This window comes from Haliotis rufescens, unplaced genomic scaffold, assembly GCF_023055435.1.
Source record: "Haliotis rufescens isolate VD_foot unplaced genomic scaffold, xgHalRufe1.0.p SCAF_115, whole genome shotgun sequence".
Taxonomy (NCBI): domain Eukaryota; kingdom Metazoa; phylum Mollusca; class Gastropoda; order Lepetellida; family Haliotidae; genus Haliotis; species Haliotis rufescens.
The window spans coordinates 347,926-492,104 of NW_025963797.1; the positions used below are offsets into that span (position 1 = coordinate 347,926).

The 144,179-nt window shown below is 41.3% G+C and overlaps 6 protein-coding genes and 1 pseudogene across 14 annotated transcripts; 6 read left to right on the top strand and 1 right to left on the bottom strand.

Annotated features, from left to right (window-relative positions):
* Positions 1–2,284: 2,284 nt before the first annotated feature.
* LOC125378183 lies at positions 2,285–5,177 on the top strand. Its single transcript, XM_048393153.1, has 3 exons — positions 2,285–2,497; positions 3,260–4,600; positions 5,100–5,177. Exons 1-3 carry the CDS (start codon positions 2,285–2,287, stop codon positions 5,175–5,177), a joined length of 1,632 nt encoding a protein of 543 aa, XP_048249110.1.
* Positions 5,178–5,344: 167 nt separating this feature from the next.
* On the top strand, positions 5,345–18,039 carry LOC125378184 (annotated as a pseudogene).
* Positions 10,707–37,155, top strand: LOC125378171. Of its 4 annotated transcripts, none has more exons than XM_048393117.1 (11): positions 10,707–10,930; positions 20,740–20,814; positions 23,551–23,612; positions 24,758–25,042; positions 25,870–25,905; positions 26,781–26,907; positions 27,228–27,344; positions 28,645–28,658; positions 29,031–29,081; positions 29,397–29,456; positions 30,772–37,155. In XM_048393117.1, the coding sequence occupies exons 2-11, from the start codon at positions 20,744–20,746 to the stop codon at positions 34,518–34,520; spliced, it is 4,572 nt and encodes a 1,523-aa protein (XP_048249074.1). In that variant the 5' UTR covers positions 10,707–10,930; positions 20,740–20,743; the 3' UTR covers positions 34,521–37,155. The 4 variants fall into 4 exon arrangements, with proteins under 4 accessions (XP_048249074.1, XP_048249075.1, XP_048249077.1 ...); XM_048393118.1 differs by having other exon boundaries at positions 29,400–29,456; XM_048393120.1 differs by having other exon boundaries at positions 20,764–20,814.
* A 6,340-nt stretch (positions 37,156–43,495) lies between these two features.
* LOC124127960 lies at positions 43,496–49,928 on the top strand. Of its 4 annotated transcripts, none has more exons than XR_007220047.1 (5): positions 43,496–43,805; positions 44,372–44,437; positions 45,515–45,868; positions 47,526–47,634; positions 48,710–49,928. XR_007220047.1 is itself a non-coding variant. In XM_048393130.1 (5 exons), exons 2-5 carry the CDS (start codon positions 44,386–44,388, stop codon positions 49,044–49,046), a joined length of 837 nt encoding a protein of 278 aa, XP_048249087.1. In that variant the 5' UTR covers positions 43,502–43,805; positions 44,372–44,385; the 3' UTR covers positions 49,047–49,928. The 4 variants fall into 4 exon arrangements, 3 of the variants coding, with proteins under 3 accessions (XP_048249087.1, XP_048249088.1, XP_048249089.1); XM_048393130.1 differs by having other exon boundaries at positions 43,502–43,805; positions 45,515–45,853; XM_048393131.1 differs by lacking the exon at positions 43,496–43,805 and having other exon boundaries at positions 43,978–44,437; positions 45,515–45,853.
* Positions 49,929–50,040: 112 nt separating this feature from the next.
* Positions 50,041–56,550, top strand: LOC124125856 (scavenger receptor class F member 1-like). Its single transcript, XM_048393134.1, has 6 exons — positions 50,041–50,760; positions 52,350–52,533; positions 52,958–53,023; positions 54,217–54,555; positions 54,793–54,913; positions 55,394–56,550. Exons 3-6 carry the CDS (start codon positions 52,972–52,974, stop codon positions 55,659–55,661), a joined length of 780 nt encoding a protein of 259 aa, XP_048249091.1. The 5' UTR covers positions 50,041–50,760; positions 52,350–52,533; positions 52,958–52,971; the 3' UTR covers positions 55,662–56,550.
* A 1,804-nt stretch (positions 56,551–58,354) lies between these two features.
* Positions 58,355–71,579, bottom strand: LOC124125847. Of its 3 annotated transcripts, none has more exons than XR_007220048.1 (6): positions 70,840–71,579; positions 69,990–70,058; positions 67,768–67,782; positions 60,633–60,692; positions 59,307–59,539; positions 58,355–58,945 (listed from the first exon to the last, which is right to left on the bottom strand). XR_007220048.1 is itself a non-coding variant. In XM_046489218.2 (6 exons), the coding sequence occupies exons 2-6, from the start codon at positions 70,024–70,026 to the stop codon at positions 58,782–58,784; spliced, it is 468 nt and encodes a 155-aa protein (XP_046345174.1). In that variant the 5' UTR covers positions 70,027–70,058; positions 70,840–71,579; the 3' UTR covers positions 58,355–58,781. The 3 variants fall into 3 exon arrangements, 2 of the variants coding, with proteins under 2 accessions (XP_046345174.1, XP_046345175.1); XM_046489218.2 differs by having other exon boundaries at positions 59,348–59,539; XM_046489219.2 differs by lacking the exon at positions 60,633–60,692 and having other exon boundaries at positions 59,348–59,539.
* A 65,576-nt stretch (positions 71,580–137,155) lies between these two features.
* On the top strand, positions 137,156–140,044 carry LOC125378185 (proline-rich extensin-like protein EPR1). Its single transcript, XM_048393154.1, has 2 exons — positions 137,156–138,622; positions 138,707–140,044. Exons 1-2 carry the CDS (start codon positions 137,156–137,158, stop codon positions 140,042–140,044), a joined length of 2,805 nt encoding a protein of 934 aa, XP_048249111.1.
* The last annotated feature ends 4,135 nt before the right edge of the window (positions 140,045–144,179 follow it).

A 144,179-nucleotide genomic window follows, 5' to 3' on the forward strand; every position in this document is an offset into this window, starting at 1 on the left:
GTCATAGTTCGCTATAGAGCTGGTTAGAGAGTTCGCTAGATGAATAGTTAGATGGTTAGAGAGAGAGAGAGAGAGAGAGAGAGAGAGAGAGAGAGAGAGAGAGAGAGAGAGAGAGAGAGAGAGAGAGAGAGAGAGATGGCAGAATGTTCGTTAGAGAGCTGATGAGTTAGATAGTGTTAGAGTGTTTTAAGACTTCCTTAGGAGTAGCAGTTAGAATTAGCATTTAGTTTCTATCATTTGAGGTTTATTCATCTTTTCTTCATATAATAACAGGTAATCACGTTTAGTTCCTCATAGATCTTCATAGTTTTATAATAGGTTATCACGTTTAGTTCCTGGTTTCATTCAAAAAAGGTAAGTCATACAAATTTTAGATTAGTCTTCATTTTAAGTTAAACCACGCTCAAATATTCAGTTCCACTGCGCAACATTTGGTAGCAGAGCGTGGTTTCTCTGGTTAGAATATTTTAGTTTTGTATTAGGCTTTCGTTAGTTTAGATTAGCATTTGGTATAGCTGACTGTTACATGCAAGCAGTATGTCGCAGTTAGGGTCTGCGAGTAAGGCGGAGGTAGAAAAGGATACTTCTTCAGACGTAGCGCTGAAACAGTACGCTTCTTCAGACGTAGGACTAAAACAGAACAATTCTGAACTTGAGCTAAAGATAGCTAAACTTAAGCATCAGAAAACTATTTCAAAGGCAGCTTTGACAAAATCAAAGAACAAATTGTTGAATTTAGTTGAACTTGAGACACCAGATCGTAAGACAATTAGGAGTCTAATTGATCAGGTAAGTTTTCTGCAAAGCAAGGCTATAGGTCTCATAGTGGAATTACTAGAAGCTTACAACTGGGTTGGTGACCTAGAGAAAGTTCAGAAAACTAGTAAGGAGATAGAAACTGTTGAAGATGAAATTGAACTTGCCCTTGATAAGGCTGAAGCATTTCTTAAGGACAGATCACATGTTAGTTCGGACGCAAAAAGCATTCAGTCAGAAATGTTAAGGTCTCGCCAATTCGATGCGAATCGGTCGCATGATAGCTGTAAAGGTTTGTTGCACGATGCAGACTTGGACAGTGATGGCGCTGGGCAAATCAGTAACCAAGGTTACAAACATGCTGCGTTCAAGTTAGGCCATTTTCAACAAAGGTCATATATGGATATGAAACGTACACCAGTCCCAGATAACACAAAAGGTTGTTATACAACTTCAGGTAAGTCATCTAGGCAACACAATTTAGGTGAAGACATGTGGAAACAATTGAAGAGAGTTTCCATTCCAGTATTTTCTGGTGACGTCAGAGAATATGAAGGCTGGAAGTCTGCTTTTATGGCATGTGTTGATAAAGCTCCAGCCACCAATGAATATAAACTTCTGCAATTGAAGCAGTACCTTTCTGGAGAAGCAGCACACATAGTTGCAAGGCTAGGTCACAGTGCTTCAGTCTATGATGTAGCCTTGGAGAGATTGGACAGAAAAATATGGCGGCAAGAGACGCCAGGTAGCATTACAATTGGACGAAATATACAATTTCAAGCCAATACGATTAGGGAATGCTAAGGATATGGACAAATTTGCGGACATGCTTGATGTAGCTGTAGTCAGTCTGAGGGAATCTGATAAAATAGAGGAACTTGGTAGTGGATGTTTGTATTCACTACTGGTTAAGAAAATGAATGAGCCTATGATTACTCAGTTCCACAGATGGTTATTTGAGCACCAAAGACAAGAGTCTGTTGAGACGCTTAGGGAATGGATTCTGCAAGAAGCAGAGTTCCAAACAATAGCTTCAGAGGTAAAACATGGAATAGCTGATAGGTCAAAGACAACAGACAAGAGAGATAGTTCTAAGAAAGGAACATTTGCAATCACACATAATAAAACTAGGGCAAGGCAATGTCATGTGTGTCATGTCGCAGATCATGACACTTCAGATTGCATAGAGTTTAAATCTATTGGCCTACCTAAACGCTGGGAAAGGGCAAAACAGTTAGGTTTATGCTTTCGTTGCCTTGATATCGGTCATCTGGGAAGATCGTGTAGCAGAGTTTTGAAGTGTGGGATTGATGGCTGTAAAGCAAATCATAACAGGTTACTTCATGATCAAACCAAAGTTACAAGCAGTGCTAGGGCCGACAGTGGTAATGTAGAGATGAAACATACAACAAGAACACCACAAGCAGGTAGGTCAGAAACAATCACCATGGCAACTTCTAAGCAGGAAGGTCATTACCTTTCACTTAGAACAGTTCCTGTTATCCTTAAAAATGGTCAGCACAGAATGATGGTTAATGCCTTGCTGGATGATGCCAGCACGCATACTTACATCAACGAGGATGTAGCAGCAGAACTTGGTGTTCAAGGTCAGACACAGCAAGTGTCAGTCAATGTCCTCAATGACAAACAGGAAATATTTGATAGTATGCTAATTGATATCGGCTTAGAAAGTACTGATGGTTCAGTTGACATGAACATCACAGCTTTGACAACTACCAAGGTAACGGGTAGAATGGAAGTCATTGATTGGCGAAAACATGCCAAGGAATGGCCACATTTGACGAAAATAAAATTTCCAAAGGTAAGTTCACGTCCAAGAGTTGACATCCTGTTAGGTATGGATTATTTAGAGCTGCATTCCTCTCTTAAAGAGGTGCGTGGAGCTCAGGGAGAGCCTGTGGCTCGGTTGACACCCTTAGGTTGGACCTGTGTTGGTGCTGTATCAGGTTCAGACAAAACAACACACTTAGCAGGTTCCTTCTTCATCAGAAATACAGAAATAGAAGCAATCGCAGATACAGATATTGAATCTTTGATTCACTCATTTTGGGAGTCTGAAAGCATTTCAGGTTTGACATCGATTAGAAGCATTGATGAGAATGATGCAGTTAAGGCTGTAGAACAGTCCCTTGTTTACAGAAAAGACAAATATCAGGTTGGCATTCCATGGAAGGAGGGTCATGAGAATCTGAAAAACAATTATGACATGGCATACAATCGTCTTCTTAATTTAGAAAAGAAGTTGTCAAAGGATCAAACGATTTCAGGAGCCTACAATGAAGTCATAGAACAATACCTGAAAAAAGGTTACATCAGAAAAGTACCTGAAACAGAAATAGATCAAAGTAAATGGTACTTACCACATTTTCCAGTCATTAAACCAGACAGAAGTACAACAAAGGTGAGAATCGTATTCGATGCATCTGCAAAGAATAAAGGCATATCTCTAAATGATGTCATTCATCAAGGACCAAAACTCCAGAATGATCTATTCGAGATCTTGCTGCGGTTTCGCAAACATCCTGTTGCAATCATTTGCGATATTGCTGAAAAGTACCTTCAAATTGAAGTCGCTCAGGATGACCGTCCATATCTAAGGTTTCTTTGGAGGTCAATGGATCTGAACAAAAAGCCAGATGTGTTTGAGTTCTCAAAGGTTGTATTTGGACTAAATTGTTCCCCCTTTTTAGCTCAGTTTATCACTCAGGAACATGCTAAGTCCATGGAGAAAGAACTTCCATTGGCTGCAGCAACCGTGGAAAAGTCAACATATATGGATGACAATATGGATTCCGTTGACACAAATAGTAAAGCTATAGAGCTTTACAAACAGCTGCAACAGCTGTGGAGTACAGCAGGTATGCACGCTCGTAAGTGGGTTTCCAATTCCGTTCAAGTTCTCCAAGAAATACCAGAAGAGGATAGATTGAAAGAGATTAATATTCAAATGAGTGAATTGCCATCTGTAAAAGCACTGGGCTTACTGTGGAATGCAGAATCAGATGAGTTTAGGTTTTCTTTCATGTCCTTAAAGCAGGATATCAAGATGACTAAGAGGAACTTCTTGAAAGAAACTGCTAAGCTGTTTGATCCTCTTGGGTTCTTAGGTCCATTCATCATTAGGGCAAGGGTTCTTCTGCAAGAAATGTGGATATCCGGTGTTAACTGGGATGAAACCCTCAGTCCAGGTCTGGAACAAAAAGCATGGTCATGGTACCTTGAAATTGAAAAGTTGTGTTCTGTTAAAATTCCAAGGGGGCTTGAGGTTAGCTTAGATACTTCAAAGATGAAGTTGCACACATTTGTAGATGCTTCAGAGGCAGCATTTGGAGCTGTGGTATATTTAGTAACCACTCGTGAAGATGACACAAAGTCGAGTTATCTAGTTGCTTCAAAGTGCCATGTTGCTCCCCTCAAGGCAGTTAGTATGCCTCGATTGGAGCTGCTTGCGGCAGTTCTGGGTGTACGACTGTTACTGGCTATAACAAAGGCATTAGAATTACCTTTGCAGCGTGCAACGCTATGGTCAGACAGCCAGAACGTACTGTGGTGGATCAAAAGACAGAGTCGGTGTTTTAAGCCATTTGTAGCAAATAGGATTGGATACATACAGGAGCATACAAACATCAGTCAGTGGAAATACGTACCATCCAAACTGAATGCTGCAGACATTCTTAGTAGAGGTGTAGATGCTGAAGCACTTTTGACAGAGAAATGGCTGAATGGACCTGAATTTGTGACACATGATGAAACCGAATGGCCGAAGCAGACCATTGACATGGACAATACTGAGACATCAGAACTGAAGAAGCCTTCTTCTCAAGTAAACATCGCCATGTTTACTAAATCTGATCCAATCTCGTGGAGATTAGCGCCATCTAGATTTTCAAGTTGGAAGAGATTGTGTAGAGTGTCGGCATGGATCTATAGGTTTCTGAACAACGCTAGGGTTCCATATTCACTTAGGAAAAAGGGTGAACTTGATCCTGAAGAAATTGAGGACGCCGAAACTACAATTATGGTCAGGACTCAAAGAGACGAATTTTCTGATGACTATTCGTCACTGATGAGGAAATCAAACTTGCCTTCAAACAGCAAGTTGTTTGGCTTACAGCCTTACGTTGATAAAAATGGGTTAATGAGGACAGGAGGGAGACTCAGATTTGCTGACGTATTGTCATTCAGTGCCAGATTTCCAATTATACTCCCTAGACATAGTTGGGTCACCAAACTGATTGTCAAGTTTTACCATGAGCAGGTCAATCACACAGGTACGAACAGTACGTTATCAGCAGTGTCATCCAGGTTTTGGATTATTTCAGCTAGAGAGGAAATTCGTCAGTGGGAAAGAGAATGTTCTTTGTGTAGACGACAAAAAGCCAAACCAGCGCATCAGATAATGGCAGACCTACCGAAGATCAGAGTGAGGTGTACAATGAAAGCATTTGTGACAACAGGTGTGGACTATGCAGGTCCCTTTTTCACTGTACAGGGTCGAGGCAAGAGTCGACAGAAACGTTATCTCTGCCTTTTCACATGTTTGTCAACCCGAGCGGTTCATTTAGAAATGGCATTCGGTTTAGACACGGATTCCTTTCTGAATGCCCTGTTTCGTATGGCTCACAGACGAGGTATGCCAAAGGAGGTAATCTCGGACAACGGAACCAACTTTGTTGGTGCTGCAAAGGAGCTGAAGCAGCTCATTTCAGGACTAAACTCGGATGTGATTAAGTCAACCTTGGCAAACAAAAGTGTGAAGTGGTTGTTTAATCCTCCACACGCACCATATTTTGGAGGTGTTTTCGAGTCTTTAGTGAAGTCAGCAAAACGGGCTATCTATGCTATACTGAGTTCAGGTGACGTCAGTGATGAAGAGCTGATGACAGCCTTTACAGGAGCTGAAGCTCTTCTGAATTCTAGGCCTTTGACCTATCAAAGTGCACATCCACAGGATGATGTGCCTCTTACGCCCAACCATTTCCTACATGGTCAGGTGGTTGGAGATTTCGCACCAGAGTTAGACTCTACCTCGTTCAGCCCAAAGAAGCGATGGAGGAGAGTTCAAGAACTCATCAGACATGTGTGGAAACGATGGATGAGGGAGTGGCTCCCGACTCTCAACATCAGAAAGAAGTGGTTCACACCATCCAGAGATATACAGGTCGATGACGTTGTAATTGTGGTATCTCCAGATACTCCTCGTGGAGTTTGGCCTCTTGGCAGAGTTCTCAAAACGTATCCTGGAAAGGATGATCACGTTCGCGTTCTTGATGTTCAAGTTGGCAAAACAGTCTTGAAAAGACCTATCACGAAGGTCTGCCCTCTTGAATGGAGTTGAGTTCTGAAATAGTCAAATTGGATAACAGCAACAAATGTACATACTCATAGATTCAGTTTCCTTTCAGTTTCTTCTAAGTTTAGTCGGTTTTCATGATAGACATGGATCTATCATGGAGGGGGGCGTGTTCTGAAGACATGTCTGTTCATTAAAATGTGCTCCAAAACGCACCCGGAGCCTATAGATCGCACTTCTCGTGCACTGGTGTTAGTGTTAGATAAAGAATCTGTTCTCCAAAACGCACCCGATGCATAACGATCGCATCGCCTGAACGCACCAACGTATGGCTGTGACTGCACGTGAAATGTGTGGGTTGTGAGCAAATATAAGGTGGTAGCGCGCATCAGTTAGTTACTTGGTCAGAATTCGTTAATTAGATGGTTAGTTAGATGGTTAGAAAGTTGGTCATAGTTCGCTATAGAGCTGGTTAGAGAGTTCGCTAGATGAATAGTTAGATGGTGAGAGAGAGAGAGAGAGAGAGAGAGAGAGAGAGAGAGAGAGAGAAGAATGTTCGTTAGAAGGTTCGTTAGAGAGCTGATGAGTTAGATGGTGTTAGAGTGTCAGAGTGTTTTAAGACTTCCTTAGGAGTAGCAGTTAGAATTAGCATTTAGTTTCTATCATTTGAGGTTTATTCATCTTTTCTTCATATAATAACAGGTAATCACGTTTAGTTCCTCATAGATCTTCATAGTTTTATAATAGGTTATCACGTTTAGTTCCTGGTTTCATTCAAAAAAGGTAAGTCATACAAATTTTAGATTAGTCTTCATTTTAAGTTAAACCACGCTCAAATATTCAGTTCCACTGCGCAACATGTGTAATTTGTGTTTTTCTGTTTTTTCTTTTTGCTTTTTGTTTGTTTTCGTTTTTGTTGCTTTTGTCTTGATGCTTTTTTTGTGCTTTTTTTTTTTTTTTTTTTTGGGGGGGGGGGGGTCTTTTTGAAGTTGTAGAGAGTAGTGCGGTTTCGAGGTGGGGTTCTTGGTTGTAGTGATGAGGAAGTGCAGGGAGGTGGATGTCTAAGGATGAGTGATGGCAGGTGTTTTGTTGTGAAGGGGCAGGTATAGTTGGGAAGGTATAGTGTAGTATATCTACGTTTGATGGGTACGAATGTTTACTTTTGTCATGATCCTTGTAATGTAGGCACCATACTTGTAACCGTGTGTTACCGAGGTCAACGTGTACAACTTGCGTCACCATGAAGCTGTCAATCAGTGATACGACTGAACTAGTGCAGGTTACTATGTGCCGGTACGTCTAGCCCTGTGTGTTGGACCCACTTGACAGAACCAAGGAAACAGGTCATTTGATGTTTTAGGTATCTATATGCACATTACTCAGGAGTCAGAGTGTTTGTATTTAGAAACTTGTCTTCCTCCTATCCCCACAGTCACGCGGTTCCACTGCGACATAACAACAACGTTCTATAATGGGATGACATTCACATATTTAGATACGTGTTTCTCTTTCCTTGATGAAACCACCCATCGGTGTGTGTCAGTCAATCTTACAATATCTGTCAAGTAGGACATACATAGTTGTCTCCCATTACACCGTCAGTTTGCATGTGGCGTGGCGTACCAGTACATGTTGGTCTAACCCTCAGCCCGAAGTCAGTGTTCAGATCAATACAGAAGCGTGTGCAGTATGATATTGGTGATGGGTGGGTTTGGGAGTTTGTGTGGCTTAGGGTTGCCTGTTGTTTTACCGCCTCACCCATATTCTAGGTATACGACCCGCACAACAACAAATCAACCGTGAGACAGACAAATCAGTGATTTATATTATGAGCAGCGATGCACGCAATCAATGTATGATGACAATCACGTGTAAACCGCTCATTACGATTTAAGGAATATGTTTATATAGAAAACGTACAAATCTACACTTCTTTACTCGTGGGATATGTGATTCTTTGATCTGTGACTTTGATATATTGATCGTTTTATCAGCAATGTGTTGCTTTGTATTCTTTTCGTCCTCAGTTTTAATGTAATGTGTTTTTGTCAGTTGTGTCATGGATAAATAACTATATTGCTTTACTGGAAACATATTGTGAGTCATCCCCATCACTGTAAGTCATCCTCACCTTGGTATACATTAATACATTTTCCAATATCACGTGGTTCAAGATGTGTTGTCTCTAACGCTTGATATACCAGGATGCAATAAACGGCTGCAGCAACATGTGTACCAGTATAATTATGAAATTTGATATTCCGTGGGAGACCAAATAACACTGTTTTGCCAGTGTCTCCTTGCTTTTCTGTGTGATCTGTGTGAAAAATAGGGAATAATCGGAAATACATCCGTCGCTCATCATGGCAGGAGAGGTTCGATTCATATCAAGGGCAATCTTACAGCTCAACGATACATCCACGAAATTCTACTTCAACAAATATTTCCAACGGCAACGGTGTTTTCCAGCAAAACAGAGCTCGACCGCATACAACACGGATCACAAGAGCCTGTCTACACACAATGTTCATGTTCTCCCTGGCCCTCCAGATCCCCGGATTTGAACACCATAGATCACCTGTGGGATGAATTGGATAGACGGCTACGCCGACGTCAACCACAACCCCAGACGTTGCACCTGTTGACTTTTGCGTTGCAGGATGAGTGGGCAACCTTTCCCCAGGATGTGATTCACATACTCGTCTCTTCCATGGGCATAATATGTCAGGCCGCTATAGATTCGAACATAAGCGTTTTTGATGGTAGCTGATTTCACCATTGGACTTTTCCATATGTACCGATAATTGAGATGACTACAATCACCAAGTATTCGCTCTTCAATACCTTGTACGGTTCCTCGTAAAAATGCGTTTTCCTACCTCATACAAATCTGGCTTTGTGTTTCTTTTTTTTGAGCAGTACATATACTTTTTAGCTATAGTTGTATACTAATTATGATAATGAAAGAATGGTAAATACATTACAACCGGTATTGAAAGATGACAGTAGATGTGATGACCGCCACCGACCATGAAGGACGATAGGGGCACGTCTTGAGATTTCAATGTTGACGTTTTTGGATCGGTAGTAGATACAGCCATGATTCATTCACTCTATGGTGAATATTGCGTATGATTCTCGTGGCGATTCGAGGCAGTCTGTTCTATGTCTCTTGCAACACCTGGCCAAGTTCATCTCACGTAGTCGGCGGCCTCTTACTATCGTATACCAGACGTGTTCAACTGGAAAAAAGTCTGGGCTCATTGTTGGTCATGGTATTCCAAGGATGTTGTGCTGCTGATTCGTGAGCTCTGTCGTTGTCGCCCTGAAGACAAAACGTCCACACACACGTCTTGCAACTGGGACAACGCAGTACTGTCCATGGAACATTCCTTGCACAATATGGGGCTTGGTCAGTCAAAGTGATGCCACTCGACATCATAACTGATCCACTGTCAAATCTGTCTTGATGTCTCGAGTCGACATTACAAACTGGTGTCAGATACTCCTGACACATTCATCCATTTTCCTTCTCCACAATACACCATATAGCATCATAACGCAGCCTCTGATCTTTACATTCCCCAGATGTGTCTGGATCTCCTCTGAAACATCTGCAGCTTTATTTACGTCTGTACTATTCCATATGTGCATGCACTCATATCTGACAAAACAGCTGATCAAGTGCACAGCCTTGCACGAACTGTCGCACATCTGTCCTGTCGCCATTCAACAGACACGGAAGGAGAATCGAACCTGGGTTTTCGGTGTAAGAGAACAATATAACCATAAGGCTACCCCGTCGCCCCTTGAGTAATGTACATGAGCTTATCGGAAATTGATATAAGTAAATTGTACTGCAGTATTTGTGATCAATTATGGAATAGTAATGAATGTTCATTCTCACAGGTTACATGTACACATGAACATTAATTAAGCACCACAATCCGATTCCCAAAACACATATACCTTATGGATTACTTTGGCTGCCAGGTGGAAGCTATAGACCTTCCTGTGTAAAATCTGAATTAATTGACCCAGGCACTGCATTTTGAAGGACAGGTGATCAAAATTTTGAACATAAAACCTTTGATCAGCAGCATCAAGAGGCGCCTGGTGAACGTCATCAGTCAGATGGACACATACTGATTGCCGAAGCAGTGGTGATTCCTTGGTTGACAATAATCGTTTGCACTATGACAGACCGATTCGTGTTGTTTGGCTATTTATTTAGATTTATCCAAAAGTCAATTATCTAGTTTTATGTGTATTTTTCCGTTATGTATAAATCAGTATTGATCAGAAAGTGCATTTTAAAATGTTACAAGCACCAGGGTTGTGATTACAGATGTGACAAGGGATTTACTGGACGGTGGGGGTGTTGGATATTTTTTTGTTTTATACGGATAAACTGCATGTTATAATGTATGATAATGTTGTCATAAAAAATAGTGTTATTCTGACGTCACAAGAATCATGACACCATAACGTTTCCAATAATACATTTACCTGCATGTTTGTACAACTACCGCATACACCAGTATTTTCCACATGAGGATTCAGTATATTACATCTTGCAGCCCAACTAAGTTTTATTTCAATATGACCTGATGACGCTATTCATGCAGGATGATACGATGGTAATATATCACGCGACACCTGTCGCAGTATTGATGTGTTACATCAGTAAAACAGACTCTGCTGCAGAGCAACAGGATAACTTGATGTCTAGGGTTAAGATAGGGAAAGGTAGTATCTGTGGAAGCTGTTTTCTCCATGTCGAAATAGGGGGACATAGCTTGAATTCATCGAGAAGTCTGGTGTAAACGTGGAACCAGCTGTCGTCTCTATAACATTCTGGTGAGTAAAACGTCGAACAACCGACATACACGTTCAGTGCTTGTTTGAAGATGTATGACAAACTGTAGGATTTGTGGAACAATAAGTCTTGAATATACCTGTAACAATTCAAACTGTATCAAGCTTGTCTACGATCAAAAGGATTTGTGTTTTGCTACTGACACAGCTTTATAGGTCAAAATGGCTGAAATGGCTGGCTGTCGGGTTTGTCTCGCTAACTTTTGTCATGTCGGTTTCCACTTTACAGTTCCGGGAGCAATTCTGAAACAAATCATTCCTTTAATAATTGTTCCGTGTGGATTCCCAAATTGTAACAATATGTTTACCCAATAATTTGTACGTAAAATAACTTAGTGTGAATCCAATAAACAACTAACAAGTGGAATACAAATGTATTACAAAAACATATAGGTTTACAAAACAATACCATACAATTACAACGGCAGTACACAATGGAGTGGTAGTACAATCTTCAATGACAGTATATGATTAATTGCAATGGTGAGTATCAAATATAAAATACAGTGGGAATAGCTAAAGTCAGTGATTATATATATTCACCCGGTGACGAAAGTGGTCAGGCTTCCGAGACGGGCCAAGCCATGGGATCAGGGATGATGTGTGATCACACGAAAGCTGGTCCTGATGTAAGATACGTAAGAAGGTCTTGTCCCCTGATATACATTCTGACTAGCTACTGGATATTTCTACATAGTGATCTTTCCAGTCGTGCAGCACTAGAACATTACGTAATGTTCCACATCACTCCGCGGTATACCGAAAGTTTACATATGACACTTGCATCTAAATATATTAACTTCCTTAAAAATTATTACATTAAATAGTGCCACATTTCTAACAACAAATCACTGTCCAAACACAATGTCATTGACGTCTACCGAATCTCAACAGAAAGAATGTAACACAGTTGCAATCACTGTACTTCAATAATGCACTGCCACATAGCATACTGTATATCAATCGTTTTAGATAGTGTCCCTTCAATGTCAAGTCATGGAAACATAACGGGGAAAAAATTGTGAAAAGAGATAAAAAATCGAATCCAATATGGCCGCCTCAAAGAGACTTTGTCGGGCATTTCGAACGACAGATATGATATGGTTATCCAGAGACCATTTGTAGAGAGCTATTTCGATTTGTAGCTTCAAAGGAGGTGATTTTGTAACACATGTACATGTATAGTGCTAAAAATGAACTTGGAAAACATCACATCCATTATGGCTGCAAAAGTCCTAGAAGTTGCTGGCATACGATTATCCTGAAAGGTGCTGCTTTTAATAGTTGTTGCAATAGCGGAACATGTCTTGAATTAATTAATTTTGAATGATCTGCCCTCATAAGGTTAAGCATTCACGTTTTGGGTGATCATGGTATACTTAATTGTGTGGTTTAATGCACACATCTACAAGAGCGGATTATGTTTGTTATAATTCATAGAACATTCATTTACGTTTATATTGTAAACATGTGGACGTTTTCTTCGGTTAAATGTAAATGTTAATGCCGAAATATACCCCTCCTAACTAATCTACACTGCTTTTAGTGTGTCTGAAAAATCTTAAACATATTATGTAGGTGTTCCATATTGTTGTGTCGCTGGGCACAGTTCGTCAGATCGTAGACTGAGCCTTGAGTAAGGGACGCTTTACTGGGAAACTAGGTCGACATGTCAGCGTGACAATGTTGATATGTTATCACTAAACGAGTGCTGCACAGTCAATTGCAAATAATCAATATAGCATGCACGTATATGTCTCTGTTGACGCAGCTGGCTCCCCCAAGCATTGACAAGTGATGATGACAAACATTTTACTTGTCAGTAGGGACTTTTCCTCCTGGTTGGCAGTTGATAACGCTGGCTAACATCTTCCCCTCGACTTTCACAATACACATATTCAAGCTGACACGCAATCTACATCAACATTGCTACGTCTGATTAATCGACACCGAGACATGCGAATCAAATCGAAACTCGACAACAGGTCCACGTGTTATCCCAAATATAACATTTGTTACATTTGACCACTTTCTAAATGGCATTGTGTATTCATAGCTCTACGTGGTACATCATCGATCTGTTTATTCTCAATACTGAAAGGCATTTGAATATACGTAGTTTGTGCAAACAAATTACTTTCTCTTCAACAGGGCATTGCAAATCTACATTACTTACGAACATTTATCTTCTTTTGAATGAACACAATAGTACCGTTTTAGGTGTGTTTTTATCACGCCCTTATATGTAACACATATAAGAAATAGTGATATTCGCCATCAACTGATTTTGAATTACATTGCGTACACAATATCTTGGTATAATCATGTGCCTCCTTAGTTTAACAATTAATCATTAATTGTCATTGTTCTGGGGCGGTCGGGTAGCTTAGTGGTTAAAGCGTCGCTCGTCACGCCGAAAGAACGGGTTAGTTTCCCGAAATGGGTGCAATGTGTGAAACCCATTTCTGCCGTGATATTGCTGGAATATTGCTAAAAGCGGCGCAAAACCAAGCTCACTCACTCACACATGGCGATGTTCCACATTTTCACAGGTTCACAGCCATTATACAGCTTTCCATTGGTGAGGTGAGGTGAAATTGGGTTTAACGTCGCGTCCAAGATTATTGCTCTTATATAGCGACGTGCATGCACGTGTGTGTGTGTGTGTGTGGTTTCTTGTACTAGTCCGGGCTGATGCCGATTTATAGTGCTAGCCCACTGAGATAGCATGCCGCAGTTTAACATGAATACCCCACTCAGACACAGTATACTGACTCCGAGCCGACCAGTCCTTGTTTTAGCCCCTCAATGCCGAGCGCTAGACAGGGTAACAACAAGTACCATCTTTTTACGTCTTTTGGTATGACGCGGCAGGGGATCGAACCCCGGACCTTCCGCTCTCCAGACGTACGCTCTACCAATAGACCACGGAGGCGGTGCTTTCCATTGGAACATATAACAAATATACGTAATCGAGGGTGTCGATTGACGGACAAAGTGAACCCCCAATAATTCATTATTTCTGAACTTAGTTATCTACATTTGTGCGTCGCGTAAAGCCATGTAAGTGAACGAATACACACATCTGGACGTTATGTTACTAATACAGAGCATTGATCATATCGACAGGCATAATAAATCATGCATTATCAAGTGATATGCTTATGTACAAATACGTGTACAAAAAAGTATCAATCTTCAGTCCACTGACACAAGATTAAATACATGACTGGTCAAGTGATTGTTACTTTTAAGAATTCGTTTTGCGAATCAGAGTTCAACGAATCCTTCTTAAAAGAAATACCGGCCTTGTGAGAATATGATCCAGTTACGCTTTCCTTCCAATCATCGTTATTGGCCCTGTCACACTGCAACGTATAGCAGTAACGTATGGGAGTGAGTGAGTTGGGTTTAACGCCGCTTTTAACAATATTCCAGTTATATCGTGGCGGGTCAGCTTTTTGTGGGAGGGAATCCCGAAGTGATGCAGGTCTCAGACGTTTACCACTTCCGTGAAACCCACGAGCACGGGTATGGTACTGACACTGGGATTCGAACCCACAATCATAGGTTTCCAGCGTGCCCAAGGGTCGCAACTCTGCACAGCAAATCGCGGCGCCTTAGATGACTAGGTCACCCGTGCCCCCAAGTAACGTATGGCGACGTATGAGTTTTTTTAATGATATAACTGGAATACTGTTAAAAGCAGCATTAAACCCAACTCACTCATTCACCATTGGAGCTTCTACAGCTTCCTGCACAGGAGCTTCTACAGCTCTCTCCACAGGAACTTCTACAGCTTCCTCCACAGGAGCTCCTTCAACTTCCTCTACAGGACCTTCTACAGCTTCCTGCACAGGAACTTCTACAGCTCACTCCACAGGAACTTCTACAGCTTCCTCCACAGGAGCTTCTACAGCTTCCTCCACGGGAGCTTCTACACCTTCCTCCACAGGAGTTTCTACAGCCTCCTGCATAGGACCTTCTACAGCTCTCTCCACAGGGGCGTCTACATCTCTCTCCACAGGAGCTTCTTCAACTTCCTCTACAGGACCTTCTACAGCTTCCTCCACAGGACCTTCTACAGCTCTCTCCACAGGAACTTCTACAGCTCCCTCCACAGGAACTTCTTCAACTTCCTCTACAGGAGCTTATTCAACTTCCTCTACAGGACCTTCTACAGCTTCCTGCACAGGAACTTCTACAGCTCACTCCACAGGAACTTCTACAGCTTCCTCCACAGGAGCTTCTACAGCTTCCTCCACGGGAGCTTCTACACCTTCCTCCACAGGAGCTTCTACAGCCTCCTGCACAGGAACTTCTTCAACTTCCTCTACAGGAGCTTATTCAACTTCCTCTACAGGACCTTCTACAGCTTCCTCCACAGGACCTTCTACAGCTTTATCCACAGGAGCTTCTACAGCTTCCTCCACGGGAGCTTCTACAGCTTCCTCCACAGGAGCTTCTACAGCTTCCTCGACAGGAACTTCTACTGCTTCATCCAAATGAGCCTCTACAGCTTCCTCGACAGGAACTTCTACAGCTCTCTCCACAGCAACTTCTACAACTTCCTCCACAGTAGCTTTTACAGCTCTCTCCACAGGAACTTCTACACCTTCCTCCACATGAACGTCTACTGCTTCCTCCACAGGAGCTTCTTCAACTTCCTCTACAGGACCTTCTACAGCTTCCTGCACAGGAACTTCTACAGCTCACTCCACAGGAACTTCTACAGCTTCCTCCACAGGAGCTTCTACAGCTTCCTCCACGGGAGCTTCTACACCTTCCTCCACAGGAACTTCTATAGCTCTCTCCACAGGGGCTTCTACAGCCTCCTCCATAGGAACTTCTACAGCTCTCTCCACAGGGGCGTCTACAGCTCTCTCCACAGGAACTTCTACATCTCTCTCCACAGGAGCTTCTTCAACTTCCTCTACAGGACCTTCTACAGCTTCCTCCACAGGGCCTTCTACAGCTCTATCCACAGGAGCTTCTACAGCTTCCTCCACAGGAGATTCTACAGCTTCCTCCACAGGAGCTTCTACAGCTTCCTCGACAGGAACTTCTACTGCTTTATCCACATGAGCCTCTATGGCTTCCTCGACAGGAACTTCCACAGCTCTCTCCACAGCAACTTCTACAACTTCCTCCACAGGAGCTTTTACAGCTCTCTCCACAGGAACTTCTACAGCTTCCTCCACAGGAACGTCTACTGCTTCCTCCACAGGAGCTTCTACAGCTTCCTCCACAGGAGCTTCTACAGCTTCCTGCACAGGAACTTCTACAGCTCCCTCCACAGGAACTTCTTCAACTTCCTCTACAGGAGCTTATTCAACTTCCTCTACAGGACCTTCTACAGCTTCCTCCACAGGACCTTCTACAGCTCTATCCACAGGAGCTTCTACAGCTTCCTCCACAGGACCTTCTACAGCTCTCTCCACGGGAGCTTCTACAGCTTCCTCCACAGGAGCTTCTACAGCTTCCTCGACAGGAACTTCTACTGCTTCATCCACATGAGCCTCTACGGCTTCCTCGACAGGAACTTCCACAGCTCTCTCCACAGCAACTTCTACAACTTCCTCCACAGGAGCTTTTACAGCTCTCTCCACAGGAACTTGTACAGCTTCTTCCACAGGAACGTCTACTGCTTCCTCCACAGGAACGTCTACTGCTTCCTCCACAGGAGCTTCTACAGCTTCCTCCACAGGAGCTTCTACAGCTTCCTCCACAGGAGCTTCTACAGCTCTCTCCACAGGAGCTTCTACAGCTCTCCACAGGAGCTTCTACAGCTCTCCACAGGAGCTTATACAGCCCCCTCCACAAGAACTTCTACAGCTCTCTCCACAGGAACATCTACAGCTCTCTCCACAGGAACTTCTACAGGTTCCTGCACAGGAGCTTCTACAGCTTCATCCACAGGAACTTCTACTGCTTCCTCCACAGGAGCTTCTACAGCTTCTTCCTCAGGAGCGTCTACAGCTCTCTCCACAGGGGCTTCTACAGCTCTCTCCACAGGAACCTCTACAGCTCTCTCCACAGGACCTTCTACAGCTCTCTCCACAGGAACCTCTACAGCTCCCTCCACAGGACCTTCTACAGCTCTCTCCACAGGAACTTCTACTGCTTCCTCCACAGGAGCTTCTACAGCTTCCTCCACAGGAGCGTCTACAGCTTCCTCCACAGGAACCTCTACATCTCTCTCCACAGGGGCTTCTACAGCTCTCTCCACAGGAACCTCTACAGCTCCCTCCACAGGAACTTCTACAGCTCTCTCCACAGGAGCTTCTACAGCCCCCTCCACTAGAACTTCTACAGCTCTCTCCACAGGAACTTCTACAGCTTTCTACACAGGAACTTATACAGCTTCCTCCACAGGAGCTTCTACAGCTTCCTCCACAGGAACTTCTACTGCTTCCTCCACAGGAGCTTCTACAGCTTCCTCCACAGGAGCGTCTACAGCTTCCTCCACAGGAACCTCTACAGCTCTCTCCACAGGGGCTTCTACAGCTCTCTCCACAGGGGTGTCTACAGCTCTCTCCACAGGACCTTCTACAGCTCTCTCCACAGGAACTTCTACAGCTCTCTCCACAGGACCTTCTACAACTTCCTCTACAGGACCTTCTACAGCTCTCTCCACAGGAACCTCTACAGCTCTCTCCACAGGAACTTCTACAGCTCTCTCCACAGGAACTTCTACATCTTCCTCCACAGGAACTTCTACAGCTCTCTCCACAGGAGCTTCTACAGCCTCCTCCATAAGAACTTCTACAGCTTCCTCCACAGGAGCTTCTTCAACTTCCTCTACAGGACCTTCTACAGCTTCCTCCACAGGACCTTCTACAGCTCTCTCCACAGGAGCTTCTACAGCTTCCTCCACAGGTGCTTCTACAGGTTCCTCCACAGGAACTTCTACAGCTTCCTCCACAGGAGTGTCTACAGCTCTCTCCACAGGAACTTCTACAGCTCTCTCCACAGGAACTTCTATAGCAGGTGCAGATTTGGTTTTCTTGGCTCTTGCTCGGTCCCTGGTAGGTTTCTTCTTGGGAGGCATATTGATGATGCTGACAGAGCGAAGATCACTGCGTGAATGAAGTTACTTGATGAATGTGTGTCCAGGACTATTTATACTACCGCGGGGCCCGTTTTCGGCACCTTTCCTCTACGCTGAGCGCGCTGGTCATACTTTACTCATATGCTGGAAATATGTGTTTATACGCTGTCATAAGTTATGTATAAGCTATGTATATGCTGCTAATGCTTTAGACATCGGCAACATATAGGCTGTCATAAGTTATGTATAAGCTATGTATATGCTGCTAATGCTTTAGACATGGGCTACATATACGGTGAAGTCGTTATGTAGACGCTATGGATACGCCACAATCAGGGTTCTTCGATGAAATGACAGCGTACTAACTGCCTTTTACCCGCTAGATGCAAGTTTCTCTTATACGTTGTAGTGTGACAAGGTCATATCTGCGCATTAGAAACTCCAAGGGGATTAAGGAAGAATAATATCACAGGGCTATATAGTGACGCTTTCATTATGATTTTAAAACACAGAGAGCAAAACTAAAAACGTCAGAAATGTTACAGAAACGATATCAAAGAAGGTATGCACACAGTTTTATATAGTTCTCTTGAAAACTACTAATTTGTCAATCAGTTCTTCTACCCTTTCCTTGTAACTGGATATTCTCGTGGCATATATGATGATGTGTAAAAAAAGAACGAAAGATATCTCACAATGAAAACAATCGCCTGCTGTGGAAACTCCTGCGATGGGTCCCTTTATAGACTTAGTACAGTTTAAATAGATGATATTGCAGTGAGAGCGTACTTAAAGCATCAGCTGTTTATAAGCATTTCACGATGAGACCAGCTGCAGTACTGGCAACTTGACAGACCAACACTCTTAACTCTGCATATTCTATGAATTGCTACATGTATATACCTCATGTACCAATGTTACAGTTATGTCTGCTGAATAATGAAATTATATACTGCGTAGAATATGATTCATCGCTATGTGTCATAGTTGTCCTCTTGAACTGGAAACTGGTCCATTGCTAATGTTGAAGGAAAAGGCAAGTTTTTTGCTGTGCATGTGTGACAACAGGTGTATGACACCTTCAGCTGGCAATGTTATTCCCGTGGAAAGCATGCATACCTAAATTGTAATGAACATACAGGTTACTGATTAGATTCGTTCGCGGACATAAATTGGTGTGCATACGCTGGAGTAAACTAACATTGTTGAACTAGTATCATGTATTAATGGCTTGGGAGAAATATGTGTACATGTATGGTAAATAGTCGATAGACAGAGCGGCAAACAAAGGTTGGAGCAAAATGTCACATGTTCAGACGAGTCCAAAACCGAAAACACAGAAAATAATAATCAAAGTTAAAGGAATATTGTATGGTGCGGTGATGAAGTGGCGATTAGTGGGAATAGTTCAGGGAAATACATGTGCAGATACGTGTGAATATTGCGAGAAATGCTCAAATTATGTGACTGATAACAATGGTTATTTCTCACCATGCCGAAACTCACAGCTGGAATGTATTTCCCTAAACTCTAAAGTATGACAAGTAGTAGTCGTGCATGTGTCAGTTTGACTATGAACATGGCTACATCTTGATCTTCAAACAAAAGGTTATATACACATAGCGTTCTAATAATACATCTTTTCACAATCTGATATGACGCTGCACATGACTCGTTTACAAATCATCACCACTTACTCGTATGCATTCTGTTTCAGCTATTGTCAGTATGAAATATGTAGAGGATTTTTAAATCTTACATAAAGGCATATCCAATATTCATTAGCAAATAGCGAGGACGTTTCTCTGTATCCTATAAAATGGTATTTAATCCCTTTTAAAATGTTTGAAAGATAAACAAAGCTAACTGAGGCAACTTGTTAATTGTTATTATTAGTCAACGCCAATGCTGTCAGGAATACAACTTAAGAGTGTATGTTCTGGAAAAAACAGAAAGCTGAAAATCCTGTACAAATCAAGCTGAAGTACACCCGCTGGGATGATCTCATCCCTGAACTAAAATATATATAACAAATCAAAAGCATTCGTTCCATCACATTCACGGTAAGCAAATTGCAAGGACATAAATGAAAACGAATAAAACCAATTCAAACATAAATCCATTTATTTTCAAGTATCGGTATGAGTAATAGCTGGTAAAACGCCAAAGGCACTAACAGACTGCTCACTCTAATTACCGCACTGACAAAACGTCATTTAGTACTAATTAACAAGGTGTATCAATATGGACAATACATAGGATATACCCAGACTGTTGTGAAACTACTCAAACCCGGACATTAACTTACCCGATGCTAACAGTTGAGACAAAGTACAGATAAACATAAGTTAATTGCCGTGGAAAACATTCAACCCAAAGAGTCAGGGAGACAGTAGTCAATCAAACATTTTGTGACTGTAGTACTTGAGCACTTTATCGCCCGCACACAAAGTCAGCGATCTTACCCACTTAGCCACTGAGGCTTCCACAAAGTGAAAGTCCGACAACTGGTAGTCTATATCACATACTATATCACATACCCCTCTAACAAGTGTAAATTGGCACGGTTCCCAAGACCAAAAGCTATGAACACACCATGCCATTTAGAAAGTGGTAAAATGTAACATGTTACGTTTCGGATAACACTTTCTTAGTATATTAAGATTCTCGTACTTTTTTCCAGTACCCCAATTATCATCGGAAAGTATTATGAGCCGTGTTGCTTTAATACATGTTTCAGTTTCATGTTGATTGCCCTGAGCAGTGAGCATAAGTATCAGCACCCATCCTGGCGATATAAGAAGGTGTACTTTGGGTAAGGAACCCTTATCTTTAGTCATGTCGCAACAGTGCAATTTCTATATAATGCTTTACCTTTGAAAGTCATCTCAGTTCGATAGACAACTCACCATACCATCACAACATTTTACCTCTACCTGTATGGGATAACGTTTATGGTTTATTCATCATGGTGTTTGAAAAGGGGCCGTAGCTAATGCGTTCTTTCGTCCCGCCGAATTTCAGAGATTGGGATCATAAAAGGTTCCTTCAAAATCATTACTATCCTATATTTCCCGATTCTGATTGCCTGACTGATATTTATTAAGGCAAAAAGCTTGTAGCACTAAATATTATATGACTTCTTTGCAGTCATGACATCCTCAGAGGGTTAGGGTAAGGGTTAGGGTTATGTCTATTTACTCGCTCGTGCTACCTCGATTGTTCGTTTGTATTAGAAAAGAGGTGAAATAGGGTTTAACGACGTGCATGCACGTGTGTGTGTGTGTTTGTGTGTGTGTGGCTGCTTGTTCTAGTCCGGACTGATGCCGGTTTATAGTGCTAGCACTTTGAGATACCATGCCGCAGTTTAACATGAATACCCCACTCAGACACAGAGTCCTGACTCCGAGCCGACCAGTCCTTATATAATCCCTTTAATACTGAGCGCCAGGCCTGGTTACAACAAGTACCGTATTTTAACGTCTATGACGCGGCAGGGGATGGAACCCCGGACCTTCCGCTCTCCCGGCTGACGTTTTCCCACTAGACCACGGAGGCGGTCCATCTAGAACAGTCAAATAAGATAAGATAAGATAAGACAAGACAAGACAAGACAAGACAAGACAAGACAAGACAAGACAAGACAAGACAAGACAAGACAAGACAAGACAAGACAAGACAAGACAAGACAAGACAAGACAAGACAAGACAAGACAAGACAGAACAAGACAAGACAAGACAAGACAAGACAAGACAAGACAAGACAAGACAAGACAAGACAAGACAAGACAAGACAAGACAAGACAAGACAAGACAAGACAAGACAAGACAAGACAAGACAGAACAAGACAAGACAAGACAAGACAAGACAAGACAAGACAGAACAAGACAAGACAAGACAAGACAAGACAAGACAAGACAAGACAAGACAAGACAAGACAAGACAAGACAAGACAGAACAAGACAAGACAAGACAAGACAGGACAGGACAAGACAAAGACAAAGACAAGACAAGACAAGACAAGACAAGACAAGACAAGACAAGACAAGACAAGACAAGGACAAAGACAAAGACAAAGACAAGACAAGACAAGACAAGACAAGACAAGACAAGACAAGACAAGACAAGACAAGACAAGACAAGACAAGACAAGACAAGACAAGACAAGACAGAACAAGACAAGACAAGACAAGACAAGACAAGACAAGACAAGACAAGACAAGACAAGACAAGACAAGACAAGACAAGACAAGACAAGACAAGACAAGACAAGACAGAACAAGACAAGACAAGACAAGACAAGACAAGACAAGACAGAACAAGACAAGACAAGACAAGACAAGACAAGACAAGACAAGACAAGACAAGACAAGACAAGACAAGACAGAACAAGACAAGACAAGACAAGACAGGACAGGACAAGACAAAGACAAAGACAAGACAAGACAAGACAAGACAAGACAAGACAAGACAAGACAAGACAAGACAAGGACAAAGACAAAGACAAAGACAAGACAAGACAAGACAAGACAAGACAAGACAAGACAAGACAAGACAAGACAAGACAAAGACAAAGACAAGACAAGACAAGACAAGACAAGACAAGACAAGACAAGACAAGACAAGACAAGACAAGACAAGACAAGACAAGACAAGACAAGACAAGACAAGACAAGACAAGACAAGACAAGACAAGATTATACGATATGATATAAAGGAACATCACTATCTGGAACAAAAGTTGGCATGTCGAGGCTATTGGTACAGAACAAAATCGATTTGCATGAAATCAACTTAGTTATTAAATAGATAAATAGTGAATGCATGATTAAATTGATTTAAGCGAGCTTTGATATTCCTAATTTAAAATATGGGGATACTGAGACACACGGGTTCTAACTCTCGTATTATCTCTTAATAATCAGAGTGCATGACTTATTTTCACACTATGAAGGAACCTCAAGAACAACGTATTAATACAATGTGAAAAAGCATTTCATGTGTGGCAGGATACATGTGGATAGATATAGTCGTGGGCGAGGTTGAAAATGTTGCAGAAATGACTTCCCTATCACTGTTTTCAATAATCCCGTGAATAGGAAGATAAATCAAGTAGAATGTGTACTTCCTAAGACATGTATAGCTTGGAGATTAGTGGGGTTCAGTATATCAAACCAAATTTTAGCAAGTCATTTCTAAACCCTTTAAAAACAACAAAACAAGGCAATCTGGTTAATCAAGATTAACTGAGTGTGATGCAAATGTATCTGAACGATGCTGACTGATTTGAGACTTTAATGTAAAGCACACGTGGATTGTTAAAGTATTTTTTTATTGTTTTACCATGATATGGTTCAAAAGGAAAAGCTTTTGAATTGTTTGATAGGCATTTCTTAAAATTTAATGGACGACAAAGTAATCACATTTTATGAACAACAACTTCTTTTCACTGTAATGGCAGAAAAAAGCTGCATAACAAAACTAGATAGCATACTGTTTCGACGTATTTGTATCACAGTTTGAAAATGCTAACAACATATCTGCTTGCAGGAGCTACTGCATCGAGTCCCCTGAAGCCATGCAGATGATTTACCAAATTCTGCTGATATTGGGTGAGTATTGGAATTCAAAACGTCAACACCAGTATCGCATTGGGCGTAAAAGACACATTAGTAATACACATTATTAGATGGTGCAAATGAAAATCAATGATGACAACGAGTGTTCGCTAAAAGGACGACGCGTCATAGTTTTGTGAATACAGACTTTAAATATGATTCTACTGAAATATTTATAATATAATGCCATTTAACATAAACAATTCAGTGTGATATTGAGTTTAGTGTAGGTCTACTTATACATTTAAAAGCCTAAAAAGGCTTTCTCTCAAATTCCTATGATAAACAGCTCTCAACTTCTTCATATCAATTTCATGTCAACTGAAACCGACTTACCCCAATTCAAATGAATAGAACGTATATATTTGTTTTCATAATTCCCTACACCTGCACCATAGTTTCATAAGGCTTAATACCAGTCCTGTGAATCGTCTCTAACTCATTCAGTCCTATGTACTTGCATATCTAGCTGTCATCTTGACTGAGATGTACAACATGGCACCGTTGCTCGTTTTGGGAATCGAAAAGAACAATAACATCAGGGAATCATTTAATAAAACTATGATCAATATATTGGTAGAATCTGGGAGTGAACAGGCGTTGCCCTCTTGCAACGAGATTACATTTCCCTATGTAGTTGAAAGGCTTGAGCACCAGAGAGGGGTAGATGCACCATTTACCATGTCAGTATCAGAAGAAGCTGATTCATTGGTTTCTTTCCTTATCCTTGTTAGGTAAAGTAGAGCGAGTGAGTGAGTGAGTTGGGTTTAACGCCGCTTTTAACAGCATTCCAGTTATATCACGGCGTGTCAGCTTAATATGGGAGGAAAGCCTGAAGTGATGCAGGTCTCAGACGTTTACCACTTCGGTGAAACCCACGGCCATGGGTATGTTTCTGACAAACCTAGAAACATAATTGGGGCGAACCGGGAAGGTAAAGTAAGGCATATGTAAGTATTCATTATACAGACAATACTAATGAAACACTGTTGAGCATGGTAATTGACAAAGCTATACTTTTGTTTTACCATTATTTTGATTAACTTAAAGCTTAGTCAACCTTAAGTTACTGAACTGTAGCTTCCGATTTTACCTCAGAGAATGAAAACATTTAAAATTTCTTCTATTTCAACATTTAGTATTTGAAGCATACGGAGAAGACAGCTGTGGATGGGGGAAATATGGAGACAAGTGCGACAAAGATTGCCCTTCGAACTGCATCTCTCACCCAGTACGAAACCTCAGACACTGCCACAAGGAGACAGGGAGGTGCTCGGAGGGGTGTGTGCCGGGGTGGTTTGAGGATCTCTGTGACCACGCTTGTAGCAAGAACTGCTTGAGAAACATCTGTAATCGCCAAAATGGCATCTGCACGTTTGGTTGTAGTGGAAACTACACAGGAGACTATTGCAACATTACTCCAGGTGTGACAACAAATTGAACATTTAAACCTGTAATAGTGCATGGTGATATGCATTAACAACAGACTGTTGCTGTATTGTAATATTAACACCACATATAAACACAAAACACCTAATGCAGCATTTGCCATGTTCATAATCTTCACCATGAAGAATCTGGTCAGAAAAGATCTTCAGCAACCCACGATTGTCGGGTGGTCAGACTCGTTGACTTAATTGATGCATGTACCGTTATCCTTGACCATATCGATGCTCATCATGATGTCAAATACTGGAGTCTTTACAAACAGTCGTCATATAGCTGGAATACTGCTTAGTGCCGTGTTAAACAACTTACAAACTAGCATAAATATTATGATTTTGCAAATAGCTGTTTTTGGTTATTACATAATCAGGCAGTGGGTATACATTTATGCATCAAATAAAATATACACACACTAACTGATTTGTTGGATGGTATCCTGAAAATGTCATATGAGCAATTATAAAGTTACTCGAATTTGAAACCTTTATCTAATCACATTTCTTCTGAGGACATTGCCAGAAAGGAAACAGATCAAATAAGGTATGCAATCGAAACAACCGATTATAAGATGACGGTGCCCAGAGAAATATAGCCATGGAATGTTTTATCAAATTGCCTCTGTAGCATTATTTTATAACTAAAACAAAAAAAGTTATATATATATATTATGTACCAAAACTGTTATGAATTATTCCTATTTCCTCAAACGATTAGAATTTCATGGAATGAAACAACATGGCAACTACATAAACTTGCGGTCGTGGTGTTTCTGTGTATAATGCAAACTTCATTTATGTCTGCACAGTGACGGCGGCGACACCTCCCAGGGAATACAGAACACGTGAGCACAGTAAATAATCGCTACACAACCCTTTTCTTTATCACAAGAAAGTGAGTATATTGTACGATCCGAATAGATTATGAGCAGGTACTAATGAATCACAGTCAAGCAGGTATGATACAGGTGTTTTCGAAAGGTGAGGATATCCATCTCCACCGGTGGCACAGATCACAAACACATGCAAATGCAGCAAATCAACTGTTTACTTGAAACAAAAACGCGGAAACATAAGGTAGATGATTTTATGTCACTCGTGCGACAAATTTGGAAATGTCCTCCACATAGCTACCACAAAACGTTTTCACGGCTTCTGCAATTTGTTTAAGTCACTGATCACGACAACTTCTGAGCAAGGGTCGTATGACGGTCTCTGTCATCTTGTCAGAAAGAACATACTCGATTGTTCCTCAAACGTTGTAAAATGTAAACACCAAATTCGACTATTGGAATGTTGAACTCCTCTTATCATACAATCTCATGATGAGTGTTTTCTGACTTGATATCCATACATCTAAATATTAAAGAGATGGGGTTGTCTAATTGGTCGCCTTAACTACTAGTTCAAGAGGCTAAATCAGTGGAAGGGAATTGGCTATTTCATGTTTTGGATGACATCAGGTCTTCGATATACTTGCTGACATAAGCTTAAGTTAAATTACATTGTTTCAACTTTGCCATTCTGAGAGGAAAGTCTGATTCATGTGCATAACAAACAGATCCACAAGAAGGGTAGCACAGTTGGTGCCCAATGGAATACCTACTTCTTGCCTTAATGTCTTTACATAATCTTTACATAATCACAAACTGGGGGATACGTGGAGAATGATGATAATATTGTATGTCTTTTTGCTGTTTGTTTATGCTTCTCACCTAAGCCTGGGTCACAGACACATCCTCAATAACACCGAGTGAATCTAGGCCAGAGACAACACCGGACCTGACTGCAATACTTGTCCCTGTGTTCCTCATCCTGATTGTCCTCGCTGTGGTGGTGTTAATACTGTAAGTGTGTGCCCGGCAAAAGATTGAAGTTCCAGATTATTCTGTTGTGTTTTGTTTGTTTGCTGAAAACAGCACATCTTGAGTTACAAGTTGACGTCCAAGTGAACATTCTGCTACTCTCAATACAGGTCATTCGACATAAATATAACAATAGTTTGGTTATATTAAGAGTGTATTGTAAATATTATCATATTCTAGTGTATGTAGTAAGTATTAATCAGTGTGAGGTGAGCTTCTGTTTTGAGTTGCAATGAAACAGCTTACATTTTACAGTTTACATATCCTTTGGTAACCGACAATAGTTGTCTGTGTATCTTCAGCATTCTTTATAGACGAAAACCGAAAAGGGGAGGCACCTGGCTGACAAATGCAGTGACAGCTATAATTCCATGCTGGAGAACAACCACTACAGCTAAAAGATTATACAGAAATAGAACGTGAGGCAGTGTGTCTTCTTCTTCATCTTCATCACCGTCAGCAGTAGCATTATCGCCATCATCATGAGCAGTAGCATTATCACCATCATCGTCAGCAGTAGCATTATCGCCATCAGCATGAGCAGTAGCATTATCGCCATCATCATGAGCAGTAGCATTATCACCATCATCATCATCATCAGTAGCATTATCACCATCATCATGAGCAGTAGCATTATCGCCATCATCATGAGCAGTAGCATTATCACCATCATCGTCAGCAGTAGCATTATCGCCATCATCATGAGCAGTAGCATTATCGCCATCATCATGAGCAGTAGCATTATCACCATCATCGTCAGCAGTAGCATTATCGCCATCAGCATGAGCAGTAGCATTATCGCCATCATCATGAGCAGTAGCATTATCACCATCATCATCATCATCAGTAGCATTATCACCATCATCATGAGCAGTAGCATTATCGCCATCATCATGAGCAGTAGCATTATCACCATCATCGTCAGCAGTAGCATTATCGCCATCATCATGAGCAGTAGCATTATCGCCATCATCATGAGCAGTAGCATTATCACCATCATCATCATCATCATCAGTAGCATTATCACCATCATCATGAGCAGTAGCATTATCACCATCATCATGAGCAGTAGCATTATCACCATCATCATCATGAGCAGTAGCATTATCACCATCATCATGAGCAGTAGCATTATCGCCATCATCATGAGCAGTAGCATTATCGCCATCATCATGAGCAGTAGCATTATCACCATCATCATCATCAGCAGTAGCATTATCACCATCATCATCATCATCATGAGCAGTAGCATTATCACCATCATGATGAGCAGTAGCATTATCACCATCATCACCGTCAGCAGTAGCATTATCACCATCATCATCATCATCATGAGCAGTAGCATTATCGCCATCATCATGAGCAGTAGCATTATCGCCATCATCATGAGCAGTAGCATTATCACCATCATCATGAGCAGTAGCATTATCACCATCATCATCATCATCAGTAGCATTATCACCATCAGCATCAGCAGCAGTAGCATTAATCACCATCATCATCATCTTCGTCACCATCATCGTCATCATCAGTATCATCTTCATCATTATCATCATCATCGTCACTAAATACGCATTTGTAAGGTCAATCATCAAAAGACACGGAAACAACATATACTGTAAGCGCAAATATGCAATGATGATCGTCTCATTCCTAAATATATTAAATAGGATCAGTTGATTTATAAACGTTTCGATTTTTTTAATACTCTACTTACAGGATTGGTGAAGACGGTAAGCATACACAGTTATATAATTTTACTAAAAGCGAGAGTGTATCATTATTTATGTTTATATAGGAGATTTAAAACTGCTCAAATCTGCTAAATCTGGTCATATGCATTTATTGCCTTAAAATATGAAAGTATGACTTCATTAGCTTTTGGGTAGATACATCTTGATCAGAGACTGACAAGTAAATAATGAGAATGTGTTTTCATGACTGTTGAACATTCTGGCGCTAGCTTCAATACCGTCTGTATTACAAATGTCATCGAAATTATCTTCTTTCAGAACAATGTACACTATATTATGCAAACGAAAAATTGACATTCAAGCTTAGATTGCAGATGTTTGATCCAACAGTCATGTTTATGTTATGTTTAGAACCCTTCGTGGCAAAGCAAGGAGGAGCAAGGTTTGCCAGCATTTTGAAAGGTGACTTTTTATCGGACTTGGTACTTTTGACCAAGAGTCTTAGGTACAAGTAATTGAATAGATGTCATGTGCCATAATCTGTAACCCAATACATAGAACAACGACGATGGATATAATAAGATGTATGATGCATTTAATGATTGTGATAATAATTTCGACAAATTGAGCAATAATGCTGCAATTGCTATGTTTTCAAAATCCGTCTACATCATTGTATATTGCAGTGAATTACATTAATGTGTATATATAGTACACATGTTAAAAAACACCCCCCAAAACATGTATATAATCCACTTATTGCAATTATCTCACCAGCAGTAAAGAGAGACGATGATTTCTCCTGCAGTTTATTGGACAATGTAAACCTGCTGTCTGGTAAGAACATGACACCTTATTGAAACTGATTATTCAAATATTTATTCGTGCATTTACACATCTATGTATCCCAACTGCATCCTGGGGAATTTGATAAATCAGTAACCTTGAAAATATAAAATTGCCTTCAAACAAGTATTTTGGAACGTGAGTCATTGAAAACAAATTGAGTGTATTACATAACACACGAGGCAGTGCTCTGGCGATGTAACTGTACAATATATGCTCATATTGCATGCTCATGATAATAGTAACAAAATAGTAATATGTATACATGTAGGGGGTGAGTGAGTGTGAGTATGATTTCCACCGCTTTTAGCAATGCTCCAGCAGTATCACAGCTGGGGGCACCCCACAGCTTCACAGATTGTATTCATGTTGGAGCTGAGTTTTAAACACTCGGCTAATCCACGGTCCCAATATCTAGTGAGACAATAATTGTTTTGTTTTAAACATATTTTATTGACATATATGGTCAACGAGATTGGGCAAAAGTTATCCAACTTAGATGGCCCTTTCCCTACTCTATATGTACAGACATTGATTAAACAAATATATACATATATACGTACACACATACATATACATACGTATACAGAAATACATACATATACACATAATCATATATACACAATCATACATACTCATTCATACATACACATACTCAAATACATATGCACATATTACATTTATAGTAACAAAGAGAAATATATTTACTCAAGAACATAAACATAATGTTTGCAAGAATAACTAAGACATACATAAGAATTGCCTATAAACACAATTTACTTGTATATACACATTAATCCAAAATACATGCAAGACTACATATATAATTACATTATCATACATACACTTATGTACGTACATGTACATATATGCATACATACACGCACTACATGTACATACATACACATATACCCTTATATACGCATGCATACATATATATATACATACACATATTTACACACATACACCAGGATATATTTACTTCCTTAAACAGTATGTTTACAGAAGGAAATAGAGATACCCATGCATTCATATACATGCATGCAGTTTATTCACTGATGGCGTAATTAATAATAAATGGTCGCAGAAATATATTCTGTATTAATGATAATAGGTTACTCGAATCTATTAGTCGACAGTATATATTTTTGAACGCTGTTGAAGATAAGGTTATTGTGACTTTAAAAAAGAGATACATCACCGTAGACAATAATTATGAACGTGTGCATGTGTATATATCCGTATATTGCATATATATATCTGGTAATGCTGAATTTCTCACTTTGTTTATTATCTACCTTTACAGAAACGGACGAAAGGAAAATAAAGGATATTCAAAGCATCTTTGTTGAAACTGAGGCCTTTGAGGAGGTTAAAGAAAGATTGCAGATGGTTGGTCATGTGACAATAAGCGGTGCTCCAGGATCTGGTAAAACATCCATGGCCCTGATGCTGGGAGCTGAATACAGGAGGCAGGGGTATGAGCTGGTACTGATTGAAGATGTAGATAAAGTGCAGTTGTCTGATTTTCTAGATAAAGACAGAGATGTGTGTGTCATATTTGACGACATGTTTAAGACATTCAGATCATACACGGATATGCCTCGTCTTACACACTTGCTGTATGACCTGCTTACGCTCCTAGAACAGTGTAAGTCCAGGTCGGAGAGAAGCTATGAGAGTCTGAGGCAGGAATCAAGAGCGGACCAGAGAGTTATGGTCCATTTAAACATCTTTTGTATATTTACTTCTGAAACTAACAACCTTGAGCATACACTGTCAATGCTAGAAGACCAGCCCATTTCAGAGATTATCCTGACAAAGACTACATCTCTTTGCTATACACACGAGGAGAGCAAAGCAATATGGTTGAATCACAAACGTCAGTACAAATGTAGGGCAGATGTTGATATGAACAAAATTATTGCATTAATGGAAACAACTGTCGGATTTCCTCTTGCATGTAAACTTTTCTCCAGATATACTGGTTTTCAAACATACCGTGAACGTTTTTTCGAGGACCCTCTTTTTTATATAAAACATGAACTTCAAACGATTATCAGCCTATTGGACGACAAGTCAGCTGCTCTCATCCTGCTGCTGCTGTGCGAAGGGCAGCTAAACATCAGCCAGCTGGAGGCTGCATCTGACTCCGGCCTAGAGGCTCACTTCAAGGCTGTTTCAAGTATTGTGAAGACGTCAGCAAGAAAGGATGTTGTGAAAGCTGTCAGGGGCTTCTGTGGTACAATTTGTACGGAAGGAAACACCACAGCATTTTCGCATTCTGTGATTTATGATGTATGTGCTTCTGTTTTGTTCAGTATTGACCAAGAGTTTACTCTTAAACATTGCGGTATTACGTTCCTCTTTGAGCATGTACAAGATCAGCGAGCCAAGGGTTCTCCTCTTATTGAACACAAACTCAGCATTCCTTTCTCAGGGGCCTACAGTGGATTAATTGCTAAGAGGATGGCTGATGCTATTGTTAGTGGTGCATTCAATAAATACATCATGCATCTCACGTTAAAGGAAAACAAAATAGCCGACAGCTTATGTGAAATGATCAAAGAACCAGCCGCCCTGTCTGATGACGTCAAGCACAACATTCTACAATATGCCTGTATCACTGGGAACAAAAATGTCTTGGAACGACTTCTTCCCTACTGTTATATTGATAGGCATGGCCTTTGTGGCTGGACACCATTAATGTACGCAGTTGTCTCAGGGCAGATGGGTTGTTTTGACATTCTTGTGAATAGAAAAGCTGACATTAAGTTATGTGATAGCAACAACTACAATTTACTGCATTTGGCCTGTCAGCATGGATCTTTGCTCACTGTAAAACACATAAGCATGGCATTCAAGAAACTTCGCCCTGACTTGTATCTTAATGCTCGAGGAAGACATGACTGGACCCCACTTATGTGTGCAGTGCTCTCTGGCAAGAAGGATGTTTTAGACTATCTTATCCAAACAAAAGTAGATTTAACATTAAGAGATAGCAAAAACGACACACCTCTTCATCTCGCATGTCGGTATGGAAATACATCAATTGTTGAAAGTCTGCTCCCCAACACAGATGTAAATACACGTGGCAACAATGGACAGACGCCAGTGATGTGTGCATTATTGTCTGAGACAAAGGAAACTCTCGACCTTCTTGTTTCACACAATGCTGACATCTTATTGACAGATGATGACAACAACAGCCTCATTCATGTGGCTTGCCATGTTGATGATGTGTCCCTTGTAGTGCAAATAGTGCCTAAGTTTGACATTAACATTCGGGGAAAACACGGATGGACGCCAGTCATGACTGCAGCTGTAAATGGAAAGGCGGATCTATTTCGACTCTTCCTGGATACGCTTAACGTTGACCTGAAACTAACAGATGACACCAACAACAATCTCCTCCATCTTGCATGCCATGGGGGAAATGTCTCCATTGTGATGATATTGCTGCCAAAGTTTGACATCAACAGTCGGGGAAACAACGGATGGACGCCAGTGATGTGTGCAGCTGCCAGTGGAGTAGAGAGTGTGTTCCACCTGCTTGTGTCACATGGGGCGGATGTAGCGCTGAGGGATGACAACAACAATTCTGCATTCCATTTAGCATGTATAGGTGGAAATATTTCCATTGTGAAATATCTACTCTCAAGAACTGATATCAATTGTCAGGGAAACCACGGGAGAACAGCTGTAATGATTGCAGCTCTGCTTGCAAAACAAACTCTGTTTAAACTACTGTTGTCGAAGAAGGCCGATATCACACTGACTGATGATTATAATGACACGGTCTTGCACATTGCGTGTCAGGGTGGAAACCAATGTATTGTGAAATATCTCATGCCACAGGTTGACATCAATGCTCCCGGAAGACATGGCCGGAAAGCAGTTATGAATGCAGCAAGGTCTGGCAGGAAGGATGTGTTTTTTCTGCTTGTGAGTCAGAAAGCTGATCTCACTTCGACTGATGAATACAAAGACAATGTTCTACATATGGCATGCCAGGGAGGGAACACAGCTATTGTAGAATATCTTTTGACAATATTTGATGTCGATCTTCGGGGAAGGAACGACCGGACACCAGTAATGCATGCAGCGAGGGCAGGACAGAAGAATGTGTTCAACTTACTTGTGTCAAGAAATGCAGATCTCACCCCGACTGATGAGTACGGGAACAATGCACTTCACCTTGCATGTCAGGGTGGGAATCGTTCCATCGTAAACGACCTCCTGCCTAAGTTCGTCATTAAGGTACCTGGAAAAGATGGCTGGACACCACTTATGAATGCAGTTGCTTATGGAAGAAGGAGCGTGTTCCACCTGCTTGTGTCCAAGGGAGCTGATGTTTCCATGAAGGATAGCCACGGCGATTCTGTGTTCCATTTAGCATGTCAGGGTGGAATTAGTTCCATTGTGGAATGTCTACCGCTAAAGAATGATGTCAGCACTAAATACCATGATATAGCAACACAAAGACAGGAATCTTTGTTCAAGAAAAAGAGCTTTGACATCAACATCAGAGGCAGGAATGACCAGACACCGCTAATGAGGGCAGTGTGTGGAGGACATATTGCTGTGTTCCGGTTCTTGGTGTCCCGTGGTGCTGACCAATCTCTGGTGGACAAGGATGGACACACTCTTCTACATCTTGCTACTCAGCATGGTCAGCTTCATATGGTGAAATACATCATAGACTCTTTTGACATCAACACTAAAGACAACGCTGGCTTGACACCTGTTATGACGTCAGTATTACTTGGCAAAGTCGCTACGTTCGAATATCTTCGAGGAAGGGAGGCAGACTTGTCGCTAGTTGACAATGCAGGGAATAACTCTTTAGATCACGCTCATAAAGTAGGATGCAGACAAATCATAGAACTACTAGAGAAAGACAGGGAGGTCAGACGATTGTCTGCGGCGATGAATCCGTGTGTTAGTAAAGTGTCTGTCCCTGATAAGAAGGCAATGCAGCCCCACCAGTGCTACTCAGAAGTCATCTGTGAGAGGGCTAGTGGACAACCTGAAAAACAGATCCAACAGCTATGATCATGTCCTAAAACAAGGAGACACATTACTACATGTGGCATGTCAAGAAGTCATCTGATACTAGATGTTCGAGGCTGGTGTGACTAGACACTGGTGGTAAAGGGAGTGCATGCCTTACTGCTACTGGTGTTTGACAAACGATATCGTCATTCTTGTTCAGCAGGAGATGGCAAAGAAATAATTACTTAATATTTGTTTCTAAGAAATGAAAATAATGGTTTAACATTGAATTTACTCATGAATTTAAATATCCCCCCTTTGATACATAAAATCAGAAATAGATATTTAACCGGATACAATTGACCGAGAAGAAATGTTGTTTCAATACATGTAACTATTACTGCACATAACCTATGGATGTGAGTGTATCTATTCCATTTTTAACTATTTTCTCATCCAGTGCACCTTCAATTGTTCACGTTGATTGATATATGTCTACTGTAAAAGTGACATGTACATATGCTCGGTATCCTGTATTTGTCAAATAGATTTCAATGTATCCCTTGTGCGTTTTGATGTTGGTACTACCTCCTTTTGAATTATTTGAACGAAAATAATTGTTTGCTAAAAGGAAATAGAGTTTTGTTAACTCTGACGTTGTGCCAGATGTGTTTTAAGTAATATTGTATCAGTTTTCTTCACGTGTCTGGAAACTCAGGCGTTTATAAGAAAATGTTCCCAAAGTTTCCTTGACACATTCCTGTTGGGTACACATGCACTATGAAAGCCGAATATCTCCATGCATTGATTAGAAAGAACAATAAGATGTATATTTTGGTTGAAACAAACTATTATCTCGCTCAAAGGACTTTTGAGTACCTTGTTAACACAATACAAAATTACAATATCCTGTTTAAACATCCCAGTTACCAGTTTAAATGAGTTGTTTTTTTTATCAAAGGGGTAGAATGAATATAATCCTACACATTGTGTCCATTTGGGGAAACGAACCCTGGCCATTTGCGTGACAAACACTTTCTGTAATGATTAGGCTACCCCACCTTCCTTCAACGATCTCAAAACCAAATCCATAAATTGTAGGAGGGACGAGAGGGACAGACGAGCTCAATGTCAGCGTGTTCAAAATATCAGGACAAAATATTCTGTAAAACATACTCTACTACATGCACGAGATCAGTTTTCACTTGAACATGTAGACTCTTTTCAGTTAAATTTGTGACCTTCACAGTCATGTGTAGAAAGTTTATATTTTGTTCAGCACACATCAGGTGTTGAGTCTTCATTGTCTTGAGGAGAGCCATCACAGTTTTTTTATACTCATTCTTTCAATATCAATGTCTACGTCCACAAAACATAATACTTGGTTGTTTCTAACAAAGAGTAAGTCGTTTAGAACAGTTACCAAACGTACGCCGAACTTCATTTATGCCAGTTTGCAAGTAGGTTACCTGAGGAGATTAAACCTCCTGTTTGTTTTTTTTGTTTTTTGTTTTTAAACTGGTCCTCTTAGAATACAATACCAATATTCATAGGTCATTCTTGATTTTACATTTTATCTTAAACATAGTTATGTAGGTATTGATTTGAGCAACCTTTGTATATACGAATGTATATCAATTGTGTGTAAACAACTTTAGACAGTACACAGGCACGTTATTCTTCAGAGATGCTTTCATCCCGTCCAACTTATACCTGTAGCATATTACTTATATATATTGGGTGAAATATGTAAGGGAACACCTGGTATCATCTAAATACAATGTTTATTCTTAATACACGATAATTATCATCTGCAAACACACACACGTGATAACCTCTATCAATCTGACAAAAGTAATAAATCAAGTGATTAGCTGATGAAACAGACATTATTACTTAGAAAACATAAAGAGTGATTTAATAACAGGATGGGAGATGGTAGAGACGTGACCGATCAAGAAGTCAGTGAGAAGTACCACTGATTCAGAATGTTTTTCTTCATCTTGACAACATCAAACATGTACTAATATTACTACTGTAACTGTAGACTTGAATGAAATAATCAGGGATATGACTGATTTTACTCAACATGTTTATTTATTTCATGGCAGAGAACACAAGCCATGTAATGTAGTACTTGATGTTTAACGCCTCAGCAACGTTCCGGCTAAATAACGGTGGTCAGTAAATACTCGAGCCAATCCAGTGATTTACTGTAGGAGCATGGCACCACGCAGATGGTATGTAATGCCATGGAATCAACCACTTCATCGAGCTGGTCGAATTGATATAATTATTGTGTTGACTCTTTCGACAAGAACACAGCACGGTGTATATACATTTTAGCACGAGACAAGAGACATGTTCATGTTATAAATGTATCTATGTACTACATAAATATATTACATTCAATTAATTCTATGTGATGTACATTTCATTCATGTTGTATTGTAACCTCCGTTGCAGTCAATTTAAATAAGTTCTGTTAACTGACACTATTATTATGATAATAACTTTTATAAGAATTCCTTTGCACTATCTTAATGAAGTGTAACTCTATTGCTTATTGCCTATTGTAGAATCATGTATCTTTGTATGTGGACCAATACGATAAAGATTGTTGATTGTATATTATCATTTTCTTGTCAACATTTTCAAACAATTAAAATGAGTTCAATTCAATGTACATTACATACTCATTATCGTCCTTGTCGTGTCTCTGTAGATTTGGAGTGTTTGTGTAAATGCCATTTCTTTCTTTCTTCTATATTCCATACCCCCTGGTCACCTGTCTTATGTTATCACTACTCCACAACAACGACGTTCTGTGAGGAAAGCCATTGCATAGTCCACCTATAAATGTTCACCAAACATGCTAGGAGATGGTGTATTTCAGGAACGACACATACAACGCTTTTCAGTGTATCACATAGTACAAAGTGTTCCAGGGAAAAAAATCAGACATTATCAGAAACATTAGAGGTCAGGTAGCCTTTCTGCATCAATCAAACAATGACTCTCAAGTATGGCATACATGGTTGTCTCCCTTTTTACACAAGGCTTATGTCAGTGTTTGGATTGATGTATAGGCGACTGCACTATGCTTTTGGTAGTGGGTGGGGTGGGTGAGATGGTAATGTGTCTGTTTGTTGTTTAACGCCACACTCCACACGCCACTAACTTGTCAGTCAATATGACGACTGGGTATAAATATTCAACCTGACAATACACGCCATCAACAAGTTGCCTTTTATGAACAAAACAACAAAAGGACGCCCATGACTCAAGATAAGACAGTGAAAGGCCATGACGCTACCACACAACAGAGTCTGATGGAGGATGTGGTTGGTGTAGAGAAAGGAAGGGATGGAGTTGCGGAGGTATGAGTGTAGAGATGGGGAGGTGTGGGTGTGGAAATGGTGAGATTCTGGGTGTGGAGGTGGGGAAGTGCGAGTGTAGCGACGGGGAGGTGTGGGCGTGGACATGGTGAGATTATGGGTGTGGAGGTGGGGAAGTGCCAGTGTAGCGATGGGGAGGTGTGGGTGTGGAAATGGCGATATTTTGGGTGTGGAGGTGGGGAAGTGCGAGTGTAGCCATGGGGAGGTGTGGGTGTGGAAATGGCGATATTCTGGGTGTAGAGGTGGGGTAGCGCGAGTGTAGCGATGGGGAGGTGTGGGTGTGGAAATGGCGATATTCTGGGTGTGGAGGTGGGGAAGTGCGAGTGTAGCGATGGGGAGGTGTGGGTGTGGAAATGGCGATATTCTGGGTGTGGAGGTGGGGAAGTGCGAGTGTAGCGATGGGGAGGTGTGGGCGTGGACATGGTGAGATTATGGGTGTGGAGGTGGGGAAGTGCGAGTGTTTAGATGGGGAGGTGTGGGCGTGGACATGGTGAGATTATGGGTGTGGAGGTGGGGAAGTGCCAGTGTAGCGATGGGGAGGTGTGGGTGTGGAAATGGAGATATTTTGGGTGTGGAGGTGGGGAAGTGCGAGTGTAGCCATGGGGAGGTTTGGGTATGGAAATGGCGATAGTCTGGGTGTAGAGGTGGGGAAGCGCTAGTGTAGCGATGGGGAAGTGTGGGTGTGGAAATGGCGATATTCTGGGTGTGGAGGTGGGGAAGTGCGAGTGTAGCGATGGGGAGGTGTGGGCGTGGACATGGTGAGATTATGGGTGTGGAGGTGGGGAAGTGCGAGTGTTTAGATGGGGAGGTGTGGGTGTGGAAGTGGCGAGATTTTGGGTGTGGAGGTGGGGAAGTGCCAGTGTAGCGATGGGGAAGTGTGGGTGTGGAAATGGAGATATTTTGGGTGTGGAGGTGGGGAAGTGCGAATGTAGCCATGGGGAGGTGTGGGTGTGGAAATGGCGATATTCTGGGTGTAGAGGTGGGGAAGCGCTAGTGTAGTGATGGGGAGGTGTGGGTGTGGAAATGGCGATATTCTGGGTGTGGAGGTGGGGAAGTGCGAGTGTAGCGATGGGGAGGTGTTGGATTAGAGTTTCAACATAGATGCAATGTCATGTGATATCATTTTAAACAATCCCGGAAAATATATTGTAAATATGTCTGCCGCTCTCGACATGTCTATTCCAAATGGTCGCTGTGGTAGGGATTTAGATATAGGTAATTGTACTTATACATCGGTCACTCAGGCTCCAGTGTAATTGACGACATTATTGTATCCAACAGTCTATTCTTCCACTGTAAAACATTTGACATTATTACTTTCCCGTGAAGAGATCACCCGTTTGATAAACATACAGCTGTATTACGCAGTGTGTAATTCCAAAACACGTGCTTATCTACTCTAGGAACACGTTTCACAAACAAATATTGAAAGCTCTCAACATCCCTTGGCTTATTCAACGACATTGCTCCTGGAGATGATAGATCACTGATTGGACCTTATGCACACTCGATGACCCCAGCAATACGTCATGTTCATGACGTAGCCATTAACGTGAAAAAGACGTACTTAGGGATTTATATGTTGTGCATGAACAACAGATAGCCACGTAAGCTGACATTTTTGTTAACGTAGTAATAACTTAGTTTAATGTAGTTAGATGTAGTTTGCCGTAGTTATAACCATGGCATACTGTAGCCAAACGTAACGAACATCGTAGTTTTTAAGGCATATCTGCAAACAACTACGGTAAACTATATCTTAGTACGGGCACAAGTCCGTCTAACTTTGTTTAACTTCACATGACCCCGTTATACTACACTACACTACATTTACTTTATTGACATCAAAGAACGTTTCATTTCAGTGACCTAAGTATTTGTACAGTAATCTGCGTTTTGAAAATGATATATCACGTCTTGCTAGGTGTGCTCTTAGCACATGTAAGTTAAAGTAAGTTAAAATACGTTTAAATAAGTTAAACTAAGATAAACTACAGATAACTAGGTGTCAAGTATGGGTTGATACACGTGATATTTATAACCCATGATGACATCAGTCTGATCATTTGTTGTCTGAACTCTGCAGACACAACATGAGTGATAGAAGAGTAAACATGATTTGGTTCTGTGCTGTTGTCAACAAAGAGCTGCTATGTTATGCCCAGTGTCTTATGCAATTTGACGAGGATGAAGAGAGGCAGAGAAAACAGAGAAGATGGTGGGCTCGTGACTGGCTTCTGCGCAGATCAATCCATGGTCAGTATGACGCCCTGATGGAAGAATTACTTGAGGATCTTGAAGCTTTCCTGAACTTTCTGCGCTTGGACATGGCCACATTCCATGAACTGTTAGCAAGGGTAGAGGACCGGCTCATCAAGAATAGGACCCGATGGCGTGACCCTGTGTCTCCTGGACTCAAGCTGGCTGTGACATTAAGGTTCTTGGCTACTGGAGACTCATACCCCTCACTGATGTATAATTTAAGACTTGCTCACAGCACCATCTCAGGGATTAATGTTTCCGTGTTTAAGGCTTTTTTGGATGTCATGGAAGCCGAGGTTATGAAGACTCCTTTGAACCCTAAAATTGGTTACAAGCGGCAGAGCGAGTTCAAGGAAGATGGCAGTTTCCACCTGTCTTGGGTGCTTTTGATGGCAAGCATATCGCCATAAAAGAAAAATCGAATTCAGGCTATTCCTATTATAACTACAAGGGGTTCAAATTCCGATGGATTCAGGTTGGTGATGTTGGGTCCAGCTCCGATAGCCAAATATGGAACCACTGTGCCCTCCACCAAACAATACAACAGGGAATATTGGGTATACCAGATGCAGAGCCTTTACAGTTGATGATGTTGATAAACCTTATTACATCATTGCAGATGATGCCTTTGCCATGCAGAGTTGGCTAATGAAACCATTCCATTGTTGCACGTGCTATTAAATCTTTGCAGCCAAGATGTAGAGTACGACCCAATAGTTCTGACCCTCCTTTTCACCCCTTATTATTGGACAAAATGATATCAGATTTTGCGTGAATACTAAACAAAGATGTCTCTATCAAAACGATGGAAAACCTTTAAAGGGTAAGATTTGACTGATTCAATACAGTGAAGCAGCTTTAACTATATTTAAGCTTTACCTATAATTGAGTGAGGGTCTTCTAACATCTATTTTCAATTTAGATTATATCTATATTTGAAAATAGGACCTCATTTACAGAATTTGTTTCGAATGGCCTTTTAATAGGAACAAGCAAGTTGTTTTGGTTTGTTAGCACAAAGTCTTTTAGTTAATATTTTGGCTGTTTTCATATCATATCATATCAACAGCATCACATTTGTATTTTTATTTCGTCTTTATGTTTAAAATACAAACAAACATACAAAATAAAAATACAGGGAAGCATCAACAGTCTTTGATCCTCCAGGCAGTTGTGACAGTGGTTGCCAAACAGGAACAAAGGTCAATATATTCCTCAAAACCTCCATTCTAGAATTGAAGGAAGTCCTGTAGAGAGTGTGCTGGAGGTGCACTTGAAGACTGCTCTGACTGTCCCTGCTGCGGCTGCTGCGGTTGATCAACATGCTACCAGGGTGGCATCCATCCCGTTGGGCACTGTTGCTGCTGTGAAACAGCAATGTTTGGCTGCTGATGGTGTGCTTGCTTCTGAGATAGCAGATGTGGATGAGGTTGGGCACTGTTGCTGCTGTGAAACAGCAATGTTTGGCTGCTGATGGTGTGCTTGCTTCTGAGATAGCAGATGTGGATGAGGTTGGGCACTGTTGTTGCTGTACATGTGCCTTTGCTTGATTCCTCGCTTGTGCCTGTACTTGCGCCAGCTGCCGCTTCCTGGACATTGCAACTCTGAGAGCTTTCTGGATCTGGGGGAGTGGCATCAACTTTATCAATATCCTGAAAGTCTTCATAGATCGGATACTCAGCAACCCAAGAAACATAGGATTATAAGGAACTTCAGTGACGTCAGCAATGTTAGCAGCTGGGGTTTGACCCCTCCTGTTTCTTGTTTTCCTCATAGCTAGAGTTTAGTTAAGCTAACCCTAACTAAGACTAAAATGACGAAAGGAATGAAATATGTATGTGTTTTGTGAGGAATTCAAAAGTGAAAGAATTATGAAAGCCACATGTCTCTTTATATAACCTGTTCTTTGGTGCGAACTGGGCGTTGTTTACCTTAGTTTAACGTAATGTAACGCTTTTAAATGTAGTTCAGCGTACCTGAATGTACTAGCTAATGTACTTTACTGTCGTCTAAATTAGCTTAACGTAGGAAAACGTAGATGATGTGTAGCACCCTTTTCGTACTTCATTGTTGTTGACTCTAGTACAACGTACTTGTTGGTATTTTGACGAACATTTCCCTGGTAACACTTTGATATAGAAACCTTGTTCGATGTAGTCAAGCTTTTTTTTACAGATTTCGACACGTTAGTGTTATTTTGGCCACGTTAATATATCTAAGGATAACTACAGCTGCTAACGCAAGTGTGAATGTCGCTTAAAGGTGGACCGTTGTATGGTATTAAATTCATACGCTTCAACTTCTGACTTGTTTGAAGTATTATTCTATTAAACTCAATTGAATTATGGATCGTGTAGGTGTCAGCCTATTCACACTTTACAATATAATTCTAAAAACGTTATTAATGGCCAATTTTATGAAACTCGTGACCTAAACTAGGTATTACAGTCGTCTCCTAAAATTGGTATTACACGGGAGCTCGTTTAGTATTCTATAGTAAGAGGGCATAATCCTCACACCTTCCACAATCTTGTTAATTTCGAGATGGGGAGCAGCGGGTGTAGAGATTGGGCGGTGCGGGTGTGGAGATGAGGAGGTGTGGGTGGATGCGGGTGTAGAGATTGGAAGGGCTGGTGTGGAGAGGGGGAGGTGCATGTATAGAGATGGGGACGTGTGGGTGTAGAGATGAGGGGGTGCGGGTGTGGAGATGAGGTGTGGGGGGATGCGGGTGTAGAGATGGGGAGGTGCAGGTATAGAGATGGGGGACGTGCGGGTGTAGAGATGAGGAGGTGTGTACCAAAAATGTGATGTCACTAAAATTCTGTATCATACATTTTCATATCAGTATATACAAAATCAACTTCACGAAACATATTCTCTTACCCACGAGACCATTGTCGGAAACAAAGGAAGTCTGTCTAGTAACAATAAAACTGCTCTTTGCAAAATGATTAGTCTCGATTGACGAGTTAAATTAGAAATGTTCATGGTGGTAAAGGGAAGGAATCTTAACAAAGAAACAACATGAAATATTACAAGCAAAACAATATATTATCTTCCTGAATATTTTGTGTGTGGTAAATGATTGTGAAACAGACCATTAATATAATATACATCATGTTCATAATAAAGTGTTTAGACACAAATGCATGGAAATATGTCCTGATCTTCACGTGACAGTGGTGTATATCCGCCGCCTGGCTAGGAGGTAAGTATTACTTTCAATAGGATGTAAAATGTGATAAGGAAAGAAATGTACTAGTTGTGTAACAGAACATAGATCGCCAGACCCTCTGGTACGAGTGTGGAACGGACGATAATTGGGCTATTGTATCCCACTAGACTCAACGCAATATGACATGATCAATGCCCATCCTGTTATATTCTCAACTTCCTGGTGATTGTTGACGATTGTATGTCTGTGACCAGAGTCTAGAATCCAACATTTGCATGGAATTATTTCCTTTTCCTGCACGTGCCAGTGTTGATTTTCATCTTCCTGATAAGGAGGACAGTAACACCAACAGGAGCCATTGATCTATGTGTTGGAGCAGAAATTGTGTTTCCTGTGTAGCACATTAGTCACCAGCCCCCTCAGACACATGTGATACACATGACTATTGTGTCTCACTCAGCGGGCCTGCATGTTGTATCAACAGGGACTGTCCGTATAGAAGTTTGGGCTGTAAGTATATGATGTGCTGTAAGTATAGGCTGGGCTGTAAGTATATGCTGTGTTGTTAGTATATGCTGTGATGTAAGTATATGTTGTACTGTAAGTCTATGCCAGTACTGTAAGTATATGCTGGTACTGGTAGTATATGTTGTACTGTAAGTATATGTTGTACTGTGAGTATATGCTGTACTGTAAGTATATGCTGTGCTGTACTTATATGTTGTACTGTAAGTATGTCTGTGTTGTATGTATTGTTAAATGAGGTTTAATGCAGACCTTGTGTTATCCCCTTTATGCCATTGGAAACATCAGGTACCATCTTTCAACAACTAGTGTTACTAAACAATGTGATACTGATGAGTATTAATAAGGCACTCGGCTCCTTGCAGTGGCCACCCTACGTATATTCTCAGACTAGTGAGTACACAAAGTGCCACCCTCTTCTGGCCTAACTCTGCAACTCTTTGATGTCTGCATACCCATTTAGCGTTTACGTTTCGGCATCAAACACGTGTTGTTTTGTTATGTATGTAAATTGATGTGTTCTTGATCACATCATTGTTCTTTCACATCAGATTCAGTCATCATAATGGTCGCCTCGCTGCTGATGTGGATGACATGCTTGGTCATTGCTGCTGAAGGTAAAACATTGTATTTGCAAATCCAGTCTTTATTATTGGTACTACCCTTACATCAGTATATTATATTATTGAAGACAGGCTTGTCTAACGTGATGAGGTTTAATTGTGTTTATCGTCGTGTTCAAGACAATTTCATTTAAATAGCAACGTGTATACTTGTGTATGCACTAGCCCAGACTTCGTTTTGTAATCCTAGTTCGCTGAGATACCATGCCACAATATCACATTGATACCCCACTCCGACACTGCATACCGAATACAAGCTGACCAGTCCTTGTTTTATCGACTTAAGGCCGAGAGGAATGTAACAACATGTGCCCCCTTTATGTATTTTGGTATGACGCGGTTAGGCAATTGCATGAACGACCTTCAGCTGACGTTTTTGTGAATGTCAAATATTATTTCAACCTAACATATCACCTACCTAATAAAGTTACTATACTCCGTTTGCTGCGAAATCGTACCCATGAAATGCAATAGAGATTTAAATCAGAAAACGTCAATTCGTCCTAAATGGCATGAATGCTGTTTATTTATACATCCCAACTCGTCAACATAGTTTCAGACATTGTCATGAAGTAGAGAAGATATTGTGCAGCAAACCATCAGGTTACTGTTGGTGTTTCTAAGCCTGTTATTACAAGGTTTCTGCGCAATGAGCGTAACAGCTGAAGGGCATCACAATGGTAATCTCAAATCTTCTACAATCCCTCTCTTTTATAATATTAATCTTTAATTCCTGTCTCAACATTGTTCGCTACTTCATGATATATAATTTGATATCTAAGTTTTCATTCACTAGTTTACACTCACTAAACTATCAATATTAACATGTTGGTTGTAAAGAATAGTATTACTTCAAATATATAGCCATTTGTAAATAATAATTACATTTCCATATTTATTATATTTTTTTCTCAAAATCAAAGTCAGCAGAATAGTATCGCTAATGAATAATCAGTCGCATAATCTACTTACTGCAGTTAGGCATGTTTTCATCCTGTTAATCATCATGCTTATTATCCATAACATCATGTTCAAAAATACATTAATTAATACCTGCATCTTTACTTTCAGCTGGCCCCTGTATGGATAACCAACACTGTTCAGACTGTGACAACACGACAGGACATTGCCGCACTGTGTGTGACTCTGGGTATTTTGATCTGAAATGTTTGTCAGTTTGTGACGGATATTGTAAATATAACCTGTGTAGTCAGTCAGACGACGGTGGTGGACGTTGTACCGAGGGATGTGTCCCAGGATATCAAGGCAGGAGATGCAACATACCATGTGACAGTCCAGGAGGTAACTGTACAGCATGTCCAGGTGGTTGTAATGGAGGATATTGTCAGCTGGGCTCCTTCTGTGTATCTGGATGTGTAGACTCCTACTTCGGGACAGATTGTGAATCGGGTAGGTATTGACCAGGTCAGTATTATTACTCTCTTCAAGTCAATAGTGTATACACCCGAGGGAGCTGCAAATGACTTCTGAGACCTCACTGATCCATTAGCGGGCGTAATAATGGGACTCCCCGCACCTACCCTGACGCACGCACGCAAGCACGCCACCTTTGTCACATACAGACAAATCACATACCGTCATTAATATCAGTACAACAAAAGTTCCTGTGACATTGAATAAGATTTAATGCAAAGTTATGTTTTTTTTACCAAATCTGAAACAATTTCGGTTTGCAACAGATAAAAGACTTCTGTAAGTGTTCAAATGGTTCAATTTGCCATATTGACTTCAGAAAAAGCGTGATTTCATAAAAAAAAACATGAACATGGCAAAATGTCAATTTACAAACCAATAGCGTGTGTGTCCACCTCTGGTTGCGATGCAAGCAACACATCTTCGTCTCATCGACTGCACCAGGCGACGCACAAATGTCTTGTGAGATATCTGCCCATATCTGCTGGAGCATGTTTCGACGTTCCTGGAGTGTCTGTAGAGCACGTGGTTGACATCGAAGGCGCCGATCCATCTCATCCCACATGTGCTCGATTGGTGAGAGATCAGGGGAGCGAGCCGGCCAGGGGATGGCATTTACGTTGTTTTGTTGAATCCTGAACAAGTCAAGCGAGCAATATGAGGCCGGGCGTTGTCATATTGAAAGGTAATGCCTGGGCAATGACGACGCAAAAACGGTAGAACAACAGGGCCGATGATGTCGCGACAGTAGTCCTGTCCATTGATATTTCCCTCAACCACTAACAAACGGGTCCTCTTGTCTTGCTGTAACCCCACCCAATACCATAACACTGCCGCCCCCGAACCGATCTTCTTCCATGACACAATGATTAACGTAACGTTCACCTCGACGTCGGTACACTCGAATCCATCCATCGCTGTGGCTGAGGTGAAAACGAGACTCGTCAGTGAATAGAACTTGTCCCCACTGTATGGCCGTCCAGCGTAGACGCTGTCTGCACCACTGTAGACATGCTTGACGGTGGTTTCCTGTCACAATGGGACGTCTAGCGAACATTCTAGCGACATCCACTGCACATCTGAGGCAGCGACGTATACGGTTTGTAGAAATATTTGTCGAAGGCCAGGGATGCTCCTTGCACTCATCGTGCTGGCTGGAATCGATTTCGTAGGTGTGTTGTTCGAATCCAGTTGTCTTGTTGATTATTGATTACGCATGGCCTGCGATCCTGCTTCAAGCATACCAATGGCTCGCAGACGCTAATTTTCGGATAGGCGTGGCATTTCGTAATGTTGAATAATTGCGTAAGTGGTTGTTGTCAGCTCCATGGTAAACAATGCATCTGGAATCCCGTTAACGCACGTGTTTTAATATCCATTCTTGAGTAGTGAAATACACGGAGCTTGCATAAAAGTCAAATTTTGCATGGAATGCATGCTTTTCTGTAGCAGTTGCGTTTTTGTGACTTGATTCCATACATGTACTACAATAGTGAAAACCAAAATACACTAAAATATTGGTGTCACAGGCACTTATGTTGTTTAATACAATATACACGTTAATAACTCTGTATGTGCAGCTGTCTCTAGATGTATGTTGATGATATGAACTACGTTATCCCTCTACGTTACCGTTATCATGTGTCAGGTGGTACAGTGGGACTAGCTGTAGGACTGGCCACAACAGCTGTCAGTTTCATCGTGTTGATCTTCCTGGCAGTGTGCTGCAAGTGTAGTAAACACTTGAGGCGAATCAGGTGAGTGAGGGAGACATAATATTCCCAGATTTGGGGTCACAATTTGACCTCATACCATTATGGACGCAAGAGCTGATGGAGATCAATGAGGTAGTCAGTCAGTGTGACGTGGATGACTGTCTCATCATGCCCCCACGTCGTGAGATGTTGGTCATATCTGAGCCGAATGGTTCCAAGGCCCATGTTCTAGTAGTACAGGCTGCTGTGATTGAGGCAGCTGAAACATAGCAGTCAAATGTACGCCTTGGCGATTGTTGTTGTCATCATCGAACTGTTCTATAAAATAAAGTAATTTTGTAAAACTACACAAAATAGTAGGGGCATATTACTGGTTATGTTAAGCCTTCAGTAGTAACGCTAATATATACATTTGATAAAGGGGACACGTGATGAAATATTTGAATGACTGGATGAAGTTGCATGCGAATTGTTAGGCATCCTCTACCGTGCAACACATTATCGCCATTTTATTATAATAAATAAACTGTAGCTCTGACGTACCAAACTGTTCTGTTAGTAAATAAATGAAATTAACTCAACAAGAGTTAGTTGGACATAGCTCTATATTGAAATTAATAGAATAATTCGAACAATTACATTGTTATCCACAAAGCCAGGAGGACGGAAGTAATTAAGCTACAAGGCGACCCCAGTTGTAATAGTACACAACAATCAGAGCAGTGCATTGTGATAAGGAAGCTTGTTTCAATCCTGAAATGTTTAGTGCACGTTGATTGGAGGGTTCCTTTTAGTGATAATTGAAGTGATATGTCGTTGTGTAGCTGTACACTCTGAGAAACGAGTATTCAACAATAATGTTTGTAAAACCTTGAATATTGTTGCAAATATTGTAGCAAATATTGTTGCAAATATTGTTGCAAATAGTGTTGCAAATAGTGTTGCAAATACTGTTGCAAATATTGTTGCAAATATTGTTGCAAATACTGTTGCAAATATTGTTGCAAATATTGTTGCAAATATTGTTGCAAATATTGTTGCAAATATTGTTGCACGGTTTATTTGCTTAAATGTGGATCCATAAGTTATGACATCAATTTTATGTTTTATTTCACAGTGTCACCCAGGAAGAGCATGTTGTGCGCGACTCTGTTGCCGAGATGGGCGATGCCCCTGTCTATGAACTAGAATGGTATACTGACATCCCACAGTCAGAGGACGTTGTGCGCGACTCTGATGCCGAGGTGGGCGATGCCCCTGTCTATGAACTAGAATGGTATACTGACATCCCACTGAAAGATATGGCCATGGATCGTGAGTCACCTGATGGGAGCTGTGGAGGTGCAGGTGAAGCTGGTGGTGTGGAGGATGATGTGTATGACGTTGCAGATGGAGGCAAACGGGATCGTGCTGGTGTTATCGGCAATATCTATTCCAAAATATCCCATGCTTAGAAATCAAGTATTTCTTAAATATCGTTTGTAAACTGTTTGTTCATTGCGTAGTTCTTAGTTTGATCTGCCACCTATGAGGTCAAATTGATTGAGCATCTGTCCGGAGAGCAGAAGGTTGGTGGTCAGTCCCCAGGCCGTGTCATTCATGCCATACGTGTCACACGTGTCACACGTGTCATACGTATCATATGTGTTATACGTGTCATACGTGTTATACGTGTCATACGTGCCTTACGTGTCACACGTGTCATACGTGTCATACGTGTCATACGTGCCTTACGTGTCATACGTGTTATACGTGTCATACGTGTCTTACGTGCCATACGTGTCATACGTGTCATACGTGTCATACGTGTTATACGTGTCATACGTGCCTTACGTGTCATACGTGTCACACGTGCCATACGTGTCTTACGTATCACACGTGTCATACGTGTCTTACGTGTCATACGTGTCAAACGTGACATATGCGTCTTACGTGTCATACGTCTCATACGTGTCATTCGTGCCATACGTGTTATAAGTGTCATACGTGTCATTCGTGTCATGCGTGCCATACGTGTCATACGTGTCATTCGTGCCATACGTGTCATACGTGTCATACGTGTCCATCGTGTCATACGTGTCAAGATACGTTTACACATGGTTCATGTCGTGTCCCTGCCTTGTCATCGGCATTGAGACAGGGCTCCGAGTTAGGTGACCGTGCTTCAGTGAGATGACCGTGTTAAACTGTGGCTTGATATATCTGTGGTCAACTGTCGTGAACGAGCCAATACATCCAGCTCTCACTTAAGTTTGATGAGACTACATATAGAAAAATATGGTATGATGTTTGTAAGTATTGTAATATTTGTAAATATCAAAATGCATGAATATCCAGCATTTTCGTTGCCCTTTTGTTATAAATTTTGATTAAGTACTTCAACAGTGGACGTGTTGATTGAGACCAATTTTTATAAAATACATATCTTAACTGAAAGGTAGTGTTCAATATGCCATTTTGTATTTAGAATAGATTACAATCACATCATGGATGCCATAGGGACATATTACCTGCAGATCGGATGGTCATGCTCTGTGACTGATTGCTGATTGTACCTTGATACCTTGATCCTTGCTCGTGATTTGAGTAAATAGCGTGACAGGTCAATACCAGGGTAGCTGCTATATGGAGTACCTGCAGCGTTAAACTGTCATAAATGTTTATATCGAGTCCAGATTTGAAGCTTGGGGCGATGCTATACTTACAGCAGACAGAACAATCATCACTACAGTACCATGACACATGCGGCTTGAGGCGATCCTATACTTACGGCAGTCAGAACAATCATCACTACAGTTTACTGACACGTGTGGCTTGAGGCGATCCTATACTTACGGCAGTCAGAACAATCATAACTACAGTATACTGACACATGTGGCTTGAGGCGATCCTATACTTACGGCAGTCAGAACAATCATCACTACAGTTTACTGACACATGTGGCTTGAGGCGATCCTATACTTACGGCAGTCAGAACAATCATCACTACAGTTTACTGACACGTGTGGCTTGAGGCGATGCTATACTTACAGCAGTCAGAACAGGGAAGAAGCCATGCTATAAGCTTTTCCCTTCAACTCACTAAATACAAATTACAAAATATGACATTGCACACTTTCTCTATCATATCTTCTGAGGAGCAGCCGGGAGCAACACTTCTTGTATTAAGTAAGTTTATCCTTTTTGTCGGCAGAGCGTTATGCTCCTGCTAATGGCGTTGTTGAACTGATCCTTCATTGGACAAACATCATTCAGATTGAGCAGGACGTTGAATTAATTGTGTGATAAACAACCGATCCCCTTAGTAACGTCTCACAACGAGCACAGCTTATTGGGTAATCACGTCATGATGTTGAATTTATTGTGTGATAAACAACCGATCCCCTAAGTCACGTCTCACAACGAGAACAGCTTATTTGGAGATCACGTCTTATCAGGAATCATTGCATAGTGGGGGCGCATTGGGGTTGGGTGTTTGATACATGTTTACTTCATACGCACATCTCGTCAGGATTACTGCCTTGGTGATCAGCGGTAGAGCGGGTAAAACGTATCAAGAAAAACACACAACTATTCCAGGAAGTATAGTTGTACAGCGTATAAACCCATGGTTCAATGTATTCAAATCATTCGATGACATAAATATTGGTTTACTTCTACCAGTATCGTCAAATCCTTAGTTCCGCAGAGTCTAACAACTTCCTCCTGTACATGTGGTGTACCTTTCACATCTACAGTCAAGTTGATATGCTCAGTTGTAGGGAGAAATGGGGCGGTCGGGTGTCCTAGTGGTTAAACGCGTTCGCTCGTCACGCCGAAGACCCGGGTTCGATGCCCGACATGGGTATAATGTGTGAAGCCCATTTCTGGTGTCCCAATCGTGGTATTGCTAGAATATTGCTAAAAGCGGCGTAAAACCATACTGACTCACTCACTCACTCACTCACTGTAAGGAGAAGTTAAGGGTAGCCCTGTATTATATGGCATAAAATTCAATGCAGATTTGTAGCTCTCGGGAGTGCCATATCCCTTTGCCTCCCCGGGTCATACCATGAACCTATTTTTGTTTCTTCCAATCCCACATGTTCCTCAAGGATTATTTTTTTCAGTTTGTCAGGGTTGCACTGGGGTCGTAGACGTCTAAAACCCGCTTCACCTCTGTCTCTAACACCTTTAACACCAGTGAGTTAGGGTGTTTTAGCTTCAGGCAATAATAAACGGTATTTCAGTAACGTCATGGGTCGTCAACTTGACATGCGTGAAAGGCTATGTGGGCGTGTCTTAGACGTTTACTTCAGTGGAACGCTGACAAACCTGGAGCGAGAATCGGGGACACATGTTTATGAGATAGAATCAATCGTACAAGGTACACTGCATTTATGAGAGCTGTCTGTGGTTATGGAAATGATTTTTCTATTACTGAAATACTGATTAAGCCAGTATGAAACAGACGCTGATCCACTCACTGGTGGACCTGGTTTAGGGGTTTCAGGTCGGGGACCAGCGGGATGAAGTTGAAAGATGGTATGACCTGTTCCAACGTTTAATTTGAAAACTCTGTCACAACCTTGCACCTTTTTGTGTCTATCTGACATATGATCTTTTACATAAACAAAAAAAAATGAACTGAAAGGTTGTGTAACAGTAATTATGAAACAGGTTATTAATGTAATGATTAATCTTATGTTTTATGTATTCACGGGGTAATATTTCCTTATTTGTTGGTGAAATTGTTAATTTGTATCTTCTTTGTGAAGGGGGAAATAAAGCCGTCAACAGGAGACATGCATCTCTGTGGTTGTGAAACAAGGATGCTATATGTGCAACACATCCATCAACAGCCACCTGACGCCTGTGTGACACAGAACATCATTTGATCACATACAGCTGGTCTGTATAGTCTACCAACGGGACACATATGTATATCAGGCGAACTGTGATGTGAGTACATGCTTTGGTTATATATGAGGTGTAAAGGGGTTTTCATGTCGCACTAGAGGTGACTGAACGTTGATGCTACGAGCATGCAGATGTGTGTGTGTGTGTGTGTGTGTGTGTGTGTGTGTGTGTGTGTGCGTGCGTGCGTGCGTGCGTGCGTACGTGTATGTGTGCGTGTGTGTGCTACTTCTGACTGATGCCAGGCACATAATACAGCATTGATCTCCTACACAACGTGCATCTTCTGTATATTCCAAGAAAGGGGAGTGTACACATGTAGAACACTCTGCTGGACAAACTCTGCAGCGCTTGCTTTCTGTACACCCATTGCACGTCCATGTTCTTAGTCCTTGCATCCAACAAGTGATGTTTCACCCTGTATACTAATGGGCAATGTTTGTTTTGTCACTTACGTCTTCTTTAGCAGTTCAGGTCAACGGGATGGTCGTCTTGCTGCTGTTGTGGATGGCATGCATGGTAATTGCTACTGAAGGTAAAACCTTGTGTTCATAATAGTGTTCATCTACTCTTTTTATTTGATAGTATGCATACGTTAGTATACGTAAGTGGTATTCATATATTGTAATATTTATGAAGACTGGATTTTCTTAGGAGATGGGGTGAAACATTATTTCACTTGTTTAGCAGCATGTTTGAGCGTGGCTGACTTACTGGTCCCGATGTGTTCCAGTTCTATAACCATGCTCCAGTTTAACATTAATGAGTGAGTGAGTGGCTATGGTTTCACGCAGCTTTTTGCAATATTCCAGCAATCCCAATGCGGGGGACACCAGAAATGGGCTTCACGCATTGTACCCATGTCGGGAATCGAACCCGGTTCTTCGGCGTGACTAGCGAACGCGTTAACCACTAAGCTACCCGACCGCCCCTTAACATCAATTAACCTCTCAGACACAATATATTGACTCCCAAACGACCAGTACATGTTTGGTCGCCTTAATGCCGAGTGCCAGGCAGATAAGACTATGTACCGTATTTTGATATATTTTGGTATGGCGTTGCTTGGGACCAAATCACCGACCTTGCGTTCTCACACAGTTAATGATAGTCCTATGAATGCCAAATGCATTTGTTTTGTTTTTTCATTGTGATGTGTCACTCGCTTGATAACGATACGAGTATATGTGCATAAACGTCGACTTGAAATTTATAAATTATTTCTGTCTTAAGCACGATCTTTTTTCGGGAATAAAGTATATATACTTAGGCATATACTAAGTCCTGAAACATTCATCAAATTTCTCAATTGTATGCAATCATTTCTACTCACTACTGAACAACCATTTGTTTGTGGTTTAACGCAGCACTAAGCAATATTCCAATCTGGACCAGACAATGCAGTAATTGTCATTATTGGCATCGAGCTAGGCAACAGAGATACGACGGCATGCATCAACCTAATCAGTGAACCTGACTATCTGATCACATTAACCGGCACTCACTGAACTATTGATATGAACACGGATGTGCTAAGGTGTAGCTGGTCTTGATTCAATTATCTAGGTTAAGTCAGTTCTGCATATTTATCTAAGACATCGATATATTTTGGTATAGGAATAATCATCCTTGTAAGTTGCTTACCGTAGTCTTAATAAACATCATACTCAGTATCTACTAAATCCTATTCTCGAAAATGTTACCAAATACCTATATCTTAACTTTCAGCTGGTCAATGTAAGGATAACCAACACTGTTCAGACTGTGCCAACACGACGGGTCAGTGCCTCACTGTGTGTGACACTGGGTATTTTGATCTGAAATGTTTGTCTGTTTGTGACGGGTATTGTAAATATAACCTGTGTAGTCAGTCAGACGACGGTGGTGGACGTTGTACCGAGGGATGTATCCCAGGATATCAAGGCAGGAGGTGCAACATACCATGTGACAGTCCAGGAGGTAACTGTACAGCATGTCCAGGTGGTTGTGATGGAGGATATTGTCAGCTGGGCTCCTCCTGTGTGTCTGGATGTGTAGACTCCTACTTCGGGACCGACTGTGAATCTGGTAGGTGGCTGACATATAACAATGTCAATACTAATACTATCCCCAAGTCTATATTGTATATTCCCCCCGAGGGTTCTTTGAATTGCGTGTGATTGCAGGGGTCATATTCGTGTACAGTGGTAATATCGGACAGTCGGCAGGAGCCGCCACTTGCATTGTAACGATCTTCCTGGTTGGGTCAAGTTGTTCAAGAAGCCCCTGCTACTGCATTTACAAATTAACTTTGTTCTTTGTTAGGTGATAACGTGGAACTGACGATATCACTATCTACAGGGCTAGCTACAGCATCTGCGGTTTTCATTGTGATGGTTGTCGTTGCTTGGTGCTGCAGTTATTGTCAAAGCTTGAGGAACGACAGGTGAGTGAGTGACACAGACATGATGTTGTAAGACTGAAATACTGAACTCACATGTGACTTTAATCTCTCATTCAAGTCAATGTAAGATCTTGATAGGTCACCAGCAAACCACACTTGACGTAAAAGGCGACTATGCTTGTCGTAAGAGGCAACTTACGGGATTGGGTGGTAGGTTCGTTACTTGGTTGATGCATGTCATCGTAGCCAAATTGCATAGATACTTATGATGCTAATCATTGCCTGGATGGTCTGATCCAGACTCTATTTAGCCATATAGTTGGATATTGCGGAGCATGGCGTTAAAGAAACAACACATGAAACATATCGGAAACAAACATCATAATCTCAGTCTCGTTTTCCGTCAGGAGACTTATATCTCTATTGTTTCCTCGTAACATGATTTATCTTCAGTGAAGAATTCTTGCATGCAATTACTTTTAAGATCACCTGAGTAAGCTAACCAATCATTTCACCTTTCAGCTTTCAGCTGTACGTCACGCCTACCCACGACATGCATGCTCTAACAGGGGTCAGTGATGCTCCTCAATATGATGTTGTTGACGAAGTAAAGATGTATGATGCGCTCACTGGTGAGGGGCAAGCAGGCTGTGACAGTCGTTCCGGGTATGTGGGGCTGAGGTCGGTGCAGCATACCACCATATCACGTGGTCTGGAACATGCTGACTCAGCTGAACCGGGAACCTCATCAATGACTTGTGGGCGTGCAGGTGCTACGTTGTGTGTTTAAAATCATGACGTTATAGAAACAGAGGATGAAGATGTATCTGTTGCCGATATACATGTAGTCATCAAGATTCGCAACGGCAACACACTAAGGTGCAGCAAGTTCTATTTCTGTTCTAGCATTTTAGATAAAACCCAAATTTGTCAAACGAACGCAGGATGAAACTAGTGCTACATAGCATTGGATCATATTATTTTAGATTAAAAGTCAAGGATCGAGAAGTCTTAAATGTCTAGTGATTCAACGAGAGCGAACATCGCTCTGACAATACAAGGGTAATATCTGCATGCGTTAGAAGCAAGGACGAGCCTTCTATAGCTGCATGAATACACATCTCTGCTCTCATTTACCATTACCTATACAAAATAGGAAATCTAGTTCACCATTCATATGCCCGAGCAGAAGAATTGGGAATTTAAATACTGTCAATAGGGTTAGCTGTAATTACGTCTGATATTGTAGTCTTTGGTAGACATTTACAGGTTGGAAGAACATCAACATAAAAGGCCTATGATTATGAGAGACATGTACTTCTACACTGCGAATATTTTATAAATGAACGATTTTTTTTTCTTCTCATTCTTCTTGACAAACTGGATTTTGAAAGTTATGTTCAAAGTGAACTTTTGGAAGCGAATGATATGTTCGCACTATTTTGGGGCTCAGTAAACATACAATCTGGAATTATGAATCAGTTTACATGGGAAAACATATCATTAATATTCTGTGAAACGTATTAGATTAACCCCAATTAAATCTGTTGTATTGTAATAGTGCTCACTTGTGTATACAGTTAATGACGAAAATATATATATGTGTGTGTGTATATATGTGTATATGTGTATTTTATGTGTTAATAATACACATATCTGTATAAATACTAGCACAATGCATTTGCTCTGAGAATATCTTTGGATGTAACTCCTTGAGGAAATAAAGAAAGTCATTTATTCATTCATTCATGTTGGAAAAACATCAACATGAAAGGCCATGAAGCAGCTGTGAAACGTCCTGACGGAAAATAAACAATTCCATGTCACCACTTCCTGTTCTGTGGTGAAATTAAACCAGTTGTATCTTCAATACTTGTGTATGCTAACAGACTACGTCTTCGAGAATTATTTCATGAAAAAAGAACGCCTTAACACCCTTTAGCTTACTGAAAGTTAATTAATAGACTTGACTGGACGGCCGTTTTAATGCATGGCATGTATTGCCAAATCATTGAGACACTATCATGAATACACTCTCAATTTGATAAGGATTTTTACTTATATGCATGCCCCTAAATGTCACATTGTTAATTGAAATAACCATTGTCCAAACGATATGAAAGTGTCCGACGGACGTAAAGTAAACGCCTTAATTGGTTTATGTGTATTTCTGTCAGGTTTCAAATAAGGGAAGAGCACATTTCTCAACGCCTGAAAATATAAAAAACTGACACTCCAACATTCAATATATGATGCACTACATGATATTGTAAACTGCTTCCTTGTGTTTTAAACTGAAACTAGTTCGGGAGTGAGAGTGTTACACCGTGTGCATAATAACCCAGTGAGTGAGTGAGTGAGTTTGGTATTACGTCGCTTTTAGCAATATTCCAGCAATATCACGGCGGGGGACACCAGAAATGGGCTTCACCCATTGTACCCATGTCGGGAATCGAACCCGGGTGTTCAGCGTGACGGGCGAACGCTTTAACCACAAGGCTACCCGACCGCCCCAGTAATAACCCAGACACATCCTATATAGGTGTTACACATTGAACCAATATCATTGGTCATGCTTGGTTATATCATTTCTCCACAACCAGTACCACGCTCCTTGATATGCATACCATTGGCCCACGTAACCTGGCTTATATATGGACGAGGGGTGGTCGGGTAACCTAGTGGTTTAAGCCTTCGCTTGACACACCGAAGACCCAGGCTCAATTCCCGACATGGGTACAATGTGTGAAGCCCATTTATGGTGTCCCTTTCCCTGATATTGCTGGAATATTGCTAAAAGCCGCACTCACTCACTCACATGTGGATGAGCGAGTTTTGTTTCCATCAGTAGTGGGCAGCACTTCACTTATAGACGTCTACCGTGGTTTGTAGCTAACAAATTAAGAGCCATTATCAGACCAAATCTGGGATTCGAACCCACTATCATCGGTCTCTGTCACGTGCATCTATTGAACATACAATATCAATATGTTGACTAGTCTGCAATAATTTTCCACGCGATTCTCACTACATGCCAGATCGTATAGCTTAACCTTTGTGAAACTAAGATATTGTTTTGAACAATCAGGAAATATTTCCTAAGATTAGATTCTGGCGCATAACGACTATCACCCTTGTGACACCAGCAAACCTGACAGGCAAATGTATTAAAAGCTGAGAAAACTGGAACTGCTGTGTTCCGCGGTCTGTAGCAATACCCCAGTGACATGGTGTAGAGACATTGAACAATTCACTCATTGTGTCAATGTTAAAAATAGTTGTAAACTGTTTCCGTGGTTTAAAGTGCTGATCTCTCCCGAGAATGATACCAGCTCGGTACTCAGTGGTGTTCAGGTCAAGGGCAAATAGAGTGCAAATACATGATTGCGATTTTGTTGCGAATATCAATTTTCCTTCACAGTTTTATTCAATTTCCATGAGAGAAACATCCATGATATTCGTAGATCGTATTTAAATGGCCAGGTGAAAGTGCTGAAATCACACGCTATGTATTCGGCTTCCAAAGCGCATCTGTCTTCTCACTGGTTAGGATGCCTACACGCTGACCAAGTTTCGTGTTAAATCACGGGTCCACGTGGTAAAGTAGTATACAATTAGTGCCAGTCTGACAGTATATAATATCGACTTGTGTTTTAGATCTTTGATTATAGTTTGTTATGTTTTTGTATAATGGATATCATTCCATATTATCACTCGTGTCCAAAGTGATGGCATAAATCCTGCAGGGGAATCAAGCAGGGAGCAGTAGCAGGTAAGTCCCCATACTCCTCAGTAAGGTGTTATAGCGCCACGCACGTACATTGGTTGTCCAGATTTTGACCCTTTCGTGGAAGGTCGATGACAACTCGACAAAACGCAATGGTGTCTGTTTTAATACATAAAACATATGTCAGAATTGTACATGTATAGTCATTTTGTTCAGTAACGACGGACATGGTTGTTTTGCCAAAACCAAGAAGGCACCATTCATCAGCCAGGTGGCCACAAGGGCCCCGAGGGAAATCTTGTATAACGTAGTCGACTTGCACTCACTTACATCGTGCCAGTGACTTCCTGAAAACAGAAAACATTTGCCATATAATTTTAGACCTTATACTCTTGGACATAATTGTTCCTAAGTTGTTCTTCAAAATGTCCTAATTGTGATATATTTGCATAACAAAGCATGTCAAAACAATTAATGTTATAAAAGTTAAGATAACTTTTCATCTTCATATATTGGTGTTTTATTTATTTCTGATATGACGTTCAATTGCATTTTCTAAAATGCAAATGACCGAAGTTTATCCAATTCTATTCTCGTGATATAAGGCCGTCTATGACTACTAAGTTGGACAAAAATGTCACTTGAAAGCAGTTCTGTCAGAATATGACCTCAGCACCTCCTTGTTGTTAAGGCCGCTTTAATACGTACGTGACTCTATTGTTTACAAGTCCACCACGTCATAGACAAACCTGCGATCAACCAGCCAGTGCACAGAAGTCCTGCCGTGACACATACAGTGTAGTAGTATACGTCCCTCATACGAGGGCCACAGCATAACGCAGTGCACATCAGGATAGGGAAGATGATGAGGAGTGCACCTTGCACAATCAGATATACGTTTAGGATGTAACTGCTAGCACAGTCGTTAAAGTACGCTACACCTGGAATGATAGAGTACAGGTATACAGATTGTAAAAAAAGCGAAAGTACACTTTACTTATATTCCACATATAAGGACAAACCTAAGGACAAACATCATCTCTTGATCCATGAGGCTCTTATGACAAACCGTGAGTTCTGTGCAAACTGAAATGTTCATGGGTTCCCCCATTTCTTGCCCTATTAAAATACACCCAGATTGGATAACATCTATTCGTTATTGAATTGCTACAACATGCCAAGATTGACACCAAGCCCTTGGACGACTGCAAGCTGGACAAACCGCCCGGCAAGTAGCCAATGCATTTCAAGTCCACGTAAGGACCTTAAGGCTCCAGCAACGGTACCTGACCACCAACACTACGGAAGACCGACCACGTGGTGGAAGACCAAGGGTCACCACCCGACGTCAGGATCGTCAGTTTATGTGACAACATCTTCAAGATCGCTTTGCTATTGCTGTGGAAACTGATAGACAGACCATGGGGACGCACCATCAACACATTAGTGCGGACATAGTGCGTCGACGATTGACGAGCAGACACCTCCAGGCGTCTGTTCGGAGGACCCATTCTGACACCACGACATCGCCGGGACCGTCCTCAGTTGGCAACGCAGCACCAGTATCAGCGCCACCAGCATTGGAGGAGAGTCCTCTTCTCAGACGAGGGCCGTTATTGTATCTCAACAGCAGATGGCAGGGAGAGAGTCTGGCGACGCAGTGGGGAACGTTATTCGGATGCTTGTGTTGTTAAGAGAGACTCATGGAGTGGTCCGAGCATCATGGTGTGGGGTGGAATTGGTCTTGCACAGAGGATCGGCCCTGTGGTCTTCCAGAACGTCAGTCCAGGGAGAGGCAATGGTGTCACAGCAGCTCGGTACATTGATCAAGTCTTGATACCACACGCCATACCTCTTTTGGCATGTCGCCACAACCACGAGGTTTAGCATGATAACGCCCGTGCCCACACTGAGAGAGCAACAAGAGACTACCTCCAGCAGAAGGGCATCAGAACCAGTATGGTTGTAAAAAAACAACAAGTTGTTTAGTGCACATACTAAATTCCTATAGTTCATACTTTTATCTTCGCTTACCTGAGATTATCATACCAATAGACAGCAGAAAGCACAGGATAGAATACACATTGTAGAGAACTGAAAATAAAACCTGGTAGATCTGAGATGGTTGTATTCATCATTAGCACACAACATAGAAGGTACACAACAATATAGGAATGTCTCATTGCCTCCCGTATTCCCAAGGTAGCACTACTGATCTAAGCCTATGGACCAGTATACTCCAACCCCAACACTTTCAAATGTAACTGTTTTAATTTACCATTTCAACTTGTTGTCAGTTATTTGTTTTAAGTGACAGTTACACTCAATCACTTCCAATGGAGGACAACTTTGAAACTGAAATTTTCATTACCAGACACTTTAATAACACAGTTATCAGGACATTTTAGAAACATCGCTGTCAGTTGTCAACTTTGAAATAGAAACTTATATATTTCTAGATGTATTAATAACAAAGTTATCTAAATGACATTACTTACGGTTCAGAAAAGCGTGGCTAATATTAAATCGTTTAAATGGTATAATCAGTCGGCAAAATAAAAAAAAAATGAAAACGCATGGGACGAACCATGAGATTTCGAGAATTTATTGGTTAACAATCACCTTTTAACCACTTCTATGTTAAAACGTCGGTACCCTGGGAACACAAAACATACAATTCGTAACCTCCAGTTCATATTTATTACAGAGACACATGGCAGTAAAAACCATTTGGATTCTGTTTGTACAAATTCCCATTTTCAGACTTCTGCTTCTGTAATGATTGCGCTTGTTAGATATAACGTCTGAATAATTGAAAGTCAACATGTATGCTGAAATGTGTTGAAATTATGTTTGTTATTACATTACGAACTAACGAGAAATAAGACATGAGAGAGAGAGATATTCTTTATTTCCACCAGAAGTTATAATTAATCAAACGTATTTACACAAACTCATATTACCTGTACATATATACAATACAAGACAGTAGCACCAGTGTCATGCCATTCACACAGTACAAAGGGTTAGATCAGATGACATAATCAATGTAAGGCTTTAGTGTAAGTACATAAGCAGAAAATATCAGTATAACAGATTCCCATGTAACTATATCAATACATTGTGAGAAGTGAGTATCAGCACCAAAGAAAAATGACAGCATATCTTCTTCATCTTGTTATTCCAACTGGACATAGGTTTCAACATCAAGCAGATCAATAAAAGTTGAAAACAGTTCATTTCTTTCCTGCAGTAGAGTTTCACAATGTAATATGATGTGATTATCATAATCAAAGGCATGCTTGTTACACAATAAACACTCCCTGGAAGTTTTGTTTCGGGATCAAACTCTTACACAAAATGTTAAACTTGAACTCTGTTCTGGGTACATCGATGCTAGTTGCCATAATATATGGTGAGTAAGCTGTGTGTGTATTAGCATGAAGCGTGGAAGACCTGAAACTTTTCTGCGCCACATATTTTCTTCATATTCATGAATGGTTTTATTAACCAGTTGCTTCCAGTTTCTCTTTGTAGGAAATACACCACAGCTTATATATGTACAAAGGTTGTTTCGTAGGTTATACTTGTTAAGAACTGATAATAAATCTCCACATACAGATTTAGGATTAGTTGGTTTTGCAATGTATGCACAAATAAGATGTTTTACAAAAATGTTACAGGTTAAGTTACATAAGCGGCCAAGCAGCTGAAGTTTACAGTTATCGATATAGGCGATCATTGTCCAAAGCCCATGATTAGCAATAGCGGATTCTGATGGAGATCTTTTATCAAGTCCTGTACAGTTCGCGCGAAATAGCGTTGAGTATTTTCAATGACATTAATGTTTTGACCCTTGATATCAAAGAGCAGTTCGCAGCCGTAAAAACTTGTTTTTAATATCATTCTTAACCAGATTTTTATACTGGTAGCTGGATGTAGCTCAGAACTGTTGAGTCCCACAGAATTTAACGAATTAATACTTTCTCTTGCTTTTTGGCAACATTTTTCAATACTACAATTACATGACAGGTTATGCGTTAGTAGTATGCCACCATACATAAGGTATCAGAGGTTGTTATATTTATATCACCAAGTTTGCAGTTAATATCTAGCCCCTTTTGTTTTGTCTTAGAGAAGACAACAACATTACTTTTTGAAGGGTTATACGTTAGTCGCCACTTTGAGGCATATGAATATACTGTATCAAGTGCTTTTTGAAGCCCTCGTGGCGATGTGCTCACAAGAGTTGTGTCGTTTGCAAGAAAAACAGTTGGAATATCTAGACCAAATACACAAATACCACTATTTGCTTGTCTAAGGGCTGTTATAAGGTCATTAATGAAGACTAAGAAGAACCAAGCAGAGAGAACTCTTCCTTGTCCGACACCTTGCATTACATGGTATATATCTGACTGTTCACCCTGATAAGTAACAAAAGCATGGCTATTTGTTTAGCTATGATGTAATAGCTTCCATGTATTTCCTCTGATACCCATTTGGTGTAATTTATAAAAAAAGCCGTCCTGCCGTATTCTGTCGAAATCCTTTTCATTGTCTAAGAAAGCAGCATATACTGTAGAATCTCGCTGTATGTAAAATTGAATACTTTCAATAAGGTTAAAAACGGACATTATTGCCCCATGTTCTTTCCTAAAACCGAACTGGAGCATGTCAGGGAAATCAGGATTTGACTTTATCATTTTTAGTTCAATGCGCTTAACAATAAGTTTTTCAAACAGCTTTCCAATGCATGAAGTTAAGGTTATACCTCTATAGTTTCGGGGATCCGATTTGTCATTCTTACCCTTGTATATAGGAATGACCATTCATAGTCTATAATTAAAAGGAATGTATTGTAGTCTTAACATAGCATTAAACAGGGCACACAGATATCTTATCAATGATTCACCCCCGTGAATTATATGCTCGTTTGTAACTTTATCAGGCCCAGGGGACTTGTTTCTACTCAGTGTTTTTACAGTTTCTTTTATTTCTACAGTGGAAAATTGTCATTCAAGTTCCTCATCATGTGCCCCTATCTCTTCGTGAATACGTTCTAGGGAAGAAGATATTTCTTTTCGAAAATGTTCATCAAAAGTGTCTGAGCAATATGCCTGAGCTAGATATGAGTAATATTTTCCCCACAATCTACAAATGTCCGAGGGTGTTGTGACACTCTCTCCCTCAAAGTTTTTTTTTATATATGTAGTTTGTGACCTTTGCTTTCTTACAATTTTGTAAAAGGAATGTATATCAAGTTCAGATGATTTTTCTATTTCTGTAAGGACTTCCTTCCTTTTACCTTTTTTTTGATTTGCGATAAAGGCGTCTAAAACACTGTTTTTCATTTTTGTAAGATATACGTTCGTTTGAATCTTTATCTCTCGATCTACCATTTTGAATCCAAGCTCTTCGAGGCACCCTCATACGATTGTGTGCGTTAGCAAGACCATCTTGTCTCCAAAATGGTTTAAGAAAGGGCTTAAACACACTTTATTGGATACATTTGTTACCTGCATGTATAAGAATTCCATTTATAATGTCACATTGGTTTTCTAAATTTTGTGGATCTAAGGAGTGGGGATCTGGATTGCCATCATATGCACATTTAATATATCTATCAACTTTTGCTTGAAACATAGAAATATTAGTCTTATTTGCTTTTTCCCACTTAGGGATAACTCGCTTTATATTTTGATCGTGGCTAGTTAGCCCTTCCTGTGATATAGAAATATGACAAGGAAAGTGATCAGATATTTCATAAGGACAGCTTGCTTTAATGTAACAGTGTGTAATGAAGTTCTGTAGCCATGACGGTACAATAATATAGTCTATAAGGCTTCGAGACGTGTTATTTTTTTATCTGCATGTATATCCTGGTCCTCCGAATTGTACCATATTTACTGCATGTAATAGATGTCTATTTTCTATACCATTTCTAAGTAGCTTATCCCGTGCTGTTTGATTGACCTTACAAACATCAGCATTTAAATCACCCAAGATAAAAACTGTTCTTAACTCACACAGATTATCATATATATCCATCAGTTCATCAAGGGCATTACAATATACAGAGTGAAACACATTTGTAGATGGTAGTCGACTGGCTATTACATATACATCACAGTAGCCTGTTTGTGACAATTTAACACTTATTGCATAATCCGAGCTTATTGCTATTGGAATAGCTTTCCACTTGGTGTGGGTATTAGATAAGATAGCTAACCCATCTGACCCTCGTGCATAACTCGCATTTGGGGGTAAAGCTCTGTATGTGATTAAATTTAGGTTTTGAAATGATCTTAACAGTCTACTTTATCAGACGATAGCCAGTGCTCTTGTAAGGCAAGATCAACTGGCAGTGATAAGGTGTTACAAATAGTATCTGTACCATGGAAGATCCCACGTACATTTCATGTTAATAAGGACAGAGTCATTTGAACAAATGTGGATAGAGACATGAGACTAAGCATTCTGAATATAATATCACAACTTCTAATATTTGTACGAGTCAGTCTGGTCATAGCCCATTCTGTGTTTAGGTACATAATCTCTACTTCTGATGTCAGGGGGCCAAAAATCTGACTTACCAGCCACGTTATTTGCATAGTCATCAACGTCCATGTTAACTTGCACAGTATAGGTATCCTGATGCTTATAGTTCATTCTCTTCTTCATGAGTCGCACAAATGTCACGCGAACATGTTTGTCCTGGGCATAGTTGTATATCAGATCTTTCACAGTCTCAAAAGGTTCAATAAGACATGTGTCTACTGTCCGCACACATAGCGATTTATACATTGTGCTGTCCTCATTTTTGTAGACCTTTTGTAACTGGCTGGAGTTGTGTCTGTCCCGACATGGCCACATATAACAAATACACAATTCACTTTTATATCAATAGCAAGTCAAAGACATCACTTATGCTTATAATATGCTATCTTATAATATTGTTTTTCGTTGCTTTTATCATTTAATTTAATATGATATATTTGTTGTCTTAACCTTTTGTATCTTTTTTTTCTCAGCATCGGTTGCGAACAAATCCACGGGTCACAAGATAAGTCTCAATAGATCGCAGTGTGATTCCTGCTCTACTACGCACTAAGTTTCATCAGGTTGAAATAAAACTATTTTAAAACATAGAAAAACGTTTAATTATGTTAAGATGTGTCAGGACTGTTACGTGACGGTTACAGTGTGATTTCCCTTGGTATTTATATCAATGTTCTTGATTAATATGACAACCTCTCAAGGGTCAGTCTCTTTTTGGAGCACTAAATACTGGGATATCTGTTGAGTCTACATTTACTGAACAACAAAAGTTCCTGTGACATTGAATAATATTTAATGCAAAGTTATGTTTCTTACCAAGTCTGAAACAATTTCGGTCAACAAGAGATAAAAGGCTCCTGTAAGTGTTCAAATGGTTTAATTCGCCACACTGACTTCAGAAAATGCGTGATTTCATAGAAAAACAACATGAACATGCAAAAATGTCAATTTTTCAAATGAAAAGCGTGTGTGTCCACCTCTGGCTGCGATACAAACAACATATATTCGTCTCATGGAATGGACCAGGCGTCGCACAAAGTCCTGTGGGATAAGTATTGGAGAAAACACGCTTACGAGGTTTTGGTAGATAGAGCATGCCCTGGGGAGAGGGAAAACCCAAGCGGGCGAAGCCCCCACGGTTTTTCCCGACCCCCAGGGCATGCTCTGTCTACCAAAACCGAGGGAAAGTGTTTTTCCATACTTATAAACCGAAAAAAGAAACTTAAAACAACATTTATCAACATTTTTATATTTCGAACATACTTTCCATGAACCTTAGGACACGCGCGTAAAATATCTATTGCTGGCGTACGGATCTTGAAAAGGAAATTAAAAAAAACAGTGTGCTTATCAACACTTCTGTAGCCATTCACGTTGTTTTGTTGAAGAGAATCCTCAACAAGTCGAGCAATATAAGGCCGGGCGTTGCCACGTTGAAAGGTAATGCCTGGGCCATGACGACGCAAAAACGGTAGATCAACAGGGCCGATGATCTCGTCGCGGTAGCGTTGTCGATTGAGATTCCCCTGTGCCACTATCAAACAGGTCCTCTGTCTTGCTGTAATCCCACCCCATACCATAACGCTGCCGCCCCCGAACCGATTTTCTTCCATGACACAATGATTGACGTAACGTTCACCTCGATATGTCGGTACACTCGAATCCGTCCATCGCTGTGGCTGAGGAGAAGACGAGAGTCGTCAATGAATAGAACTTGTCCCCACTGCATAGACGCTGTCTGCACCACTGTAGACTTGCTTGACGATGGTTTCCTGTCAACATGGGACGTCTGGCGGGTCTTCTGGCGACAATCACTGCACATCTGAGGTGGCGAGGTACAGTTTGTGAAGATATTCTTTGAAGGCCAGGGATGCTTCTTGCAGTCACTGTTGCTGGCTGGAATCGATTTCATAGGTATGTTGTTCGAATCCCATTGTCTTGTCGATTATTGGTTACGCGTGGCCTACCACTCCGAGGATGGTATCTGACTGCATTCGTCTGTTGCCAACTTCATAAACACCAAATGATGTTTCTGTGGACGTTAAGTTGTCTTGCAACTTCATGTTGAGTCGATTCTGCTTCAAGCATATCACTGCCTCGCAGACGCTCATTTTCGGACAGGCGTGGGAGTTCGTAATGTTAAATAATTGTGTAGTTTTGTTGTTTTTCTGAGTGGTTGTTGTCAGCACGATGCTAAACAATGCATATGGAATCCCGTTAACGCACATATTTTTATACCCATTCTTGGATAGTGAAATGCGTGGGGCTTGCATAAAAGGCAACTTTTGCATGGAATGCATGCTTTTCTGTAGCAGTTGCGTTTTTGTGACTTGATTCCATACATCTACTACAATATTGAAAACCAAACTTTACTTGTTTGAAAAATACACTAAAATATTGGTGTTTTGTTGTTGATTATATAAAGCTAACTGATGGCTGCATTTATTGATTTATGCAAGCATCCATGTACACGTTGACTTCCCCTGCGCTTCTGAGAACTATTTGGAAATATCACAACGCTTCATTCATTTTAATTTCTAAATGAATGGGATATTGTATGATCATTTTGACCTGGCATCAACGCATTCAAGTTGGAGTCTGTGATCCTCACCTTTTCCTGATGCACCTGAAACACGAAAAACAGTTCCGTACTTAGTGTTATTGAAATATTGTGCATATTCTTTGAATACAACTCATACATGTGCATTCTCGACGACCCAATGTTCAATGCATCCACACATTGGATGAAGGTGTTTTATGTCCATATCCACTCTATTCTCACAATAGAAGTGAGGATCAAGATTGTACCTGAGAGGGCTTGAGGTCGGTAAGAGGTTACCCACTTAACATTATTGGCAAAGGTGATGACAGACCCGAGCTTAATGTACCGCCTCAGCTGAAATCTGGTTCCATTGATGATTGTAGACCTGAGCTACGTTTACTATCATGACGGATATACCATAAGAGCGTCAGGTTCCATTGATGATTGTAGACCTGAGCTAGGTTTACTATCATGACGGATATACCATCAGAGCGTCAGGTTCCATTGATGATTGTAGACCTGAGCTAGGTTTACTATCATGACGGATATACCATCAGAGCGTCAGGTTCCATTAATGATTGTAGACCTGAGCTAGGTTTACTATCATGACAGATATACCATCAGAGCGTCAGGTTCCATTGATGATTGTAGACCTGAGCTAGGTTTACTATCATGACGGATATACCATCAGAGCATCAGGTTCCATTGATGATTGTAGACCTGAGCTACGTTTACTATCATGACGGATATACCATCAGATCATCAGGTTCCATTGATGATTGTAGACTGATCAAGAGTTTCAGTTTCCAAGGGTGGTTCTACATCTGAGCTCATTTACTATTATGACTAACATACAAATTGATCATTAGTTTCCAACGATGTAGCTTGACCTGAGCTAATGTTATTATCATAAGCAATATATTCCAACGATAATTTCATTGACGTGAAATAAATTAATTATCATCACTAAGAAGCCAACTAAGCTTGAGTTTTCATCGATGATGCTTGGCCTGAGATAATATTACTATCAAGACTAAGATACAAGATGTGCATTCATCTACAAAGATAGTGCTCGGCCTGAGATAATATTACCATCGAGACTAAAATACAAGCTGTGCATTCATCTCCAAAGATATTTCTTGGCCTGAGATAATATTACCATCGAGACTAAAAAACAAGCTGTGCATTCATCTCCAAAGATATTTCTTGGCCTGAGTTAATATTACTATCAAGACTAAGATACAAGCTGTGCATTCATATCCAAAGATAGTGCTTGGCCTGAACTAATGTTACAACCATGACTAAGATACAAGCTGTGCATTCATCTCCAAAGTTAGTGCTTGGCCTGAGATAATATTACTATCAAGACTAAGATCCAAGATGCGCATTCATCCCCAAAGATATTGCTTGACCTGAGATAATATTACTATCACGACTAAGATACAAGCTGAGGATTCATATGCAAATATAGTGCTCGGCCTGAACTAATGTTACAACCATGACTAAGATACAAGCTGTGGATTCATCTCCAAAGATAGTGCTTGGCCTGATATAACATTACTATGAAGACTAAGATACAAGCTGTGCATTCATTTCCAAAGATAGTGCTTGGCCTGATATGATATTACTATCAAGACTAAAATACAAGCTATGCATTCATATCCAAAGATATTTCTTGGCCTGAACTAATATTACAACCATGACTAAGAAACAAGCTGTGCATTCATATGCAAATATAGTGCTTGGCATGAGATAATATTACCATCAAGGTTAAGATACAAGCTATCATGACCGAGGTTCCAGTTGAGAATTAGCTTACAAAATGGCACTAGATCTGATCTAAGTTTACTGTCATGACAACGATACCGGCGGAGCATTAGTTTCCAACGAAGGTGCTAGATCTCAACTATGTTCAAATGATGACTGTGTTGCAACCCATCATAAGTGTCCAACTATGGTGCTTAACCTGATATGTTTTTACTAGAATGACTTTGATACCAGCTGAGCATTACTTCCCAAGAATGTGCTAGATCTGAGCTTTTTTACTATCACCACAAAGACGCCAAGTCAGCATTAGTTTCCACCGATGGTACTTAACCTAATAACATTTTACTAGCATGACTTAGATACCAGCTGAGCATAAATTCCCAAGAATGTGCTAGAACTGAGCTATTTAACTATCACCACTAAGACGCCAACTCAGTATTAGTTTCCAACGATGGTGATGGGCCTTACAAGTTGTAACCCAGCTGATCGTTTAAATTGGTAACAAATGTCTCAACTAAACTTACCGCCATCAATCCGTTCAAAGTGCCTTCTCTTTGCCATCCCCTCTCTTTTCAAATACAAGCTCTCTGAAACTTAAAGTTTCAAATTTGGATATCAACTAGATTTTTAATGGGGAATAGGGATTTTCATTTTTTGTTCTATTTACTTTCTAGGAGAAACAATAATTCAGCCTTTCTCATTATCTGCGACATTAGTGTACATATAAAAAAGCTAACAATCTGTAAGATCATCAGGGGACAATCAATCCGGAGCACACTCAGGAGACAATCGGAAACTCACTCGGGGGACAATCTGAAACACAATCAGTAGACAACCGGGAACACACCAAGGGGACAATCTGAAACACAATCAGTAGACAAACCGGAACACAGCAAGGGGACAATCTGAAACACAATCAGTAGACAACCCGGAACACACCAAGGGGACAATCTGAAACACAATCAGTAGACAACCCGGAAAACACCAAGGGGACAATCAGTAGACAAACCGGAACACAGTCAGAGGACAACATGACACATACTCAGAGGACAATGTAGAACACACGTTTAGGGGACAATCTGAAACCCAGGCAGGAACAATCTGAAACACAGTCATGGGGCAATCTGTAACACAATCACTATGGGTGATACAACACGCTCCGACTTTACCAATGCCCCTATGGTTGATATAACACATTCCGATTCATATCCAATCTCCTATGGTTGATTTATCCCGCTCCAACTATAACTATGCCCCTATGGTTCGTATAACACGTTCCAACTATAACCATGCCCCTATGGTTGATATAACTGCAGCCATTTTTAGTGACTCACTCAGTGCAACGAACAAAACATATAAGGAAACAGTTTTTACCTGGCGTCGAGTCGTGTCGATTGTCAAATGCAAGTAGCAGTCCAAACAACTCCCTTGTTACGTACACACAACTATTTAGGATACTTCTAGACGTCACCGTGTCCCTCAAACCAGGTTCAAGGAACCCACTTGATATGAGGCAAGTAACAGAAGGTCCATGTCGATATTTCCATAGCAATGCAAATCGATAATACTCGTCCTGTGTCACAACGTCCAAGCCGTTCGCAGTTGCATATCATTCAGAATTTGGACGACAAATTTAAGTTGAGCTTCAGGTATATTGATGGTGTGCATTTTCTGGCAGCTTCCAAAAAAAAGCCGATGTACAGTGACACGCCATCAGACATATAGCCTGTCCACACATCGTCCTATGCAGTTGTTGTACAGTGCCACACAATGAGACCTAATGCCTGTCCACACAACGTCCCATGCAGTACGATTAATCATGCATCTAAAACTGTGTCAACACTGTATGTGGTTCAACACTGTCAAGTGATGCATGTATCAGGGTTTCCCGGGAATACCCACGTAAACTGTACTCCCTTTAGGTCACAAGAACACAAACTCCATTACGAATTATTCCCATCTGAAGCCTGACCAACAGTGTAAAATCTCCCATTTGTTGTCGAATGTTCAACCGTCGCCGTCTGCCACATCCACTGTCACATCAGCCTCAGGAGTGTCAACATCTGATGAAACCGCTTCAATGAACATTACATCAAATCAACTTCCGCATCAAAGTTTCCTCTCCAGAAAATAGATTTATTCACCTTCGTGTTTACATTTCGCACATGAATATTACCAGCACTGCTGTTTATCTAACCTGAATACCTCTAGCGCTGGTCAAGGTGACACCAGGTGACTCAACCATCAGTATATATCAACTAATTATCATATGTCAAACCTCCCTGCACATGAATGGAAAGTAAATATGAGTGGTCTATGTCCCATGTAATTGTAATACTTCCCATAGTTACATTCAATATATTCATTCTGACTTTATTAATGAAAGTGATATCTAGATTTTATAAAATCAAAGAGAACTTGTAACAGTTTGTATATATTTAAAAATGTTGAAAAAACAGTATTTCAGGCTGACTACATTTTACTACTATTGCGACTACTACCACTAGTACTACTTCTACTACTGCTGGTGCTGCCTCTACTACTACTGCTATTACTACATCTACTACTACTACTTCTACTACTACTATTACTACTACTACTACTAAATCTGATTCTGCTACTACTACTGCTGCTACTACTACTTCTGCTGCTAATACTACTACTACTACTACTTCTTCGTCTCCAACTACTACTACTACTGCTACTACTACTACTACTACTAAAGCTGCTACTGCTACTACTAATACCAATAGTACTGCTGCTACTACTACTTGGACTGCTATTACTGCTACTACTACTGCTGATGCTACTGCTACTGCTACTGCAACTTCTACTGCTACCACTACTTCTACTACTGTTGCTACTACTACTTCCCCTACTACAACCATTACTTCTACTACAACTACTACTATTGCTACTACGTATCTACGTAACTATATGCGTAGATTAATACATAAACATCATCAGCCTCACCCGAGCCAGCTGTTTGTGATTATTTGAGATAGCATATCGGATACTACCACCGACCAACGCAAGCACGGTTACATGAGCAATCTATGCCGATCATCTCACCTATTCGCGATCATGGCAACATGAACATACTCGAACAATACTACAAGTGGAGTCTCGTGGACGGGTTTGTTTGATGGTTTGTTGTTTAACGCAGTACTCAGCAATATTCAAGCTATATGACGGCGGACCGTAAATAATCGTGTCTTGACAGGACAATCTAGTGATTAATATCATGATTATCAATCCACGCAATTGGCACCGATGACATCTATCAACCAAGTCAGCGAGCCTGACCACCCGATCCTGTTAGTGGCCTTTTACGACAAGTATAGTCTCCTTTTACGGCAAGCATGTGTTGCTGAAGACCTATTCTACTTCGGATCTTCACGGGTGTACTGTTACAGGCGATTCCTAGTTCTCTTTAATATATCGACGATCTAATATCGTTCCAATAACCATCAACTATCCAGCTCCAACCCAACGATTTACCCACCTGAACTAATAACAGAGGAGACCAGTGAGACCGCCTCATCTGTTTCATATTTAGATCTACGCATAAAGATTCAGAGTGACAAGACATTTTCCACAAGTCTGTATACCAAGATGTTGATTTCAGTAGTCAACTTCCCCTGTATGTCCAGCACTATTCCTGCAGCTCCAGCTCTTGGTGTTTACATTTATCTTTGTGTTATAAGTGTTATGTTACTACGGAGAGTGAGTTGATCCTTGAGAATGAACATCCTACACCTGCATGTGGTGATGTTTCAAGGAAGGAATTTTGGTAACACACCCAGATACCCGTCACCACTACAGTCTACAGACGAGAACATGTCCATACTTCTGTCAACAAGACTTGGGAATAACTTAACTCAGGTCAAAATACATCTGTAGACAAGACAAGACATAGGACTGGAATTGAAGACCGGTAGATACCGCAAAGGAATCCAGTCTGATCGACGGTCGTTCAAAGTCCAAACGTACACGTTGAACAGTGCAATTGATATCTGCATATTCAACAATGGATACAACCTTTAATCGGAGGAATAGGGGCAATATAAAGGAGGGGATGGTAGAACCACAGAGTTACGACTCGGGGGACGAGAGTATGGATATTGACCCCAAGTCAGATTACGATCAACTAACAGGTGCAAACGATGCATATGCAAGGTCAAGGACTTTCCGACACAACGGAAGCTGAGGCAAAGGAAACAATGACGAGTAATAATGACGGACTTAGTCGAGATAGTGACAGTTCGTACGATATAGTGGACGAGTTTCCTCTCGTACAATGGTCAGCCGTTTTCTCTTGTTTATAAGTTGATAGTCCCATGTTAAGTTGCTAGGTCTGAATAGGAGGGTGGTCTTATCCCCTCAGATAGATCAATACATATATAGATCTGTAATTTTAGATCTAGATATAGATCTTTCAATTTGAAGTTTACACAATACATGACCTTTCCATTGGACGAAAGGTGGTTTGAGTTGTTGGAGTAGGTACCTGAATGACTAGGTCTTAAGTCGTCATGGTTCAAGGCGTGGTCAGCCGAATTACTGGTTATGTCTCTGCATACACATATTGTATGGGGAGAATAGGTATGGTAATAATATACACGTATATATGTGATGGATTATCATTCTAGAAGTATATATTATATATAAATATACATGGTGTATAGGAATATGTGGGAAATAGGACAACATATTATTATGTATTACATTCACATGTGCAGCTCATTCCACCCACTTTAGTTTTCCCGTTTGCTTGAGGTCCGAGTACCAGTATAAAACGCGACCAAAATTGCATGAGGAATTAAGTTCGGAAGTGTACAGGGTACCGAATTATAAACCAAACTCGCGGTTTATAACGTCAACTAAGGGCTCCGAAAATTGTAGGTTGCAAGAGGAAAAATAGACTTTATTACAGGATTGATAAATGAGCTGGGCACTGTTGAGGACGAAATAGAAAGAAAGGTTCGCCCTAAGTAGCAACACATTTTCAGATAAGTTATACACGTGTCAAGATTCAAAATTTATTTATTTCTTTAAAACACTAAACCTACCAACTGTGGTACATAGGCATATGTAAGCAGTGAAACAATAAATACAAACAGTCGACATTTAGTTTATTTCGAGTTGGTTTTCTTGTCTTATTATTCAGGTTTGAACGTGAACTATTTATCTTGAGCAGGTAGTATCGATCATAGGGGATATGTCTTTAGTATATGCAATAACCTTTCTTTGTGAAGAGCTTCACATCTAAAGATAAACTGGAACTCATATCAAACAGAGGATGAGTTGTGTAACTTCAATAATCTGTCTTCTCTTGGTAGAGATAGTCATCGGCCGGTCACAATGGGGAAATTATTGTTACTTATTCTGAATGTTAAAATTGGCAAATGCGGGATAAAACCGGGCAATGTGTTTTACTGTGAGCAAGTACATAGGTTGTTAAACTGGTCGGTTATACATGGACCACAGTCGTTCTGCAACTAAAAGAAATCTTACAATGACAACTGGCACCTGAAGGGTGACAATGCCAGTACTATTCCAGGGACTTCGAAGTTCGTGAAATCCCTGTAGTAAATACGCGCTATTTAAAGAAAGGAGGAAGCAGGAAAATGGCCTTCACGATACCAGCTGTTAGCATAAATCTAGATAACAAAAATACAAAGCACTTTATACAATATGTGACACAGCAAAAAAAATGCAGTTTCCGGTATCCGGATACCTGCCGGATACCACCGGACACTTACCCAAAACGCGTCCGGGTATCCGGTGGCAGATACCTTGCCGGATACCAGATCCGTGGTATCCGGCATGGACACCACACCGGAAAGTATGCCACCTGGAATCCGGGTATCCGGCACCGGATACCTCACCGGATACCTCAATCTGGGTGTCCAAGGATCCGGCACAGGATACCAAGGATCCGGCACCGGATACCTCATTCTGAGTTTCAAAAATCATGTCACAATTTGGGTGGTGCATTTTGTTGAATTAAGTGTGAAACACCTAAATATATATTGGAAACTAACCAAGAAAATTGAACATTGCTGAAGGTATCTGGAAGGTATCCGGCAGGTATCCGGATGCAATTTTTCGAGATGTCTTATTTCTTGTAAATAATGTTAGCCTGGGCATATCAGATAGCTGTAGTAATATTCTGTGTCATTTTAGTTGTAAATATCCCCTTAAAGTTGAGATCTATGGGCATGTACTTTTGGAGAAGACATTTTTTTCAATTTCATCTATAATTCTTTTTAGATGTTAAGCTGTTTAATGAACAAACATCAGTTCTAATACATGTATGATGATATCCTTAAATTTCATGTTCAGACTTCCAGATTGTTCTGAGTGAAAGTATAAACCTATCGACTATGTGCTAACTTGGGCCTTTGGTCCTAGTGAGATGATAATATGATTATTTGTAAAGGTACAAGTACTTGTTACGAGCATACCAGCTTCATTTAAGTTTGAAACACAAAATGCCTCACTCTGAGGGTGACATGTACCAGATTTCATCACACTACAGAGAGCTGTTCCTCAGTTACTGTGAACATTTTTACTGAAAGTCATTGAAAGCTAATTTGACCTTCAATATCAGTTGCGACTATTTCAAAAACAATTGTAAAGTGCTTCATTCAGTGTTATATTGACAAACATGACAATGATATACAACTATATGTAAAAGAGTTATTTAGACTTCTGCAGGAAAAGGCACATTAGAGAACAAGAGTCATCAGAAAGATGACATATCCCCCCGGCAGCTGTCTGTAAAGTAACAACTAGTAAATGTGCAATTCTGTATGTAATGAGTCAAGTTATTTCAGTCGAGTCAGTTTAACGTTCTTGAAGAAGCATACATTGTTTACCCACAAAAGATCCACCATGAATGCCAAGTTTCGATCAAATACACTGAATGGTTTTCGAATTCTGCCCCAGAAACGAACCTCATCCCAATTTGAGTCTATGTCCAACTTCATTCCATAAAAATAAAAAAAAATAAAATTAGAAAAGTCCCAAAATATCAAAAGGCACCACTTCAGTATGTGCCTGATAGCTTTGCCAAGTTTCAATGAAATACACTGAATGGTTTTCGAATTCTGCCCCGGAAACGAACCCCATCCCCAATTGAGTCTATGTCCAACTTCAATCCATAAAAATTTAAAAAAATAAAAATTAGATAAAATCCCAAAATATCAAAAGGCACAACTTCAGTATGTGCCTGATACCTTTGGCAAGTTTCGATCAAATACACTGAATAGTTTTCGAATTCTGCCCCGGAAACGAACCCCATCCCCAATTGAGTCTATGTCAAATTTCATTCCATAAAAATTAAAAAAAAATAAAATTAGAAAAATCCCAAAATATCAAAAGGCACCACTTCAGTATGTGCCTGATAGCTTTGCCACGTTTCGATCAAATACACTGAATGGTTTTCGAATTCTGCCCCAGAAACGAACCCCATCCTCAATTGAGTCTATGTCCAACTTCATTCCATAAAATTTTAAAAAATAAAAATTAGAAAAATCCCAAAATATCAAAAGGCACCAGTTCAGTATGTGCCTGATAGATTTGCCAAGTTTCGATCAAATACACTGAATGGTTTGGGAATGATTATGTATGGACAGATAGGCGGAGAGACAGACTGGCTGATCACTATATCCCCCCGCATTATATGCCTGGGGGATAAAAAGTAAGTGTATGACCTTTTGCCAACTTCTATCCCTGCCCTAAGGAAGAGTTTGGCCATTAACAATTTTTTTGTCTGGCTATGACATTGACCTTTGACATAGCAGATCAATGTGTTATTCCAAAGATGTCCAAGCAATGCATAGTTTCATACAATAACTGTGGCTGTCAAACTGAGGCAAAATATTGGAAAATCCCCATGTACACAGCTGGCTAATGAAACATAAACAACAACAAAAATTATTAATTTCTTTTATTTATATGCCTATATCACACATTGAACAGTGTTCACATGATGGTTTTCTGATGCAGTATGCAATTTCCTCCTATTCTTCAATACTCATAACAGAGTGGGATAACTGTTCGCTTGAAAGCACCAGCAGACCATGCTCACCAGTTCAGAGTTACTTGCCCTCAAACATTCTTTTCCTTCTATATTGCCATGGAAAAACAGGAACCAGGATGAGGGGACTGGCATTGGTTGGTCTTCTCACATCAGCCAGACCAGCCTTTGTGAGTGTGTCCCAGTGTCAATTGCCATATAACTTCTCTGTAGGCTCCCATTGAAATAACAGGACTCTCCTCATGGCTGCCTGCCAATCACTTCGGAAATCTGGAAGGGTCCTTCCAGACTGTCAACCTGCCATCCGGCTATCTCAAGCTGGACTTCAGTTTCTTCAGAATTAAGTATAAACAGTGTAGCAATAGAAAAGAATTGTTGCAACATGTACTTACAGATAAAAGGCAGCACATTCACTTAATTTATCATCTTTAAGTTTTGTTATATACCAAACATTTGAGATATATTTTGTTCCATGCTGATGAGTTGGAACAATCATTAACTGACATCTCTTAAAAATGTTCCTAGCAACCTATGCTTGCCATACAAGCCAAAGTAATAGATGAGGTAGCAAGTGGACTCATTGATCGCTCGTAATCGTACCCAATAACATGGGATGTTGTCCATAACAGTCATCATCGGTGCGTCTGGATCGAGCTCATAACATTAATCACTGATTTGTGTAGTTGAGATTTGAGATTTGAGATTTGATTATTTATAATCCTTGTCATTTAGCCGAACTATTGCTGGATGTGGTGTTAAATGAGTGAATTGGGTTTAACGCCTCTTTGAACAGTATTCCAGTTATATCACGGCATGTGAGCTTGATGTGGGAAGAAAGCCTGAAGTGATGCAATCCTTACATGTTTACCGCAAGCAAATTCAAACCCACGACCATCGGTTTCTGTCAAGCCCAAGAGATGCAACTATGCACAGCAAGTTGTGGTGCCTTTGATAATTAGGCCATCCGTGCCAACAGGTGATAAAGAACAAGCAAACTGAAGAAATATTTGCAGAATAGCTACATGAACATGATGAACCAAACAGAATAATTTCAAATATTTACCACTCACTGCTACTCTTCTCTTGTTCCTCATTGCTTCTCTTTTTCCATTGATGCTGTGCAGATGACTGACTCATTCATTCATCCAGACATTCTGCAAACATAAGTAGCATTCACATTTCAGAAATGTCCAAACTGTACATGCTGTACATTGAATTCAGTTGAAAAGACCCCAGTTGAGATTCCAACTTAGAACTGTCCTTATTAAAATATTATTAAAGATATTGTCCTTATTATAGATAAAACATAACCCCATATTTAACAACTGTCAAACAATTATTTGACAACAAAGCCAGGGTCATTCAACATACACTTTACATAGAGAATCACTTGTTGCAAAAAAGATCCTTCCATGAAATATTGAATTATTAAGGTATGAAGCTTATACAAAACAAGGACATAACAGTGTAATTATTAAAATATCTCAAGCGTAAAAAAAGAAAAAAGTCTTTGGTGGCCATTATTGTAAATTATAGTCTGTATTAGCATCCCACGAAAGTTTAGAGTTAATAATCGTTCCTAGATCTTTGTACTTTTCTTCATTATCTATAAAAGCAGATCTAATTTGGATCATCTTGTTTTGACCACAAGTCCATAACGCCCCTTATGCAAATCCTTGTCGTCATAACAAACAGTTGACCATAATACTAAGAAAAAGGACCCTTGGCGTTTACGGTAAAGTATGTAGAGCAGGAAAATATCTAAATCAATCCGTTCCATAAGATCTCTGCACAGAAATCATAAGGTCACGAAGCACTACTACGTACCTGGCATCCGCATTTGCTGCCAATCGCCTTTCCAAATACGGTTGACTTCCGCGTTGTGGATGGCTCAGAGGAACTTCGGCCGGCATTTCCGTGGTGGAGGTGACTGAGAACAATGTATCGATACACGAGGTAAGCTTACCGTATTCAAGCATCACAGTTTATATCGATACACGAGGTTTGTTTACATCCATGTTCTAAAATGGCGCCCTGGACCGTAGGGGAATATGGGTAAAATGGCTTGTTCCGGGTTAACACTAAGCTGGGCCCCCGTCTCTAATATCACAATATTGTTTTGCGCAAGTTGACGACGTGCATAGGGAGCCGAGAACCAGCTAACACGACATAAGCTGGTTCCAGGCTCTCTATGCGCGTCGTCAACTTGCGCCAAGTTATATTAGAGACGAGGCCCAGCTTATACACTGAACACGATCGGTCATTTCGTCAAAATTGGCCAAATATTGAGATTGCAGCTGAGGTCATGCTGGCAGCTGAAGTGACACATTAAGGTAAGGAATATGTGAATATTACAATGATCACGTATTAAAGTAATTTACCACATGTAAGCCTGTCACATGTGACACATTAACTTTTATAGCCAACATGTAAGTAAATGTATAATTATATTTTTATAGGACAAGTAGCCTGTCTATCACATGTTAGTATTTGCTTATGTATATAATGTAGAAATATGTTTACTTTAACTGGATAATTTGTATGCTAATGTGACTTACTGTCTTATTTCATATACTCCCTTTACTCTGTGAGAATCATAATAGCCTCAACATATTTTTCCAGATGTGAAGAATAAGAACAGCTTTAATGACAGGGAAGTTTTGCATCAAAGATCATCGTGAAGTGGAAGATAAGACATTTTAAGGGTATGAACATTTTCACTTGAACTAGTTGAACAATAACCATGATGACAACTTTATTGGTGGTGGGGTAGCCTAGTGGTTGAAGCGTTCACTCTTCGTGCTGAAGACCCAGGTTGGATTCCTGCCACATAGCTGCGATATTGCTGAATGTGGCGTTAAACATCAAACAAAGCTAACAGCCACATACTTACTGACGTGGGGATTCCAGGTTGACGTTGGTCCCCATCAACATGATCAACCTATGCTAGTTGTAAGAGATAACTTAATGGATCGGGTGATCAGGCTCGTTGACTTGGTTGATCCATGTCATTGTATCCCAATTGTGTGGATCGATGCTCATGATGTCAATCACTGGATAGTCTGGTCCAGACTTGATTATTTACAGACCGCCGTCATATAGCTGGAATATGGCTGAGTGCAGAGTTAAACAACAAACACCAACATGATTCTACAACCTGCTCTTGTGGATACCATTTTGAGGATCCTACACATAACTTCTTTTCAGGTTTTAACTATTGCAATATGTTCTACTACATGTGTTTTAAACATATTTTTTTTCATAGTGAACTGGATTTGCAAACAAGCCGATGGCTTATCTAAATGATGCTCAATTACAAAATAAGTATTAATAAAATACTAATTCTATACTAATGCAAACTATCAGCAATAATGTAATTATCTGATTATTAGTAGATAATGAAGAAGTCCATATTGATTAAATCTACCAGATTCTGAGATAAATGCACGTATTGATTGATTTATTTCAATGTTTTCCTGTACATAATTTTGAACAATTCCATATAAAGTTTTCTTATATCATATCCATGCTGTATAATAATACCTATTATTTCTAATAATAGCATAATTTGGACGCACAAATAAGTAATGAATGGTATTTTTATAACAGGTGCCACACATGCGTGATAGGTCATTTGACATGAATCAGTTTTATGTGAATTTAAATCACTACAAGCTGATCTGAGTCATGAAAGGATATGACTACGATTCTGTGAAAATATCATGGGATAACATTTATACTAAGTTATCCTATAATAATTAGACCTACATCAAGTGCTTTTATGAGTTATCATGGTGTAATATTTATACATCATTTCATATAATTATTACTTGCTAAACTATAATTATATGAAATGATGTATAAATATTACACCATGATAATTCATAAAAGCACTTGATGTAGGTCTAATTATTATAGGATAACTTAGTATAAATGTTATCCCATGATAAAAATGCAAATGCTAAAACATCTCCCAATATTAACCATGCTATTACAGAATCTGTTCAATTGTTATTGTATGTAAAATATTTTTGAAAGATTACATCCATCTAATGATTGTTTGTATGTGTGATATGCCAGTAGAGGTATATGTGTACAAGCATGTGCATACGCGTAAAATAATTATGTATGTTTGGCTAGGTACCAGTATATGAATGAGTTGTTTTGTGTGACTTGTATATCAGCATCATCATAGTTTCAACAGACATTTTATGTATATCAAATGTTAAATGTCTTTGTGGGGAGAATTCCATATCAAAACTGTCATTATTTTATAACTGATGAATAGAACTTTTTAAGTATCTGGCATGATACATTTCCTTGGTCCACAGAAACATGTTACCAGTAAACTGACTTGCTAAGTAGCATAGCAGTCAGTGTGCTTGGAGACTAACTAAGCCGTCACTACTCAATTAAGTAATTGACAGACAATTGCAAGTGATAACACCCACCTGACATTAATTGCCCTGTTAATCCCTAATCCACCATGAGTTGACATTGAGTTCATCTTGCTAATGAGCTGTTGTGAGCATAACGAGATGATATACATCAAAGGTGGGGCAGGCTTTGATCATGTGTTCTGTAGAAGAGATTATGTCACTTGTTTAATGTTTATTTAGGATTAGCTACATCCCTTGATGCTACCAAGACCATACTTGAGATTATCAGACAGTTTGTCTGGATACAACCTGATGTCTCAACTGTACTTATTGGATTCTGTCTTGTAGCAAACTATGTATGTGACAAGGACTTTGACCACTCTGTGCAGATGCATAACAATGCATAATGAACTTGGGGTATGATTCAATTATGTCACACAAGTCAAAGATGGGTTCCAATGTATTTAGAAACAGACGATAGATGCAATACTGTGTAACTTTATAACAATCAAATGAGTATTCAAATAGGAATACACATGTATTTACAATTACCCTTGAAAAGTTCCAAAACCAAATAGTTACTACTTAAATTATGATTACACTTGACCAATATATTTGGCAGTTTTTCCTGTTATTGTTAATCTTAATTAAAAGAAAGGATAAATGATAAAAATATGATAATGATTTTACTCATGACTAATCATGGGCGGATACAGCTTTTTTTAAAAGGAGGGGTGCACAATTAAGATCTATTTAGTGTCTCTGGTTGTAAGTTATACAGAAATATATTAGCAAATATTCCCATGGGCACTTATTAGAGCGAGGCGCTTATTACGTCAAATACGGTAGTTATGTTTTTATGTATAAGAACCTATTTTATGCAATTTTGCATTGCCTTGTTTACCTTCCTTATATTTTGATGTAATGCAAACATTTGAGAAAAATTCAGGTGAGCCTTATGGCACTACAGGAATTGTTTTCAGAAGATCAATTACAATTATTCAATTATTTTCTGTAAAATTTACTGTTTGCTATGGCTTTTTTACAATGGTTAACATGGTTTGGTTAACAGTTGCTTGATAAATTGTCATTACCTTACTCATTGAGAAACAAACTTTTTACCCTTTGTCATGATGTGTGTTTCTTATATTTTTAATAACAAGCTCTTAAAGATGTTATCAATTGTTTCAGGTACCTGGATTTCACAATGACACCAGATCAGACAAGTCATACAAAGGACTCTCCGGATGATGAATAATCCTCCCCAGAACAACTAACAGGTTCACCTCAGAAAGTGATGATTCTGAATGAATAATGCCACATCAGTGTGATTCTGTAGGTTGTTTTATTACAATATTAATCAAGTCTAAAGGAATTAATACCACAGCAGTGAGACTATGTTTATGTGGTGTGCACTGACGCTGACTATACAAATCTGAATGACTTTTGTGGTTTACTGCACAAACATAATTGACTTTAGATATTCTTCTACCTTGAAATTCTTCTGAGATTTGACTAATTTGTTTATTTAGAAAATGGCATTGAAGCATCTGTTTCTGTTTTTGAAAGTTCTTGCAAACACCTCTGGTTACTGAACCAATGAAATGTCAAAAAATCAATAAATATGATTTTTTTATCTTAACAAATTTTTTGTTTTGCTTCTTTAAGAAATATGATATTGATCATTCATAACATAGGTGCTAACATATATCAAATATACTAATGCCCTGAATGTTTTCCTACAATTAATACAGCTCACTGAACGAAGTTTTTAGTTCCATGTCAGTAGAAAAATTACATTGATATTTTTATGTACCAGTACTTTATTAGGGGTTTTCTGTGGATGCCATTAGTCTTATGCACCCATTTGGGTTAATGATATTCTGTTTCAAACTTCAATGAACTCGTCTGTCAAGATTTAACAAGTACTGATACAGTTCCAAAAAAATCTTTTAATCTCACCAGGAACAAAGGCCCAAGTGAGCACATTGCCAATGACTTTCATGTTTTTGTCAGAGTGAGTATGGTGTTATGCCACTTTATGAGCAAAATTCCAACAATATCATGATGGGTGACACCAAGCAATGTACCGATGTGGTGAATCGAACGCTTCGACCACTAGGCTAGAACCAACTGGGAATATGAAGATGAAATGTAAGGTTACCATCATACCAGGACTGAATGGTTTTCATTTAATACGCTGAACATCTAAAATGAAATATATGTGAACTTCAAAAATGTTTTCACCAAAAGTACATGCCCATAGGTCTCAACTTTAAGGGGATAATTACAACTTAATGACACAGAATATTACTACAGCTGTCTGCTATGCCCAGGCTAACATTATTTACTAGGAGAAAGACATCTCGAAAAATTGCATCCGGATACCTGCCGGATACCTTCAGCAATGTTCAATTTTCATGGTTAGTTTCCAATATAGTTTTAGGCGTTTCACACTTAATTGAACAAAATGCACCCCCCAAATTGCGACATGTTTTTTGAAACTCAGAATGAGGTATCCGGTGCTGGATCCCAGGACACCCAGATTGAGGTATCCGGTCAGGTATCCGGTGCCGGATACCCGGATTCCAGGTGGCATACTTTCCGGTGAGGTGTCCATGCCGGATACCACGGATCTGGTATCCGGCAAGGTATCTGCCACCGGCCACCCGGACGCGTTTTGGGTAAGTGTCCGGTGGTATCCGACAGGTATCCGGATACCGGAAACTGCATTTTTTTTGCTGTGTGAGCATTCATGAACAACATGTTTCCTGCTGGGTTAACTTCTGTTGTAAAACATGCATGCAAGGAAGTAGGAAAACGCGTAATCGTTGTCTGGATGAGAAGGTGTACTTTTTGTTGGTAGTCACAGCTTAGTTTACTAACCAACCAATTAAACTTGTCTGAATGCACTGCACCTCAATATTCAATAGTTAGATGATATTAATACTGATAGCATAATCGAAAAGTATGGAAAGTTTGATCGATCTGCGTGGAGCAAATTTGCGTATGTGTGTTCTACTAAGTAAAAGTTTTATAGCCACTATACCGTATAATTGTAACCGGATGAACTTCAGCACATGGTGGACCTAAGTAGTCCATGGCCTAATATGGCCGTGGGAAGTGATACAAAGTTTAATTCTGTACAAGTCTGTGGTAATTATTCACTTTCAACACTCAACACATGTTTGAGTACAAGTATGTCCAGCAGATCTTAAAACATTTTTTTCTGTACAAGTTTGGATTGTTGTTCACCTTTCGCCTGTTCATACCGAGTTAAATAGATCAATACGCCACACCTTGATTCATCGATACGTTTTAAGAAATTACGGATGTATGTACGTGCTACAGCCATAATGCAAATGTTGTACAATGACACGCAAACAGACTGACTGCAAGTTTACGTTGGCTTTTAAAACAAGGGAGATGTACTGAGGTCGTTATGACAACATGATAATACAGTCGCTGGTTATACAAGTAATTATCCTTGGACAATGACAATATGACTTTGAGGGAACGTGTTGACCATGGCTAGAACATTCTATTAAGCATTATATTTTGGAGTACTGATCAGTAGCGAGACTAATGCTTAGTTGTCAACTTTATGAAATCAGTGACAGGTAGTAACATGGCGTGTAAAATACACAGTCAACTACATTGATGTCTCTAGGAAACAACACAGTCATGAGACATTACATGTTAAACTAGTGATGAGTAGTGAAACTAGCGATCAGTTTTCAACCTTATGAAGTCTGGGACATGTGGTAAGATGGGTTGCAACAGTAGAAAGTCAATTACATTGAAGTCTTGGAAAACAGTCACGCGTTGAGTGAGTCATGGTTTCCCCGGGGAATAGCCACTTCTCTACATGTATTGAACCAGTTGAAATGTTTCTATAAGCAGCTTGACGTGTGGCGTATGGCGTTGTTGTAGCAGGTTCTTTGTTGCCTCTCTACATTCACTTTAGTCACGATGACGACCCTCTCTTGTGAATGCAAATATTTCCAGCATACTTTGTCCTTTGAGTGAAACTAGATCAGTTCACATTTCTTTTCATGGTCCACTTGAATATCACCAGCAATGGTGTTTATCCCGTTTTGATTATGTCAAGTGTCTATCATTTCCTGAATATAAACTGTCAGCTAGTCAGATAGTCATGACGAGTTACCTCCCTTCAGAGACATATCGCAACACTAACAAATATGTGTGCGTATGAGCACTGTCTTCAACTCACCTCACCTAACATTACGATTTGATAGAGATTCATGACGTGCTCATGATAGAGTCGGAATCGTACAATCCACACTGCTTTTACTAGATATTTCTTAAGCATATGGAACGTGTTTTGTCGCTTTTGTATTGACTCCGTGTTCAACAATAGTGATGTTATATCACAGCATGTCAGGTTAATGAAGACAAGCAGCTTCCTTTGCAGGTTCTGAGCAGTAATATCTTGCAGAAAAACTATACACCAACATCTGAACGAATATGGTTTTCTAATCAAACGTTTGGGCAATTATTTTATGGCTGCAAAAGACTGCAGTGTTGGGGAGTCTTCACATTCTCCGAAAAGATCTGGGTGGGTTTAACTAGGCAGCCCTTCCTGGGATAAATTCCATTCGTTGTCTGGGCGGCATAGTTAATATGCCTGCTGTGTGTGAACTTGTGGCTAGTCAGCTTCACACTTTTCCTCTGACAGGGAACTAGTTCATATGCAAATTTGCAAAACTAATGCCTTATAAGTTACGATGAGGCCTATCTGCATTGACCAAATACGGCTTTTTCATTCTATTTGTAATTTTGTGGTTTAACGTACAGGGAAGCGAACAGGAAACAATTTGTTTCAGACCGTCATGACATAACTGACTTTCACTGTGGTTTGGTTGATAAACGTTGTAACCTTTACCTTTCTTTCACTTGGTATATAGGCCAAACGGAAACTGCTTTGTTTGCTATTCCTCTTCAAATTGGATCGGTGGTAATAAACGAAACACTACACTTGCTTCAAGGTAATGTCGATTTTATGACCCTTGGTAACCGTCGGGCAAAATAAAAAGTATGTCTGAGCATAGTTTTTTTATTAACTAAAGCATGTGTTTTATCCTATAAATACATAACAATAAAGATAGCGTTCAAAGTCAAACTCTCACAATGCAACATGTCTTCAGACAATAACGTCATCAATATTAAATAAATGACTTTTTATCTTTATCTGTGGTTACATACGTGAAAATAATGCTCAGATGTAATTTTTAGAATGACATAAAGATATACAATATCTTGTCTACACATAGTAATTGTTTCGTCCTATACAGTATAAATTAAAACGCATAACATATAAAGATAGCATGAAACTATTTATAGCGCAATATATAGATGCATGCATATTATCATATAGAGAGTAATGATGCAGTATTGGGTCATTCTTTGTGCATTATACAGTAAATTTAGAAAACTAAATCGAAACACGCATTATTTTTCTTTATGTGACAACTTAACACCCAGATACAACAGTACACAAGACGACGGGTTATCAGATTTAACACTGTCATCCATTGTTATGAAAACCTCAGTGACTCACATAACTGTCATCGATACACAACACACCATTTCACCAGTAGTTAGAGTGCAAATAACGGTGCGAACATGATTTGGTTTAAGATATTGATCACTGTCATCCATTGTTATGAAAACCTCAGTGACTCACATAACTGTCATCGATACACAACACACCACTTCATTAGTAGTTAGAGTGCAAATAACGGTGCGAACATGATTTGGTTTAAGATAGTGATCAGAAGGCCCTGGATCCCACCCCCCCCCCCAACCCCCCACCCCCCCACCCCCCACCCCCCCCCCCCCCCACCCCCCCCCCCCCACACCCCCCACACACCCCCACCCACCCACCCAACCGATGACGAAGTGGAACCAGGTATAACATGACATCTGAATGATCACAGCATTACCAACCGATGAAAAAGTGGAACCAGGTTTAACATGACATCTGAATGATCACAGCATTACCAACCGATGACAAAGCAGAACCAGTCGCGGTCAGGTAGCCTTGTAGTTAAAGCGTTCGCTTGAAACGCAGAAGACCCGGGTTCGATTCCCGACATGGGTACAATGTGTTAAGCCAATTTCTGGTGTCCCCCGCTGTGATATTGCTGGAATATTGCTAAAAGCGGCGTAAAACCATATTCACTCATTACTCAAAGCGGAACCAAGTATAATATGACGTCTGAAAGATCACGACATTACCAACTGATGACAAAGTGGAGTCAGTTGCAGTGTGATGTCTGAATGATCACGACATTACCAACCGATGACAAAGTGGAATTAGGTGTAATGCAAGGTCTGAATGATCATAGCATTACCAACCTAGGGCAAAGTGGAACCAGGAATAATCTGACATTGGTATTACGAACCGGGGGCACAGTGGAATCAGGTGATATATGACGTCTGAATGTTTACAGTATTACCAACCGATGACAAAGTGCAAAAAGGTGTAATGCAAGGCCTGAATGATCACAGCATTACCAACTGACGACAAAGTGGAACCAGGTATTATGCAAGGTCTGAATGTTCACGGCATAAAAACCGATGACACAGTGGAACCAGATGTAATACAGCGTCTGAATGATCACGGCATTACCAACTGATGACAAAGTTGAACGAGATGTAATATAACGTCTTAATGATCATGTCATAAACAACTGATGACAAAGTGGCACCAGGTGTAATGTTATGTCTGAATGGTTCCAGCATTACCAATCTACAGCAAAGTGGAGTCTGGTGTAATATGACCTTTGAATGATCTCAGCATTACCAACCGAAGACAAAGTTGAACCAGGTGTAATGTAACATCTAAATGATCAAAACATTACCAACTGATGACAAAGTGCAACCAGGTGTAATACAAGGTCTGAATGATCACAGTATTACCAACCGACAGCGAAGTGGAACCAGGTGTAATGTGACGTCTGAATGATCACGACATTACCAACCGATGACAAAGTGGACGAGATGTAATATAATGTCTGAATGATCACGTAATTAACACAGGATGACAAAGTGGAACCAGGTGTTATGTAACGTCTGAATGATCACAGCATTACCAACCGATGAGAAAGTGGAACCAGGGGTAATGTGACGTCTGAATGATCACAGCATTACCAACCGATGACAAAGCGGAACCAGTATAACATGACATCTGAATGATCACAGCATTACCAACCGATGAAAAAGTGGAACCAGGTTTAACATGACATCTGAATGATCACAGCATTACCAACCGATGACAAAGCAGAACCAGTCGCGGTCGGGTAGCCTTGTAGTTAAAGCGTTCGCTTGAAACGCAGAAGACCCGGGTTCGATTCCCGACATGGGTACAATGTGTTAAGCCAATTTCTGGTGTCCCCCGCTGTGATATTGCTGGAATATTGCTAAAAGCGGCGTAAAACCATATTCACTCATCACTCAAAGCGGAACCAAGTATAATATGACGTCTGAAAGATCACGACATTACCAACTGATGACAAAGTGGAGTCAGTTGCAGTGTGATGTCTGAATGATCACGACATTACCAACCGATGACAAAGTGGAATTAGGTGTAATGCAAGGTCTGAATGATCATAGCATTACCAACCTAGGGCAAAGTGGAACCAGGAATAATCTGACATTGGTATTACGAACCGGGGGCACAGTGGAATCAGGTGATATATGACGTCTGAATGTTTACAGTATTACCAACCGATGACAAAGTGCAAAAAGGTGTAATGCAAGGCCTGAATGATCACAGCATTACCAACTGACGACAAAGTGGAACCAGGTATTATGCAAGGTCTGAATGTTCACGGCATAAAAACCGATGACACAGTGGAACCAGATGTAATACAGCGTCTGAATGATCACGGCATTACCAACTGATGACAAAGTTGAACGAGATGTAATATAACGTCTTAATGATCATGTCATAAACAACTGATGACAAAGTGGCACCAGGTGTAATGTTATGTCTGAATGGTTCCAGCATTACCAATCTACAGCAAAGTGGAGTCTGGTGTAATATGACCTTTGAATGATCTCAGCATTACCAACCGAAGACAAAGTTGAACCAGGTGTAATGTAACATCTAAATGATCAAAACATTACCAACTGATGACAAAGTGCAACCAGGTGTAATACAAGGTCTGAATGATCACAGTATTACCAACCGACAGCGAAGTGGAACCAGGTGTAATGTGACGTCTGATTGATCACGACATTACCAACCGATGACAAAGTGGACGAGATGTAATATAATGTCTGAATGATCACGTAATTAACACAGGATGACAAAGTGGAACCAGGTGTTATGTAACGTCTGAATGATCACAGCATTACCAACCGATGAGAAAGTGGAACCAGGGGTAATGTGACGTCTGAATGATCACAGCATTACCAACTGATGACAAAGTGGAATCAGGTGTTATGTAACGACTGAATGATCACAGCATTACCAACCGATGACAAAGTGGAACCAGGGGTAATGTAATGTCTGAATGATCACAGCATTACCAACCGATGACAAAGTGGAACCAGGGGTAATGTAATGTCTGAATGATGTTAACAGTATTACCAACCGATGACAAAGTGGAAGCAGCTGTAATGTTACTTCTGAATGATCACAGCATTACCAACCGATAACAAAGTGGAACCAGGGGTAATGTGACGTCTGAATGATCACAGCATTACCAACCGATGACAAAGCGGAACCAGTATAACATGACATCTGAATGATCACAGCATTACCAACCGATGAAAAAGTGGAACCAGGTTTAACATGACATCTGAATGATCACGGCATTACCAACCGATGACAAAGTGGAACCAGGGGTAATGTGACGTCTGAATGATCACAGCATTACCAACCGATGACAAAGTGGAATCAGGTGTTATGTAACGACTGAATGATCACAGCATTACCAACCGATGACAAAGTGGAACCAGGGGTAATGTAATGTCTGAATGATCACAGCATTACCAACCGATGACAAAGTGGAACCAGGGGTAATGTAATGTCTGAATGATGTTAACAGTATTACCAACCGATGACAAATTGGAAGCAGCTGTAATGTTACTTCTGAATGATCACAGCATTACCAACCGATAACAAAGTGGAACCAGGGGTAATGTGACGTCTGAATGATCACAGCATTACCAACCGATGACAAAGCGGAACCAGTATAACATGACATCTGAATGATCACGGCATTACCAACCGATGACAAAGTGGAACCAGGAATAATGTGACGTCTGAATGATCACAGCATTACCAACCGATGACAAAGTGGAACCAGGGGTAATGTGACGTCTGAATGATCACAGCATTACCAACCGATGACAAAGTGGAATCAGGTGTTATGTAACGTCTGAATCATCACAGCATTACCAACCGATGACAAAAAGGAACCAGGGGTAATGTAATGTCTGAATGATCACAGCATTACCAACCGATGACAAAGTGGAACCAGGGGTAATGTAATGTCTGAATGATGTTAACAGTATTACCAACCGATGACAAAGTGGAAGCAGCTGTAATGTTACTTCTGAATGATCACGGCATTACCAACCTACAGTAAAGTGGAACCAGGGGTAATTTGACGTCTGAATGATAACAGCATTACCAACCAATGACAAAGTGGAACCAGGTGTAGTGTAACGTCTGAATGATCACAGCATTACCAACCGATGACAAAGGGGAACCAGGTGTAGTGTAACGTCTGAATGATCACAGCATTACCAACCTACAGCAAAGTGGAATCAGGTGTAATGTGACGTTTAATTGACCACAGCGTTACTAACCAATGACAAAGTGGAACCAGGAGTAATGTGATATCGGAATTATCACAAAATTACCATTGTCATAAGTTGTATTACCTACAAGGGCAAACATATCGGTCTTCATAAAAATCATATGTGCCCTAAGGTCATATCACGTCACGAGATGCCATTGTATTGTATCCATCTGGACGGCATTGTTGACGTCATTCAAATCTTATTGTGATGTGAGTCACAGGAAATACTGGAATTTAGACACGCGAGTCGTAAACATGAACACTCATATAATATCCTCTTTAGGTGTAAAACATTTTGTCAAAAACAAATTTTATGTTACTTCATCCAATGATTATACTATTACTCACAGGAAACATAGTTATTTTCACTAATTCTAAATTAGAAAACTATTTTTATCCTCATAAAATTATGCTGTTTTCGCAGCAAAAAAGTCGAATATCAACGTTACCTGATACAAAAGCAGTGTTAGATGATGTCATTCATTGTTTATGATGTCACACATATTTTTTTGTGACGATGTAACAGAAATAGAATGGCATAGTCGATGGTTACAATGTAACTGGAATATTGTCTTTGAAATACATATGAGTAGACGTTTTTTACGCGCGTGTTTTGGGATGGTAAGTATCCAGAATAAAAAATAGAAATAGAAAGTAGTACCTAGCATATCTGCCATATGTGCATATTTATCCGTATATGACCCCAACGGATACCGCTTTTTCCGTTGCTTTATTCTGTCGAAAAACACAGACTTACAGTAATATATCTGAAATGCGATTAGTCAACAACTGGTGATATATAGCTCACGACTGTCTTGCGGTCATCTGCAAAAAAACATCACGCAGGAAGTTGGTGTAGGTCTGTGTGTTACTTGAGGAACTCTGGGATGTATCAGGATCGCTGTCTGGAAGATCCTGTTACATATCAGTGTAGGACTGGTTATCTCCGGCAGAACTCTGGGTTGCACCACAGTGACTGTCTGCAACATCTTGTGACTTATCAGTGTAAGACTGGTTGTCTCCGGCAGAACTCTGGGTTGCGCCACTGTCTGCAACATCTTGTGACATATCAGTGTAAGACTGGTTGTCTCCGGCAGAACTCTGGGTTGCACCACTGTCTGCAACATCCTGTGACATATCACTGTAGGACTGGTTGTCTCCGGCAGAACTCTGGGTTGCATCACTGTCTGCAACATCCTGTGACATATCAGTGTAGAACTGGTTGTCTCCGGCAGAACTTTGGGATGCGTCAGTGTTGTTTTCCGGATAAGCACCTTCTGTAGAAACACGTCCGCCAAAAGAGGCATGACAAGTCCGTGCCTGTGTTCCTCTTGATTTGTAATTGGCGGCACACAGGCCATGTCTATATCTTCATCTCTGATTAGCCAATACCTGTTTATGGCCTGGCATTCTATATCTTCATCTCTGATCTGCCAATATCTGTGTGTGGCCTGGTATTCTACGGAATATATATCGTCCTGACCTCCTTCATCGTTGTGTTGAACAATTGATGATTGTGCTCTGCAGTAAAAAAGACGAAAGATGCATGTCAACACAAGTTTCGATCAGCCTATTGTATTCTGACAATCCACTAAAAGAAATACGAATATATTCGACTCCGATATATGTACCTTTTAGTTCTCCTACGTTTGATTGCAGACAGACATGCAAGAATCACAATCACAATGACCACTGCTGTAAGGCTCATGAGGAGCAGTGTGGCCCAAACCAGCCCTCTACACACCCATCTATACAGTCACCTGTATCATTGCATCTCCCATTCCTGCAGTAAATATTACACTGTAAGGAGCAGTGTGGCCCAAACCAGCCATCTACACATCCATGACGACAGTCACCACTGTACTGATTGCATTCCACTGTGTCATTAATTACAGGTCGTGTGTCTGCAGTGCTATTGTCTAACATCATTTGGCTCAATCCACAGTTTGTACTGCATTCCTTCTCGCAGGCATCACCATAAAAGCCAAGTATTCAGCCACGCAGACATCCGAATTGACACGTGTCCCTACAGTGTTCACATAAATACTTGCAGTTCGTCCCAAAATATCGTGAAAAACAGTCCTCACACAACCGTGTATAGCCATCGCATGTCTTACATCTACTTGAACATTGTTTACAGTCAGACCCATAGTAGGAACCATTGCATTCTGATACACGGGATGAACCAAGCTGGCAGTATCCTCCATCACAACCACCTGGACATGCTTTACAGTTACCTCCTGGACTGTCACATGGTATTTTGCACCTTACGCCTTGAAATCCTGGAACACAACCCTCTGTGCATACTTCTGTGCCACCGTTCACGGATTTACATTTCTTATTTTTACAGTTGCTGCTGCAAAGAGACCCACATTTAAGGTCGTAATAACCACACTTAGTCACACTTAGTGAGGCAAAAGCCAGTCCTGCTGTCACAGTCTCAGCAGAGTTGATTTTCACTGCAACGGGCAGCTGGAAACCATACACAAAGCAAATCGTGAAGTACAGACAGGTATTATTATGTCACATGCCAAACAAATCAATTTAAACAAATTTGGAACGCATGTGCAGCTGACTCGTGATAGGATGTTCTATGCTTTTTAGAGGGATTAATATCGAAGCTTGGAGAAGTCTTAAAGAGTTGTTTAGAAATAGTAAGGCCTTATCTGAATGTTTACCTGCAGATGTGACCAGGTAAGCACTGGACACTACCATCAGTGCAGGCTTGATGTATCTGTAATTAAGAAGATGACATATACTATATGAAGTCATTGAAAGGCATTCAGAAGTGATACACATAAAGTAGAGAATGTATGGATGTCATCGTCTTTATAATGAGGAACGCAACGTTTTGGAGTAATATATTTACTCCTTCACTCCTTTACTCAATGTTATGAGGCAATAAGATAACAAAAGAGGAAACTTTGTAAAGGATGCCAACAGATAATCGGCACTGATGGGTTATAGGCAATGGACAAGTGGAAGCTAACACTTAGCTTATAACTAATTGGTTGTAGGCAATGGACAAATGGAAGCTAACGGGACAGAACACATGTGGTGGACTGAGAACATCAGTGTACCGCAAGCCAACACACAGAGAAATAGATGGCATATACAACATGCCCAGATAAACAATACACACTGACGTATTTGATGCGAACAAATAACTGTCAAGCATATACATATTATAATACAGATTAAAGAAGTGGTAATGCAACTCACTTGTGTAATCAGCTTAGCGTTAATGGGCGATATGTTCATCTGCTGGCTATATAAACCTAATGAGGTTGACTCACGGTGACCTAATTTACAGGATCTGGCTTTTCCTCTTTACACGGAATAAATTATTACTAATAGTACACTTGATATTAGTTTCAACATGCGACATGCGACACGAAGTCATTAATGTGTTGTCACTTCACATACAATATATAAGAAAATAATAATAAACACATAACCACCATCTTCACGACTGCTTTCGCTTCAATATCAACACAGTCTGTAAGCAGTGAGTTTTGAAGAGTTCAGTATATTGAATTTCAAGACCAGATGGAATAATCAAAGTTTGACTATTGTCAGTTTTACTTTTGTACGGTGTTACTGTGCCTTTCTATTGGTATCAAATACCATTTACAACTTAGTGTTGTATAGACTACGTAACGTTTCAACACCTTATTTATGGTTGCCTTTGTGAAAAGAAATAATAGTATTTTGTGTCTCAGCTCAGAATGTGAACAATGCTACATTGTATGTGACAGTTAAACTAATTAAACATATCAGTCGCTTGCAGGCACTTGCACATCACCAGCAAACACAAATGTCTATGTTGACACATTCAACTAATCTGAGGCAACTAGGTCAATGCATGTATCAACTTCCCTGTATTCTGGATATTACACTTCGACCCCGAGTTGATGTTATGTTGATATCTGCTGCTTGCAGTGAGACAAATATGAAAAATATATTGAAACTGTGACTAGTTATACATACGCATTCCATTGTAATGTGTGAGCGTTAATGTGGCTCTTATTATATCAAAAACATACTTTTGCAATGACGATACACTGGCTAACAAAAAGATATACATTGATTACCCTGCAGCAAATACAATTAATAAACGTTGCTCTTTATAAACAAGTACTTAACTATAAGCATAGTATGACAACAAACCAGGCATTCACAGTTATGATAATTTTACAAGTGTTTACAGTTAGTGTTTATGTCAGCAGTAGCTGCATGAACCTCATGGCAAGTCACATGTCAGCAGTAGCTGCATGAACCTCATGGCAGGTCACGCGTCAGCAGTAGCTGCAGGAACCTCATGGCAAGTCACGTGTCAGCAGTAGCTGCAGGAACCTCATGGCAAGTCACGTGTCAGCAGTAGCTGCAGGAACCTCATGGCAAGTCACGTGTTTGCCTAAACAACGACGGGAACGTAAGGCAAAATAAGTTGAAATGATTTTATTGTAAACTGTGTCAAAATAATTTGGAAATATAATACACATGACTGTCTGCCATAAACAGTTTTTCAAAGCTTTAGGAAGGTATTGACATCTTTGTTAAAAGAGCATGCTCGATAGTACCTCAAAACTTGTAGACATTGAGACACTAAAGCCTTGAACATCTGAAACATTGCTTGATGGAAAAGGGAAGTTGACTTTTTGAATGTTGAAACCATTCCTCTTTATTTCTTTACATCTATGCAAAGGTCTACATATGAAATAAATGTCATGTCTTGTTTATGTCTAGTTCAGATGTGTGAGCCTGTGGAAGGGTTCTGGCATTTTGATATTTGACATTGACGCTTTGTTGATCGATCGTAAATGATAGCAAGACACCTCAAGTTTGCTTTTTCGCCCTCACATGGTCAAAGTCACAGAGGTTATGTGGACAGGCCCCTAGTTTTGATATTATCCTAATGGCAATTAACACTGATTTGATCCATATACCACAGGAAAGACGCCAACTAAGCCTTGTGACATTGTAAATTCGATACAGGTATGTTTTGTGTGTGATTTAAGAACGACATAGGTAATAGAAACATTAAAAATAACACATAGATATATTTTGTGAACTTGCATATGTGTGTCTGTGTGCTGTTCATTGATATGTTTTGTAAAAGTTTGAAAAACCAACATTTGTTATGGGTGATTTTAATTGTGGGTATTCGCATCGTTCATCCTTCATTTTCGGCTTTCTCCATCTGACAAAAAGGATCTTTATCCCTTGATTGTTTTACTTTCAGCTATGGTAACTTGAACACAATAGGCCGATTTCATTATTATCCATGTAACGTGTTTAAATAGAAAATGCTACCACGGTAGCTGTTTAAGTTGTTTTTAACCTTCAATGCTTTACCCAGTGTTTGAACACGATATAAATGTGTCTTATATAAAAAAAAAAAACAATAGTAGTATAGGTAATGATGGTTCTGGACCACATCCACTGGAGCCGGATTTATATACCTATACAGCTACTACAGGTGGCATTTTGTATGTGTAAATGATGATGTGATTCAATGATCGTCATGAGATTAAGTTAAATTGACTCTAGCTCACCACCACCTGGAGTCAATCAATGCTTCTATGATATAAATTGTTATATGTAATGGGGGTTCTGCCGCAACTCCAATGGATAAAATTTACTAAAGTCCACGAGGATATTGGAAACGTATAGGAGCATTAAAAAAATTAGCCGCCGCAGCTAAAGTATCTAAAAATGTGGCCAAGGATTGGTTAAAGAAACAAGCAATGTGGCAAATATACTTACCGGCACCCTTGTATATACCGAGGAAGAAGTTTGATATTTGTACAACGAATAAAGTTCATCGGGCTGACCTCTTGTGTCTTCCCCATGATAAGGTAAAACGCAAAACGTATAAATACCCTTTAACCGCAGTGGATGTGGCTAGTCGATACAAAGAGGCTGAGCCATTAACTTCGAAAGATTCAACAGAATTAGCTAATGCACTGAGTCGCATATATAAACGCGGACCACTAAAATGACCTAAGCTATTTCAAGTAGATCCCGGTCGCGAGTTTATGGGATCAATAACTAAACTGTTAGCAAAGGATGATGTCGAAATCAGGCATGGTGAAAAAGAGGCCCACCATAGTCAAGCTATCGTCTAAACATTTAACAGGGCATTAGCGGAACGTTTGTTTGCCTATCAGTATGGGATCGAAATGAAATCCGAGCGATTAAGATCAACCGAATGGGTGACACAATTATCAGCTGTTGTATCAGCGCTGAATAATAAAGTAACGAGATTAATCGGGAAGAAACCATCCGATGCGATTAAAATGAAATCCGTGACTTCCGAATCTTCAGCACCGAGGAGAGGCAAAGAACAAAAACTTCCGGATAGAGTAAGCGTAAGATATTTATACCAGCCCGGTGAACTCGAAGAAGGCCTACGTCGCCCACTTGATCCCATATGGCCTCATAAGATATATAACATTAGTCGATTGGTTACGAAAGAAGGAGAGCCTATTCTTTATTATCTTAAAGATGGACCGGGCAGGGCATTTGTACCAGAAGATTTGCTCATAGTTCCCAACGATACAGTATTACCACCCTAAGTAACCATAAACATAGATAGTTACACCATCCTTATCAATCCATCTCTTTGTATCTAAGGGGGATAATGATGTCTTGTTCATTCTTAATCCATATATCCTATGATTGTAACTTCTTAAAGAGTTCATCTTGTGTTTGAATGTTCTACCGTTGAATAATGCTTCTTTATACTGTTCGTGTTTGACATGCTTTTTTACCACATGCTTCTTAACACCCTTAGCTATTCTTATCTCTCCATTATCAGACTTTTTTTTGTAGAATACATCTTAGGTCTTAATCCAACATACTCCACTATAGGAGTCCCAGCACATTCATCCTTCATCTTACCTAACACCTGTTTATTTACGCCGCTGTGCAGTGGATTGTGTTTTGGGTAATCGCTCGTGTCGTACATATCTATTTTTTCTGCCATATCTTTATACACATCCTCGGTTTGTATATCCATCAACAAAGAATCTGTGTCGGTATATAACACCTCACATCTAATGCGCTATTGCTTCTTAAGTTCGTTGTAATAAAAGTCATACATTAAGTGTTTTGAAAAGTCGAGAATACTCATACCAATGTACACCGGTCTGTTGAATTTTATATTACTCTTCTGCATATGCAACGCAGCTAAGTCGTTATCGAATATCTTGCTTCTGTTTAAAGCCGGACTGGCTATCAGTTTCCTGAGTCTTTCTTCCTCATTAGATCTGACTAATTTAACATCAACACGCTTTCTCAGATTATCCATAGTTTTACCAAATACTGAGTTATTCATGAGCTCATATAGATCCTTGTCAAAATCGCTGGTAGCTATCTTTCTTAAATCTGTGTTCAGCCTTATATAGGGCCCCATACAAGGGCTTTGATCAAACTTTAGAACTCTGTGTATTTTCTTTAGTTTCATACCTAACAATAGATATAACTGGAGATTTCTGTAGTGAACTATATATTTTGTCTTATCCATCAAATTTGGTACGAGTTTTTCTACGTTAGCTAACCTAGTATTACCCATCAAGAAGTGTTGATATTCCGACATGCAATCTTTATAAACCATTAATCTTTCGGGAGCTAGCGGATAACTGTTATGGTCTTTATGCAATAAACTTGGATATTCCAAGTCAACTTCTAGTATGTACCCTTTATTCACATTGGTATTATGGATATTATTCGCATTGATATCATCGACCCACTCAAAACCACCCGTGGGTAAAGGTTGACTCATAGCCCATCCATACAAATTGTTAGCGTCGAGATTTAATATGTGCGTGTCGGGTTTACTCGGATCACATCCTTCCACTAATTTATTATTAGCCTTAGAATACCTTTTCGCTACCATCTATATACCACCTCTTAGTCCTTTCTCAATAAACAAGTGCATATTATAATCTGTAAGTAGTTTTAGTTCTACCCTGGTCTTCTTCAACAATGCATCCCACAATAGTCCGGGACTGGAATAGTACTATGCCAGGTCCAAGCTGTATTGTTTTAGACATGTCTTTCTAAATATCTCGAATATATTGGCGAGTAAGAGTACATCGGTTTTTAAGTACAGATCGTGATAATCGCCTAAATTCTTACAACCTAATTTATCCCACACCGTCATAGCGTGTTCATAATCGGCAACTGTTATTTTAGATACTGTTAAGTTACTCTAGAATGATTCAAGGGCTGGTAATTTAGTTTCATCGAATCTAGACCAATCATCCATATATTCGTAAGGATATACACCTTTTCTCACCAACAAATGACGAGTTAACTTATCGGTATATTGATTTGTTATCACAAAGTCATCGGGATTGTTCGCATTAGCTAAATTGTCCAGGGAAGATAACAGAAACTGTACAGAGTCTATGAATCTAAGCCCATTACTTTGCTTTATTCTGGCTTTCCCATCCTTGTCCGTATAATGTATAGTTTTAGTCAACGAGAATGATATGTATTTTTCCATATTATTAAGAATGCACGTTAAGCCCCCGTCGGTCCTTGAGATAGCTTGCATAATGAGATGTAGATGGTATCCCCTAAGGTTATGAAATACAACGGGGATGGGTATTGTTTGAGAATTCATTTTTAGTTTCAAGTTACACTCGTTATGCGCAGCTCCCTGATAATTACCCGTGACGTGGCAAAGATCTCTTATGGAATCCCCATTCAGGGGTTTATTACAAACATGACAACTCGTTGACTTCTTATAGGCCCTGCAATTATCCCTCATCATACACATGGGTTTCTTAAACGATAAATTTTCCCAGATTATGCTCTCTTCATTTTGTAGATATTCTAGGAACTTTCCCGCTGCATCGGGACCTCTGTAAATCACGGGCGGGTTTGTTTTCCCATCATACCTTACAACTATCTATCCAAATCAACGAGAAATATGTTCTTGAGTTTTGTACGTAAAACTACTATCTTGATTATTATCTTGATTATTTTCTTTTGGTTTGATAAGCGCTTCGAAGTCGGCGTAAATTACGTACGGTACTGGCATTTGATTACAATAATGTTCAAATTTTAATATATTTTTTCTCCCTCTTTAGGCATATCGATCCTGATAGCAGTCTGTCAAACACCACGACCACTCTTTTTATGTGCTTCCAATAGATCTTGTCTGCTGTACCCATGCAGGCATCTTTCGCAGAAATATTTCTTTCTAGCATGTTTTGTTTGATCGTATAATAGTCTGCTTAAACTCTTTATCAAAGTCAAAGAAGTTTATTGTACAAAAGGCCACCGGCCCATATACAAGAAAGAGTTACGCATGTAGATACAATTACATTTGTTACACTTTGGGATATACACGTTGTTTGATTAATTCATTTCTTTTGGCTAATGCATGCTTAATATAAAGAGAAAAATTTAATATATTTGATTCGTTCTTTGTCGTCGGCATAACTACAAAGGCGTTTATCGGTGACATTGCTTTTAAATAATATTTTATATATTTCTTTCGGAGATCATTGTAAAATGGACAGACAAACACAATATGAATTTCATTTTCTATCTCTAGCTTACACAATGGACAAATTCTTTTCATTTTTTCAATGGTCAGTTTTCTTCCTTCATTTACCAATAGGTCTAGCAAACCAAGTCGATATTTAATTAACTGTTTTCTTAAGTTTTCCGTAGTGAGTACTGATAAATATATTTCTGGTCGAAGTAAAGTCTTGAAAGTTTTGTAATATTCATAACGCGAACTATCCTCTAAAGTGGAGTGCCATTCTTGGTAGAACATATTTATAGACCGATTCCGAAATTCATTAAGAAACATATTTACATTTCCAACTGACTGACATAGCCATATAAAACCAAAACCGTGCGAAAATAAAAGATTTCTTATATGCGATGTCCAAGTATTCTTTCCCATGTTATCTAAATGTAGAAGCATGTTATAAGCTAATTTGGGGAGACGTTGTTCATGCATATGAAGAATTTTAAACCAGTATTTTAAACATCTGATCTGGGAATTAATATTTAATGGGTATCTACCACATTCACCATAAACCATGCAATTTGGTGTAGAAGATCCGACACAAAGAAACTTTTAACATGCTAATAAATGAACCTTCTCTAAACAGTCATAACGTTGAAATCCCCATACTTCAGAACCATACAATAAAATTGGTTGTATCTGGGTATCGAAAAGCGTAAAGAAGATATTAGGTGACATCGATCCCACTTTATGAGAAATAGACATTACACTTATTAAAGCTTTCTTTGCAAGCAAGGACAAGTCAAGAGCACATTTTTTTCCAATTCATTGTGTGTAACTGACCATCGAATGACCATCTCTCTTTCGACACTATTGGACCACCTTTTCTGAAGATCACAATTTTAGTTTTTTTTAAGTTTACGGATAATTTCCATTCTTTGGTGTACGTACTTAAAATATTTAATTGCCTTTGAAGACCGACAACAGTATCTGACACTAAAATGACATCATCTGCGAAAAGTAGCATTAATATTTCTATTCAATCTGGGAACATTTGGATACCATGTTTTCCACTGTCAGCTATTTCGTAATATAATTCATTAATGAAAAATGAAAATAAGATTGGACTCAAAATACAACCTTGGCTTAGGCCCAAAGGACAATCAAAGAAATCTGTTAAACTATCCCCACAACGAACACATGATCTCACATTAGAATACATTGATTTTAGAATAGTAAACATTTTCCCACGTAAACCAGCTTTTCGTAGACATGTCCATAGCTTAAAGCGATTGACAGAATCAAAAGCCTTTTTAAAATCTACAAATGCTACATACAGTTTATGCTTACGCCGTGACAAGGTTTTCTGAATAAGTGCATATAGTGTAAATACATGATCTACGGTGGAATAACTTTTTCTGAAGCCAGCTTGAAATTCAGGAATCTTATCACGCATGGTCGCCCATTTTGAAATTCTATTGTTTAATATTGTAGTAAATACTTTTCCTAAAATGCTCATTAATGAAATACCTCTATAGTTATCTGGGTCACTCCTGTCTCCTTTTATTATGCAGGGGGATTATTATAGAACATGACCAATTGCTTGGGAAAACTCCATTTTCAAATAGCTTATTAAAACATTTGCAAAGAAAAGGCATAACTTCAAACTTAGAACACTTCAACATTTCGATAACTACATCATCAGGACCAGCTGCTTTTCCTTTCTTGAGTTGATTTATCTCATCTAATATTTCGTTTTCAACAATGGGTGAATCTAGCAGAACTTCATCAACATCCATGTAGCTTTCACTAAAATCATTTTGCGTATCATCAGTTGCCATAGTGAATATTGCATCATTTGAAAAAAAACTTCTTAAAATGGCTAAGCCACTGCGACTTTGTTACGTCATCTGTAGCAGAAGATCTATTCTTAAGAGATCGTACTTGTTTCCAGAACGCTGAAGGGTCGTTAACAGACTTTTTCAGTTTGTCTTGTCTATGTCTACGCATATCGAATTTGTATTTCCGACAGCAACCTTTATATTTATTCCTGCTTTCGCAATATTTTTTTTTCTGTCAAGACTAGTACGGGTTGTTCTAAATCTTCGCAGGCACTTTGCGGGCGTTACGCCTTGCGATTCTACATCCAGTATTAAAAGTTTTAGTTTTATCCATGTTCAGTTTTAATTCTTTACTCATACAAGCTGCTGAAGTTAGCATAATTTCAACAAAGTCATCAATTGCCCCCTCAATATTGTTATCAAGTTTATCTAGAAGTAACTGTTCAAAACATGTTATACTTTCTTGTAATTTGCTTAGAAAGTTGTTCGAAAGTTCTTCATTCCATATTAGTTTCTTCTTAGTGACACCCTGATATTTTAATTTGGTATGTGTTTGATTCATATGAGGGAACTTACAGGTCAATTCCAAAGGTAAATGATCAGATTCTAGACGATCGCCAATATTCAACATCTTAATATAATCAAAGAAATCGGGGGAACATATAAAATAATCATTAATGCTCGCACCTTGGTTTCCACAATAGGTAAATTCTCCAAGGGTATCCCCATACACTCTCCCATTGACAATGAACAACTGAAATGTATACAACATATCTAGCAGTATCTGACCAAATTTATTGATAACGGTGTCATGGGATTTCCGATCTCCAACACATACGTTTTCATCTTCTGGGAATGAACAGTTACTATGAACAAATCGTGTTGCAGATCGACTAGAGGATTGTTTTGTTGACCAGTCTGAGCATTCATATCTCAACAGACTACACTGATAGAATCTTTAAGCTGCGACTGATTATCTAACATAAACTCTTCAAGATGATCAATACAACAATTTGAGACCGCATGGTTATAATACAGCGAACCAGCTGGTGGTATGTATGTACATAGCAAGTTTACGTTCTTGTCAATTGTAAGTAACACTTTTGATATGTTCAAGCACAGGAGATTATCTACATCTGATTTAATTAACTTACAAAATTTACTGACGGATTGATGGACACATACACAAATACCACCTGACAGCCTTCCGTAGTCAGATAATTTTATTGCCGGACTATAATAGATATCATAACCAACTAACCAGCTATTATCAAAACTACAGTCGACAAAAGTTTCCACAAGACATGCTATTTTAAATTGTTGTAAGTATGATATAAAATCAGCATCATCAATTTTGTTTCGAAGTCCATTATTATTCCAACTTAGAAAGGTGAATGTTTCGCTTGGACAATCAGCGTTTAACGTAACACCGGTGTTGATAGTGTTAGGATCTTGTGAAAACTATCCGGGCCTCAGCCGATATCCTAGCTGATAGAAGCATGTGACACTGTTGTTCCATCCGTTCTTCTATGAAAAGATCGGCTTCCTCGTGTTGTGTTTGAAGTGCTAAACGTTGTTGATGTTGTTTCCATGGTGCGGGGTTTTATTACCAAACGACCATCTTTGAAATACCCGAAAGTGTTGGTTCCCTTTAGTGCCTGAAGCTGTTGACGTTGACGTGACGTTAGGTCACTAGAAATTCCGAGTCCCCCTTCCTTGAATGTGGGTCTCGCTTTCAATGTACGAACTTTGTCGTCAGACGAATGTAGCTTAGCAATCATTGGGCGAGGGCGATTTGCATTTACACGTTTAACGCCAAGTCTGTGCGCACGTATTATGTCCAGTGTTTGCCACGTTTTGAATTTAACATGTTCATTGAGGACAGATAACACAGTATATTTACATGCCATTGATTTTTCATCGCCTGCAGCTTCCGGTATTCCGTGGATGAGGATATTATCACGTCTGCTATGGGACTCAAGTCTATCTAGTTCGTTATCAATTTTTGACATCTGATCAAACACAGTATCCAGCTTGCCTGAAAGTGCATCAATGTCATCATACATTATATCATGGTTCTGTTTCATAGTGTTTAGATCACGATGTAATTCTGTAACAGATTCCTCCAGTTTTTCACATTTAGAACTGATAGTGTGGATGTCATCCATGTATAATTATATTTACCATCTTTTTCGATTAAAAATTAATTGATTCTAGGAATATGTTCTGGAGAGGAGCTTATCCTGTGTACAACAATTCCTTTAGAAGAATGTCCGAAAACATTTATAGATAAATTAGTTTGCTTTTCCACCTTGTGATATTGGTGTAGGTTCGTCTATACCATCGAAGTTGAGTCCATCGTTTTGGGGATAGCTAGAAGGTCTATCCGGATGCATTTTAGCCATACCGGCATAGCCAATGGCCAAGCCGCTGAACACCGCTGAATGATACGTTGCGTTTACCAACATTTTACCGTCTGTTACTGGAGTAGTCATGCTTCTTATAGCATTATATGAGGGCTAACCTCTAATTGAACTTGTTGTGACATCGGGGGTGATGTTTTCTCTTCTACGGTCTTATAAAACAACTATACAGCTGCTATAGCAACAACTCATACTAGCGCCCAAGTTTTAATCGGATCAATATTTGAATTAATCTCATCCAATTGTTGATACGCTAGCATTCCTTGACTATATAGTTGATTAGGAACACCCTCCATAGTCAATTCTACTTTTGTAATCTTGGGATTGTAGAACTTCTCGGTATTTCTTTTTAAATGCATCGGAGCGGTCCTCGAACAACATTAAAATATCCTTTAACGACCTCGTGGGGACGTTTAGATTAATATTCCACGTCAGATCTTTTTTGTTCCTCGTGATCTTTCGGTGTCGAAGCACGCGATCGTACAAAATGGCTAAACTTCCTGTATACTGGTTACGAATTAGTCTGGCTAATTCGGGATCTGTTATCATATAATGCTCCAGCGAGATATTGTCAATGGAATAGGTAGCATCTTCAGCAGCTCTGATTACTCTACCTTAGTCATTAAAAGTGAGTTCGTAAAAGTAACCTATCGCCTAGGGATCCTTGATAAAAGGGCATGTGGGAATCTAGTAATTCAAAGTCGAGTGGAATATAGAATCGGTTACCTAATGCACAGGCAACAGCGATATCTTTTATGATGGTATTATCACCATTTTCAGCACCTACACGCAGTTTCAATGTGTTCCGATTACAAATACCTTGGTACTGTAAGTTTTCCTGCTCTTTATCCGTTCTCCAGAGATCCATGTAACAATAGTATGCATCGCTATCGTCAATACTCAAAACTTCATTACCACTAATTTTAATCGCGATTTTCTTAACGATAACACGACCTATGTTCTGAACGGGCTGAATGCTAGTCGGACAGTTCCTGGAACTAACACATCGTGTGCACAGAGATTAGGAAAGTGAACCAGAAGCGTTTGATTCTGATCAATGGTACTCGGGTTATTAGTTATAGTTACAGACTGACGAATTGCTTTGTTGTGGGCTTAACTTGCGTCCGTATTGCGAAGACATTGTTATATTGAAATTATGTAACCTTTTGTTTAATATAAAAATGGATGATATTAATCTAGATAACATAACTGATACTAGTACAATCGAAGAGGGTACAGATGAAACCAGCTTTGTTGGCATGAATCTTAACGATGAACTTTTACAATCAACCGTCAATGATTATTATGATACCTTTAAAGAAACCCCAATTGGTCGTGACTATTCAAAGTTTGAATTAGATAGTAAAGGAAAATTGCGACTGCATGGCTCTCCAGATATTGATCTTATAAATTCTCATACTCGTAAGCCCCTAGCCTTGCCTACGATAGCCGCTAAACATGGTATCAGCACTGTTCATGATGAATTAGGTTTTGTAGACTACTCACGACGAGAAAAACTCTCCGCAAAGACTACTAAGGTTCTTTGGACTGTGCGTGATGATCTCGGTAACATAGATTATTTGGAAGAAAGCTCGAAGGTGGCCTCGGACAGACTCAGAGAAAACTTGGATACCTACTTTGATAATTCAACGTTACAGGTACCATCCTCGGAGTTCAGTATTAGGGAATCACGAGGTCTTGACAAGGCAATGCAAACAATGCGGGGAGAACTCATCAATAATATAGCCAAGCTATCCGAAATCGACAAGCATATAGCTTATGAGAAAACAAAACTTGAACAGGCGGGTGATGAATTCAGTACACACCGCGTAGAAGATTGCGTAACTTAGAAGAGGAAAGATCGGCCCTCCTCGAGGCTGCTTCCAGTAATAGAAAGGCACTTCGTTCACAAATCAGTCGAATTCGAGAAACTATCGATCAAGTCATCAACGATGACACTACACTGGCCGATAAAAATAAAACATTGTTCAGAGAACAGGGAATAACCATTGCCAGTATTTTAACTACATTGACATTTATTATATCGACTTTGACTCTCGCATTAACCTGTGGCAGCGGACCACCCACACTTCCCACACCCCCTATGTCGGATGGCATAAAAGAGTGGATAAAAAAGCATTTAAAAGCATTAGGTTCAGCACTGGGAAAGCTTGCTGGGAAAGCCGCGTCTGCACTTCTCGGTATAATAGGGAGTACAGTTTCCTGGCTCTTGAATTTATTAGCTAAGACCACCACTTGGCTAAGTCAAAACTTGTGGGCACTGATCATAGCAATTGCAGGGCTGTTGTACTTATCCGCTCAGAACTATTTAACCAAATCATGAGTAAACCAGCCGGGACTCCAACTACTACAAGCGCTGTTTTTTCATCGATATGTTGTTGATTTTTAGCTGCAATATGGGGTGGCACTTGTGGTTGTGCGTTCGTAGATTGTTGAGCGTTAGAAGGTATCTGTGGCTTGACTATTCCCGTTTCGCCTGTGTTTCTTTGCGTTATTAATTCGGTATTAATATCTGAATTCAAGCCTGTTTTTTGTTGATCAGTAGCAATAACAATTGTATTAGTATAACCTATCACTTGACCGATCTTAAGTTCCATATTACTAGGAGACATGTATAGTCCCGGCACATAAACATAGTCCACTCTGGATTTAGCGTACTGTAATACATCTTGATAATGCTTTATAGAAGATGGTATGTCAACTGGTGAATTAATAGCATCCTCCACGTTTGCGACAAACTGTTTTTGTGCATCTAGCGCCGTCCCAGAACCATTAATGGACGTTAGTGTTTGCGATTGTGCACCGAGAATTGCCCATACATAAGTTCTTATTGATTCATTAACTCTTACAACTCCTGGGTTAGTAAAATTATTTTCTGTTTCATCATTAAGGAATTAATTCCAAGCGTTTGCGGTATCATTCAGTTGTACAAATCTTGTAACAATATAAGCCAAACCACCCTTAAAACTCTTAAGAGAGCCTCTCCAATCGTTATTATGTAATCTTACAAAAAGATTGTTTTTCTGTAACAACTTAAATGGATCGAATGGTTGATGAGTTTTTTTAACTAAATCATCGCTTTCTTCTTTAACAGTTTTTTTGTCCGCTGTACGGAACACCTAGACCATGGTTAATTCCTTTAATACCCAATCTTTACTCATAGCAATATTAAATTCCTGACAAATACGTTCGAATGCCCACCTATTGTACGGATTATTTGATGCATTCCATGCTCGATCCTGCGGTAATGGAGCACTGATTGCTTTAAGTATACATCTAATCTGATAGTACATGTGAAATGATAAAACAGACTTATTTAGTTCAAATCCTGGGGCATAAAGAGATACACCACATCCTGTTGTGGCACACCATATGGCAAAGTTTAACTGATTCTGCCAACATTGCATCAGATTGTGAAACCAATCGTGCACCATTTTATCGCTAGTTGCCGTGAACCTGTATTTTTCAATGATATCAGGGAATTCAACAACAAAAATAGCACCAGAGGCACTTACTAAAATCTACTGATTAGTAATATATGTTGATTTCATATTTAAGTTATGATATAGTATCATTGTATATTTAATATGTATGTCACACTCCCGGGAATAACAAATGGTCAGTCTAACTGCTTCATACTATCGATAACTCAGATGGACAACTTGAAGTCGCTATCTGTGATGTAACGTATTACCCGCAGTGGACCAATATAAGTGCTGCACGAGGTAATAATGAAATGGTTACATTTGAAAAGATTGGTGTTAAGAAACACATTATAACTGATGGGTATTACAGCGTATGCTCACTCAATGATGACATTTTTAAGCCCAATAGAATTAGTCTCACACAAAATGAGTCGAATGGGATGCTGATTTTGAACGCTGGAGAAAAGGATGTACAGCTTTTCGAGAACTTAGCAGTTACACTTGGATGGAGAGGAGCAATAACATTTATCGGTATAACATCACAGGGAGATAAATTACCCAATTGTGTTCCCTATAAAGAGTTGTGCATCCATCTTGATCAAATAAGCACGACGGATAATATTACACTAGAAAGTCCTTCAACTCTGCTCAGATCTATTCCAGTGAAAGATGAAAAATACAATAGCAGTAGAACGGACTCTTTCTCAACATTACAATATACAAAATTAAAGCGTGGTAGTATTTCAGACCTCAAAATTTCTGTATTAGATGTAAAACACCACCCTGTACATATAGGATACTTAAGTGTAACATTCCATATTATAAATAATGGTTGATGCATCAGGCCCTGGAACGCTCAGACAATGAAATACAATTGCGCTTTCCGATCTCACAGAAGGATTCGGTAAACCCGGTACCGATGGTAAGTAATACGCTTTACACTTACAAGATAATGTATACAAGAGGAAAGAAGTTACATTCACAGGTAATCTAGAAGATTTAATCGATGTCGACGTTAGTAGACTCCATAAAAACAGTTTGTACAATCTTATTCTCAACGGTGATAATAAATGGACTATGGTCGAAGCAAACATCGAGTGGCTAATGAATATCGTCATTACCCAACCATATGTGATGATGGGTAAGGCACATAATTTAACTAAGATAATAAATAGTGGCATCGTACTCGCGGCTTATATCCCATCAAAACGAAAAAGTGTGTTAGTCACCCCCCTGCCAGAAAACCCAGTTCATATGTTATATAGACGTCCGGCAGTCCAAAATGTTAGATTAAATTTGGTTACTGAATTCAATTATATCAAACTGAACTTGAGTGCAATACATAATATTTCTACGCTTATTATTGAAGTTTTGTTCGGAGATGCACTGGAAGATGCCTTCGAAATATTACCAGGTCTATCGATTAATTTGCTAAAGAAACACCAACGTCAACGTTGCAGTATTATTCATATTGCAGCATCACCAGTTGCAACCCTTGAGGGGGTCCAAATTATTAAAAGTGGTAGTATTTCTCTTGCTAAGATATTCATACCGTATAATATTCATTTGATAAGGTTGATGTATACTCTCAAAAATTTAAGCAAGACCAATTAAAGACTATTATATGACCGTAATATACACTATGAGTTTATATCCAGCACTCGATGAAAAGATGGATACTGTTGATGGATTTCGATTACATCAAATAAGCGACATAAAACATCGAATAGAGAAGGATAGGGAGTTGAGACTTGGATTGTATAAAAAGTATCGCAGAGCCGTGAATGCTCTGGACGGAGTTGACACCCTGCTTGTAACAGCTGGCATGGGACTCGGTGTAGCCTGTGTTGGTTTATTATCAACTATAATCGCCACGCCTATCGTACTTGGCATGGAAATAGCCGCCGGAGTCTCAGGACTGGCAGGAATAGTGATAAAATTCATTTCTCTTAAGTTGCAAAAGAAAGCATTAAAACACGATAATATTCGGATACTCGCCGAAGCAAAGTTGAACAGCATTGAGGATCATATTTCAACAGCAATGGCTCCGAGGAGGATTTCCATTTAGTGCTGTTGGAACTCACCAAATACAATGCAATGAAGCAGGAGATTCGGTCAAATTCTCGTACGACCAGTGGTTTTAGCGAAGTTGAGAAAAAAAAGTTCATAGAACAGGGGAGACAAGCGCATCATGTATTCCGTGCCAAAACCAAAGAACTGGTTGGAGACTAAAAAGAGATTGCTTACTATCATTAGATCACATTTAGAAGAATGCTTACATAAATATATAATGCTCAAGGATAAAATTATCAAATGGAGAGAATTACCACAAGGTATATATTATATCAGTGATGTAAAACCAACACGGTGGTAATCAATTGTTTCTAACCAATTACCAAGAATCATCGTTTTTGTACTAATGGTATCATTGATTGACTCCAGGTGGTGGTGAGCTAGAGTCAATTTGACTTAATTTCATGACGATCGTTGAATCGCATCATTATTTACACATAAAAAATGCCACCTGTAGTAGCAGTATAGGTATATAAATCCGGCTCCAGTGGATGTGGTCCAGAACCATCATTACCTATACTACTACAATATTGTGAAAGTCACGCTTTTGTACTGTGTGGCACAGAAGAACACACACACCGTTATATGAATGTAGTTTGAGCAGGGCAGTGCTTACTTGCTCACGCCCATAACGTACCTAATGAATCATGCATCATCTGTCCCTGACTGAAGTTATATTAGTCACAATACCAACACATGTTTATCTGGTTCCATTTGACTTTGCTTCATACGGATATTATTGCGGACTTTTGAATTTGTCAATACATGTGACACACATCACATATCTGTTGCATTTTGTGGATATTGATATTGGACAATTACACGATAGCATGTCAGATGGACTAAGTCCTGTGCACTGAACATAACGGTGATGGAAACCTTTCCATATTCATACAAAATCTCTATCTATCGAAATATACCATTGTACTATTCTGACTTTTACATGAGCATGTGATTATGAATCACTACCTAACAGTGATCGTAGCAGGTGGCCCTCGTCCCAAGTACGTGTAACGGCTTTAGAGCAAGAGTCGGATGACATTAGTTCAAACCTTCCTAGAAAGATCATGGTTGTATCTCAGCAATTGCTACAGTAAACACCAAAGGCTCATTTCGCTGGAATAGTGTTTGATATAACGGGAAAGTTGACTTACTATTATAAATGTTACATTATGCCTATCGAGTATGGGTTGGACTTGTTACAGTAGGTTAAGCGTCATCAAAACACAGTAATCAAGTGAGTAGTCAAGAAAGAACATATTGAAACATGCACAGCTAAATTGTTTGAAATGGAAGTATTGATACAGCTCTTCAATGATAATGTGTCTCTCTGTACATATTATATACTTTGAAATAAACACAAACGAGTGACTAGGATATTCTCTCCTTTGTCAGAACAGTTAGGTGGGAAATTGGAGTGTGTGAAACATGGCCGCCCACAGTAGTTTGGAATGGCTCACTGATCAATTACAGTCATGTCACTGCTTCATATGCTGCCAGTGTTGGTGGCGATATTTTTTAGACATTTTTTCCAAGGGAACATGTCATGCTAACCCACGTACCAGCACGCACTGAAATATAGTAAAGTTGGTTTGTCACACGACATGTTTGGTTTATGACTACAGTTCTTGAGAAACCCTGCAGCTGGTATGTCTTTACCAGCTAACAATAAGGGATCACACACCAGACAGAAATGCATGTTTATATATGTGCTCCTACAAAGTATACATGCTACAAAGCAGTTAATGTTTCACACACTGATACCTTGAACACTTTTCTAAAAACAAATGTGTAAATCCAAAGGAACAATATATACACCAGAAAGATCGAGTAAATGTGTTTTGATTCAAAGTGCTATTGGTGAGAATGTGTCGCGCATGTATGTGCCCTGCCATATTTTAGAAAAACAAGAACTACATCAATTCATAAATAATCACATCGTATCTGTCTGTAGATTTCGTATTCGTTTGCAGCAGAATAACCATCACATGTAATGCATAACTGGTATCTTAGTCAAGACTTTAAACCTTACATGGCTAAAACAATGAGTGAGTCCCTCAACATAGGCAAAGAAGGCGTTATATTCGTGTGAATAACAGAAGGTTCGGGAAAATACTTCCCCAACCTATGTTAGTTACTGTTATCACTGTCATTACCTACATCATGAGCATGTAACATACCAATATGTCATGTTCCCTCAAGCTTGCATATTTTCTTTCAGCTTTTTATAACATCTTAATATGAATTAGTCATGTTCACTGTAACCTGCTTATGTTGTGAACATCTCTATATATGCTTTGTTCTGAATGTACTGAACTGAATTCATTTACAAAATTCAGTAAAGTCAAGGAAACTGACACTTGTTCAAATTTTGTTATTTTAATACATAACGAAGTAAACAAAGCACACAGAAACTCGTGTAGTCATTTATAAACAACTATACAAGAGTTGTCAGTTGAACTGGTCTGAGAATGTCCCAAGGAGAAGATGTGTCACTTATTTTGTGCCGTTAGTAAGATTAACCGGTTCAGGTTTGAGGTTATGCATGTATATCATGAAAGGGCAAGCGTCGTGACATCACAGGCAACAACCAGTGGGCTGTTAAGTATGAACAGAGTGACCAGAGTGGAGGGGCTCATTTATGATTTGGGATTGGATCAGTAGATGAAGACACCAGCTTTGAATCTGATGTTAGCAACTTTGTTTAAGCAAATGTTACAAGTTAAGGATGTGTTGCCTGGCGCCGAACAGCAGAACGCCTGCCATGCAACAGTTGTCTGGAAACAGATCAGACAATGAAGTTGTTGATGAACTAGGAAGTCCAGTGACATATCAGTGCATTTACTGTTTACGTTGAAACTAATGAAATGATATGTATATTTTGAACTATGTCTGCTGTGTACAAGTGGAAACCTTCTGCTGTTTACATGTAAAGGCAAACACTCCAGACAGGAATTAGTTTTACAACATAGTGTCGGACAGGTTAAAAATATGGGCAGTATGAAATCCAATCTGTCTTCTTTCCACACATCTCCCATTGTTCATATGAATGTATCAAAACAAAACTGCTCAGCGAAAGCGATGCTTCTGTAATGTTGGGCACAGAAAATACAAACAAAACTATTGTATGACTGTGATCGTAATTTTAGTAGATGAGCATTGACTTACTTACTCCGACAATGTACTTAATGTGTCATGAATGTGTCATCTGACCCAACATGAAGCTGATAACAGTCACAGTGCCAGCACAATTGCATCATGATCCAGTCATCTTTGCTGCGGACTTTGGAACTGTCAATGAATGTGACACACACCTCATTTCTGTTTCCTTTAGTATACCCAAGTGGAATCATCACTGGACGATTACAATGTTACTATCTCAGTAGGACTAAATCCATTACACTGAACATAAAACTGTCAATAAACTTTTCATATTCATATCTAATCTCAACAAAATGAAGATTCCACTGTACGATTCCGACTTTAATTACATAAACATGTGTTTATGAATCACAAACTAATACTGATGACAGCAGGTCCAAAACACATATAAAGGCAACTCGTATGACACTATTTAAAATCTTTTTAGAAAGGACTTGCTCGATTGTACCTCAGCAGACATACAGACACCAGAGGCTGGACAATGGTTTGATATTCTGTGTGATTGTTTGTGACGATCGATTGTGGTTACAACTTTCCACAACAGGATACCCGTCGTCACAACAGAAATCAACAAGCGAGTAGTCAAGGCAGAACGTATTGAACAAAGCACAGCTGAAGCGGATCACTTATTATCAGCTTTGTGAGAGTTGGTAAGGTGGAAAGTCTGGGCGTGTGAAACGTGCAGGAAATCAATGTGGTTAGGAATGGCTCTCATTGAACACTAGGCAAGTGTCATCATGTCTTTGCTGCGAACATTGGCCGTATGTGTGTCTTCAATCACATTGTGTTCAAAGCAAAATTGTTAAAATTATCATCTAGAGCTCAAACATGTATCGACGAGCACAAACACAAAGGTTGTTTTGTTGCATGAAATGCGTGGGTTGTAACTACAGTTCTCGAGAAACTACGCAGTTAGGATGGAAACACCTTTGCCAGTCAACAATAAGGACTGAATTCAAAACAGCTGAACATATTTGTATGTGCTCGTACAAAGTGGACCGCCTCCGTAGTCAAGTAGTAGAGTGTCCGCCCGGAGAGCGGAAGGTCAGGGGTTCGATCCCCGCCCGCGTCATACCAAAAGACGTTAAATTATGGTACTTGTTGTTACGCTGTCTGGCGCTCGGCATTAAGGACTGGTCGGGTCAGAGTCAGTATACTGTGTGGGTGTCCTCATGGGTGTCGGCAGTCACTGGATGACCTCTGTAGGAATTCTGCGCCACTCATCCAATACAAACTGCTGTCTGTTGCTGGGGGAGGTACGCGTTGTCTCAGGTGCGATCCCAGAAAAGCTGTATGGGATTCATGTCTGGAGTTCGAACATGCTGGTAGAGGCAATATGTTGACGATAACGTTGTGCAGATGTCTGGCGGTATGTTGTCGTGCATTGTCCTGCTGCAAAAAGCCACCCCTTGGCTGTCCACGTAAGAATGGCGTTACAACAGGTCGCAACGCTTCATCTCTGACTGCAAATACCGCCCCATACCACGACGCCGCCTCCACCATAAGGGTGAACATCTTGGATGCAGTTATGTGCCAATCTCTCTCCCCTACGTCGATAAACACGGACTCGGCCATCATTTCGGAACGAGTTAAAGCGTCTTTCACCTGTGAACAGCACCCTTTCCCAATCACGCTGCTGCCACCGACGTACATGTCTTGCCTATTCTTATTCGCGGTTACGGTGTAGAGGGGTCAAGGCCATTCCACGGAATGGTGGGTAAGCTCCGAAACCAGCAATGTGCCCCAGTGCCGTCGCCGCCGTTGACGTCGCCGTCACGTACCGGTTCTCCAGATGGAGTGTATTGATGTAGCGGTCTTCATCTGGCGTTGTGACCTTTGGTCTTCCCGATCTTGGACAATCTTGCGTCGGGCCTGTTTGCTGATAACGGCTCAACAAGTTGCTGATACTAGTTTGACTGCAGTTAAAAGTTTTTGCAATCTGTAGTTGAGAGGCCCCCATTTCGACCATACAAATAGATCTGTCACATTCCTCTTGTAGGTCTCGGCATTTCTCTGATGTTGTTTTTGATGCTGCATCCTTGCTCTAACCTGTATTTATGCAAAAATCATGCACGACCATTTTTATCAGTTCCCCCAAATCCTGTTTTTTCCCATGTTACATGACTGCACCGTATGCTGCAAAAAAAATTTTTCAACGCTTTCTGATAGCTTTCTAACTGATCACATCGTCTTTAATTCACATAACATTTTATTTACAATTGATCAGTTTATTTTGCCCGGTAGTTTACAAGTAAACGTGGGGACATACATATCACACGGTTGTAAGTGACACAATCCCATGCATGTGCACCATTCAAACATACAAACATCACTAACACAACTCTCAGCCGACCTACCCTACATATGTGTGTATTCTCAACACAGTTTTAAATCACAATGGTGTTTTTATTGGCGAAGATTATGAACAGTTGCAAAGTCGATACGTCTCGAAAATGTTTACCCCACTATGCCACAACCTCTCTCGTGACGGACATATGTCCAACATTAAAATCATCATTCTTGTGTGTTTTTCTTTTTGTATGAGGTCTTAATCGTATGTTGCATGTAATACCTTACTGTCGATTTGTTTGTGTATTTTGTGAATTCATGAAACTGTAATGACTTATTTAAAGATTAGTAGAGTTTCAGATAGTTAAATGAATCAGCCTCTTTATTGATGATGTGGTCGTATACGTGCTCACTACTTCACGTGTGTAATATCCGAGGTGCTCAATACTTCACGTTTGTAATATCCGAGGTGCTCAATACCTTACGTTTGTAATATCCGAGGTGCTCAATACTTCACGTTTGTAATATCCGAGGTGCTCAAAACTTCACGTTTGTAATATCCGACGTGCTCAATACTTCACGTTTGTAACACCCGATGTGCTCTATTATTTCACGTTTGTAAGACCCGATGTGCTCAATATATACTACAAGTTTGTAACACACGACGTTCTGCTCTGTGTCTCTTATTTGTAACAGCGGACGTGGTTTTCAGAATCTGTGAGGACCGTTGCGCATGCTTTTGTGCACTGGCTGCCTTATGCACATTCAATTCAGCCTGTGGAGATATAGTCGGGGTATTGCTGACATCGTTCTCTCTCCCAGGAAAGGCGGCGTCACATTATCATCTGAGTGAGAGACGCGTGTCTGTTCTTCCGAGCCTACTGTCTTGATGCCCCCACATACGATCCCCTAGCGTACTCTCTTCATGCCCCTACATACTACCCCCTAGCCTACTCTCTTCATGCCCCTACATACTTACCCTAGCCTACTCTCTTCATGCCCCTACATACTAGCCCCTAGCCTACTCTCTTCATGCCCCTGCATACTTCCCCCTAGCCTACTCTCTTCATGCCCCTGCATACTACTCCTTAGCCTACTCTCTTCATGCCCTTACATACTACTCCCTAGCCTACTCTCTGCATGCCCCTACATACTACTCCCTAGCCTACTCTCTTCATGCCCCTACATACTACCCCCTAGCCTACTTTTTCATGCCCCTGCATACTAGCAACTAGCCTTCTCTCTTCATGCCCCTGCATACTAGCCCCCAGCCTACTCTATTGATGCCCCTACACACTATTCCCTAGTCTACTCTCTTCATGCCCCTACATACTACTCCCTAGCCTACTCTCTTGATGCCCCCACATACTCCCCGCTAGCCTACGCCCTTCAGGCCCCTACATACTACCCCCTAGCCTACTTTTGAAGCCACTACATACTACTCCCTTGCGAACTCACTTGATGCCCCTACATACTACTCCCTAGCCTACTCTCTCGATGCCCCTACATGCTACTCCCTAGCCTACTCTCTTGAAGCCCTTACATACTACTCCCTAGCCTACTCTAGTGATGCCCCTACATACTATGCCCTACACTACTCTCTTAATGCCCCTATATACTACTTCCTAGCCTACTCTCTTGATGCCCCTACATTCTGCTCCCCAGCCTACTCTCTTGAGGCCCCTACATACTACTACCTAGCCTACTCTATTGATGCCCCTACATGCTACTCCCTAGCCTACTCGCTTGACGCCAATACATACTACTCCCTAGCCTACTCCCTTGAAGCCCCTACATACTACTCCCTAGCCTACTCTCTTGATGCCCCTACATACTACCCCCAGCCTACTCTCTTGATGCCCCTACATACTGCCCTCTAGCCTTTCTTTCTTCATGACCCTACATACCACCCCCTAGCCTACTCTCTTGATCCCCTACATACTACTCCCTAGCGTACTCTCTTGATGCCCCTACATACTATTCCCTAGCCTACTCTCTTGATGCCCCTACATACTACCCCTCGCCTACTCTCTTGATGCCCCTTCATACTACTCCCTAGACTACTCTCTTCATGTCCCTATATACTAGCCCCTACCCTACTCTCTTGATGCCCCCACATACTTCTCCCTAGCCTACTCTCTTGATGCCCCTACATACTACTCCCTAGCCTACTCTCTTGATGCCCCCACATACTTCCCCCTAGCCTACTCTCTTCATGCCCCTACATACTACTCCCTAGCCTACTCTCTTGATACCCCTACATAGTACTCCGTAGCCTGCTCTCTTGATGCCCCTACATACTACCCCCTAGCCTTCTCTCTTCATGCCCCTGCATACTGCTCCCTAGCCTAGTCTCTTGATACCCCTACATACTTCCCCCTAGCCTAGTCTCTTGATACCCCTACATACCTCCCCCTAGCCTACTCTCTTCATGCCCCTACATACTACTCCCTAGCTTACTCCCTTCTGGCCCCTACATACTACTCCCTAGCCTACTCTTGAAGCCACTATATCCTACTCCCTAGCCTACTCTCTTCATGCCCCTACATACCAGCCCCTAGCCTACTCTTTTCATGCCCCTGCAAACTTCCCCTTAACATACTCCCTTCAGGCCTCTAAATACTACTCCCTAGCCTACTCTTGAAGCCACTACATCCTACTCCCTATCCTACTCTCTTCATGCCCCTACATACTAGCCCCTAGCCTACTCTTTTCATGCCCCTGCATACTTCCCCCTAGCCTACTCTCGTGATGCCCCTGCAAACTACTCCCTAGCCTACTCTCTTCATGCCCCTTTATACTACTACCTAGCCTACTCTCTTCATGCCCCTACATACTACTCCCTAGCTTCTCTTGAAGACACTACATACTAATACCTAGCCTACTCTATTGATGCCCCTACATTCTACTCCATAGTCTACTATCTTGATGCCCCGACATACTATTCCCTAGCCTACTCTCTTGATGGCCCTACATACTACTCCCTACCCTACTCTCTTAATGACCCTGCATACTTCCCCCTAGCCTACTCTCTTCCTGTCCCTACATACTACTCCCTAGCCTACTCTCTTGATGCCCCTTCATACTACTACCTAGCCTACTCTCTTGATGCCCCTACATACTACTCCCTAGCCTACTCTCTTCATGCCCCTTCATACTAGCCCCTAGCCTACTCTTTTCATGCCCCTGCATACTTCCCCCTAGCCTACTCTTTTGATGCCCCTGGGAACTACTCCCTAGCCTACTCTCTTGATGCCCCTTCATACTACTACCTAGCCTACTCTCTTGATGCCCCTACATGCTACTCCCTAGCTTCTCTTAAAAACACTACATACTACTCCCTAGCCTACTCTCTTGATGCCCCTACATACTACTCCCTAGCTTCTCTTGAAGACACTACATACTACTACCTAGCCTACTCTATTGATGCCCCTACATGCTACTCCATTGTCTACTCTCTTGATGGCCCTACATACTACTCCCTAGACTTCTCTCTGCATGCCCATACATTCTACTCCCTAGCCTACTCTCTTGATGCCCTTACATACTACCCCCAGCCTACTCTCTTCATGCCCCTACATACTCCCCCCCCCCCCCCCCCCCAGCCTACTCTCTTCAGGCCCCTACACTCCCTAGCCTACTCTTGAAGCCACTGCATACTACTCCCTAGCGTACTCACTTGAAGCCCCTACATACTTCTCCTTAGCCTACCATCTTGAAGCCCTTACAAACTACTCCCTAGCCTACCTCTTGAAGCCCATACATACTACTCCCTAGCCTACTCTCTTGATGCCCCTACATACTCCCCCCTAGCCTACTCCCTTCAGGCCCCTACATACTACTCCCTAGCCTACTCTTCAAGCCACTACATACTACTCCCTAGCCTACTCTTCAAGCAACTACATACTACTCCCTAGCGTACTCTTTTGACGCCCCTACATACTACTCCCTAGCCTACTCTCTCGATGCCCCTATATACTACTTCCTAGCCTACTCTCTTGATGCCCCTACATACTACTCCCCAGCCTACTCTCTTGAGGCCCCTACATACTACTACCTAGCCTACTCTATTGATGCCCCTACATGCTGCTCCATAGTCTACTCGCTTGAAGCCCATACATACTACTCCCTAGCCTACTCCCTTGAAGCCCCTACATACTATTCCCTAGCCTACTCTCTTGATGCCCCTACATACTACCCCCAGCCTACTCTCTTCATGCCCCTACATACTCCCCCCTAGCCTACTCTCTTCACGCCCCTACATACCATCCCCTAGCCTACTCTCTTGATCCCCTACATATTACTCCCTAGCCTACTCTCTTCATGTCCCTACATACTAGCCCCTAGCGTACTCTCTCCATTCCCCTGCATACTACTCCCTAGCCTACTCTCATGATGCCCCTACATACTCCTCCCTAGACTATTCCCTTGATGCCCCTACATACTACTCCCTAGCCTACTCTCTTGAAGCCCCTGCATACTACCCCCAGCCTACTCACTTGATGCCCCCAAATACTACTCCCTAGACTACTCTCTCGATACCCCTACATACTACTCCCTAGCCTACTCTCTTCATGCCCTCCATACTACTCCCTAGCCTACTCTCTTCATGCCCCTACATACTAGTCCCTAGCTTCTCTTAAAAACACTACTTACTACTCCCTAGCCAAGTCTCTTGATGCCCCTACATACTTCCCCCTAGCCTACTCTTTTCATGCCCCTGCATACTCCCCCCTAGCCTAATCTCTTCATGCCCCTACATATTACTCCCTAGCCTACTCTCTTGATGCCCCTTCATACTACTCCCTAGCCTACTCTTTAAGCTACTACATACTTCTCCCTAGCTTACTCTCTTCATGCCCGTACATACTAGCCCCTAGCCTACTCTTTTCATGCACCTGCATACTTCCCCCTAGCCTACTCTCTTCATGCCCCTACATACTACTCTCTAGCCTACTCTCTTGATGCCCCTACATACTACTTCTAGCTTCTCTTAAAAACACTACATACTACTCCCTCTAGCCTACTGTCTTGATGCCCCTACATACTACTCCCTGGCTTCTCTTGATGGCCCTACATACTATTCCCTAGCCTACTCTCTTGATGCCCCTACATACTACTCCCTAGCCTTCTCTTTGATGCCCATACATTCTACTCCCTAGCCTACTCGCTGGATGCCCCTACATACTATGCCCTAGACTACTCTCTTGATGCCCCTATATACTACGTCATAGCCTACTCTCTTGATGCCCCTACATACTGCACCTCAGTCTACTCCCTTGAGGCCCCTTCATACTACTACCTAGCCTACTCTATTGATGCCCCTACATGCTACTCAATAGTCTACTCGCTTGGTGTCCATACATACTACTCCCTAGCCTACTCCCTTGAAGCCCCTACATACTACTCCCTAGCCTACTCTCTTGATGCCCCTACATACTACCCCCAGCCTACTCTCTTTATGCCCCTACATACCACCCCCTAGCCTACTCTCTTGATCCCCTACATACTACTCTCTACCCTACTCTCTTGATGCCCCTATATTCTACTCCCTAGCGTACTCTCTTGATGCCCCTACATACTACCCCAAGCATACTCTCTTGATGCCCCTACATACTACTCCCTAGACTACTCTCTCGATGCCCCTACAAGCTACTCCCTAGACTACCCTCTTCATGTCCCTTCATACTAGCCCCTAGCGTACTCTCTTCATGCCCCTACATACTACTACCTAGCCTACTCTATTGATGCCCTTACATCCTGCTCCATAGTCTACTCGCTTGAAGCCCATACATACTACTCCCTAGCCTACTCCCTTGAAGCCCCTACATACTATTCCCTAGCCTACTCTCTTCATGACCCTACATACTACTCCCTAGCCTAATCCCTTGAAGCCCCTACATACTACTCCCTAGCCTACTCTCTTGATGCCCCTACATACTACCCCCAGCCTACTCTCTTCATGCCCCAACATACCACCCCCTAGCCTACTCTCGTGATCCCCTACATACTACTCTCTAGCCTACTCTCTTGATGCCCCTATATTCTACTCCCTAGACTACTCTCTCGATGCCCCTACAAGCTACTCCCTAGACTACCCTCTTCATGTCCCTACATACTAGCCCCTAGCGTACTCTCTTCATGCCCCTGCATACTACTCCCTAGCCTACTCTATTGATGCCCCTACATACTACTCCCTAGCCTACTCTCTTGATGCCCCTACATACTACTCCCTAGCCTACTCTCTTGATGCCCCTACATAGTACTCCCTAGCCTACTCTCCTGATGCCCCTTCATACTACTACCTAGCCTACTCTCTTGATGCCCCTACATACTACTCCCTAGCTTCTCTTAAAAAACACTACATACTACTCCCTAGCCTACTCTCTTGATGCCCCTACATACTACTCCCTAGCTTCTCTTGAAGACACTACATACTACTACCTAGCCTACTCTATTGATGCCCCTACATGCTACTCCATTGTCTACTCTCTTGATGGCCCTACATACTACTCCCTAGCCTACACTCTTCATGCCCCTTCATACTAGCCCCTAGCGTACTCTCTTCATGCCCCTACATACTACTACCTAGCCTACTCTATTGATGCCCTTACATCCTGCTCCATAGTCTACTCGCTTGAAGCCCATACATACTACTCCCTAGCCTACTCCCTTGAAGCCCCTACATACTATTCCCTAGTCTACTCTCTTCATGACCCTACATACTACTCCCTAGCCTACTCCCTTGAAGCCCCTAAATACTATTCCCTAGCCTACTCTCTTCATGACCCTACATACTACTCCCTAGCCTACTCCCTTGAAGCCCCTACATACTACTCCCTAGCCTATTCTCTTGATGCCCCTACATACTACCCCCAGCCTACTCTCTTCATGCCCCTACATACCACCCCCTAGCCTACTCTCGTGATCCCCTACATACTACTCTCTAGCCTACTCTCTTCCTGCCCCTATATACTACCCCCTAGTCTACTCTCTTGATGCCCCTACATACTACTCCCTAGCCTACTCTCTTGATGCCCCTACATACTACTCCCTAGCCTACTCTATTGATGCCCCCACATACTACTCCCTTGCCTACTCTCTTCATACTCCTACATACTTCACCCTAGCCTACTCTACTGAAGCCCCCACATACTTCCCCCTAGCCTACTCTCTTCATGCCCATACATACTACTCCCTAGCCTACTCTCTATATACCACTACATACTACTCCCTACCCTACTCTCTTGATGCCCCTACATACTACTCCCTAGCCGACTCTCCTGATGCCCCTGCATACCACCCCCTAGCCTTTTCTCTTGATGGCCCTACATACCACCCCCAGGCTACTCTCTTGATGCCCCTACATACTACTCCCTAGCCTACTCTCTTCATACCCCTACATATTACTCCCAAGCCTACTCTTTTCATGCCCCTGCATACTACTCCCTAGCCTACTCTCTTCATGTCCCCACATACTACTCCCCAGCCTACTCTCTTGGGGCCCCTACATACTACTCCCTAGCCTACTCTCTTGAAGCCCCTGCATACTACTCCCTAGCCTACTCTCTTGATGTCCCCACATAATACCCCCTAGCCTAATCTCTTGATGCCCCTACATACTACTCCCTAGCCCACTCTCTTGATGTCCACACATACTACCCCTAGCCTACTCTTTTGATGCCCCCACATACTTCCTCCTAGCCTACTCTCTTCATGCTCCTACATACTACTCCCTAGCCTAGTCCCTTGATGACCCTACATACTTCCCCCTAACCTACTCTCTTCATGCCCCTGCATACTTCCCTCTAGCCTACTCTCTTCATGCCCCTACATACTACTCCCTTGACTACTCTCTCGATGCCCCTACAAGCTACTCCCTAGACTACTCTCTTCATGTCCCTACATACTAGCCCTCTAGCGTACTCTCTTCATGCCCCTGCATACTACTCCCTAGCCTACTCTATTGATGCCCCTACATACTACTCCCTAGCCTACTCTCTTCATGCCCCTTCATACTACCCCCTAGCCTACTCTCTTGATGCCCCTACATACTACTCCCTAGCCTACTCTCTTGATGTCCCTACATACTACTCCCTAGCCTACTCTATTGATGCCCCCACATACTACTCCCTAGCCTACTCTCTTCATACTCCTACATACTACACCCTAGCCTACTCTACTGAAGCCCCCACATACTTCCCCCTAGCGTACTCTCTTCATGCCCCTACATACTACTCCCTAGCCTACTCTCTTCATGTCCCCACATACTACCCGCTAGCATAATCTCTTGATGCCCCTACATACTACTCCCTAGTCTACTCTCTTCATGTCCCCACATACTACCCCTAGCCTACTCTTTTGATGCCGCCACATACTTCCTCCTAGCCTACTCTCTTCATGCTCCTACATACTACTCCCTAGCCTAGTCGCTTGATGACCCTACATAATTCCCCCTAGCCTACTCTCTTCATGCCCCTGCATACTCCCCTCTACCCTAATCTCTTCATGCACCTACATACTACTCCCTAGCCTACTATCTTGATGCCCCTACATACTACTCCCTAGCCTACTCTCTTGATGACCCTACATACTGCTCCCTAGCTTACTCTCTTCATGTCCGTACATACTAGCCCCTAGCCTACTCTTTTCATGCCCCTGCATACTTCCCCTTAGCCTACTCTCTTCATGCCCATACTTACTACTCTCTAGCCTACTCTCTTGATGCCCCTTCATACTACTCCCTAGCCTACTCTCTTGATGCCCCTACATACTACTCCCTAGCTTCTCTTAAAAACACTACATACTACTACCTAGCCTACTCTATTGATGACCATACATGCTACTCCATAGTCTACTCTCTTGATGCCCCTACATACTATTCCCTAGCCTACTCCCTTGTTGCCCCTACATACTACTCCCTAGCCTAATCTCTTGATGCCCATACATACTACTCCCTACCCTACTCTATTGATGCCCCCACATACTGCTCCCTAGCCTACTCTCTTCATACTCCTACATACAAACCCTAGCCTACTCTGTTGATGCCCCCACATACTTCCCCCTAGCCTACTCTCTTCATGCCCCTACATACTACTCCCTAGCCTACTCTCTTGAGGCCCCTACAAACTACTCCCTAGCCTACTCCCTTGATGCCCCTCCATACTACTCCCTAGCCTACTCTCTTGATGTCCCCACATACTACCCCCTAGCCTAATCTCTTGATGCCCCTGCATACTACTCCCTAGCCTAGTCTCTGGATGCCCCTACATACTTCCCCCTAGCCTACTCTCTTCATGCCCCTACATACTACTCCCTACCTTACTCTTGAAGCCACTACATACTACTCCCTAGCTTACTCTCTTCATGCCCGTACATAATAGCCCCTAGCCTACTCTTTTCATGCCCCTGCATACTTCCCAGTAGCCTACTCTCTTCTTGCCCCTACATACTACTCCCTAGCATACTCTCTTCATGCCCCTTCATACTACTCCCTAGCCTACTCTCTTGATGCCCCTATATACTACTCCCTAGCTTCTCTTAAAAACACTGCATACTACTCCCTACCCTACTCTCTTGATGCCCCTACATACTACTACCTAACCTACTCTATTGATGCCCATACATGCTACTCCATAGTCTAATCTCTTCATGCCCCTACATACTATTCCCTAGCCTACTCTCTTGTTGCCCCTACATACTACTCCCTAGCCTACTCTGTTGATGCCCATACATTCTACTCCCTAGCCTACTCTCTTGATGCCCCTACATACTACCCCTAGCCTACTCTCTTGATGTCACTACATACTTCCCCCTAGCGTACTCTCTTCATGCCCCTACATACTACTCCCTAGCCTACTCTCTCGATGCCCCTACATGCTACTCCCTAGCCTACTCTCTTGAAGCCCCTACATACTACTCCCTCGCCTACTCTATTCATGCCGCTACATACTATGCCCTAGCCTACTCTCTTGATACCCCTATATACGACTTCCTAGCCTACTCTCTTGAGGCCCCTACATACTTCTACCTACCCTACTCTATTGATGCCCCTATATGCTACTCCATAGCCTACTCGCTTGAAGCCTATACATACTACTCCGTAGCCTACTCCGTTGAAGCCCCTACATACTACTCCCTAGCCTACTCTCTTCATGCCCCTACATACTACCCCCAGCCTACTCTCTTGATACCCCTACATACTCCCCCCTAGCGTACTATCTTCATGCTCCTACAAACCACCCCTTAGCCTACTATCTTGATGCCCCTACATACTACTCCCTAGCCTACTCTCTTGATGCCCCTACATACTACTCCCTAGACTATTTTATTGATGCCCGTACATACTACTTCCTACCCTACTCTCGTGATGCCCCTACATACTACTCCCTAGCCTACTCTCTTGGTGCCCTACTTACTACTCCGTAGCCTACTCTATTGAAGCCCCTACATACTACTTCCTAGCCTTATCTCTTGGTCCCCTTACATACTACTCCCTAGCCTACTCTCTTGAAGCCCTACATACTACTCCCTAGCCTACTATCTTGAAGCCCCTACAGACTACTCCCTAGCCTACTCTCTTGATGCTTCTACATACTACTCCCTAGCCTACTCTCTTGAAGCCCCTACATACTACTCCCTAGCCTACTCTCTTGAAGCCCCTACATACTATTCCCTAGCCTACTCTCTTGAAGCCCCTACATACTATTCCCTAGTCTACTCTCTTGATGCCCCTAGATACCACTCCCTAGCCTACTCTCTTGATGCCCCTAGATTCTACTCCCTAGCCTACTCTCTTGATGCCCCTACATACTACTCTCTAGCCTCCTCTCTTCATGCCCCTCCATACTATTCCCTAGCCTACTCTCTTCATGCCCCTACATACTCCCCCCTAGCATACTCTCTTGAAGCCCCTACATACTCCCCCCTACCCTACTCTCTTGATTCCAGTACATACTATCCCCTAGCCTACTCTGTTGTGGCACCTACATACTACTCCCTAGCCTACTCTCTTGAAGCCCCTACATACTACTCCCTACCCTACTCTCTTGATGCCCCTACATACTACTCCCTAGCCTACTCTATTGATGCCCCCACATACTACTCCCTAGCCTACTCTCTTCATACTCCTACATACTACACCCTAGCCTACTCTACTGAAGCCCCCACATACTTCCCCCTAGCGTACTCTCTTCATGCCCCTACATACTACTCCCTAGCCTACTCTCTTCATGTCCCCACATACTACCCGCTAGCATAATCTCTTGATGCCCCTACATACTACTCCCTAGTCTACTCTCTTCATGTCCCCACATACTACCCCTAGCCTACTCTTTTGATGCCGCCACATACTTCCTCCTAGCCTACTCTCTTCATGCTCCTACATACTACTCCCTAGCCTAGTCGCTTGATGACCCTACATAATTCCCCCTAGCCTACTCTCTTCATGCCCCTGCATACTCCCCTCTACCCTAATCTCTTCATGCACCTACATACTACTCCCTAGCCTACTATCTTGATGCCCCTACATACTACTCCCTAGCCTACTCTCTTGATGACCCTACATACTGCTCCCTAGCTTACTCTCTTCATGTCCGTACATACTAGCCCCTAGCCTACTCTTTTCATGCCCCTGCATACTTCCCCTTAGCCTACTCTCTTCATGCCCATACTTACTACTCTCTAGCCTACTCTCTTGATGCCCCTTCATACTACTCCCTAGCCTACTCTCTTGATGCCCCTACATACTACTCCCTAGCTTCTCTTAAAAACACTACATACTACTACCTAGCCTACTCTATTGATGACCATACATGCTACTCCATAGTCTACTCTCTTGATGCCCCTACATACTACTCCCTAGCCTACTCTATTGATGCCCCCACATACTACTCCCTAGCCTACTCTCTTCATACTCCTACATACTACACCCTAGCCTACTCTACTGAAGCCCCCACATACTTCCCCCTAGCGTACTCTCTTCATGCCCCTACATACTACTCCCTAGCCTACTCTCTTCATGTCCCCACATACTACCCGCTAGCATAATCTCTTGATGCCCCTACATACTACTCCCTAGTCTACTCTCTTCATGTCCCCACATACTACCCCTAGCCTACTCTTTTGATGCCGCCACATACTTCCTCCTAGCCTACTCTCTTCATGCTCCTACATACTACTCCCTAGCCTAGTCGCTTGATGACCCTACATAATTCCCCCTAGCCTACTCTCTTCATGCCCCTGCATACTCCCCTCTACCCTAATCTCTTCATGCACCTACATACTACTCCCTAGCCTACTATCTTGATGCCCCTACATACTACTCCCTAGCCTACTCTCTTGATGACCCTACATACTGCTCCCTAGCTTACTCTCTTCATGTCCGTACATACTAGCCCCTAGCCTACTCTTTTCATGCCCCTGCATACTTCCCCTTAGCCTACTCTCTTCATGCCCATACTTACTACTCTCTAGCCTACTCTCTTGATGCCCCTTCATACTACTCCCTAGCCTACTCTCTTGATGCCCCTACATACTACTCCCTAGCTTCTCTTAAAAACACTACATACTACTACCTAGCCTACTCTATTGATGACCATACATGCTACTCCATAGTCTACTCTCTTGATGCCCCTACATACTATTCCCTAGCCTACTCCCTTGTTGCCCCTACATACTACTCCCTAGCCTAATCTCTTGATGCCCATACATACTACTCCCTACCCTACTCTATTGATGCCCCCACATACTGCTCCCTAGCCTACTCTCTTCATACTCCTACATACAAACCCTAGCCTACTCTGTTGATGCCCCCACATACTTCCCCCTAGCCTACTCTCTTCATGCCCCTACATACTACCCCCTAGCCTACTCTCTTGAGGCCCCTACAAACTACTCCCTAGCCTACTCCCTTGATGCCCCTCCATACTACTCCCTAGCCTACTCTCTTGATGTCCCCACATACTACCCCCTAGCCTAATCTCTTGATGCCCCTGCATACTACTCCCTAGCCTAGTCTCTGGATGCCCCTACATACTTCCCCCTAGCCTACTCTCTTCATGCCCCTACATACTACTCCCTACCTTACTCTTGAAGCCACTACATACTACTCCCTAGCTTACTCTCTTCATGCCCGTACATAATAGCCCCTAGCCTACTCTTTTCATGCCCCTGCATACTTCCCAGTAGCCTACTCTCTTCTTGCCCCTACATACTACTCCCTAGCATACTCTCTTCATGCCCCTTCATACTACTCCCTAGCCTACTCTCTTGATGCCCCTATATACTACTCCCTAGCTTCTCTTAAAAACACTGCATACTACTCCCTACCCTACTCTCTTGATGCCCCTACATACTACTACCTAACCTACTCTATTGATGCCCATACATGCTACTCCATAGTCTAATCTCTTCATGCCCCTACATACTATTCCCTAGCCTACTCTCTTGTTGCCCCTACATACTACTCCCTAGCCTACTCTGTTGATGCCCATACATTCTACTCCCTAGCCTACTCTCTTGATGCCCCTACATACTACCCCTAGCCTACTCTCTTGATGTCACTACATACTTCCCCCTAGCGTACTCTCTTCATGCCCCTACATACTACTCCCTAGCCTACTCTCTCGATGCCCCTACATGCTACTCCCTAGCCTACTCTATTCATGCCGCTACATACTATGCCCTAGCCTACTCTCTTGATACCCCTATATACGACTTCCTAGCCTACTCTCTTGAGGCCCCTACATACTTCTATCTACCCTACTCTATTGATGCCCCTATATGCTACTCCATAGCCTACTCGCTTGAAGCCTATACATACTACTCCGTAGCCTACTCCGTTGAAGCCCCTACATACTACTCCCTAGACTATTTTATTGATGCCCGTACATACTACTTCCTACCCTTCTCTCGTGATGCCCCTACATACTACTCCCTAGCCTACTCTCTTGGTGCCCTACTTACTACTCCGTAGCCTACTCTATTGAAGCCCCTACATACTACTTCCTAGCCTTATCTCTTGGTCCCCTTACATACTACTCCCTAGCCTACTCTCTTGAAGCCCTACATACTACTCCCTAGCCTACTATCTTGAAGCCCCTACAGACTACTCCCTAGCCTACTCTCTTGATGCTTCTACATACTACTCCCTAGCCTACTCTCTTGAAGCCCCTACATACTACTCCCTAGCCTACTCTCTTGAAGCCCCTACATACTACTCCCTAGCCTACTCTCTTGAAGCCCCTACATACTATTCCCTAGCCTACTCTCTTGAAGCCCCTACATACTATTCCCTAGTCTACTCTCTTGATGCCCCTAGATACCACTCCCTAGCCTACTCTCTTGATGCCCCTAGATACTACTCCCTAGCCTACTCTCTTGATGCCCCTACATACTACTCTCTAGCCTCCTCTCTTCATGCCCCTCCATACTATTCCCTAGCCTACTCTCTTCATGCCCCTACATACTCCCCCCTAGCATACTCTCTTGAAGCCCCTACATACTCCCCCCTACCCTACTCTCTTGATTCCAGTACATACTATCCCCTAGCCTACTCTGTTGTGGCACCTACATACTACTCCCTAGCCTACTCTCTTGAAGCCCCTACATACTACTCCCTACCCTACTCTCTTGATGCCCCTACATACTACTCTCTAGCCTACTCTCTTGATGCCCCTACATACTACTCTCTAGCTTCCTCTCTTCATGCCCCTCCATACTACTCCCTAGCCTATTCTCTTGATGCCCCTAGATACTACTCCCTAGCCTACTCTCTTGATTCCCCTACATACTATCCCCTAGCCTACTCTGTTGTGGCCCCTACATACTACTCCCTAGCCTCCTCTCTTCATGCCCCTCCATACCATTCCCTAGTCTACTCTCTTGATGCCCCTATATACTCCCCCCTAGCCTACTCTCTTGATGCCCCTACATACCCCCCCACCCCCCCCACCCTACTCTCTTGAAGCCCCTACATACTCCCCCCTCCCCTTATCTATTGATGCCCCTTCATATTATTCCCTAGCCTACTCTCTTGATGCCCCTACATACTACTCCCAACCTTCTCTCTTGATGCCCCTACATACTACTCCCAACCTACTCTCTTGATGCCCCTACATACTACTCTCTAGCCTACTCTCTTGATGCCCCTACATACTACTCTCTAGCTTCCTCTCTTCATGCCCCTCCATACTACTCCCTAGCCTATTCTCTTGATGCCCCTAGATACTACTCCCTAGCCTACTCTCTTGATTCCCCTACATACTATCCCCTAGCCTACTCTGTTGTGGCCCCTACATACTACTCCCTAGCCTCCTCTCTTCATGCCCCTCCATACCATTCCCTAGTCTACTCTCTTGATGCCCCTATATACTCCCCCCTAGCCTACTCTCTTGATGCCCCTACATACCCCCCCCCCCCCCCCACCCTACTCTCTTGAAGCCCCTACATACTCCCCCCTCCCCTTATCTATTGATGCCCCTACATACTATTCCCTAGCCTACTCTCTTGATGCCCCTACATACCACTCCCTAGCCTATTCTCTTGATGCCCCTACATACTAATCCCTACCCTACTCTCTTGATGCCCCCAAATACTACTCCCTAGCCTACTCTCTTGATGCCCCTAGATACTACTCCCTAGCCTACTCTCTTGATGCCCCTACATACTACTCTCTAGCCTCCTCTCTTCATGCCCCTCCATACTATTCCCTAGCCTACTCTTTTGATGCCCCTACATACTCCCCCCTAGCCTACTCTCTTGAAGCCCCTACATACTATTCCCTAGCCTGCTCTCTTGAAGGCCCTACATACTATTCCCTAGCCTACTCTCTTGATGCCCCTAGATACCACTCCCTAGCCTACTCTCTTGATGCCCCTAGATACTACTCCCTAGCCTACTCTCTTGATGCCCTTACATACTACTCCCTAGCCTACTCTCTTGAAGCCCCTAGATACTACTCCCTAGCCTACTATCTTGAAGCCCCTACAGACTACTCCCTAGCCTACTCTCTTGATGCTTCTACATACTACTCCCTAGCCTACTCTCTTGAAGCCCCTACATACTACTCCCTAGCCTACTCTCTTGAAGCCCCTACATACTATTCCCTAGCCTACTCTCTTTAAGCCCCTGCATACTATTCCCTAGCCTACTCTCTTGATGCCCCTAGATACCACTCCCTAGCCTACTCTCTTGATGCCCCTAGATACTACTCCCTAGCCTACTCTCTTGATGCCCCTACATACTACTCTCTAGCCTCCTCTCTTCATGCCCCTCCATACTATTCCCTAGCCTACTCTCTTCATGCCCCTACATACTCCCCCCTAGCCTACTCTCTTGAAGCCCCTACATACTCCCCCCTACCCTACTCTCTTGATTCCAGTACATACTATCCCCTAGCCTACTCTGTTGTGGCACCTACATACTACTCCCTAGCCTACTCTCTTGAAGCCCCTACATACTACTCCCTAGGCTACTCTCTTGATGCCCCTACATACTGCTCTCTAGCCTACTCTCTTGATGCCCCTACATACTACTCTCTAGCTTCCTCTCTTCATGCCCCTCCATACTACTCCCTAGCCTATTCTCTTGATGCCCCTAGATACTACTCCCTAGCCTACTCTCTTGATTCCCCTACATACTATCCCCTAGCCTACTCTGTTGTGGCCCCTACATAGTACTCCCTAGCCTCCTCTCTTCATGCCCCTCCATACCATTCCCTAGTCTACTCTCTTGATGCCCCTATATACTCCCCCCTAGCCTACTCTCTTGATGCCCCTACATACCCCCCCCCCTACCCTACACTCTTGAAGCCCCTACATACTCCCCCCTCCCCTTATCTATTGATGCCCCTACATACTATTCCCTAGCCTACTCTCTTGATGCCCCTACATACCACTCCCTAGCCTACTCTCTTGATGCCCCTACATACTAATCCCTACCCTACTCTCTTGATGGCCCCAAATACTACTCCCTAACCTACTCTCTTGATGCCCCTAGATACTACTCCCTAGCCTACTCTCTTGATGCCCCTACATACTACTCTCTAGCCTCCTCTCTTCATGCCCCTCCATACTATTCCCTAGCCTACTCTCTTGATGCCCCTACATACTCCCCCCTAGCCTACTCTCTTGAAGCCCCTACATACTATTCCCTAGCCTGCTCTCTTGAAGCCCCTACATACTATTCCCTAGCCTACTCTCTTGATGCCCCTACATACCACTCCCTAGCCTACTATCTTGATGCCCCTACATAGTAATCCCTACCCTACTCTCTTGATGCCCCTAGATACTACTCCCTAACCTACTCTCTTGATGCCCCTAGATACTACTCCCAACCTACTCTCTTGATGCCCCTACATACTACTCCCAACCTACTCTCTTGATTCCCCTACATATCCCCCCCCCCCCCCCCTACCCTACTCTCTTGAAGCCCCTACATACTATTCCCTAGCCTGCTCTCTTGAAGCCCCTACATACTATTCCCTAGCCTACTCTCTTGATGCCCCTACATACCACTCCCTAGCCTACTATCTTGATGCCCCTACATAGTAATCCCTACCCTACTCTCTTGATGCCCCTAGATACTACTCCCTAGCCTACTCTCTTGATGCCCCTAGATACTACTCCCAACCTACTCCCTTGATGCCCCTACATACTACTCCCAACCTACTCTCTTGATGCCCCTACATATCCCCCCCCCCTACCCTACTCTCTTGAAGCCCCTACATACTATTCCCTAGCCTACTCTCTTGATGCCCCTACATACTACTCCCTAGCCTACTCTCTTGATGCCCCTACATACTAATCCCTACCCTACTCTCTTGATGCCCCTAGATACTACTCCCTAGCCTACTCTCTTGATGCCCCTAGATACTACTCCCTAGCCTACTCTCTTGATGCCCCTACATACTACTCTCTAGCCTCCTCTCGTCATGCCCCTCCATACTACTCCCTAGCCTACTCTCTTGATGCCCCTACATACTCCCCCCTAGCCTACTCTCTTGAAGCCCCTACATACTATTCCCTAGCCTACTCTCTTGATGCCCTACATACCACTCCCTAGCCTACTCTCTTGATGCCCCTACATAGTAATCCCTACCCTACTATCTTGATGCCCCTACATACTACTCCCTAGCCTACTCTCTTGATGCCCCTAGATACTACTCCCTAGCCTACTCTCTTGATGCCCCTACATACTACTCTCTAGCCTCCTCTCTTCATGCCCCTCCATACTATTCCCTAGCCTACTCTCTTCATGCCCCTACATACTCCCCCCCTAGCCTACTCTCTTGAAGCCCCTACATACTCCCCCCTACCCTACTCTCTTGATTCCCCTACATACTCCCCCTACCCTACTCTCTTCATGCCCCTACATACTATTCCCTAGCCTACTCTCTTGAAGCCCCTACATACTATTCCCTAGCCTACTCGCTTGATGCCACTACATAATTCTTTAGGTTGCATGGACTTGCTGATTGTGGGTTTAAATTCTGGATTTTTTCTTAGTTTCACAGCGTTAAACTCAACCTATTCACTCATTAATGTAGGTGCATTTTACGCATGACAACACAACGCTTTCTTTCCAAGAATTAAACACCCTGATTTTACGTCCAAACAAATATCCCATAGGCAAGAGCCGTATGAACAGACTTCCGAGTTTTACTTATAATTCCGCCCATGTTACTTATGCCACGTGCCTAATAGTTGATACAAGCCATGATGATCAAAACATTGTCACACCGTTATACATTACTCGTATATAAGGGAAGCATAAGAAGTGTGTAGCACAGCTGCTGTGTAGCTAAAACCCGTAAATAAAGTTAAATCAATCCTGAAATGTTTCTTTACACACCATACGTCACTATTATGCCGTCGTCTCATTCATTGTGAAGCTATCTACATAACGTCAAGTCTAATGTAGATAGTACCCCATTCACAGCTCTCGGGCATCCCGAAAACTAGAAATGAGCATTCTTAGTCAATTTCCATTGTGTTTCTGTCCAAGATGTATTGTTAGATTTACTTTGCATATTGTATTAACTCATCTATGACTGTGCATAGGATTGTTTAGACTTGCCTACCCACAACACATAGGATCGTAGAGCTTTTCCATAAATGTCGGACTTCGGTGGTGACGTGGGCGTCAAATAAGCTGTGTCAATCAATGGTTGTTATTGTAACTCAAAACTGACCAATGAGAGCCGATAACTTCCAAATTCTTGTTAGGATTATACATTAGGTGTGTTATGAATGTTCCCTTGTCACTGACTGGTCACGTGGATTTTGTATGAGAGGTCACGTGATTCATGACCATCAATTCAATGGATGATCAAACAAATCAGGGGTAGCTATTTTTAGTCTTAGAATCACAATCATTATGTGGTTGTGTCATTATTGATGTCTGCATTCAATCGTCAAATAGAGACCTGTTAAGAGTTCGAATTGAGAGTCCCATTAATGACAATACTTAAATTTAATCAAAAGGTTCTGCGTTGCCACAGCACATGTAAACAGAGGGCGTCAAAAATCGAAATTGAACACAACGAATTTGGATATTCATGATTCGGCTTTTATTCATCACTGAATTCGCCATTGAACGTATTATGATATGGTGTGGCCATTCGTCACATCAAACAATGCTCGTGTCATTGCCAGTCGTGAGAACCCGCTCGTTTGAAAAGGTGTCAGCTCAAAATAGGCGCTGCTTTTCAAGAGGTAGCAGTTTAACGTTTGAAATATGCCTTGATGCTGACAGTAATCACGTATAAAGAATAATCATTTTAGTAATAATCATCATTGCTTCAGCGACCTAAATTAAAAAGGTATGTATTTTAATTGCAGGATTGTGACACCCCACAACGCACACGCATCACATCTGTTTATCAAATAATGTCAGTCTTATCCTTAATCTATCACTAAGCTAAGTTTGTTTGTCTCGTAACTCAGTATTCCAGCTATATGGCGACGATCTGTAAATAATCGAATCTGGACCAGACAATCCTGGGATTTGACATAATGGCATTAAGCTAAGTATTTTCATTTCTCACACACGGTATCTAGTTTTCCTGGAAGGTACACGCTAATATAGTAGTCATTCATTCATTCAAGTACCTAATCCAAATTGGCATATAGTTTCCAAACAATACTTGGTCAATCCAGCTGTGAGAATGGACGATATATTCAGCATGTATCGTAAATTGCTAACGAGATTCCAATCCAATTGAATCAATGCTGACAAGTCGCTATACTGCTTTTGGTACAAGGGCTGCATGTATCAGTTTGAATGGTCGATACAGAGCAAAGGTGTGGATACTGTGCAGGATCATATCTGTCATGTTTGGAGCTTTAGCCTTGCTGGCATATACATGTTCAACATCCCCTGTTAAGAGCTGAAGGTGATAATAGATTTATCTTTCTCAGAAATGCATATACTATTCCGACCGCATATTTAACACGTCCGGCATTTATTTTTATGCATAGATGTAACATGAACAATATAGCAGTTGTATTGTGTTGAAATGCATAATGCTATATTTGCGTATTTTGGCATTGACAAAGGCCTTCATGAATGGACATAGTTTAATCTCTTGATTGAGGGAATACTGTTGAACGTCGCAGTCAGATTTATTCGAGCTAAAACTAGGCACGGTGGCCTGTATATAATTGAGTCAAATCAGTTATTGAAAACTTCAAGAATGGTGCACATATCGAACACGTTGACCCGCAGATTACTGGTCACAAGGTGTCCCAAGGGATCCCCACGGGATATAGTCAAAGTACAGACTACCGGTCACAAGGTGTACCACATGATCCCCACGGACTCTCCTCCCATAGTCAAGGTACAGATTACTGGTCACAAGGTGTACCACGGGATCCCCACGGACTCTCCTCCCATAGTCAAGGTACAGATTACTGGTCACAAGGTGTACCACATGATCCCCACGGACTCTCCTCCCATAGTCAAGGTACAGATTACTGGTCACAAGGTGTACCACGGGATCCCCACGGACTCTCCTCCAATAGTCAAGGTACAGATTACTGGTCACAAGGTGTACCACGGTATCCCCACGGACACTCCTCCCATAGTCAAGGTACAGATTACTGGTCACAAGGTGTACCACGGGATCCCCACGGACTCTCCTCCCATAGTCAAGGTACAGATTACTGGTCACAAGGTGTACCACGGGATCCCCACGGACTCTCCTCCCATAGTCAAGGTACAGATTACTGGTCACAAGGTGTACCACGGGATCCCCACGGACTCTCCTCCCATAGTCAAGGTACAGATTACTGGTCACAAGGTGTACCATGGGATCCCCACGGACTCTCCTCCCATAGTCAAGGTACAGATTACTGGTCACAAGGTGTACCATGGGATCCCCACGGACTCTCCTCCCATAGTCAAGGTACAGATTACTGGTCACAAGGTGTACCACAGGATCCCCACGGACTCTCCTCCCATAGGCAAGTTACAGATTACTGGTCACAAGGTGTACCACGGGATCCCCACGGACTCTCCTCCCATAGTCAAGGTACAGATTACTGGTCACAAGGTGTACCATGGGATCCCCACGGACTCTCCTCCCATAGTTAAGGTACAGATTACTGGTCACAAGGTGTACCACGGGATCCCCACGGACTCTCCTCCCATAGTCAAGGTACAGATTACTGGTCACAAGGTGTACCATGGGATCCCCACGGAGTCTCCTCCCATAGTTAAGGTACAGATTACTGGTCACAAGGTGTACCACGGGATCCCCACGGACTCTCCTCCCATAGTCAAGGTACAGATTACAGGACACAAGGTGTACCACGGGATCCCCACGGACTCTCCTCCCATAGTCAAGGTACAGATTACTGGTCACAAGGTGTACCACGGGATCCCCACGGACTCTCCTCCCATAGTCAAGGTACAGATTACTGGTCACAAGGTGTACCACGGGATCCCCACGGACTCTCCTCCCATAGTCAAGGTACAGATTACTGGTCACAAGGTGTACCACGGGATCCCCACGGACTCTCCTCCAATAGTCAAGTTACAGATTACTGGTCACAAGGTGTACCATGGGATCCCCACGGACTCTCCTCTCATAGTCAAGGTACAGATTACTGGTCACAAGGTGTACAAAGGGATCCCCACGGACTCTCCTCACACAGTCAAGGTACAGATTACTGGTCACTAGGTGTACCAAGGGATCCCAACGAACTTTCCTCCCATAGTCAAAGTACAGATTACTGGTCACAAGGTGTACCACGGGATCCCCACGAACTTTCCTCCCATAGTCAAGGTACAGATTACTGGTCACAAGGTGTACCACGGGTTACCCACGGACTCTCCTCCCATAGTCAAGGTACAGATTACTGGTCACAAGGTGTACCACGGGATCCCCACGGACTCTCCTCCCATAGTCAAGGTACAGATTACTGGTCACAAGGTGTACCACGGGATCCCCACGGACTCTCCTCCCATAGTCAAGGTACAGATTACTGGTCACAAGGTGTACCACGGGATCCCCACGGACTCTCCTCCCATAGTCAAGGTACAGATTACTGGTCACAAGGTGTACCACGGGATCCCCACGGACTCTCCTCCAATAGTCAAGGTACAGATTACTGGTCACAAGGTGTACCATGGGATCCCCACGGACTCTCCTCTCATAGTCAAGTTACAGATTACTGGTCACAAGGTGTACAAAGGGATCCCCACGGACTCTCCTCACACAGTCAAGGTACAGATTACTGGTCACAAGGTGTACCTAGGGATCCCAACGAACTTTCCTCCCTTAGTCAAAGTACAGATTACTGGTCACAAGGTGTACAACGGGATCCCCACGAACTTTCCTCCCATAGTCAAGGTACAGATTACTGGTCACAAGTTGTACCACGGGTTACCCACGAACTCTCCTCCCATAGTCAAGGTACAGATTACTGGTCACAAGGTGTACAACGGGATCCCCACGGACTCTCCTCCCATAGTCAAGTTACAGATTACTGGTCACAAGGTGTACCAATGGATCCCCACGGACTCTCCTCCCATAGTCAAATTACAGATTACTGGTCACAAGGTGTACCACGGGATCCCCACGGACTCTCCTCCCATAGTCAAGTTACAGGTTACAGGACACAAGCTGTACCATGGGATCCCCACGGACTCTCCTCCCATAGTCAAGGTACAGATTACTGGTCACAAGGTGTACCACGGGATCCCCACGGACTCTCCTCCCACAGTCAAGTTACAGATTACAGGACACAAGGTGTACCAAGGGATCCCCACGGACTCTCCTCCCATAGTCAAGGTACAGATTACTGGTCACAAGGTGTACCACGGGATCCCCACGGACTCTCCTCTCATAGCCAAGGTACAGATTACTGATCACAAGGTGTACCACGGGATCCCCACTGATTCTCCTCCCATAGTCAAGGTACAGATTACAGGACACAAGGTGTACCACGGGATCCCCACGGATTCTCCTCCCATAGTCAAGGTACATATTACTGGTCACAAGGTGTACCACGGGATCCCCACGGACTCTCCTCCCATAGTCAAGGTACAGATTACTGATCACAGGTTGTCCCTCCCATAGTCAAGGTACAGATTACAGGACACAAGCTGTACCATGGGATCCCCACGGACTCTCCTCTTATAGTTAAGGTACAGATTACAGGTCACAAGGTGTACCACGGGATCCCCACGGACACTCCTCCCATAGCCAAGGTACAGATTACTGGTCACTAGGTGTACCAAGGGATCCCCACGAACTTTCCTCCCATAGTCAAGGTACAGATTACTGATCACAGGTTGTCCCACGGGTTACCCACGGACTCTCCTCCCATAGTCAAGGTACAGATTACAGGACAGGTTATACTGATAATGCGTAATGTTTTGCTGCATATCGGTTTTATACTTGCGGGATTACTTTCGATGGTAACATAAATAACATATAAATGCAGTATGAATACATTGATTCAGTGATTGTTTGTTATCATTTCAATATTTTCTTCAATATATTGGGGGGCACGGGTGGCCCATTCGGCTAAGGCGCCGCGTACGTATGCAGAGTTGCGTACCTTGGGCACGCCAAAAACATATGACTGGGTTCGAATCCCGGTTCGCCCCAATTATGTTTCTAGGTTTGTCACCACCGTACCCGTGCTCGTGGGTTTCACCGAAGCGGTAAACGCCTGAGACCTGCATCACTTCGGGCTTTCCTTCCACATTAAGCTGGCACGCCGTGATATAACTGGAATAATGTTAAAAGCGTCGATAAACCCAACTCACTCACTCAATCTTCAATATATTGACTTTTAAACTATTTTTCCGGTAACTACTACTTCTTCACGATAGTACCAAAAGCACATTGTTAATAGTCACTGGGCAAATTAAAAACAACAGCAACAAAAACGTACTGACAAAACCGTGAACAATGAATATTGAAAACAAATGAGAATTGAGTTAATTGGTGCGATTGAAATTGGCATGAACATGGTTTGGGAAATAAGTTTTATAAATATTCAAGCTGACCTGAAACTTAATATTTAAAGCAGCAACACACGACCACTGTTAAGAGTCACAAAATTTTGAATACAAATAAAAGCTGATCATGTTAATGATGCGATTTAAATCGACGTGGACACGGCACTACACTGACCTCCATCTTTGGAGAAGGGAACGCCCATTTGATGCGTGGGGGTGGGGGTGGGATGTGTGTGGAGTTTATGTTTGTGTTGAGGGGCTTTGAGTTGATTAAAACACTTATGCTTCAAACTGTAGATAGAATAAGACATTGTCTGTCAAAAAAATACATTGTTACAAGGTATTTTTCTTACCCAAAACATATGCAGCTTCATAGTTTTGATGTTTAAAATAAATCTGAACTTTCAGGTCAAACTGAAAAAAAAGAGATATCATCTCCAGACAACATCCAAGGTCCACAACAATGGGCATTGATGTTACTGATACACAATTGTTTGGGGATAGGTTTTTTCAGATAAATCGCGGCAGCCAGAGGACAATTGAATCCAGACTTGAGTGAGTGAGTGAGTTAGGTTTAGCGCCACTTTTATAAACCTAGAAACATAGTTGGGTCGAACCGGGATTCGAACCCACAATCATATGTTTCTGGCGTTCCCAAGGTGCCTAAGACGACTGGGCCACCCGTGCCCCCGAATCTGGACCAGATAAAAGATGAACCAGATTCTCTGATTCTAACTACCTGGATCATTTAACCAGTCTTCACAGATTCCGACAGATGGTGTTATATGTTACGCATCTTTCCTATTTCATATACTATATCTCCTCTCATACAGTGGAATCACTGATCACTAAATAGATGTGAATTTGATGATTGATCCCCTAACACAGGGGTTTAACATAAATGTGGCATGGCTTGATATAACTTAAATGATTTGGTAATTATTTATGGGTAATGTGATCAAAATGTCTTCCAGCTAACATATGTAAGATTTTGATAATTTCCACATGCACGGGACTTTTCTGTTGTTTGCTTCAGTAATTATCTAACTGTGTGTCACTCTTTTATGAGTCTTGTTTAGGGTTGCATGTTATGCATTCATCATAATGCCAGGGAACAACATTTGTTATGAACTGTGTATGTCCTTATCTGTGCAGGTTAATGTGTATTTGGGTATTACCAATAAACAATACATAGGTAATAATTAACACTGACAAACTTAGAACAGAATGTGTTCTGAATAGGTTCTATATTTCAACCGTCCAGCAAATGTACCACTAATCCCTGATACAAAGATGACCAACACTACTTATATGAAAACAATCGAGTGAGGACGTTCTAGTCGAATCTGTACTTTACTCAGAAAGTGTTATCCCTTATATAACATTTGTTACATTTGATCACTTTAAATGGCTTTGTTTGTTTATAGCTTGTGAACATGGGAATTTACACATGTCAGAGGGGTACACAAAGTATGTGATCTGGGCCACAGGTTGTCACACTTTCATTGTTTGTGGAAGCCTCGGTAGCTGCGTGTGTGCTGGCGACTATGTGCCTCAATCTGGCAGTCCGGACGGGACTCAACCCCCAAAGAGTACTATATTCTGTACTTTACTCAGAAAGTGTTATCCCAAGTACAAGATTTGTTACTTTCTATATATTTATTAAAGGTATTTAACACAACAGAAATTAATATCCCTAAATACTTGTAATTGGCAGAACCAAATTGGCAGTAAATGTAGTTGACAAATATTGCTATTCATGTCACATTTGCTAGAGTATAACACCATGTAGCCCTTTCGAAGTTTGGATATCCAATGTAATAAGACACCGTCCATGTCGACGCTCTATGGTGGGCGGAGAGCAGGGGTGCAGAACCACTTTATACTTGTTACCACTCAGCCGATATGAAATTGTAGAGGTTGCTGTATCAGCACACAAAACGCTGAACTGATGTCAAGGCACCATAGAGACAGAGCGCAATGTCTGACATGAGTGAAGATGGGATGGTTGCAGAACTGACACAACAAGGAGTTACAGCTGTCAAACTATTCACAAAACACAGGATAACAACATCATGAAGATCTCTATATCTCTACCTTTTCACTTTCGAAAATTCCTGATTCGGTAATATCAGAGTGGAGGTTTAAGTACCAAACCCAATCCGATGTTACAAATATCAAATTTTTGGAGTCGGTGTCAGGACCTGCACCCTTAGTTCAGTCTGTGTCCACTGCAGTTGCCCACATGAGAGTAGTGAGTGCACAGAAGTCATTAAACGTGCAAAGTGCGACCCAGGGCCTCTTCCAAACTTTGTCCAGACAGTTAGTGGCTGTTTCCTCAAATGGGGTTGAAGTAGTGTAAAATGATTGTCCCTCTTCAAAGAGCCTTTATTTATACCAGCTTAACTTGTCATTACCTCGATTGCTAAATGTTCAAATCAGAAATAAAAACAAATTAGATGATTCGATTCAAGATGGATTTTAGTTAAATAATTACAATGGATATGTTAATATATTGTGTTAGAACTACTGGCATTATTTATGTTTGAGAGTATTGCACAGCCCGTCTGTCTGTCTGTAAGAAACAGAATAGAAGTCCCACAATTTGTATCTACGAATTGTTCACACAATTCCAATCATACATTTACCATGTACACAATGTTATATTGTCCTATTTTGAAATTTTGGGTTCATTTAACATAATGTGAGTTATTTTATGTTGTTTGCTTTGCATTTTTTTCATATTTGACGCTTTAATGAATCCACTGATGCAACATATTTTTCTATCTCTTCTCAAGAATAGTTGAAGTGAAGTGATTGTTCGTTTGCCGTGATACTCTATGTGTCAGTACATAATGACGACGGCAAACAAATTGACTTTTGACCAGACAAACTAGTGTCTGAATTAGTGTCTAAATTATATATTTATATATTATAGAGCCTGACAAATCGATTCAGTTTAGGCAAGTCTGGACTTAGAGAAACATACAAATATGCAGTTGGGGACAAACTCGACCCCAGAATTTCCACAGGTCTCTCACAACGTAGTAAAACGGAAACAAATAAGACACAATTTTGATATTGCAGATAGGCGACTCTGATCTTGTAATTTCATAATTATAACAAGTCTTTGAAAGTGATTGGAAGTGATACACATAGGGAAGATGATTTTTGGATGTAAATGCTCACTCCGAAACGTTGTGTTCCTTATAATAAAGAAGTTGACATCCATAAATCCCTTTTGT

Excerpts from the sequence above, each read along its gene's own strand:
- LOC124127960 (XM_048393130.1), top strand. The coding sequence starts at position 44,386 with ATGGTCGCCTCGCTGCTGATGTGGATGACATGCTTGGTCATTGCTGCT. Across the intron at positions 45,854-47,525 it reads CGGGACAGATTGTGAATCGG|GTGGTACAGTGGGACTAGCT; the intron begins GTAGGTATTGAC and ends ATCATGTGTCAG. Across the intron at positions 47,635-48,709 it reads AAACACTTGAGGCGAATCAG|TGTCACCCAGGAAGAGCATG; the intron begins GTGAGTGAGGGA and ends TTTATTTCACAG.
- LOC124125856 (XM_048393134.1), top strand. The coding sequence starts at position 52,972 with ATGGTCGTCTTGCTGCTGTTGTGGATGGCATGCATGGTAATTGCTACT. Across the intron at positions 53,024-54,216 it reads CATGGTAATTGCTACTGAAG|CTGGTCAATGTAAGGATAAC; the intron begins GTAAAACCTTGT and ends CTTAACTTTCAG. Across the intron at positions 54,556-54,792 it reads CGGGACCGACTGTGAATCTG|GTGATAACGTGGAACTGACG; the intron begins GTAGGTGGCTGA and ends GTTCTTTGTTAG.
- LOC125378183 (XM_048393153.1), top strand. The coding sequence starts at position 2,285 with ATGGTTAATGCCTTGCTGGATGATGCCAGCACGCATACTTACATCAAC. Across the intron at positions 2,498-3,259 it reads CAGCTTTGACAACTACCAAG|AATGATCTATTCGAGATCTT; the intron begins GTAACGGGTAGA and ends CCAAAACTCCAG. Across the intron at positions 4,601-5,099 it reads TGAAGAAGCCTTCTTCTCAA|CTAGAGAGGAAATTCGTCAG; the intron begins GTAAACATCGCC and ends GGATTATTTCAG.
- LOC125378171 (XM_048393117.1), top strand. The coding sequence starts at position 20,744 with ATGTTGATTGCCCTGAGCAGTGAGCATAAGTATCAGCACCCATCCTGG. Across the intron at positions 25,043-25,869 it reads CTATTGCAACATTACTCCAG|TGACGGCGGCGACACCTCCC; the intron begins GTGTGACAACAA and ends ATGTCTGCACAG. Across the intron at positions 29,082-29,396 it reads GTTTGCCAGCATTTTGAAAG|CAGTAAAGAGAGACGATGAT; the intron begins GTGACTTTTTAT and ends TTATCTCACCAG.
- LOC124125847 (XM_046489218.2), bottom strand. The coding sequence starts at position 70,026 with ATGGCAAAGAGAAGGCACTTTGAACGGATTGATGGCG. Across the intron at positions 59,540-60,632 it reads TATTGGTATGATAATCTCAG|GTGTAGCGTACTTTAACGAC; the intron begins GTAAGCGAAGAT and ends CTATCATTCCAG. Across the intron at positions 58,946-59,347 it reads CACTGGCTGGTTGATCGCAG|GAAGTCACTGGCACGATGTA; the intron begins GTTTGTCTATGA and ends TTCTGTTTTCAG.
- LOC125378185 (XM_048393154.1), top strand. The coding sequence starts at position 137,156 with ATGGTGCACATATCGAACACGTTGACCCGCAGATTACTGGTCACAAGG. Across the intron at positions 138,623-138,706 it reads ACTCTCCTCACACAGTCAAG|GTGTACCACGGGATCCCCAC; the intron begins GTACAGATTACT and ends ACTGGTCACAAG.